Source organism: Pecten maximus, chromosome 16, assembly GCF_902652985.1.
Source record: "Pecten maximus chromosome 16, xPecMax1.1, whole genome shotgun sequence".
NCBI lineage: Eukaryota > Metazoa > Mollusca > Bivalvia > Pectinida > Pectinidae > Pecten > Pecten maximus.
Genome location: NC_047030.1, coordinates 3,159,414 through 3,303,592, shown reverse-complemented (window position 1 = coordinate 3,303,592; position 144,179 = coordinate 3,159,414). Strand labels below are relative to the sequence as shown.

The 144,179-nt window shown below is 35.8% G+C and overlaps 6 protein-coding genes across 6 annotated transcripts in view; 4 read left to right on the top strand and 2 right to left on the bottom strand.

The window, feature by feature from the left end:
* The window catches only part of LOC117345379 (urea-proton symporter DUR3-like), a 53,328-nt gene extending 7,240 nt beyond the window's left edge, over positions 1-46,088 (top strand). Inside the window, exons 2-13 of the mRNA XM_033908453.1 lie at positions 12,529-12,651; positions 22,392-22,602; positions 23,831-24,043; positions 26,744-26,866; positions 28,445-28,651; positions 29,583-29,740; positions 32,290-32,420; positions 36,156-36,318; positions 37,998-38,202; positions 38,796-38,973; positions 39,474-39,663; positions 42,039-46,088. Of these exons, the coding sequence (XP_033764344.1) occupies positions 12,529-12,651; positions 22,392-22,602; positions 23,831-24,043; positions 26,744-26,866; positions 28,445-28,651; positions 29,583-29,740; positions 32,290-32,420; positions 36,156-36,318; positions 37,998-38,202; positions 38,796-38,973; positions 39,474-39,663; positions 42,039-42,410 (2,274 nt within the window). The 3' untranslated portion in view covers positions 42,411-46,088. The remainder of the gene's footprint in view (positions 1-12,528; positions 12,652-22,391; positions 22,603-23,830; positions 24,044-26,743; positions 26,867-28,444; positions 28,652-29,582; positions 29,741-32,289; positions 32,421-36,155; positions 36,319-37,997; positions 38,203-38,795; positions 38,974-39,473; positions 39,664-42,038) is intronic.
* Positions 46,089-51,232: 5,144 nt separating this feature from the next.
* LOC117345290 lies at positions 51,233-76,499 on the bottom strand. The gene is made up of 13 exons (XM_033908349.1): positions 76,373-76,499; positions 70,795-70,904; positions 69,940-70,091; positions 67,600-67,905; positions 67,125-67,289; positions 66,237-66,454; positions 64,764-64,964; positions 63,919-64,101; positions 62,668-62,801; positions 61,866-62,003; positions 58,785-58,883; positions 53,394-53,485; positions 51,233-52,479 (listed from the first exon to the last, which is right to left on the bottom strand). Exons 1-13 carry the CDS (start codon positions 76,438-76,440, stop codon positions 52,180-52,182), a joined length of 2,166 nt encoding a protein of 721 aa, XP_033764240.1. The 5' UTR covers positions 76,441-76,499; the 3' UTR covers positions 51,233-52,179.
* Positions 76,500-79,790: 3,291 nt separating this feature from the next.
* Positions 79,791-98,704, top strand: LOC117345393. Its single transcript, XM_033908466.1, has 12 exons — positions 79,791-79,998; positions 81,921-82,072; positions 82,756-82,983; positions 83,399-83,591; positions 84,024-84,114; positions 85,041-85,220; positions 85,537-86,054; positions 88,545-88,682; positions 91,448-91,546; positions 92,310-92,401; positions 93,529-93,714; positions 94,052-98,704. Exons 1-12 carry the CDS (start codon positions 79,896-79,898, stop codon positions 94,256-94,258), a joined length of 2,187 nt encoding a protein of 728 aa, XP_033764357.1. The 5' UTR covers positions 79,791-79,895; the 3' UTR covers positions 94,259-98,704.
* Positions 98,705-103,393: 4,689 nt separating this feature from the next.
* Positions 103,394-117,552, bottom strand: LOC117345297. Its single transcript, XM_033908354.1, has 4 exons — positions 117,502-117,552; positions 117,100-117,255; positions 108,408-108,538; positions 103,394-103,837 (listed from the first exon to the last, which is right to left on the bottom strand). Exons 1-4 carry the CDS (start codon positions 117,527-117,529, stop codon positions 103,451-103,453), a joined length of 702 nt encoding a protein of 233 aa, XP_033764245.1. The 5' UTR covers positions 117,530-117,552; the 3' UTR covers positions 103,394-103,450.
* Positions 117,553-122,257: 4,705 nt separating this feature from the next.
* Positions 122,258-132,155, top strand: LOC117314816 (glyoxylate reductase/hydroxypyruvate reductase-like). Its single transcript, XM_033868920.1, has 4 exons — positions 122,258-122,803; positions 128,575-128,745; positions 129,912-130,087; positions 131,262-132,155. Exons 1-4 carry the CDS (start codon positions 122,605-122,607, stop codon positions 131,679-131,681), a joined length of 966 nt encoding a protein of 321 aa, XP_033724811.1. The 5' UTR covers positions 122,258-122,604; the 3' UTR covers positions 131,682-132,155.
* Positions 132,156-142,956: 10,801 nt separating this feature from the next.
* LOC117314815 (glyoxylate reductase/hydroxypyruvate reductase-like) overlaps positions 142,957-144,179 on the top strand; it is a 19,949-nt gene continuing 18,726 nt past the window's right edge. The window contains 1 exon segment of the mRNA XM_033868918.1: positions 142,957-143,230. Coding sequence (XP_033724809.1) covers positions 143,029-143,230 — 202 coding nt within the window. The 5' untranslated portion in view covers positions 142,957-143,028.

The following is a 144,179-nucleotide window of genomic DNA, read 5'->3' as shown; positions in this document are numbered from 1 at the left end:
AAGGAAACTTTTTCATTTAATTGAACGACAAATAGTGTAAATGTGCATATTCTCAACAGAACTGATTCTGATTTTGAAAGTGCGTTTTATTTAAATTAGCCGCGGTCTGCACTTAGAACAGTTAGTTATGATTGCATCAATTAGTATATCGATCAGTTGGTATCCCAATTGCTACGTTCACATCTCCAGTTGTTTTCATGTTTTACTTCAAGGTTGATCTCATTTTCACGCACGTTTTAATCAGATATAAGATATGTGCTGACATTAATGCTCTCATATGCTCTAGAATATGCAAAAGAAATGAGATCCTGTCTTGGACGGCCATAACTGTTGTGAAGATGGGGACATTCCTTTACTGGCACACGTTATCAGTTAATGTTAATTAGGCGCTCACAATTATGAGGAAGGGTTCTGTTCCCTGGTCTAGACATTCCAGTTTGTCTACATAGGTACGTGTCTGCTACTTAGTATTTCGGCAGTGTGATGACTGGCTCGCCTGCTGTTAGTATTAGGTGGGAGTTTCCTGTTGAATTCCGTCGGCAGTGCAACAGGAGAAAGAGAAAATGTAGCAGTCAGACCGGGGTTCGAACCCGGGACCCTCCAAACTGTAGACGGACATTCTACCACTGAGCTACCTGGTCGTCGATGATCGACCCAGTCCAGTTCCGCTACATTCCTCCCTCCTTTTTTCAAGTCTTTCTCCCCAAAGACCACAAGTTCGGATATCACATGCTCTAAGCATACTACCAATGCTTTAAACAATGGTAGGCAAGCTCGCCAATTATGTTACAATTATGTAACAGGAGAAGTAGCAAATGTAGCAGCCAGACAGGGGTTCGAACCCGGGCCCTCCGAACTCTAGACGGACACTCTACCACTGAGCTACCTGGTCACTGATGATCGACCAAGTCCAGTTTCCGCTACAGGCAGTATACTTTAGTAAAGTCGTCATCAGTTCCGGGCTATGAGAAATTGGCAAACATGAACATACCACATCCCCAAATAGGATTGTGTTCATTCTAGCGAATTGTGACCTACTCATTAAAAGTGTCCACCCAATTATTGCTTTCATTTGCAATACTGAAATTATATCCTCAGAGTGACAATATAAGAATATTGTATCATTTCCGTGATAATATAAACTAGGATTTTATACCAATCACAACGGGGCCCTATTCGCCGCATAGCAATCTGCTGATTTTTGGTTCAGATGCAAATGGAGTGATTATTTTGGTGCACCTCTGGTGGACAAGAGATCTGTATGGACCTTGAGACTAATCCATGGCTTGTGTCTCTATCTCAACTTTGAAAAATATTGTCTCTGCAGCCATGGTCGACACTAACTAATATTGTAATGTTTCAATATGATGCTTATCATTAAAACTATGAGAGAAGAGAGCATATTAAAAACCAGAAACAAAAACTAATACTACTTGTTTTACCTTATTTAATATAACATACAATATTACTTTTAAATGAATGATAAGAAAATTCAATGAAATACTTGTGTTTAGAAGAAAACAAAACATGTTGCTGTACCATAATTGTGCATCCAGTATTTTTCTTCATCAACTTTATCTACCTTGATTATGCATAAGGTGGGTTGATTCCAATTAGAGTAATCAAGAGTTCAGACAATTTAAACAACTATAACATCAAAATGACATTTAATTGAATGTTGTAAACAGCCTCCGTTTTTTTAGTATCGCAGTATCGCAATGTACTGATTTACAAATACATTAATTAAATCTGGGGCCTAAATATGTTTTGTTATTTTTTAAGTTCTTTAAATAAGATTAATTAATTAGTTGCAAATTATTAATTACTTATAATCAATTAACCAATCAGCAGTTTCTCTGATAAAGAAACATCAATTAGCATTTTCATGTTCCAGACTTTAAAGTGCTTTGTATTTCATGAATCGTTCATTTTTTATCAGTCCCTATATATCGGCAATGCCAGGTAAATTAATCTAGTTCTCTAGTTCTGTTATCCAATCTATGATGGTGCTGGGATAAAACCCAATTACAAGCCTGTGGTTTATCTTATTGGAATTCTATATACGATAGTTCTAATAATGAAACTAAGAATGACAAAACAAAACAATTGACGACAAAAACCAGCTAATAATGGAATGCACAGAAAGATATGATTTCGTTGAACCATATTAAGACATGCATATGGTATCCAAACATGTATTGAGATAAAAAAAAAAATCACATAGATTAATCCAGATCGGCTAGCTCTGTTTTCAAGTTTCTATCTCTGATTATTGAGTTTGAATTCGGTCAACCAGATGCACCGCCTTCTGATCTTTCCATACGAACCATCATAATATATAGAAACATTTATAACATCCTTATTAACACATTTGACTTCATTTCGTCATAACCAGCCACTTACACAACTGCTTGCATAACTGTTCTACCAATATAATTACATTGACATGTCACACCCAGATACCTGGGTCAGAATCTTGGCCAATTTTTATTGCGTTATGATCGATTAAAAAAATGTCACCAGTCTCGAAATCGTACGTAATTGGTCAACACAAGCCATTTACGTCAGAGGTTGGAAACGACAATTAAAACAGGTTTTAGAATGCTATTTTATGTCTACAAATCACTCCCCGATGAAATACCTCCCAGCAAATATTTGATCATGCTCGAATTTCTAGAAATATGTAGATCTACATATTGTATGTAGATTGGAAGGGGCGCTGCAGCAGAGGATTCCACATTAGTGGCTCAAATGAAACGGTGTGATATCATTGCCATAATCACCAATTACAAAATTACAACTCTCGAAATTAACAACAGTTCCGTAGACCTGATAACGTACCTACATGTATCATGATCGCGGACATTGATTTTATTGACCATCTACATCTGTTGTCTATTTGTACCAAACAGCAAATCCGATCCACGCCTCAGATACTCAGTGTCGGCACGCTATGTACAAGCTAGAACATAGTACCATGTAAGGCCGTTGTATGGTTTAACTGCCGGGATCATAAACACATATTTAATTAATTCAGAGCATAAGATATATTTGATAAATTCAACATTCATAAAAAGAGACCTGATATTGGATGGAGACGACAATGCATGCCGTAAATGAACGTTTAAACAGGGATACGTTCTATTTGGGAATCTATTATTCATCAACTTCAATAAACCCATTCTTCACCTTAGTACTTTGCCACTTAGAACGTACATAATCTAGTAATCTAACTGTTAAATGGTGTTAGCTTGGAACTGGAAAAACAACCTTGTTTTGTAATGACGTAATTCTCCAAAGACACTTCCTTCTATTGGATAATAGTCGTGTGTGAGGGTACCGTGCAACTACCATCTGGTATATTACAATGACAACACCCACTAATTATATAACATAGCGGGTGGATACCGGGCGATGTGTCATTATATTAATACCTATATACGTATATCATGTTAGTGTTTCCGAACTGCGCGTGATTTAAAACTAACAAACCCTATTGACCAATGGTTTTAGCAGAAAGCCTACGGCTCTGGGTAAGAGGCGTGTTCTCGACCTTAACCAGAATCATATATGGTGAACGACTTAGCGAGTATCATTCAACATCAAATATTCAAGATGTCAAACTGTTCACTTTTTAATGTATCTCGCGCCAGTTACGGAGTCACAAAGGGGATAACACAAATAGAAGCATTTGCGATTCTTGTCGGGTTTGGAGTATTCACATTTTTCATCGGAAGTTTATCGGGATTCATACGGAGAGTTGTTTATAACGATAAGGTAGGTATGTAATTAATATCGTTATCCGTTTGCCGAGCGTATGTCTTTAGAAATGAGTTAGAAATATATGATACCGACGGTTGTGCCTTTTTATCCGCCTTTATTATTATAATTCCGTGATATACAGAATATATACATATATCTGAATATAATACAATTGTTCTGGTTCCACCATTTAATGACTCGCTGAATGATTGTACAAATGACACACTGATAAACACGACTTTTTAATACAAGGCAGTAGAGTCAAAATTCAATGTACATGTAAACTTTATTTATTCTACAACAATTGCGAAACCAGTCATATCAACTTATATTAATCACGCTTGTTGACCCTGGTGGAAGCGCGCGACGGTCTTACTGTGGGAGGAAACCAGAAGGAAAACCCACGTGATCGGGCAGGTGACCCTAGACCCTTTAACGTCCGATCGGGGAATCGAACCCCGGCCGCCTAGGTGAAAGGCAAGTGTGTTACCACTGTGCCACCCGACTACCCCTTCAATAACCTACACCATACAGCTGTTTCTTTATAGGACTTGTCATTGACGGTAGGGTCATCATAAATCTTTTTCGTCCCTCTAGGATCCATCAGTGATTGTGGGGCATGGTACAGCTGTTTCGTACTTCTATAACTCATCATTGTTGTTAGGGACACCATAAAGCTGTTTGGTCTTCTTAATAATAAAGTCAGTCATGTTAGGGGCATCATACAGCTGTTCCGTCCTTCATGGCCTCGTCAGTGATGCAAGGGACATCATACAGTTGTTTCGTCCTTCCAGGCCTCGTAAGTGATGTTAGGGACATCATACAGTTGTTTCGTCCTTCTAGGTCTGGTCAGTGATGTCAAGGGACATCATACAGTTGTTTCGTCCTTCCATGCCTCGTAAGTGATGTTAGGGACATCATACAGTTGTTTCGTCCTTCCATGCCTCGTAAGTGATGTTAGGGACATCATACAGTTGTTTCGTCCTTCTAGGTCTGGTCAGTGATGTCAAGGGCATCATACAGTTGTTTCGTCCTTCCATGCCTCATTAGTGATGTAAGGGGCATCATACAGCTGTTTCGTCCTTCCAGGCCTCGTTAGTGATGTTAGGGACATCATACAGCTGTTTCGTCCTTCCAGGCCTCGTTAGTGATGTTAGGGACATCATACAGCTGTTTCGTCCTTCCAGGCCTCGTTAGTGATGTTAGGAACACCATACAGCTATTTCGCCCGTCTAGAACTCGTCAGCAATATTAGGGGCATTATACAGCTGCTTCGTCCAATTAGGACTCGTCAGTGATGTTAGGGACATCCTACAGCTGTTTCGTCTTTTTAAGCCCTGTTTGTGGTGTTAGGGACATCATACAGCTGTTTCGTCTTTCTATGCCCTGTTTGTGGTGTTAGGGACATCATACAGCTGTTTCGTCTTTCTAGGCCCTGTCAGTGATGTAAGGGGCACCATACAGCTGTTTCGTCTTTCTAGAACTCGTCAGAAATGTTAGGGACATCACACCGCTACTTGTTCTTTAGAACTCGTCAATGATGTAAAGGACATCAAACAGCTGCCTCGTCCTCCAGGACAACACTGTTTTGTTATTTTTTGTTTTTTTAAATGCAAAGAAAGAATCAATACAATAAACAATTATACAAACAATGGACTATCGAGACGTAATTATCTCTCAATTAGAATTAGAATTATATGTTAACTTGGTAAACAAGTATATCTTGTCTTATCAATAATGGATTAAAAGAAACGAATTATTTTTTCTAATCAAGATGAACCGAGTATGACAATTCGTTCGGTGTCAGAAAATACGAATAGGTGTATTTCTCGCCTTACTTGCCAGTTCTGAATTTTCCATCGAGGTGGCATTGTCTATATCATGGAATAGGTATATAAGTATGGCACGGCCTATATATGACACTATCATTGTCAAAAATAACACCAACAACACATACAAACAAAATCAGCGAGTAATTATGGTCTGAAAGCAGCCTTGATGAACCATTGGAGATAATTATCTTATATCTATGAACAGGAAACGTCACAGTTGATTTTATATAAATATGGATGAATATTATGTCATTTTACGATAGTCATTTGTTCGACACCCAGGAAATAAATTAGATATACTCGTATTGCAAATTTTCGATGCGTGATTAATGAGGTAGGCTGTAAGTACATATAATTGCGTGTTAGAAGACATTTGATATGTACGGTATCTAATAATGGTTTTCAGCGTTATGTTAACTGACCTATGATAACTGACCTATGTTAACTGACCATCTTAACTGACCTATGTTAACTGATCTATGTTAACTGATCTATGTTAACTGACCTATGATAACTGACCTATGTTATCTGACCATCTTAACTGACCTATGTTAACTGATCTATGTTAACTGATCTATGTTAACTGACCATGTTAACTGACCTATGTTAACTGACCATGTTAACTGACCTATCTTAACCGATCTATGTTAACTGACCTATGTTAACTGACCATGTTAACTGACCTATATTAACTGACCTATGTTAACTAACCTATGTTAACTGACCTATGTTAACTGACCATGTTAACTGACCTATACATTAGAAGTTTTCAGCCCTATGTTGACTGCCCTATACATTAGAAGAAGAAACTTCCACGTGAGGGCCCTTTTCCCTATGTAAATGACCTGTCTGATTGCCTTAGAGGATTACGCACACTTTTGCACTGGTTACTAAAACGTCCTACTTTTGGAAGTAATTGTCCTATAATTCCCACAGGAATGCAGACAAACTGAATAGGGAGCATGACTTTGGTTCCGAGTTCCGAGGACCCGTACATCTTCTACATAGTAGTTATGTTTTTCTTAAACGGAACTCGGAACTGGTTCCTAGTTCTGATTTTCTTAAACGGAACTCGGAACTGGTTCCTAGTTCCGTTTATCTTAAACAGAACTCGGAACTGTTTGTTTGTTTATAATTTAATGACGTCAGACATTGTTCTTCATATCACTACATCAATGGGAACTTTGGGGGAATAAAGATGTGATAGCTTTCGTTTTGTTTGGTAAGATTATATAGTGACAATGCAGAACAAATGAAAATAAATGATAAGTATACATAGCGGGGAAAACGAGTCAAATTATCGTTACTACTGGTTTTGGTTCGGCTTTATAAAACTGAACAAATAGCAGCAATGTCAACTGATGTGTACTTTTACAATGATTCTCTATATTATCTCTGATTGGACATGTATCTAAGGTAACGTTACCACGGAAACAACAGAAATTAATTACATACTACCCCAGCTAACTCGCGTAAATGATTTCCCGGCGAATAGAAAAAAATGATTCCCTACGTACACCTGTACACTTATATATATACACCCCTCATATCAGTTGTTTAATTGAGTCCATCCTAGTAGATTCGAATGCCATGCAGTAGTAAGTTCAAGTTCAAGTTCAAGTTCTTTATATACGTTGAGTTTTCCAACTCATCAGTATACACATACATAATATAGACATTTACATAACACTGAGAATATATATTAAGAAAACACGTACAAGAAACAATATCCTCGGAGAGGATAAGTTGATGAACTAACAGTTACGGTGAAACACGGCGTCAATGCCATATCATTATTTGAGAATGCTGGTCAGTTCTAGCTGCTTACTATGCCATTTATTTAAATTCGCATGAGATTTACAAATATTGAATTTCAAATGGTGGTTAAAAAAGAGAAGAGAAAAAACTCTTGAAAACGTATAAGTAATTAAGACCAGGTGTATCGAAGGCGTAAACGTCTCCCGCCCCATCGACGAAACCCGTCATGTATATCTAGGTTAGAATTAAGTGATGTCGGATTCTTAAAATGAGGGCCGGTGGATCAAATAAATTTGGCTACTGCTGTAGACGGAACATTTTAGCGGTTATATTATATTTGCTCTGGAAGTATGCCGCTAAATTTGTGCGCTGATTTTAATCTCCGCAAAGCGTTTTTAGTGATAAATTTGTCGAGCTCTAATTCGTCATTCATCTATTTTAATTTGTTTTGGTTTGCGCTAAAATCTGATTACGTCAAAAGGTCCAAATGTACATTATAGTAAACCGGTATTGCTTCTTTTCCATAGAAAACCTTTTAAAAGAAAATCTTTTACCATCTCTAAATCTCAGTACCATGGGGATCAAGGTACAACAGACTGTAAACGACTTCATGATTGACCTAGATTTTAAAATAAATTGAAAATATTGACCACGTAAGCTTGGTAGTACAGTCAAACCTCGATGATTCGAACTCCGTTGATTTATTACCTAAGTATTCAGTAAGCATCTACAAAATCTATTTTCAGGTAAACCGATATGAACGAGATACACGATACCAGCAATTTGAATGCATTTGTTATACTGTATCATGAGGCCAGCTGCGAATTATAGCTTACTGTGCAAATCATTAATTCCTGACAATCGCTGCTCAGTAGAAATTCAGGTGTAAGGATTCTGATAACGATGCAGTATACACGATGAAACTTTTAACAGGTCCGAGCTCTTTGATTCATATTGCTTTATTCAGAATGGAGACTGACCTAATTCTACACAAGCATCAGCATAAAATGTTCAGTATAGCACCACTGCAATGCTGTGTCGCATATATTGTTTTGAAGGATTCTACAATTCTAATCCAGATTTTTCTGACGTGTGATGTGAAGAGATCAGATAACTGACATACGACATGTGTCGATAAAGCTGTATTGTTCGCGGGAGTTGACTCAGTTGATGGTTAGTTTAAAGTTGATTCTCTTTTGTCTATCTATGGTTATTCTTGCTTAGGTGATTCCTTGAAGCCTTATTGATTATACCTAAGTTGATTCCGTCTAGCTAAGGTGATTCCTTGAAGCTTTCTTCATTGTACATAAGTTGATTCCGTCTAGCTAAGGTTATTCCTTGAAGCTTTCTTGATTGTACCTATGTGTTTTCCGTCTAGCTAAGGTTATTCCTTGAAGCTTTCTTGATTGTACCTATGTGTTTTCCGTCTAGCTAAGGTTATTCCTTGAAGCTTTGTTGATTAACTTGAGTGTACCAAAGTTGATTCCGTCTAGCTGAGGTAATTTCGTGAAGCTTTTTTGATTAAATCTAAGTTGATTCCGTCTGGCTAAGGTAAATCTATGAATCTTTGTTGAGTTGATTTTGCAGATAGAAAATTGCAATAACAGGTTGATATCATCTGTCTGTTGTATGAGAGAAAGACAATTAAGTGGAGACAAGTAATGATTTGAACTGGAATCTAATGTTGTGTATAATCTGTGTAAATGTAAATTGGAAACGTATATGTATAATCAATGAGGTGTGTCAAATGATTACTACTGTTTCATTTTACTTGAAGATGTTTTCATCAATTTTATGAGCCTAACTTGATGTTCAGGTTTTTTCGAATTCTCTGTGACAACTATTTTTTGATAAGATAAAGTGACTAATTGACAATTAATATACTGTCTGATTTCACATCACCTGCGTCATTACGCCTTTAAAAGTCCACGCGGTCTTAACTGTTAATAACGTTTCACGCGATAATTAGGTATCGTCCTTATATACATATATATATAAACTTTGTGTAGCGTTTGTCGGCGGTAGCCCCTGATTGGGTGAGTCGAACAGGGAAGCTTACCACCAGAATGTATCATAACTGTGATAGATCTTGTTACTCCCTACTTCCTGCCTCTATAAAATATCTGTATGTAGGCTAACTTCCTACGCAAATGTTAGTGACAACTGATTCTATTTTCAATTTCTTATTTGCCGTCGTTGTCTCAGCCCATTTTCCTTATTGAGGGTTTTAATGATCCAGCTGAACAAATGGTTAGCTAAAAAAACAACAATACATATTTGCTTTCAAATAAGTATGTGACTGTTGTATGTCAGGTGTTCATAACGACTGGTAATCACACACGTCGAACGATACCTGTACAAATCAATGGCACCATTAAATACGGATCTAGTTTCGCAAATTAAGATAGCGTTTTGTCAGACAAAAATGACATGTGCTAGGACTCGACAGTGATGCTAGTGACCAAAGTCTGGAAATCCGGAGGGCGTGATAGGGCGAAATGGTTCTTATTTAAAAGGTAATGAACCATGTGTGTATTCTAATCATGTATTCAACTTAATCCTCATCTTATCGGTTTGAGTTGAAATTATGATTTCGTTATTATGTCCGTAGTTTCTGTTTTTTTTTGTGTTTGTTTTTGTGTGTGTTTTTTTTTTTTAACAGATCGATACATTGTACTTTTAAGCTAAACATTTGATCTTACGATACCGAAAGCTCTTCCGGGTGTTTTAAATTTCAAGATTGCAAATTACTGATCATTGGAAAAGCTTAATGGGTTGTGATCAATATTTGGCGTAGAATTTCTCCACGCGCGTCCTTTTATGTCGACTTCTCACGAACAAACTCATATTAAAGGTTTCGAAATAAGCAGGCTGGTGACGACCATTGAATTTTTTGTGGTCGACATTATTTGGGAAATAATATTCCCTTCTGGTTATTCCACGCCTAATGCTATACTGGCGGTTTGTTATAACTACATTGGTTCTCATTTTAAGAAAATCGCATTATTTTGATAGGATCTATATTACTACGGCGGTATACCCAATGGAACATCAAACAACTGCTCTTTCGGAAAACTTGCACTTTTCCAAGGGTCCACAGATACATTTTTTTTTGTTTGTAGCTTGCCATTGTTTTCCTCGGGTTTTATGTAGAAATTGGTTTTGTTTCCATGACAGTATGTTTTAAATTATCACGACACGTGATATTATTCATGATCCGGAGCAAGTTTTATTAGCGAAGTATGCTTGTTATTGTTCTATTTCTTACTTATTTTGATTGTTATTCTCCGTAAAGAGACTAAAAACCACGCGCTGTCATTTATATCAATAAATGAAAACGGTAATTATTTAATGTGTGGTTTTACTGTACAATGCAAAGGATGACAAAGTTTTATTTCAAAGTTTCAGTTCCATGAGAACGTGCATGAAAAGTTCTATTGCGGGAATGAGAGCACACGATATGGGCTGTTTTACAAATAAATATTTTGAATATGGTAAGGGATGGACATTTTGATATAAACATTAATCTGCAAGCCGTTTCGGAGGCGAGAACCTTATAACCCGAAACGAAATTATTTTCCTGTAATGCATTTGTCGTTTATATGCCTTTTGACCCGACACGGGATGTAGTTTTATGGTGAAAGATACACATTCCAGCATTTGTATATCAAACCATATAGGCCCACGGAAGCCGAAGGATTTATGGTTAGTTTTTAACTACTTTATATATAACTCTTTTTGTATATTATTTCTAGTACTGTTTATATATCGTGTGATTGTGTTTGTGTTCTTTGTGCCTTGATGACGGGTCGGATTACCTCGAATATTTGACATCTCTTATTGCCCACACTGTTGAATGACTTCTTGGTCCCATATTAACGTTTCAAGTAATATGTTTTCTGCAGATAAACGTTTGCAAGGATTATATTAGTTCTTTGACCAAAATGATTTAGGTACATTTGTGGAATTAAGAAGTAAAATGCTATACCTTGGTGTAGATGTACCCCCCCCCCCCCCCCCCCCCCCCCCCCCCCTTTTTTATTTTAAATTCTAAATAGAAATCAATTTTGGAACAAATGTTATACTCGCAAAATCCGCAATAGAACATCGGACCAGTCGACCTCAGGTGAAGGGTCTGGGATATGTGGTTTAAATTCTACCAGTAGTGTGCTTCTCTAGAACCTGAATTCGCTGACAGTCATTATGTTTTGGTGGTTCTGTCATGGGATAAGACACACCCCAACTCTTCTCTGAATGTGTACTCATGTAGCCATTAGCTTCTGCAAGATATCCCGCTTGATAATGACCATGGTTGGAGAAACAATTTAATCATTGACATACATTCGAGTCCTGGCTTTGATGTTGATTGGACATACTAATAGACGGATGCTCTTCGGCCACCGTTTTGGGTTTTTTCTTTTTCGTTTTTACGCATCATTACTGGTAATATGTATTGATCCATCGAATACAATTCTGATCACTTAATATTGTTCATATTACCATACTCACTCGGGGCACGAAGGGTTGTCTATATTGGTTAATGGCACGCTCACCTCCATTCATGATTACGTGTCTCTTAAAACATTTGTTTCACGAGACGTGAAGCCTGACGATCGTCACCCTCATGTTGAAGATATATTCAAATCAATGGCCGTATAGTTTAATTCGACAAGCTACAGTCTGAGAATGTTAATTGACATGCGTATGTTTGTGTAATGATAATGATTGTCGCATAACATCTGAAAACACATCCATAAAATTGCTTAAAATGGATGAACATATCAAGAATTCAACCAGAAGTTCATGTTGACAGATTTGAAGTGTATTCATTGGTTATAAATACCTACTGTATTATGCAGCCATTTTGAATGAAAACGTAAAGAAAGAGAACAATCTGAATTATGTTTTCCGTATCGTGAATAACACTAATATTTGGAATATCAATGTGTCATTTTGGTGACTGCTGCGGTGGCCCTGTTAAAAACTGAATCGTCCTTTGCCATAATAATGAGCTTGTCGAATGGATAAGAGCATTTCCGGAACATCAAGCCATGATATCATTGTACCTTTTAAAGGGCATTTATTTCAATATATAAACTGTTCATTTTTCATCTATTTAGTTTTATTTAGACTTGGTGTTAAATTTTTTTAATGGTAGCAATTTTTTTTTTCACAGAACTCATTAGACGTGGCTTTTGATGCCGGTGGAAAGGTCAACATTGGTTTGACCTCAACAACTATAATATCCCAATGGACTTGGGCTGCCACTCTCTTACAGTCCTCTACTGTAGCCAGCAAGGTAGGCCACTGTATATCTCAGTGTGTGACGTCACTCTCATACAGTCCTCTACTGTAGCCAGTAAGGTAGGTCACTGTATATCTCAGTGTGTGACGTCACTCTCCTACAGTCCTCTACTGTAGCCAGTAAGGTAGGTCACTCTGTATACCTCAGTGTGTGACGTCACTCTCCTACAGTCCTCTACTGTAGCCAGCAAGGTAGGTCACTGTATACCTCAGTGTGTGACGTCACTCTCATACAGTCCTCTACTGTAGCCAGTAAGGTAGGTCACTGTATATCTCAGTGTGTGACGTCACTCTCCTACAGTCCTCTACTGTAGCCAGTAAGGTAGGTCACTGTATACCTCAGTGTGTGACGTCACTCTCCTACAGTCCTCTACTGTAGCCAGCAAGGTAGGTCACTGTATATCTCAGTGTATGACGTCACTCTCCTACAGTCCTCTACTGTAGCCAGTAAGGTAGGTAACTGTATATCTCAGTGTGTGACGTCACTCTCCTGCAGTCCTCTACTGTAGCCAGCAAGGTAGGTCACTGTATATCTCAGTGTATGACGTCACTCTCCTACAGTTCTCTCCTGTAGCCAGTAAGGTAGGTCACTGTATACCTCAGTGTGTGACGTCACTCGCCTACAGTCCTCTACTGTAGCCAGCAAGGTAGGTAACTCTGTATACCTCAGTGTGTGACGTCACTCTCCTACAATCATCTACTGTAGCCAGCAAGGTAGGTCACTGTATATCTCAGTGTATGACGTCACTCTCCTACAGTCCTCTACTGTAGCCAGCAAGGTAGGTCACTGTATATCTCAGTGTGTGACGTCACTCTCCTACAGTCCTCTACTGTAGCCAGCAAGGTAGGTCACTGTATACCTCAGTGTGTGACGTCACTCTCCTACAGTCCTCTACTGTAGCCAGCAAGGTAGGTCACTGTATATCTCAGTGTGTGACGTCACTCTCCTACAGTCCTCTACTGTAGCCAGCAAGGTAGGTCACTGTATACCTCAGTGTGTGACGTCACTCTCCTACAGTCCTCTACTGTAGCCAGTAAGGTAGGTCACTGTACATCTCAGTGTGTGACGTCACTCTCCTACAGTCCTCTACTGTAGCCAGCAAGGTAGGTCACTGTATATCCTCAGTGTGTGACGTCACTCTCCTACAGTCCTCTACTGTAGCCAGTAAGGTAGGTCACTGTACATCTCAGTGTGTGACGTCACTCTCCTACAGTCCTCTACTGTAGCCAGTAAGGTAGGTCACTGTACATCTCAGTGTGTGACGTCACTCTCCTACAGTCCTCTACTGTAGCCAGTAAGGTAGGTCACTGTACATCTCAGTGTGTGACGTCACTCTCCTACAGTCCTCTACTGTAGCCAGTAAGGTAGGTCACTGTACATCTCAGTGTGTGACGTCACTCTCCTACAGTCCTCTACTGTAGCCAGCAAGGTAGGTCACTGTATACCTCAGTGTGTGACGTCACTCTCCTACAGTCCTCTACTGTAGCCAGTAAGGTAGGTCACTGTACATCTCAGTGTGTGACGTCACTCTCCTACAGTCCTCTACTGTAGCCAGTAAGGTAGGTCACTGTACACCTCAGTGTGTGACGTCACTCTCCTACAGTCCTCTACTGTAGCCAGTAAGGTAGGTCACTCTGTATACCTCAGTGTGTGACGTCACTCTCCTACAGTCCTCTACTGTAGCCAGCAAGGTAGGTCACTCTGTATACCTCAGTGTGTGACGTCACTCTCCTACAGTCCTCTACTGTAGCCAGTAAGGTAGGTCACTCTGTATACCTCAGTGTGTGACGTCACTCTCCTACAGTCCTCTACTGTAGCCAGTAAGGTAGGTCACTCTGTATACGTCAGTGTGTGACGTCACTCTCCTACAGTCCTCTACTGTAGCCAGTAAGGTAGGTCACTCTGTATACCTCAGTGTGTGACGTCACTCTCCTACAGTCCTCTACTGTAGCCAGTAAGGTAGGTCACTGTATATATCAGTGTGTGACGTCACTCTCCTACAGTCCTCTACTGTAGCCAGTAAGGTAGGTCACTCTGTATACCTCAGTGTGTGACGTCACTCTCCTACAGTCCTCTACTGTAGCCAGTAAGGTAGGTCACTCTGTATACCTCAGTGTGTGACGTCACTCTCCTACAGTCCTCTACTGTAGCCAGTAAGGTAGGTCACTGTATATATCAGTGTGTGACGTCACTCTCCTACAGTCCTCTACTGTAGCCAGTAAGGTAGGTCACTGTATATATCAGTGTGTGACGTCACTCTCCTACAGTCCTCTACTGTAGCCAGTAAGGTAGGTCACTCTGTATACCTCAGTGTGTGACGTCACTCTCCTACAGTCCTCTACTGTAGCCAGTAAGGTAGGTCACTCTGTATACCTCAGTGTGTGACGTCACTCTCCTACAGTCCTCTACTGTAGCCAGTAAGGTAGGTAACTCTGTATACCTCAGTGTATGACGTCACTCTCCTACAGTCCTCTACTGTAGCCAGCAAGGTAGGTCACTGTATATCTCAGTGTATGACGTCACTCTCCTACAGTCCTCTACTGTAGCCAGCAAGGTAGGTCACTGTATATATCAGTGTGTGACGTCACTCTCCTACAGTCCTCTACTGTAGCCAGTAAGGTAGGTCACTCTGTATACCTCAGTGTGTGACGTCACTCTCCTACAGTCCTCTACTGTAGCCAGTAAGGTAGGTCACTGTATATATCAGTGTGTGACGTCACTCTCCTACAGTCCTCTACTGTAGCCAGTAAGGTAGGTCACTGTATATCAGTGTGTGACGTCACTCTCCTACAGTCCTCTACTGTAGCCAGTAAGGTAGGTCACTCTGTATACCTCAGTGTGTGACGTCACTCTCCTACAGTCCTCTACTGTAGCCAGTAAGGTAGGTCACTCTGTATACCTCAGTGTGTGACGTCACTCTCCTACAGTCCTCTACTGTAGCCAGTAAGGTAGGTCACTGTATATATCAGTGTGTGACGTCACTCTCCTACAGTCCTCTACTGTAGCCAGTAAGGTAGGTCACTCTGTATACCTCAGTGTGTGACGTCACTCTCCTACAGTCCTCTACTGTAGCCAGTAAGGTAGGTCACTCTGTATACCTCAGTGTGTGACGTCACTCTCCTACAGTCCTCTACTGTAGCCAGTAAGGTAGGTCACTGTATATATCAGTGTGTGACGTCACTCTCCTACAGTCCTCTACTGTAGCCAGTAAGGTAGGTCACTGTATATATCAGTGTGTGACGTCACTCTCCTACAGTCCTCTACTGTAGCCAGTAAGGTAGGTCACTCTGTATACCTCAGTGTGTGACGTCACTCTCCTACAGTCCTCTACTGTAGCCAGTAAGGTAGGTCACTCTGTATACCTCAGTGTGTGACGTCACTCTCCTACAGTCCTCTACTGTAGCCAGTAAGGTAGGTAACTCTGTATACCTCAGTGTATGACGTCACTCTCCTACAGTCCTCTACTGTAGCCAGCAAGGTAGGTCACTGTATATCTCAGTGTATGACGTCACTCTCCTACAGTCCTCTACTGTAGCCAGCAAGGTAGGTCACTGTATACCTCAGTGTGTGACGTCACTCTCCTACAGTCCTCTACTGTAGCCAGCAAGGAAGGTCACTGTATATCTCAGTGTGTGACGTCACTCTCCTACAGTCCTCTACTGTAGCCAGTAAGGTAGGTCACTCTGTATACCTCAGTGTGTGACGTCACTCTCCTACAGTCCTCTACTGTAGCCAGTAAGGTAGGTCACTCTGTATACCTCAGTGTGTGACGTCACTCTCCTACAGTCCTCTACTGTAGCCAGTAAGGTAGGTCACTGTATATCTCAGTGTGTGACGTCACTCTCCTACAGTCCTCTACTGTAGCCAGCAAGGTAGGTCACTCTGTATACCTCAGTGTATGACGTCACTCTCCTACAGTCCTCTACTGTAGCCAGTAAGGTAGGTCACTCTGTATACCTCAGTGTGTGAAGTCACACTCCTACAGTCCTCTACTGTAGCCAGTAAGGTAGGTCACTCTGTATACCTCAGTGTGTGACGTCACTCTCCTACAGTCCTCTACTGTAGCCAGCAAGGTAGGCCACTGTATATCTCAGTGTGTGACGTCACTCTCCTACAGTCCTCTACTGTAGCCAGTAAGGTAGGTCACTGTATACCTCAGTGTGTGACGTCACTCTCCTACAGTCCTCTACTGTAGCCAGTAAGGTAGGTCACTGTATACCTCAGTGTGTGACGTCACTCTCCTACAGTCCTCTACTGTAGCCAGCAAGGTAGGCCACTGTATATCTCAGTGTGTGACGTCACTCTCATACAGTCCTCTACTTATATCTCAGTGTGTGACGTCACTCTCATACAGTCCTAAACTGTAGCCAGCAAGGTAGGTCACTGTATATCTCAGTGTATGACGTCACTCTCCTACAGTCCTCTACTGTAGCCAGCAAGGTAGGTCACTCTGTATACCTCAGTGTGTGACGTCACTCTCCTACAGTCCTCTACTGTAGCCAGCAAGGTAGGTCACTATATATCTTAGTGTGTGACGTCACTCTCCTACAGTCCTCTACTGTAGCCAGCAAGGTAGGTCACTGTATACCTCAGTGTGTGACGTCACTCTCCTACAGTCCTCTACTGTAGCCAGCAAGGTAGGTCACTCTGTATACCTCAGTGTATGACGTCACTCTCCTACAGTCCTCTACTGTAGCCAGTAAGGTAGGTCACTGTATACCTCAGTGTGTGACGTCACTCTCCTACAGTCCTCTACTGTAGCCAGCAAGGTACATGTAGGTCACTCTGTATACCTCAGTGTCTGATATAAATTGATATGGCGGATGTCATCAAGGACGCTTATCATTTCGGAACACTTGGTCCGATTATCATTTTACTTTTAAAAGTCTCAATGTAATCTTTTGTTCGTAGTTTTTATTAATTTTTAGGTCACCTGGGACAGTTGACCTATTGCGATTGCCGGCGTCGTCCGTCGTGCGTCGTACGTTGATCTTGAGTTTTATCAAAGGTCACAGGGGTCAAATATGCTAACATCTTTAAATAATTTCTTCTTAATAACCAACAGGTCCATTGACCTGATATTGGGACTGTAGCATTCATGGGTTAAGGGCTATAGCGATTATTCAAATTATTAACATTGACCTTCATTCAAGGTCACTGGGGTCAAATATGCTTAAATCTTTAAACAACTTCCTCCTGATAATAAAGCGCCGAGAATCCTGGTATTTGATTTGTAGCATTCTTGGAAAAGGGGCTATCAAGTTTGATCAAAAAGATGACCTTGACCTTTAGGTTACAGGGGTCAAATGTTTTAAAATCTTTAAACAACTTCTTGATAACCAGGAGGCCCAGAGACCTGATATTGGGTTTGTAGCATTCATAGGAAAAGGGCTATATCGATTGTTCAAATGAATGATGTTAACCTTCATTCAAGGTCCCACGGGTCAAACATACTAAAATATTTCAAAACTAAGGTGATCGTTATTAGAGTTTCTTTATAATGTTCCCTGTTTTTACTGACCCCTATTGCAACATTCCAATATTTACAAACATCACTATGTAGGTCCAAAAAGTATAGCTAACGTCGGGTATTTTCTGTGTTTCGACTCTTTGCATGAAGATTTACAGTAACTATCTATAGAGTTGCACGTGTTTGTATGGTTATTCTGTGTTTACATTTCTATCATAGCTGTTTTCTTAATTCTAACAACTTTATTATCTAAACTTCGGTCGACACCGATAATCAATCGGGAAAGAAAATAGAAGTATATATATAACCCTCCTTTAAATACCCTAAGTGACAACGACAAGCCCCAGTGCCGTAACGCTTTTAAGATTGTATGTACTCTCTACGATAGCTGTTTTATACAGACTTAAGTTCAAACTTCTAGGAGAAAGCGCATGAAAAGTTTCTGTCGCGGGGATGAGAGCACACAATATGGGTTGTTTTGATAATTACATATTCTGTACAAGGAAAGATCTGGGAATGTTAGTATAAGCAATAAACGGCAAGCCTTTTTATAACCCGTAATGAAATTATTTTCCTGTTATTTCTAAAAAGAAATTGAAATTTGTATTTTTGGTGATTTTCTTACTTAGTGTGGCACGACCATGTACTTACAAGCGAGAGAACAGGATATTGCTCAGTGAGGGCAATGTTCCAGTATCGTGTGTTTAAATCTTCAGCGAGGAACTTCATTAGATTTAGGTATACCCAGGCAGTATAAAAAACATAAATTCTTTTCAAAACAATAAATAAAATTCGTGGTTAGTAATTTTTTTTTTCACTGTGAGGAACCCCAGCCGCTGAGCCCCGATGTTTAGTACAATACAATGTTTTATTTCCTAGAGTTACAGTATAAATAATGTTGTTTCTAACAATCCTCGCCTGTACTACTCAACCCTATTGTGTACTTACCATGGCTGTCTAATAAGTATATCCCCGTCATACCAAGTCAGATTACAGGGGAGCAGTCACTCAAATTACTAATCAAATCGACTTAATGAACACAGCGGAACAACAAAACAGAATTAGGAAAACTACACCAGTGATCTCAACTATCAACACCATAATGGACATTATTGAAAGAAAATTCATTTCCCAAATACGCGTAATATTTCCTACGATAACTCTCTTGACTCTATATTGTGCTTCCTCTACCTATGTGTATTTGAGGCTAATCTGCTTAAGAATTATTATCGATAATGTTTTAGGCTAACAGGCGAATAGCCAGACGTACGCCCGGGCTTCCATATCATGCTGTCAATTAACTTTTTTTCCATTTAATTATTTTCAAGAATGCATTCTTTAAATAATACCGTATGAAAATATTGATATTCCTGGAGATGGTTTCCCTTCCAACCATTCGTTAACCATTTCATCGGCGTCTACATTATATAACTACATGTAACAGCCAAGGCCGAAGGTCTGACTTAATGATTAATCATATTATTAATCAATTAAGATTAATTAATTCATTAAGATCGTTGCATTGATTTCAATACGTTAATTACGTATCCTCAATATAACGACCTACCTCTTCATTAAGCTTATTTGTCTGGACAATATCTGTAGTTGTAGATAAATATTTACCTATAGCAATGATATCAATTTACTCCTAAATTAAATGATGTTCTGCAACTGTTAATAGGGAACTGATTTGAAATTAATCCCAACAATTTCCAGACAATATTATATTGATACAATCTTTTTCAGGTGAATCATCTTCAGCAACAAACAAAATAATCAAGTAAGGCTAGTCAACATGTATTGATCCTCAGGGGTCTTCCTTATTGAAGCCCGGAGTAATGCTATACATTTCCTTCATTAAACAGGAAAAGGAATCAGATACAGGTTTAAAAAGATCTCGCTGTGCTGTCCACATAATTCATCTAACTACGGAAACAGACCCCACCATTTCCGTAGGACGTATGTGGTTGATTATGGGGATCCTCTTTCCGTTAGACGTTTGAAGTTGTATTACCAAGCATATGCTACTAAGATCATTTTCCCTGACCTACTTCTCTTAATTCCACGACTGTCTTTTACTGGTTAATAGATGTAGTTAATGGGGTGAATACCTGCCTCCTGTGAGAGTTGGCATTTTGAAGAGGGGTGGTTCAAGGCCTCTTTTGAGGGGCGACATTTTGTAGAGGGGTGAATCAAGGCCTCCTTTGAGGGACAGAGAGGTGACTCCAGGTATCTTGTGAGGGGTAGAGGGACGAGTCAGGTCTCCTTTGAGGGGCGACATGTTGTAAGTGGGATGGACCCAGGTCTCCTGTCAGAGGCAGCGGATGGGTAGGGGGTTCCAGGTCTCCTGTCAGGGGTAGAGGGACGAGTCAGGTCTCCTTTGAGGGGCGACATGTTGTCGTGGGGTGGACCCAGGTCTCCTAAGGTTGTTGTGTCCATGACACCCGTCCCCATATCACCTAGGTTGTTGTGTCCATGACTTCCGTCCCCATATCACCTAGGTTGTTGTGTCCATGACACCCGTCCCCATATCACCTGTCCCCATATCACCTAGGTTGTTGTGTCCATAACACCCGTCCCCATATCACCTAGGTTGGTGTGTCCATGACACCCTTCCCCATATCACCTAGGTTGTTGTGTCCATGACACCCGTCCCCATATCACCTAGGTTGTTGTGTCCATGACACCCGTACCCATATCACCTAGGTTGTTGTGTCCATGACACCCTTCCCCATATCACCTAGGTTGTTGTGTCCATGACACCTGTCCCCATATCACCTAGGTTGTTGTGTCCATGACACCTGTCCCCATATCACCTAGGTTGTTGTGTCCATGACACCTGTCCCCATATCACCTAGGTTGTTGTGTCCATGACACCTGTCCCCATATCACCTAGGTTGTTGTGTCCATGACACCTGTCCCCATATCACCTAGGTTGTTGTGTCCATGACACCTGTCTCCATATCACTAAGGTTGTTGTGTCCATGACACCTGTCTCCATATCACTAAGGTTGTTGTGTCTATATCACCTGTCCCCATATCACCTAGGTTGTTGTGTCATGTCTATAACACCTGTCCCCATATCACTAAGGTTGTTGTGTCATGTCTATAACACCTGTCCCCATATCACTAAGGTTGTTGTGTCCATGACACCCGTCCCCATATCACCTAGGTTGTTGTGTCTATAACACCTGTCTCCATATCACCTAGGTTGTTGTGTCATGTCTATAACACCTGTCCCCATATCACTAAGGTTGTTGTGGCCATGACACCCTTCCCCATATCACCTAGGTTGTTGTGTCCATGACACCCTTCCCCATATCACCTAGGTTGTTGTGGCCATGACACCCTTCCCCATATCACCTAGGTTGTTGTGGCCATGACACCTGTCCCCATATCACCTAGGTTGTTGTGTCATGTCTATAACACCTGTCCCCATATCACCTAGGTTGTTGTGTCTATAACACCTGTCCCCATATCACCTAGGTTGTTGTGGCCATGACACCCTTCCCCATATCACCCTGACCGATAATTCCACATGATTATCATTAGCACCAATTCTTTGTCTCAATTTCTCTCCATTCCTCTGACAGTAGTGTAAATATACCACATGTCGTACAGTAAGTCGATACCCTTATCGTGTAACAACAAGGTGTTAATCAGTCAAGGTAATAAACCAACTGGTTATCTCAACCTTGCCTGATTGACTTCTACCATTTAAGAATATCAATCAAGGAATGTTATTGTTAAAATGTTGTGAATAGTGTCCCTGTGTGTGAACAGGTATTGATAACATGTCATATAGGAAAACCGGAAGTACACGGAAAGCGATTTGCTGTGTTAAGACTTTCTTTTTCTCCATTGGTAAACAGTGATTCATCATCGATATGATTCCATTTCCTTTCTCTACATTCCTTTGATTAATTTCACCAATATCAATTAAATTGATTACATCAGACTAATTACAATGTGACAGTTTATAATAAATCCATTAATTGTATTAGACTGTAGACGATAAACACTTAATAATAAGATATTTCCGTGTTAATGTTCTATTTTTCTTTATTGATTTTATCTATTTTAATAATTAACCTGAGAATAGCGTCATATTTAGTTTATAACTAAACGACAGAAGTCAAATTGATTTGAAATTGTCCCGAAATACGCGTTACTGTTTTGTGTGAGAGAGAGATATGAAATGTCTTGCTGTTAATCGTTAAAATTTTATGGTGATGCATATTAACCGTAGTTGATATTTTTTCAGTATGGTATAAGCGGTCCTTTCTGGTACGCGGCAGGAGCCACAATACAAATTCTTCTGTTCGCTATGATTTCTGTTCAGCTGAAGATCAAGGCGCCCGGCGCAAAAACATTTCTTCAAGTGATCAAGGCACGATTCGACTCCCGTACACATAAAACTTTCTGTGTCTTCGCCCTGATGACAAACGTAATCGTCACCGCCATGCTGATGTTAGGTACGTTCAGTTTGGCTTTGCTTTTCTATCTATTTCAACAAAAGCAAATTATGATTGCGCTCTAAATATAAAAAAAAAAATACGCAATGTCATTCATTACACAATTGTGTCTTAGAGAGTATAAACAAACGTTGTTGTTGTTTGGTTTTTTTCTTCAAAATGATGTTTAGATTTTCCGAAATGAAAAAGACAACGTTCTGCTTAAATGTAACGACCTTATTGCTTTATTGATCTCGTTTTGATGACGCACGGGGTCTTATGAAATAGAAAACGTTTTTGTGTTATGTTGCAATCGCATCCTGTTTGCAATTTTCCGGTCTCAGGAACAACGCCTTCACAAACAATAGGCAAACACCAGCTGATCACTGCCGAAGTCCCTGCATATGGAGCCACATGTGGAGCCACATGCTATCAAACGTTACATCATCTTTTCGAAAAGGAATATATAACTTTGTGCATGTGAAAGCAAGTGTATTTCTGCTTGCGACGAAGTAGCATTGCTTTGCACAATTATAAAAACCAGACAAAAGAACAACGGATGGATTTCACTTAAAGGCTGATATAGAAATATATTTACCAGATATTGTCTACAGGAAAAGTGTATTCCAATGAAGTTTTCCCTTTGAATCATCTTGCTAATATTGATAATGATGATGGCCGTGGCGATTAATCCTCTTCCTGTCATAAAAAAATGGAAAGTGGGTACGTCTCCTTAGAACTAGATTACTATACATGACTAATGGACTATTCGGTTTAACTGAAGTGCTACCCAAAGATTTATATATGGTTGCGTAACGTTTGTTTATATATTTTGCATAAATCTACGTCAGTTAGGAGATGTCCCAAGCTTTGGTTACTTACATAAAACGACTGCAGTTATGATATATTACTTACATAAACTTACAATATTTAGAAGATGTTTCAACTTGGATTCATTATATCTACCTACGTCAGTTAAGAGATGCCCAAAGCTTAGATTCCACACATATTTTTTTTGTTATTTAGGAGATACCCCAAACCTTTATTCCTTACATTAACAATAGTAATATTGTTACATTCGAAATCGGTTCAAAATTATTAACGTCGAAAATAAACAAACGCACCTTGATGGCGTAAATTAATCGTGCCAACTAACTAAAGTTATATAGAGCAACACGAAGAAACACAGGCTCTTTTTTGTCTGTGTAAGAATAAAATAAGTATTATGCATTTTGTTGTTTTCCAATAGGTGGCGCCGCTGTACTGACTAGTCTCATCCAGGACATCTCCGTGGAGTACGCCACTGTCTTGATCGCCGCGGTCATCGGAGCGTACACTCTGATTGGTGGACTCGGTGCCACCGTGTATGTGTCGTATTTCAACACATCCATTATCTACATCATCATGGTCATCTTTATCATGAAGATCTACAACGATCCGGACTCCGAAGACAACCCACTTGGTGAGTCACATCATTTCATATTTTTTTTATTTTTTTTGATAAATATAGCGTTCCTTAAATATATAAGATCCTGCGCAAATTGCGAAACTGGAGGAAGATCCAACAAGTACGTGTAACGAACATACAATGAAATACAATACAAGCGTATCGTACAAGAAATAAAACATACAAGTAAAATACAATACAAGCAGATATACAGAGAAATCCATAGATGTCTTCAATAGATGTTCGAACGTAATATATATAACTCAATGTTTTTATTTTACACTGTTATTCAGCATTACTTAAGCCTGATGGTAGTTCTCTTCTTAAACGGAATCAAAGTTCCCTGATTGACGTTGCTATTCTGTAACGTTGTGGATATTTGACCGGATTTCTTTTTATTGTTCATTACTACACACCAGGAAACGGATTGGTTTATGTTGAAAGACATACCTAACCAACTTGTATCCGAGTGCTGTTTATATAGTTATTAGTCGGTGGGTCAGCAGGTCGGCTATGAGAGTATGATCCGTTAACACTTTCTAAATGACCGGAAACGTACGAATTCTAATAAAGGTTTATCGCAAGATAAGTACGGAAAATGTCGAGTGGCAAGAACATTAAACGGCGTGTCCAATCGCGTCTAATGCACTAGCAGTTATTGTCTGGATGTATCACTAAATATTGTAGTCAATTGGTGACATACTTCATTTCATCAGGAAGTCTTTTGATAGTCAATATCTTATGAAATGATATCTTAATCTCGTAAACTGAAAAACGGGAATCGAAGTCTTTGTTCCTCGTTAGAATGGTTTTGTTGTCACTACCGTTGTTCTCACTTGTGGAACGTGACAACATTTCGACCTTGAATGGTATTATTGTAGTGCTCGGTAGGTTAAACATTATTAACGTAATGGCGTTGTTGTAAGAGTATGCCATCACACGTCATTCAGCAGGGATATTACAACAATGTAATGCTATATATCGATCCGTATTATCCACCCTGTGTCCCTCGTATGTAAAACAATCTAGGTCGAAGCTAAATGCAGTTTTAAGAATCATTCAACGCCCGGTCAATCAGAATATTGAGAGCGGCAAGAACATGTACAATTTTCCATTCAAACATATTTATTAGCATAAATATCTAAATTGGATAAGGTACATTTTATTATAAATCAGTAAAGCCTTCTCCAAACTACTAAAATATTCAATAGTGATACCATCGATCAAATATTTGATAGAAAAACTGGAGAAAGGAAGATAGAAAAATATGTAGAAAGGAATGAATTGGGAAAAGATGTTGTTGAACCTTAAAGGTGTTGATTAACCTTGAAATCGTTCTTAAATCTTTCCCAGAATGCGATTGATAACCTTCCTTTTGATGTGTAAATCTAGAGATAACAAAAGTATAATGACAAATGAAGACCTATGAGTTCACCTTAAAACTGATTATTTATATACGTTACCTTCCAAGTACATAAATAGTCTATCTATATGATAAGTTAGTGTTACCTTCCAAGTACATAAATAGTCTATCTATATGATAAGTTAGTTTGCGTACCTATTCGGTATACTTTGTGTTTTCTCAACAAATCGATAAGCATTTCAACAGCCACACATATCATTGTAGGGGATTAAACCGGCTCTTGTGATTAAATCATTTCCAAAGCAAAGGATTGGTTTTGGTCATGGATGGTGTTCCTGTTTTATTAATTTCAATTGAAATGTGAATTGATTTTCATTATTTTTTTTTTTTTCAAATTTGTCTTTCCTATTTCTCTTTATCTACTATTTTGCATGTAGCATCATTGACTAGTCTTATTTTTTCCTATTTCTCGATACCTACCATTTTGCATGTAGCATCATTGACTAGTCCTGATTTTTCCTATTTCTCGATACCTACCATTTTGCATGTAGCATCACTGACAAGTCCTAGGGAGACGAAACAGGTTGAATTATGTTATTATGCCGATGTTTCGGTGTCAGCATTAAAGCAAAAGACGCTTGCTCTCCCGTTGCACTGGTCTTATTCCCCTTGTGATGTTTCTGGAGCCGTTTAACCTTTAATTGAAAGGTTTATTGGTACAGCTTAAATAAACAGACACTCGCAGCGTATGTAAATTGGAAATATATATTTCTTGTTTTATTATCTGATCGGCCATTAGGCAAACAGTAATAAAAGAATTGATGGGAGTACAGAAAGACATTCTTCTTCTTCTTCTTCTTCTTCTTCTTCTTCTTCTTCTTCTTCAGCTATATTGCAACAATGGCATATATACAATGTACACTTATCCCAATCTATATTTTCTAATAAATCTCAAAGGCAATATCCATTCACAATTCGTTATGAACTCATAAATTACCCTGTAAAACCAAGTCCCACAGATGCTTTATATATATAACATATGCCTATACATGTTCTTAAATAATATACAGCGACGAACTTTTTAATGAATTCCACAAATATATAGAAACAAGTTTGTCATTGTTTAGATACATTGATATGTTCACTTTTACTTGGCTAACATATTAAGAAAATAGTCTATTAACACAAACATGATTTACATATGGGTTGTGTAGATTTAATTATAAAGATTGACTTAAAACACAAAGTGAATCCATAAATGAAGTAAAGAAACTCTTCAATAAACTTACTCTTCGTTTGCATAGTCGGCTTTTATGAAATGTTTAACAGCAAACTTTGATTTGCATATTTAGGGTCAATCGACCGTATCTACACATTACTTAACTGCACGGAAGGGCCAAGCGAAAACAGCGGGAACAGCTACCTTACTATACTCTCCAAACCAGGACTCATGTTTGGTATGATCAACATTGTAGGTAAGTGACATTCTCCAAACCAGGCCTCATGTTTGGTATGATCAACATTGTAGGTAAGTGACATTCTCCAAACCAGGCCCCATGTTTGGTAGGATCAACATTGTAGGTAAATGAATCTCTCCAAACCAGGACTCATGTTTCGTAAGATCAACATTGTAGGTAAGTGACACTCTCCAAACCAGGACTCATGTTTGGCATGATCAACATTGTAGGTAAGTGACATTCTCCAAAACAGGCCTCGTGTTTGGCATGATCAACATTGTAGGTAAGTGACATTCTCGAAAACAGGCCTCGTGTTTAGTATGATCAACATTGTAGGTAAGTGACATTCTCCAAACCAGGACTCATGTTTCGTAAGATCAACATTGTAGGTAAGTGGCATTCTCCAAACCAGGACTCATGTTTGGTAGGATCAACATTGTAGGTAAGTGACACTCTCCAAACCAGGACTCATGTTTGGTAGGATCAACATTGTAGGTAAGTGACACTCTCCAAACCAGGACTCATGTTTGGTAGGATCAACATTGTAGGTAAGTGACATTCTCCAAACCAGGCCTCATGTTTGGTATGATAAACATTGTAGGTAAGTGACATTCTCCAAACCAGGCCTCATGTTTGGTAAGATCAACATTGTAGGTAAGTGACATTCTCCAAACCAGGCCTCATGTTTGGTATGATCAACATTGTAGGTAAGTGACATTCTCCAAACCAGGACTCATGTTTCGTAAGATCAACATTGTAGGTAAGTGAATCTCTCCAAACCAGACAAAGATAAGATCTTAATGTAACGCGAACTTATCGAAAACGATGGTGAGATAGTCGAGATGACAAATGATGATATAAAGTGACAATAAGTATTATATAATTATATATAAAACAAAGTATTGCTTTGAATTAAAAAAGGTAAATAAAATTTTGCATTCAATAGGATACATAGTATTTTTATGAATTATTGATTGTAACATAATCTTCCGAAAAGAAAGTGTCTGTGTACTGATTGGTCGATGTACTAATTGGTCGATCTTCTGATTGGTCGATGTACTGATTGGTCGATGTACTGATTGGTCGATGTACTGATTGGTCGATGTACTGATTGGTCGATGTTCTGATTGGTAGATGTACTGATTGGTTTATGTACTGATTGATCGATGTACTAATTCGTCGATGTTCTGATTGGTCGATGTACTGATTGGTCGATGTACTGATTGGTCGATGGAATGGACACTATCCGAGATTAACTACATACTGTATGGTTGTTTAATTCCACGGGCTTATATTTACGAGTAGGACCTAGTCCGCGGAATGTACAAATCGCGTAACCGGGCCTTGTGAACATTCTGCAGTTGATATTCCTCAACTTAGTTTGCGTATAAAAATATTTGACGAGTATATATTTTCGCGCTATATTTGATGACCACAAATATAGCAAAATCAAACCGCAAAAGGTAATATCAACTATGCAGTATTTCATTTGAAAAAAAAATACAATGCTATGTCAATGATTTATGTTTTACCATAATTCGTTAAAGGAAACCTATCATTTTAAATATTAGTTCAAACTATCTTTTTACGTTCCAGGAAATTTCGGAACAGTGTTTGTTGACCAATCTTACTGGCAGTGCAGTGTGGCAGCCAAACCAAAGGAAGGTGTTATTGGGTTCCTACTCGGAGGATTCTGCTGGTTTGCCATTCCATTTGCTTTAGCAACTACAACAGGATTAGCATACATTGCCCTTGGCACAACACAGAATGGTCCACTGTTGACTGACGATCAGGTTAACGCTGGTAAGTACGTAATGGTCACTATACCAATTAGATAGGTCTGAAATAGCCAACACCATACGTGATGATCAGTGTACCAACCAAACACTGGTTAAATATCCAATACCATACGTAATATCGAAGCATAATCGATAAATAAACACACGTTAATGTCACTTCAAATTGAATGACATAATAGAACCATAATGATTTTAGCTTCGTCATACAGCAGCTTCGTCCTTCTAAAGATCGCAAGTCACGCTTCTGACCTAAATTGTTGCTAGGAGATGACGAAGGTACCTGGGTCGAAATACATATCAAAATGATTATGATAATGTGCGCTAGACCAAATAGTGAATGAGAAAGGAAGCAAGGCACAGGTGTGTGAATTGAAACGTAGCAATTAAGTTAATGTTGAGTATATTACAACTTACTAAAATAAATGACCACGGCTGGATAAAATTAGAATAAAATTAAACGTCGGTTAAACATACTTCACAGATTGACCCATTCCTTCCAATAAGCCTTGTCGGTACTCTGTAGAATTATTGCTCACAATTTACAAGGGGAAACATCAGAAATATGTTTTATCAAATGTCTTAAGCATATATTATAATTATATTGACCGTTCAAATATTAATAATGATAACACAAGCACTGAACACATCTCACACATTAACACCTTGTAACTCAGAACTAAATCATTGGAGGGTCAGGGTATAATTCGGTCTTAGTTAGAAAAATGCGGAACGAAATGATTTACATATTAGCATATTGGCACAACTATAAAAGTATATATCGTACAAAGAGCCATGAGATTTTCAACCGCTGGACTATTGAAATGGATATGTTTTGTCAGACGATTGAAGATAAATAAAAAGATATTTTACTCTATACTGTTTCAATATGTATAAATGGCGCGGAATAAACCATGTTCCGCGATTTTTTACACCAGGACTGGTACCCCCGGCAGTGGCACAGAGACTTCTGGGAAGGAGTGGGGAATTTTTAATCATCATTATGATTATCATGGCGGTAACATCAACAGGGTCGGCAGAGGTCATCGCCGTAACGTCAATCCTGGTTTACGACATTTATCAACTTTACTTGAAGGTCAGTAAGTAAGGTTTGACTAGAAATATTACTTATCTCATTATTGTATTATAGATAGAGAATGTGTAGTGATCTCGAGGGATCCTAATCCACGATTAGTCACGTTTAATCTGTCCCACGAGTGTCTCGTTTATCTCCGGACACCGCCGTAAAATTACCATACCTCTGACAGGCATCCAATAAATCGATCAATGTGTCAATTACGAGACAGCATATGGGAAAGTAGTGATATAACGTATTAAAATATGAATTTTTATTATGTGAATATTGTGAAGGTTACCTTATCGCGGATTTACCAAAGATTATGAGCAAAAAGAATATAGTCTGAAATCAGGAAATTCACACATTTTATTTTGTATGTATATGACTGAAGCATCCGGATTTCCGAGATATGTCTAAGAATTCGAAAAAAATATCAAACCCACCTTTTAGCAACCGTTTCAAAGGACGTCAATCCGCATAAGTACCCCCACACGACACTGCTGTCGCTGCGTCCTCTCCGTCCAGTCTAAACTCTACCAAAGTCGACCATAATGTCACCTTCTCTCTCTGAAATGTTTATGATATTCACGTGTTCATTTTCTGGAATCACTGGAATCACTGGATGGCATCGATATAAGTCTTGTTTGACTTCTCTGATGTATCTTGGCGTTTTCCCACAACTAATATTTGTCCTTCGCGATTTCGTTCCGGTTGCACACACACTTAATAATTGCAAAATTGTATATACACTTTAAAAGTACTAACATACATAATGTATACTCAGAGTATAGTGTCGAAGTTGGTCATAAAAACTGGGGTATATGTCTTTACTGAGAAAGGTAGACATTACGACTGTAATACATTTATCGGTTTACTGATAGTCCAATAGTTCTACTATGGTTATATTGTATACACAGTTTGTGGAATACTTATGTCATAGTTTCCCAGTTGAGCTGGGTTGGAACTCGCATATTCGACATGTACTTGTTGTGTTATTGCTGATCTTACTGTTCCAGGTTAGTTGAACGAGGGTTAAAATTTCAGGGGGTGGTTGTTCATTCGTGTCATAACAAATTAAATTGTCCAGTCAATTCATTGGAAAATGAATTACCAGCTAAATTACACGCCTTCAAAAAACGAGAATTACCATATCAAAAGAAAAGAAACGCTTAAATGTCACTTCTTCATCTGGCACAGTTATACAGAAAGGTCTTCAAATTAGCAACAATCCACTGACAATGTAATTTCAGATATTGATATAGAGGCATTGGTTTTCCTACATCCATTATTCCCTTCCATTAGTCCAAGAACGACCTACACTCCCGCGGTACAATAACTACAATTACTTTTGTATCCTGCCATGTAATGTTTGTATAAGAGTTTCGGCGTCATCTACAACAAATGCGTAACATTTATCTAATTTAAGCCAAAGTATATTAAGACAGAAGAAAACGAAAGTGTTTTGGGTATCCTTTGGAGGGGAAACACTATCAATGATTCATTGAATGCTTATCTTGATTACGTCACGTGATGACTGTTGAAAGAGCCAATCAAAACCAAGCAATTATATTCAATGTAACGTCTATAAGTATTCAAAGACATGAGTGAGCAAGGGCTCAAAAGTTAATATATACATAATTATTACTTCAATGTATATAAATAAGTTATTACATTGTTCAATGTGTATATGTATGTAATTATGTATACCAAAATAACTGGGTTTTATTCAAATTCCAACGCATAAAATAATTACTATAAATGTTGTATAAGCAAACAATTTATACAACACGTGATAAAAGTCGCGGTTTGATTGGCTAACACGGTCATCTTTTACTGCTACAGTTGTTAATCACAATGGTCGCGGAAATGATAGCAATGAAGCTTGTTCGCAATTCTTTTTGTGAAAAATTCGTTTTTATCTAAATTTTTCCATTATTTTTATTGATTTGAAAATTATTAACTTGCTTATTATTTGCTTTGATTCGTAATAGATTTTAGCATTTTCAAGTATTTCCCAAATTGTCAGTTTTACATATTAATCCAGACATTTTACTTCAGGTCATATCCTTGTACCCCAACCGATATTGTTAAAAAAAAACACACGTTTACACAAAACTCTCAGAATATATTTTCTAATGTGGTAAAAACAAGTCACACGACCTCGTGGTTGCTGTATATGATTGTGTGATTTCCATAGTTGCAAAATCATTCCAGCTCGTGTTTTGTAACGTTTGTACAATAACTAGCTCGAGAGAGAGAAATACCGAATACACTACAGCAACCCGTCGTTGACCTCTACATATGTAATGTTGAGGATTAAGATATTTGTACCGTAAACAGAAAGTCCACGGTCCATTTAAAATATCTATACCATACCGAACGTTAGATTCAATCTAACTGCCAGAATGACACTTAAATACGTCAACACTTGTCTGTGTTAGGAAGATACTCATATTGTACTCAAAACATCTATATAATTAGAACTTGTCAGATGTCATTTGCTTTTTGCTATGAATACAATTTTATTATTGTTTATCGCGATCCCTATAAGATCTTTTTACCTGTAGCCTTATCGCATGGTCTTGGATGCGAACAGCTGTCTGTTATGTGGAAAGGCGCGAGGCCGGAAGTCTAATCCACGGGACAAGTGCACATGTGAAAGTATGCTGTTCTGCTTCACCTGCAAAGATGACAGCAAGTAAGTATAACTGACATCTTTAAACACAACATTATTTTCAGCAATGCTTTGTCATTCACAAAAAAATATCGCTTTATCACAGAAATCACGATTAGTTTTAGAAAAAAAATTCTTTTAGTTTTTAAATGAAGAAATTTATTACTATCTTGTCCTCACTATCTTGTCATTACTATCGTTACCGCCTATCTTAACCCTGCTATCTTTACCCTACTATCTTTACCCTACTATCTTTACCCTACTATCTTTACCTTACTATCTTTACCATACAATCTTTACCCTACTATCTTTACCCTACACTCTTTATCCTACAATCTTTATCCTACAATCTTTACCTTACTATCTTTACCTTGCTATGTTTACCTTACTCTCTTTGCTATTCAATTAAGTTTACAAGCTGATTAATTGGATACCTTTCTATTCCCAAACCTTGATAATGTTTCGGATAAACTACATTGTGTCCTTTTCCAGTTTTTGATTAAAAGCCGGTAGATTAGGAAGCCGAATATAATATTTGTGTAATACTTTTGTTAATGACACACCAAAGCAAACGACTTAAGTGTTAACTTTGATTAAAAATCCAAACGTGTTATATCAAGAATGATATTTCACGGATGAAGTAGTTCTGTTGATATGTAGTTTTAAATAATGCTGCTCTCATCATGAAATATTATTTCCGCTGTTGAAAATGGTTATTTCTTATTTTGTATTGGGGTATAAGCAAGGATCTTAATTTTCAAAATTTACCATTCTTTCCATCTTTATCTATCATCAAGATTCCAATGATCTGTTCTCCATACACATTTTTTTCTGAATCATCATAAAAGATCAAATAGAGGGCAAACGGCGAGCCATCTAATTAGCCATAGACGTTAATGACTTGGCAATCCTAGTCTGATTCTGGTCCTTTGTCAATGTCATGGAAACTACTCCGAAATCAAAGACAATCAATTACCATGTTTCATGTATCCTAATTCCTTTTATCTGGTGTCAAACAAATTACAAATAGAGCTGGACACATGCTCAGTTAAATCGTATCATCCGCAGTTTGGTACAGCTTGTACTTTGAAATGAAAACAAAAAAAATCAATCAAGAAATTAGTTTTATGTTCTACTTTCTTTACGCGATTTGTTACAATCCTTCAAAAACTAAATTCATGTTATAATCTGCTTTCTTTCGGCAATTATTTTGAAGAATAATTTCCATGTACTAAAACATATTTAGGTCCTATTACCTATTACGATCGCCTTTTCTCCGGCGTCGTCTGTCGTAAAAAGTTTACATTTTCAACTTCTTCTCAATAACCAACAGGCCCAGAGACCTGATATTAGTTGTGTAGCATGCTGATATGAAGGGCTACACAGTTGTTCAAGTGGATGACCTTGACCTTCATTGAAGGTCACAGGGGTCAAATATGCAAAAATATTTAAATTACTTCTTCTTGATAACCATAAGGCCAAGAGACTAAATATTAGGTCTGTAGAATGCTGGGATGAAGGGCTACCAAGTTTGTTCCAATGGATGACCTTGACCTTCATTCAAGGTAACAGGGGCTAAATATGCTAAAATATATCATAACGCAAGTGACCGTTAAAGGGACATCACGGTAAACCAGTTTTTATTTGTATTTTTTCATATTATTGGGTATATCTATTTAAAAAATATCCTTATGAACAATAACCATTCGAAATTGATGATATATGTACATAAAAAACATCAATTATTAATTATAAAAAGGTTATCACAATTCGTTTATCAATGATCTGAATATGCAAATTTTGTGACACATGCTAAAACACCTGAAAACAAAAATCGCTTCCAATGTGAAGCGACTGCGGTTGAAAACGAGAACAGCTCCCGTAATGAAGAGAATAATGGGAAAATGGGTCAAACACAAACCTAGAATTAAACTAGAATTAAAAAAAATGGAATATTTTGCCTTGTCAACTATCGTGTGTTTGTGTTGCCTCGATTTCACAGTCACGTGATGATTTAAAAATAATTTCCGCGCTAAATTTAGAGGGGGATTCCCAACTAAATTCGAGTGGTCAATCTGGACATAGGGATCGACTGTAAATATTGGGATAGCACAGAAACATAACTGGAAAGGAACAAAACACGTACATTCAATGAAAATTACAACGCTTTTACCGTGATGTCCCTTTAAGGCCCAGGAGTCACTTATTTGTAAAATTATAGCTTACTCTTCTTTGTGCAACAATAGTTTACTTTTATATAACAGCAGTTAATTCATTGTAGTGTAACTACAGTTTACACTTTGTAGTGTAACTCCTGTTTACTATTTGTGGTGTAACTACATTTAATTCATTGAAGTGTAACTACAGTTTAATATTTGTAGTGTAACTACAGTTTACACTTTGTGGTGTAACTACAGTTAATTCATTGTAGTGTAACTACATTTTAATATTTGTAGTGTAACTACAGTTTACACTTTGTGGTGTAACTACAGTTTACACTTTGTAGTGTAACTATAGTTAATTCATTGTAGTGTAACTACAGTTTAATATTTGTAGTGTAACTACAGTTTACACTTTATAGTGTAACTACAGTTTACTCTTTGTAGTGTAACTACAGTTTACTCTTTGTAGTGTAACTACAGTTTACACTTTGTAGTGTAACTAAAGTGTACTCTTTGTAGTGTAACTACAGTTTACTCTTTGTAGTGTAACTACAGTTTACACTTTGTAGTGTAACTAAAGTGTACTCTTTGTAGTGTTACTACAGTTTACTTTTTGTAGTGTAACTCCTGTTTACTATTTGTGGTGTAACTACAGTTTGCTCTTTGAAGTGTAACTACAGTTTACTCTTTGTGGTGTAACTACAGTTTACTCTTTGTGGTGTAACTACAGATTACACTTTGTAGTGTAACTAAAGTTTACTCTTTGTAGTGTAACTACAGTTTACTTTTTGCAGTGTTACTCCTGTTTACTATTTGTGGTGTAACTACAGTTTGCTCTTTGAAGTGTAACTACAGTTTACTCTTTGTGGTGTAACTACAGTTTACATTTTGTAGTGTAACTACAGTTTACACTTTGTAGTGTAACTACAGTTTACTCTTTGTAGTGTAAATACAGTTTACTCTTTGTAGTGTAACTACAGTTTACACTTTGTAGTGTAACTACAGTTTACTCTTTGTAGTGTAAATACAGTTTACTCTTTGTAATGTAACTACAGTTTACACTTTGTAGTATAACTACAGTTTACTCTTTGTAGTGTAACTACAGTTTACTCTTTGTAGTGTAAATACAGTTTACACTTTGCGGTGTAACTACAGTTTACACTTTGTAGTGTAACTAAAGTTTACACTTTGTAGTGTAACTAAAGTTTACACTTTGTAGTGTAACTACAGTTTACACTTGGTGGTGTAACTACAGATTACTCTTTGTAGTGTAACTATATTTTATATTTTGTAGTGTAACTACAGTTTACATTTTGTAGTGTAACTACAGTTTATATTTTGTAGTGTAACTACATTTCACACTTTGTAGTGTAAATACATTTTACTCTTTGTAGTGTAACTACAGTTTACTTTTTGTAGTGTAACTACAGTTTACACTTTGTAGTGTAACTACAGTTTACACTTTGTAGTATCATTACAGTTTACACTTTGTAGTGTAACTATATTTTACTTGTTGTTGTGTAACTACAGTTAAGTCTTCGTAGTTTACTCTTTTTAGTGTAACTACAAATTACTCTTTCGTGTTGTTTCACTTCAGACAACGTGAGACCTGGAAGCGAGCCATTAAACCTCCATACTCGTGTGCGGTTCACGGAAAATACCGAGAATACACGGACTACCTATCCACACTAAAAAACTGGTGTCTGCTGTGGTCCACCATCGCCATCCTCCCTCTCACCATCTTCCTGGACCTTACTGGGGTTAGACAGATTAATGTTGTTATTTCTTAAATATATAAGTCGGGTTTTTTTGTAAGCTGGTATCAATGAATACCAAGTACAGTCAAACCTCGATGATTCGAACTTCGTTGATTCGAATTTCTCGCTGTATCGAACTTTTTGCTTGGTCCCGAATTTTCCCACTATATAACACTACTAAAGAAACTATGTATGATTCGAATTTTTATAAATCGAAGTTTTCGATGTATCGAACTTTTTTTCATGACCCGTTAGCTATGATATTATAGGTAATTGACATCTCATGATTCGAACAAAAAATTTACCTGTACTGACCACTGGACAGGTGTTTGTCGTGACTCCTGCGGCAAGATTTCACACCTCTCCCCCAAATGCCCTGACTGACAATAGGGATAACGATAGCGTGTGTTGTCACTCCCGGTCATGGGGTTAATTAATAATCAGACCAAATTGATAGATAAAAGGTGTATTTAGAAGCCATGACATTTAATCACTCCGGTAAAACATTTCGGTAGTCGTCTCTGATAATCTCCGCCACCATTGAAATCAGCGGTCGGTGAGTAAATTTTACGGAACTGTAAAACAACTGGACCAATTTTAAACACAAACAATTAGCGATGGCTTCACTCATATTCAAAGTGTCACGTTTCAAACTTATACATAAATATCCAAGTAAATCGATTATTTGTCATTCAATCATGCATCCTCCAACCGATCGGCATTCCGTATTTTATATGCACATAACGTAAACGCACGTGTCTTTAGCAGAAAAGCCTAACGACTTACGTAAGTGTGCATTGTACTTCTTTTGCTTTATCTGTTAAACGCGATATAAGTGTTTTGTAACCGATACATATTTTGTTTAATTAATAAAATGCTTAGGTATAATTAATGAAAAGAATTTTTATTTTGTTGTGTTTGAGGTATAAATTAACTAAACTTTTCGATGTGAGCCTGACAGGCGACGATCAACACGAAGACACTGATCATGTAACGTTAACAGATATGGTCATTATCAAGAAAACATCGATCTATTGTCAACCATGAATAATTCGAAGTCCCGCTGTTTCGAAGTTTTTCTGTTAGTCCCTTGAACTTCGAAACATCGAAGTTTGACTGTATGTAGCATGCAAAATGTACACATATAAATCTGAGCATGCTATCTATTTTCTATTAATTTAAATTACATATTATTTATTCAAAATTTGTGTAGAAATGATAATTTTCGCGTGAAATTTAATTTAACTTTAGTTAATCTGATTGAATATAACACGAAAATAAATACACTGGGAATATGTTATGTTTATATATACATACATGTTTACAAGTCCGTGTAGCGTAAAATTGAATACCCTCGAACTAATTTTGACTGGGACAACAGCGAAATAGTGGCCAGGGGAAATGTAACCACTGTACAGTACTTACTATATTCCCCTTTATCTTGGCGACAAGAGTGTGATTTCCAGATAGGACGTGAAAAGGGCTGGTCACTTGCCCGACCAGTCAGGTTTACTCCAGGTAATCTGCTTTCCTTCCACAGTACCACCCGTTGTGCAATTCTGTCTGGAGCAAAAACAGTGATATAAGTTGATATTAATTATTTCGAATAAGTTGCAAAATATAAAAAAATGAAAGAAAAGAAATAAAATGGAAATAATATGACAATATGTATGGTTTTTCAGGTGAGTCTTGCCTGGGTGTATATGTTTATGGGTATCCTGATTGGCTCAGCGGTTGTCCCGATAGCCCTTAGCGTTTCATGGGATCGACTCACGGGGGAAGGGATGATGGCAGGCAGTATATCCGGAACTATACTAGCTATCATCGTCTGGCTCTCCGTCGCTTCCTCGTATGATGGCGGTCTAGGACGCTTCCTTGAGAACACAGGTATGCTGGAGACGATTTCATGACACATTCGATGATATTTAGTACATTTCGACATGCCTAGTCTTATATAACGACTATTTTTAATGAACGGGTAGTATGATAGGGCGGTTGAATATCCCTCGCTTTTTACCCTAGTGACTATAGGGTATGAGTCCACGACTGGCCGTGAAAAAGTATTTAGTCACAAGTTAGACCATCGTGGTTTTCCAGGTAATCATATTTTCTCCAACAGTGCGTTACTTCGCAAACTGACTCAAGATTGAATCATATCTGTTGTCATGACTTGTTTCGCAATTGTTACAAAAATAAATGTCCTATATATATCTATATATATTAAAGTTATTATCGTAAGACAGTTGAATGTATATACTCAAATGTTAAGACATTACAAATTGTACAAAAATGCACAATTTATTGATGTCTTAGCATCATCTACGATGTATTCCGACAATAGTGTTATTGCAAATTTTCAATTAGAGGCAACAGAGTTATTGAAAATTAGCAATTAGAGGCAACAGAGTTATTGCGAATTTTCAAATTTTAGAGACAATTTCATATCAATCAGTCAACAAAACTTACCATTTTCATTTCAGGACGAGAGGTGCCACTCCTCTGTGGAAACATAGTTGCTATTATAACGGGTGGTGTGATCACGGTAACAACAAGTTTAGTGCAGTCTTGGAAGAATGGCTCGTTACCACGTGAAGAAATCTGGGAACAAACACGTGACATCGATAGCCCTCTTAGTCCATGGACTCAGCTTTATGAGAAGTACGCTACTTATTATGTTCACGTGAAATAATCCCGGACAATAATGATGCGAGATTAGCAACTTTTGTCTTGTATTGGAAGTATTCCACTCTGTCTGAAACGCATATACTGTCTAACACATAGATATATCAATATAAATATCCTGAAATGTATAACGAAAAAGAAAAGTTTCGTCGTTTATGCCTTCATAGAAAAAAGATAGCAACTAGCAACGTTGTTAATTGATCTCGCGTAAGGCAACACATCGTTCAAACAATTTACAGGACGCTAATCCTTCCAGAACACATGGTCATTATCTTAGATGGTAAAAGTTCCCTGTAAACTTATTTCACATTCATAGTTGTTCCTTATTATATCGATTTCGAGTGAGCATTTTGATAGGTATGTCCACCGTTTTTAGTTTTCCTTATAAAACGTAACTAGAGTACTATTCATTATATATTTGTTATAAGCTGGTTAACAACAAGTAGCCCGATAACCACCTATTGATTTTTTTACAGAGACTTAAACATAATTGGAGCTAACCAGCTAGACAACCGACCAGCATTAGATGTTGTTGAAAATCATTTCAGAAGCTCGAAGATTTTGGCCTATGTTGGGGGTATTGCCAGCACGATCATCCTAATTGTGGTGTGGCCTTCAATACTAATTTCAGTAGATGTTATGGATAGAACAGATTTTCACCACTGGGTAAGTTTTTTTTTCTGACGCAAAAATTAAGACAATTTTTGTTATGAATTAAAACCTCTTATTTTGTTGTTCTGATTTGATTAAAAACGATATTTCTTATCAACGGGTGCTCAGAGCGCATACATGTATATAAGTCCTAATGAATGTCAACACATGGTACATACATGTAGCCACAAAAATGGGAAAATGTCACTTATGTTATATTTTGGAAAGCATATCTTGCTAGTCTCAATCCGATTAGAGAATACAATATATGTATAACTATCTTCCTGTCACAATGAGGAAGTGTTATTTTAAGTTATCGTTCATCACCATAAATAACGACTCTTTATCAGTAACGTTTAATTTGACATTGAATATGTTTATGATATAAACATCCTTACTATATTCATTCGAGCTGAAATGTTAAGTTCTGATTCAGATTAAAATACACGATGGGAATGTGTTGATCCTATTGTCTCCCTAAGTCTGTATTATTATAAATTAATATTTCATTGTCATTAATAAGGACTCGTCATCAGTAGCTTTTGACATTGACATTACATATACCTATTTACTTAAGTGAAGGTTAATGACAACCTAACCTTATACATGCGATCTGAGATTTCTAGTCTCAATATTGCTTCAGATTCTGATATGGTCAAAAGTCAAAATTTTCTGATGACTAATTTTAAATGCTATACCTTATTTTAAATGGAAGAGATATAAGAAATGAAAAGAAAACCATATGTCGGTGTGAGCCTTTTGATCAAAGTAATATCTTATAAGTGCATTATCAGATATGTATGAATGTTTTACAAGTGACAAAACTAGCATCTAGCCAATTATTTCTATCAGGATAGCCCCTAACCCTGACCCCCTACCCCTCAATTTTGGAGTATTAAATACCCAATTTTTCACAATTTTTGCTAGATATAACGCCTAATGTAAAAGTACTGTCGAGAAACTTTTTAAGATATTTTGCCGATCGAATAAGGATTTTTTCTTTCTAAAACTGATACAAAAATGTTGGATTATTGTGCTTATCTTTTTATCCGGAACTTAATTTTGTTATTTTTTAGTTTTTTTGGGGAAAATATTTTTAAGTGCTCCATTTATACTAAATGTGAATATATAATGCAAAATCTGTGTAATTTCCCACTTTGTTTATTATTTCCATTGTATTAAACATTTTAAAATGAATTAGAAACGTTCAAAATTGCCAACGCTGTGATGGGTTTAGTGAAAACAGTTTCGTTCAAAATTGTGAAATTTCAGCGTTCACACAAAATGCAAGAAAGCCATTTTCAAAATGACCGCCAAATTAACCATTTTCTGAAATTCCTCTTAAAATAAATCTACCTGCATAAGAAGTCAGAAGAAGATTTTGACAAATATTTCAGATAGCATCTAGCTATAAAATTGCCATTTTTGTTTGTTACACGTACATTACAAGAACTTTTAAGAAACTTCCAGGTGACTGAAACCTCAGAAGAGCATATCCTTAAGAACACAATGGAATATTGATCCTCGTGTCTCCCTAAGTCCGTATTTTATCAAGGTTAGGTTTTTGTCGTGAATAACGACTCGTCATCAATAACGTTTTTTTATTTTCACATTTCCATTGTTTAATACAATATTTTCATATTGTTACCACATAATGTGGACTTGATTGATTTGTCTCAACCCGATTATAGAAAGCAATGGAAATTTATTGAGCCTCATGTAGTCCCTCCGTGCGATCATCAGTTCCGTTTTGCATTGACATTGAATATACTTATTAAAATTTATTGACAACCTCACAATATACATGCGATCTGAATTCTTTTGTTCCATACCGATTAAAGAATACAATGAACTTTGTTGAACTCCCTACGTGTGTGTCATTAACAGTTCATATCTGTATAAGGTTCAATCCATTGTCGTGAATAAAGACTCGTCATCAGTAACGTTTACCTCGTATTTCAATTGTTTATTACAATATTTTCATTAAAATTCGCAATCGCTATAGTATTCCAATCTAAATTATAAATATGTGTTGTTGACTAGTGTGTGATGAACCATTTTACTGTTAGATATAATATATAATCGAAAGGAAACAATACTGCGAGTATTACAATTTAACATTTCAAGACAAAATGTTTAAATACAAATGTATAACAAGAAAGTACCTGGCATCAGGGTAATCTCTGATTTCCTGTGTACGTTACCATCTGTCGTTGTAACTATGTGCTCCTTATTTACGGTCCAATTATTCTTACTAATATGATGTTATGAGTAGAAGTAGTATTTTTTTATTCTTGTCTAAACGCAGGGGTTTTGCTATTGTTCCCTCAATGAAAATAATATTATTCTTGATATCCGTTCTATGATGCATTTATGTGATCATATTGCAGGTGATGCTTGCCATTGTGTGGGCGCTCGGGGCTACCATATTCATCATCATCTATCCATTATTGACCGAGGCATGGGACATTCACCAGGCATTCAAGGAAAAACGTCTGATCAATCCCGCTATGTGGACAAAACCACCACCTCAAGTAGGAGGCAAGCCACAACATGTTGGAAAGATGTCCGCGAGCGATACGTGTAAGGGTAGTTCTCAGAAACCAGGCGTCAAAAAGAGAAGTGATGGCGATAACAATGGTCGTCATGGTGAGGAAGGATTCACCGATCCAAATATGATCAACCACATCACAGAGGCAGATACGTCGACTTGCAAGTCGTTTTCATTGACACAAATGCAGGACTCCAATAATCACATATGACATCATTGAAGAGATACACAAATTCACCTCATCACGATTTGAAAATTACAAAAAAAAAAAAGATGGCTGTGATTGAGGAATGTTTTCTTTCATAACAAAACAATCACACACCCAATTAAATTCTCTGATTATCAAGACCGACAAAGATTGAAAATGCGGGTCTCTTTTCTCCATGTTTGTTTCTCTCTAACTAAATAACAAATGTATATTATATGACAATACAGAGTTCACTTCTAAGACAAAATATACGTTCTTACGTATGGTCAGAGATACTCTCGTGAAAAAGGTTTTATGAACAAATTGACGCTCGTGTATTTCACGATGTGTAGCGTACGATGCCAGTGATAAATATGTCAGTGATTTATGTCCCCTGACTACATTGTTATATGTTTCTTATTATTAACTTAAAATTATATCATTTTTTTATTTTGATAGTTTATTATATTTCAAATATAGTTGTGTGAAGTTGGCTAACATACGACATTAAACATACAAAATATGAATGTTGAATGCGTATGTCCGACTGGCTCTACTTTCAAATTATGAACGTTGAATGTCATACGTCGACCTAACTCCACATCCAAATTCTGGATTTTTTCATGTCATATGTAGACCTAGATCCACATCCAAATTCTGGATTTGTTCATGTCATATGTAGACCTAGATCCACATCCAAATTCTGGATTTGTTCATGTCATATGTCGACTTTTTCTGGAATATTTTTATATCGGTTGTCGATCAATGTCATGGAAACTACTCCGAAATCAAAGACAATCAATTACCATGTTTCATGTATCCTAATTCCTTTTATCTGGTGTCAAACAAATTACAAATAGAGCTGGACACATGCTCAGTTAAATCGTATCATCCGCAGTTTGGTACAGCTTTTACTTTGAAATGAAAACAAAAAAATCAATCAAGAAATTAGTTTTATGTTCTACTTTCTTTACGCGATTTGTTACAATCCTTCAAAATCTAAATTCATGTTATAATCTGCTTTCTTTCGGCAATTATTTTATAGAATAGTTTCCATGTACTAAAACATGTTTAGATCTGACTCCACATGCAAATGAACTCTGCCATGTCGTATGTCGAAGTAAGCCAACTTCGCCAAGCTGATTAATACATGTACATGTATACCTTCGCGGTCTAAACATAAATCAGTGAGAGTTGTATCCCTTGATCACAGAGTGCGATATAATATTGGAAACATAACTTCGTTCATATTATTTTATTTTCAAAATTAATATGAAATGCATGACTTTCTACAATTGTGAAATATTTTTATAGCTTCTACATTTATCAAATATCAAGACGTACACGTATCAAGCATACTATTTGTTTAGTTATTTGATTTATCATTCCCTCTACAATGCGTTCTATTACATATTCCTTACTATGTATTGAACTCGTTGGTAACGTTTTTTTATCGAGGATTTACTGCCAATGTATGCATGTGAATTTACTCTTCGGTGGCCGACAGGGCAATCTACATGTGTCACAACTGTTTAATGACAGGAATATAATGTAGCTTTGTGTATCCCGCCTTGGTTACCAAAGTAGGTTTTTATTCCCCGGCCCATTATTTTATCAGCCAATGCCGTGTTTGTCAAAGTCTATCAATACATAGGTCTATTGGCCAAGTTTGTCAATTCAAAAGCCGTTTATGTATTTGTTTACATTCAGTTATAATACTGAGCCTCTGCTGTAGATGTTTCGTTGTTTGTTATTTGAGCAACACATGGAGTCTCTTTACAATTTCCGATACTTAGTTTCTCCTTTTCTATTGGCCAATTCATTAAGGTGTTTGTCTAATGAAAATCTTTTGTCCAATCCATTCATTCCGTCCATTGAAAAATGTGCTCCATTGGTCTATTGACACGTGTTGTTTTATCCAATAAAAAGTCTTGCAGCAGTCCCTTTCCATCCCTTACATTTCCTCCAATCAGCATACTCTAGTCCATTAATATTAGTTTGGATAACCAATGCCTGTGTAACTGCATTAAATCTCCGTCCCTTATAATAATAATAATAATAAATCACACGATATATGTTGTCTTATCAAAACGTCCCGTATCAGTCCGTCCAAATTGGAGTACCATCTTATATGCATTAACATCCATTGCTCAAAATGTATGAAGTTGTAAAGATATTTTTGCAAAATGTTTAACCCATTGATGTAAAATAAAATACGTATTTAATGCTTATTAATGTTAAATGGTGTAAACTGTATATTTAACATTGTCATCGACATAAATTTGTGTTTTAGGATCAATATCTGTTATATGTATATTTTACATTTGTTGAAGTTGGTGGCGCGAAAGTCAGTGGTGTCATAATATTGGTCACGTGACAAGCGATGTTCCAGCCTCTCATTACGTATTACGTCCTCTATACCTTGAATGATGCAGACCAAATTACAAACTGTTTATATGCATGCACAGGTTGTGCATTATTGTCATTCAGATATAATGACTATGAATTTTATTGAACTGATCAATATTTCTTTGTCCGGGAAAAAATCTTGTTGTTATGTTCTTGACGGAGTTGCTATTTAACTGATGTAAACTACGGCGTTATATTTGTCAGAGCGCCTATTAAAGAAATACTGTTTCATTGTTTTTTTAGAAAATGTGTATTTCTATGTCATCCTTAATGAAGCATTTATGATAAATGACCTTTGATCAACGTTTTGATAATACCGCCATAGTATATAGGATACACATATTAGAAATGCTATTAACAAATGTACAACGCCGACAGTGTAGAAACTGCTTACCAAAGAATATATTATATGGTAAACACGGTATAGAAATATGTTGAATTAATACCAACGAATGAAAAATCGCTGATTTTGTACGTAATTCAATCCTGAAATAGAGGAATACGATAAAACGGAATGAAATCGATTAGTCGTTCACATTTACAAGATGAAAAGAAAATTATATTGTTGGAGGGTGTGGATCATGTAAAGTGTGTATTTTTTTCATTATTTTTTTTTTATTTATTTTTTTTGTGTTCTATAATGTGTTCTATAATGTTACACAACAGCCTATTCTTGTTTTCAATAAATCATAATTGTTCTTTGTTGGAAATGTAGCACAATGCTCCTTTCAAGTTCAAATTTACCAAACAAGCATCAAGATATGATATTTGCTTCATTTGATTTGAAAGGGTGTTTTTTTTTATCAAATTACTAACACACGGATAGTGATATGGCAATTCAAAAATCACTATTCATAATAGATTTGTACATCGCATGTACTATTACTGTTATGACGCAGACAACAAAAATAGCTGATACTGACAGGCTCCCTTGTGGTTTAATACTCAGCTGAATATTGAAATTATCAAAGTAAAATGTTAAGTGTGATGTACTATAAAAATAGTGTTGTCTCGAGATGGAATATTACCCTCGCCTCCGGCTCTGGTACCATACCATCCCTAAACAAGACTATCAGACCATAGTGCCCTGAAAAGGATGCAATAATGTATAATTATGTCGTCCAGAATCGACCGTGTCAATCAATAAAATTAATTAAACTTCAAAGGTTTTTTATGGAAAGTATTTGATTAAAAGTACAAATTGCAAACTAATTTTGTATGTATGTATTTTGTGTATCAAGGGTAGTAACTCCATAGAAAATAACATGTAAAAAATAAAGATCGTTATATGTTGCGAGTTGTTAATCTTTTTTGTTATATATCAACATAAAATAACATTTAAATCATTCGAAGGAGTAATGAAACATGTTCTTCAGGTTGTTAAGAGTGACTAAACCTTGGTATATTACATGTCATAAACTAGTTGTGATATAACAAAGTCTATTTACCAACTCTAAATATTGTTCTAATTCTCTTTAATATTATGTTGATTTTTTATTATACAGAAAATAACTTTTTAACCTTATGAATTGTTCGACTGTTTCACACTATCTTCGTCAGCCGAATGTGTCTCACGATACATTAGTCTGACGAAGACTGTGTGATACAGTCGAAATATTTTCTGAGTATCATAATATAACAAGTGCAATCAATGATTGCGACAGTTCACCGGTGGCAGCAATCACACTATGCATTCATTTTTATGTATCTAATGGATGCATAAACCAAATAAGAAGGGTATAGATTTACAAGCTTTCCAAAACCACCCAACAAATCTTTAAAGAGGGTTTTTGTGCCAAAAACATTAAGTCCACTAAATGGTAAAAGCAAAAAAATCACAACTTTTTTGCATGATTGTGCCATAACGTCACTCCTAGACCTCTAATGAATGTATAAACCAAATTAGAAGGGTGTAAGGTGTATACTTTTGGACTTATAGGCTTTCCAAAAACTGATCCCAAAAACTTTAAAGTGGGTTGGGACGCCGACGCCGACGCCGGGGGTACAGCATTAGCTCATGGTTACTCGTAACCGGTGATCTAATAATAAGTTACCCATAACGAATTTCAAAATAACGTTAATTAATAGTAGGTATTTACCTGCACACCAGGCTGGTAGCCGGGTCGCTAATGGGTAGCTAATTATTAACTGATGATAAAAGGACCTGCCGCCTGTAGTGCCGGTGATTAAACAACACTGATTAACATCCTTTACTGGGGTATACATCAGGAATTTTGAATGCATACAAGATTGTTTTACAACAGCGGAAAATAGTCTGTACCTGTTTGATACAACAAGCATAAAAAACACACACAACTATCGAAAATGTTTTTATTACACTTTTTTATTGTTTTTTTGAGAGAGCACAACATGACTGGACATGACGAAACATCAGTATTTCTACAACGATAGGCACAGTAAACAATTAATTTTATACATTTTAACTGGTATTTATATAAAATGATAAAATAATATGATGAATGATTTACGTATTTAGGGAGAATAAATAAACATATCGTTATACATCATCACAAGTACATTATAATGACTTATATTCACAATATATAACATGGAGAGAAATGAATATCAAATTCAGATTCAGACAACCAACACTATACGTATATATTTTATTTTTTGTAAAGTTCATTTCGCTGAAATGGAAATATATGGGAAGATATGAAAAACAAACAATTTTGGCAACTTTGTGACCAAAAACATGAACTTAGTTAATATATGAATAAACGTCAATAGTTAAAGAAAATCACACTTCCATATCGAATCTCGAATATTGTTAATTAATGTCATGTATGACATACTGACAGATCAATTTCTCATATAAGAAATTCTTTGAAAAAATAAATAGCAAAACCTTCCAAGCACGTTTTGGTAATAAATTCTCTAATTAAAGATATTAACGACTGCGTACAATAAACTGAAAAGAACGCCCAAAACCTATTATTAGCATTTATTTTTAGATGCTACATCGCCGACAAAGATCGATCAAACACAAGAAAGGCCTGCAGTATATTTTTAATGATCAATTGTTAGTGTCCTTTTATAACGAATAAATAACTGCCTCCCGATTAGTTTCAGACTTTTGGTCGGATAAGCGGTCCTTTTAGGACGCTGTTATGTTATATTTATCAGTTTGTATTAATTATATGTATTCATAAAGAGTGGTCGCAGTTTTATGATTGTTTTTATAAAGCCAAGAATCTCTTTGTTAAAATGTTATAAAGTGCTGCAAAGTAGGTGTTGTCTCCCTTACCTTATGTCCTGCACAGAAACATATGACCAGTATCAATGCATGCAATTTTATTAGTCCTTTAATATAAGATTTCGAAAGTCTGTTTTGGTTTGTTTACGCTTAGTATCGGATACTTACATTTTTGTCATTTGTCGAACCTCGACGTCCTATCGATAGTTGTCTGTCGAATTCATGATACCTTCGTTAAATATTGCTATTACGCATCTTTAAGTTTAGATTAAACTTTATTTTATACTTGTAAATTGAAATTGTGCATACATCATATACAACCTGAAGGATTCAGAAACAAGCACTTTGTACTTATGTAAATCCGTCTCCTTGTGTTTATAGATAGCTAATAAACAGTGCTGACAATTGTGTATGTATAATATATATATATAACATGTGTAGGGGAAAGAAAGAGAAAGGGTGCAATGGTTTAGAAAGGGATGATGCTGGGGGCATTTCGTTTCGAATGACTATAGAAACCTCAGGGCTGCACCTGTTGTGGATAGTAGTACTTATTCAAACTATACTGCAGATATAATTCTAAATAGATATCACAGATCATAGATAAAGGGTAGTTAGATTTTAAAAGCGCTCAGATAGACTGATAAAGTGTTGGACAAAATCAAAAACAGTTCCATTGTACTGTACTGGCATGTCTAGACTACCATAAAATAAGGTATCAACATTATAACTAGGAAGAAACTCCTAAAACATTGACATTTTAGCTGCTGTTAGTTGGGACAATCGAGGAGGAAATGCTCGGTAGTTCCAGTAGACTGATAACAAGAACACATAGGACTATCGACTAAGTTACGCGAGTACAAGTGACTATTTAAGGAGCTGTAATTCATCCTAAGTCGTGCATGATGGATCTGGCCGTGTCTACTTTTGCAGTAATAATAGTGTGAGGACACAATCTTAGCATCAGTGTTTTATAAGGTTAGTAATTGAAGAATTATATTTGATGTCATCTGGAAGTGCGTTCCATAAATCAACTGAAGAGGGCAAAAAGGTAATCTTTATAGAGCTTAGTTCGACAGTTTACTTGACAAAAATTGTTAACTCTTTTGGTAATATTGGAATGTATATTAGTGTGGCGAGCAGATAGAGCGTTGGTTGGGTAAGAAGGGCACTGACCATGAACGATCTTATGAAATTGGATAGTTTGATGTGTTTTCCTTCGTACAAAAAGGGGGTCCCAGCCAGTTTCTACATATAGTCTATCGTGACTTGTGAGTTGAAATAATATGTCAGCTAATCAACTAACTTAACGTATACGACACCTGCACAAGTATTACAATGTTCATATAAACAGGTGTGTGAAATAAAAAGGGTATATATTCATAGAATTTTAAAACATAACTTTATTCTTTCTTACAAATATACAGTAAAAGTATGTCCGATAAATTTCGACCAAACCACTGATACATCATTATTTTATCGTGATGGGATTAGTATCTCTAGAAGAGAAGACTTTTATCTAACCTTTGTATATTTGTATAGAGTTCCGCGTCATAAATATATCCCATACGATAATATGTGATGTTATTATCAAGGAACGTGATATGTCAAAACATTGGTTTTCCAAATATCAAAGAAGGTTTTTTTTTTTTTAGTATCCCATTTAGATATACACTATACGTAGACACGGTCAAATGAATATATTTAGGGGTTCTAACACTGAAATAATTAACAACATTACACTCCACAATGACTGACTAGACACTTTTGAAATGGAAATTAATAACTGGTATTAGTAATTGAAATATTGATGTTGCATATGTATATATCTGACAACTCATAAACATTTCAGAAAGTAAGTCTAGATGTAAGGAACCTGTCTAGAACTAAAATATGAAATTACACATGATTTTAATATCACCGACAAAAATATCACAGTACCGAAAGCTAAATGTTGAAATGTAGACGACAGATATGGAACTTAAAAACGAAATGCAGAAATATACATTTGAAGATGAAGTGAAATATGACGATGGAAATGTTACAAAACATTAAGATGTTTGACTGCAAACAAAAGAATATCATAAATACTTTATAGATATACATCAAACCGGTAAGGTAATGAAATTATATGTGATTAAGTGCAATATAGAAAAATACATGTTAATAATGTATAAACTACAACAAGAAGCGAGACTGGTGGCATTGCCTTTTTAAGACATTCACACATTTTATTTTTAAATCTATAGACAGTAGATATGGCGCTGGGAAACTGTCTTCACTTTGATACTAAAAATATGTATATGTTAACTAATAGGATGAAAGCTATGTCGGTTTTTATTTTTATAAGAAATTTGATATAAATATATCTAAATGTTTATGTTGCCTTGCAGAACGACTTTAAATCTATTTATTAAAAGTTGCTTTTACAAAGTGATGAGTGTTTTTATTCACGATTGATGAATAGCTGACATAGTAGATATTGTATAGGACATAATGGAAAGCGTGATGAAAGTGATCAACATAGAGAACTTAACATGGATATAGTGAAAAGTAAGGATGGCCTTGGGACAACAATTACACTGCAAATGTCAAGCTAAATACAGAGTTGAATATAAAGATATACAATGCAAAACTCAATAAAATCCACAATAAGTGATCAAGGATTTTACTTTCACCTAGCTATTAAGAAATATTTTGCCGTCTATATTTTATAAAACAAAACACATAAAATTCTTTCTTTTTTCTTTTGTTTAAGAAAAATCAAAATCAAATGATTATTCTACATTCCTTGTATCTTTTTAATTTGAGTAGTTTAGGTTTATATATTTTCTCGCTTTTTAGCCATTAGCCATGGTTACTACTACTGTTCGTGAATACTTAATTTTAAGAACCAAAAGTGTACATCTTCAGACATATTCAAGAATACATGACGAGCGTTGATGTAGAAATCACTTCAAATTCGCGACTGCATGATGAGCCATTTGGGTACTGGACTCCGCAAGACTACTACATTATACATCGGTAACCGAGCTGCCACCCAAAGCTATTATTCACGTACTAATAATTGTAAGAATTTGAATTCGAATTTGACTCCCGTCGCGTATACTGTAAAAGTGGAAATTTTCGCTTATTTCGCTATCAGTAAATCTCCGTGAAAATTTCCACACGCGAATATATTAACACATAGAAATACTAAATATAAAAGATACAAGTTAGCGCAAAAATATCTTGACGGCGCGAAAATATCCACACCGCGAACACTTTGGAAGCTGGCTAAGCGAAAATTTCCACACGCGAAAATATCCACTTTTACAGTAACGAGAAAATCAATCACACTTGAATATAAATGATTGGTAGTATTACAGTATTAAAATCAGCCATTCCTCCTTTGTAACTTATCTTTACCTAATCGTACACATCACGCTGCCCATTTTTCAATACATTCTGTGAGATGAACGTAAATTGTTTGCATAAATTTCTTCTGAATATTAATACATATTCAATATCAATGAGCAAAAAACCTTAATGTTATATATATATATAACAGTACACCAAACTTTTGTGACTAGTTGATCACTCATGTAAATTATAATTTGAAGTTACAGCATTTCACGTATTGCTCAGTCGGCATGCCTGTTACTCATGTATAGAAAGTTTAGAATCCAGAAAGGTTGTGTACTAATGTTCACAAGTTTATGTATAAATATACTACAGATTTTGTACCAATGTACTAAAGATTTTGTACAAATGTACAAAGACTATAATTTCTGATATATGGAATTTTTGACTTTTTTCTTACTTAACCCATGTTTTTAAATACTTTGTTTTCGGGCTTGTGATATCTGTTTTCTTTTGTCTTTTTTCCGTATTTGATTCAGAATCGTTGTTGTGTTCGTTCGTTTTTCATAAATAAAGATAATTAACTAATTTCAGCGTTCCTTCTAGTTAAGACAATGATAATAATCTAATGTTTTTTGTAAATGTTACTAACCTCGAAAGTGATCAAATGAATAAATTAATACTTTTATCAAAAGAAATGTACAAAACGTAGCATCTTAAACCGTCATTACGATGAAATGTCTTTATCTTATTGTATTTTGTTTCGTCCATATAATGATATGGTTCTAACGATTTGATACCGACCTTCAAAAACCTTCAAAGGGTTCAAACACACTCTGACGGGTTATCGCCCTTTGCAAATCGACTCTCGGGTGTAGTCGACGTTAAGGAATGCGGGTAGATTTTTGCTGTGATTTTCTCTTCTGTATTGTTAATGCCAAACAAAGGAGGATTCGGTCGTGCTGGCAACTCGTCTTGATTAATATCTGTCAATGAACTTTTCGGCGACTGGGCATTGCCTTCCGTGTCGGATTCTGCAGTCTCATCCATGGTGGCGACTTCAGTTTTCATCTTAGTATCACACTGTTTTCCACGGAGCCAGAAAGTTGGAACCTCTCCTTTTCCCTGCAAAGTAACGATTATTTCAGAAAAGTATATAAAATCGTACAAGGTAATGAATAACTGATACATTGGGGATGTTACATGAATGGCTATGTAATATAGAATGTATGTAGCAAGATCAATCATTTGATGGCGAGTGGCATTTTGATATGAATAAATGTAATTATGTGGGGGGAAATTACTGAGTTATGTCATTAATGAAGTCTGACCTAATTTTTTTGATAAATGATTTTGTAAGTAAAGACCGAGATAATTAATTAATGTTTTAATTAATGATAAACTAACTGTGAATCGATCGGGTACTGGGAATGATTCTAATGACAGTATCACACATTGACAACTGATCGGCCCACAATCAGGATGCAAGAGTGCTTGATTTGAATTGCACCGTCCTTGTCATACAAAAATTGCTAGATTGATCTTTTTCACCAAATCATCAAATTTACGCGTATGAATCACAGACATGTACGATACCTTTTTTTGATATCAACAGGGAGTACTAACGTAATAACGGAACCCTAATTCTAACTCAAAATAGCAAAACGAGGGCAAACTATCCACAAAATTATATTTCCATGAAACCATTGAATGTAAAGGATTATAGGACCAGGTGCTCCGGAAAAAAAGTAAATTTCTTCTTCATCGAAAAACGTATACATGTACATATTACAGCTGTATAGACCAATACCTAGATTATGTGGCTAAGCGGTTGAGTGTCCTATCTATATAACGAAAATAAGCAACGTTGAACATGGTCAGCTCTTGGATTGGTGACCGCCCCGTACCCACGTTATACGTTCTCTTGATCAATGGCAGAACCTGCCTCGTGGCGAATAACGGCTTTTCAATCATTGCAATAAATTAATTGATAATAACATAAGCTTTCGTTGAAATATTTCAGCAGAAAATCAATTTACCTTAACATTGATAAGACCTCGTTCCTTCGTGATGTAGTTCCCAGCTTTCTTCAACGCGTTGTTGGTCGCTAAGGTAATGAGGATTTTATTTGCTGAAAAAAACAAAATGAGGCGTTAAAATCCTTCCATATATCATAATGAATGGAGTATGGACTATTACGTTTCAGTAAAGTATTTTTAAGAATGTTTATTGTATTCGTTATATCACTTAGGACTTTTTTGTTTTATAATATTTATTCTATTATATATTAAGATTGTTTTATCATAGTATATATCCATTATTTTATGTATGTATGACATCCCTTGTCTGCTTTATTCATGTTTTTATTTCATTTTTATATCATTTATTTTGCCTATGTTCTTATTTTGTGCGACTGCTTGACATTTGTCTGCAAAGTTGACACATGTGTGATCACCTGCGCTTTAAAATATCATCAACTACGTTATAATGGTATAAATGAATGGTACAGAAAAAATAGCGATAAATACTGAATTTCGATAAAAACCGATAGATACCGAATACCTATTAATACCAAATATCAATAAAAACCGATAGATACCGAATACCTATTAATACCAAATATCAATAAAAACCGATAGATACCGAATACCTATTAATACCAAATATCAATAATTGTCGATAAGTACTAAATATCGATGAATACCGATAAATACCGAATACCAACTGATACCGATAAGTACTGAATATCGATAAATACCGATAAATACCGAATACCAACTGATACCGATAAGTACTGAATATCGATGAATACCGATACATACCGAATACCAACTGATACCGATAAGTACTGAATATCGATGAATACCGATAAATATCGAATACCAACTGATACCGATAAGTACTGAGTATCGATAAATACCGAGAAATACCGAATAAATACCGAATACGGATAATTACCGATTACCGTTAAATGCCGATGAATACGAATAAAACGGTGACATTATCTTAACCGTTTAATATATAAGAAATAATATAGTATGAGACTCGACCCGATTCGATAATATTGAAATGTTAGATATACTCGATCATATATCAATATTCGATATATACATTATACGTAGTTATGAAGTAAAAATGTTTCATTTCATAATTACACGTGTACTATACTTTTTTTTTACTTGTTTCATCAAATTTGTTTTCCTAGCTACCTCAATTTTTTTCTGAACATTAAATAAAAAATCTTGATCTATTGTAGGCTTTTTTATGGTTTAATAGGGTTTCACTTTACACCAACACCACGGTGATTCTGTTTATATAAGATAGAGCTATTTCAGTAGAATGAGACTTTACCGACCCACCAAATTAACGACATCCGGTAACATCTGAACATATCCGCCAAGACGGTGACAAACCGGTTTATAGGGTCAAGTATGAATAATTGATAGTTGATAATTAAACACAGCAATGGGGAGTATTTCACTTTATGGTATATAAATCAAGGTTTATCTAACTAAACCATTCTACATTATGCTAATTTAGACAAAAATACCTGTCATCATAATCTGATATAATATGTTGATACACTATGATATAGTTTGTAGTTACTCTGTGTTCATATATATAATTAATGAATTATTAATGTTATATTTCTTTGACGACTTACTGAAATTCAAACGAACAAAAATAACGTGGTATCATGACTAATATAGTATGGACAACAGAAATATAGTATGGACAACAGCAATATAATATGGACAACAACAATATAGTATGGAAAACAACAATATAGTATGGACAACAGCAATATAGTATGGACAACAGAAATATAGTATGGACGACAACAATATAGTATGGACAACAGCAATATAATATGGACAACAACAATATAGTATGGACAACAACAATATAGTATGGACAACAACAATATAATATGGACAACAGCAATATAGTATGGACAACAACAATATAATATGGACAACAACAATATAGTATGGACAACAACAATATAATATGGACAACAGTAATATAGTATGGACAACAAAAATATAGTATGGACAACAGCAATATAGTATGGAAAACAGCAATATAGTACGGACAACAACAATATAATATGGACAACAACAATATAGTATGGACAACAGCAATATATTATGGACAACAACAATATAATATGACAACAACAATATAGTATGGACAACAGCAATATAGTATGGACAACAGCAATACAGTATGGACAACAACAATATAATATGGACGACAACAATATAGTATGGACAACAGCAATATAATATGGACAACAGCAATATAGTATGGACAACAGAAATATAGTATGGACAACAGCAATATAGTATGGACAACAGCAATATAATATGGACAACAGAAATATAGTATGGACAACAGTAATATAGTATGGACAACAACAATATAGTATGGACAACAACAATATAGTATGGACAACAACAATATAGTATGGACAACAACAATATAGTATGGACAACAACAATATAGTATGGACAACAACAATATAGTATGGACAACAACAATATAGTATGGACAACAACAATATAGTATGGACAACAACAATATAGTATGGACAACAACAATATAGTATGGACAACAGCAATATAGTATGGACAACAACAATATAATATGGACAACAACAATATAGTATGGACAACAACAATATAGTATGGACAACAACAATATAATATGGACAACAACAATATAGTATGGACAACAACAATATAGTATGGACAACAGCAATATAGTATGGACAACAACAATATAGTATGGACAACAACAATATAGTATGGACAACAGCAATATAGTATGGACAACAGCAATATAGTATGGACAACAGTAATATAGTATGGACAACAACAATATAGTATGGACAACAACATATTAATAGGACAACAACAAGTATATATGGACAACAACAGTATAGTATGGACAACAGCAATATAGTATGGACAACAAATATAGTATGGACAACAACAATATAGTATGGACAACAACAATATAATATGGACAACAACAATATAGTATGGACAACAACAATATAGTATGGACAACAGCAATATAGTATGGACAACAGCAATATAGTATGGACAACAACAATATAGTATGGACAACAACAATATAGTATGGACAACAGAAATACAGTATGGACAACAACAATATAGTATGGACAACAGCAATATAGTATGGACAACAGCAATATAGTATGGACAACAACAATATAATATGGACAACAACAATATAGTATGGACAACAATATAGTATGGACAACAACAATATAGTATGGACAACAACAATATAGTATGGACAACAACAATATAGTATGGACAACAACAATATAGTATGGACAACAACATATAGTTTATATGGACAACAACAATATAGTATGGACAACAACAATATAGTATGGACAACAGCAATATAGTATGGACAACAACAATATAGTATGGACAACAGCAATATAGTATGAATATGGACAACAACAATATAGTATGGACAACAACAGTATAATATGGACAACAACAATATAGTATGGACAACAACAGTATAATATGGACAACAACAATATGGTATGGACAACAGCAATATAGTATGGACAACAACAATATAGTATGGACAACAACAATATAGTATGGACAACAACAATATCGTATGGACAACAGCAATATAGTATGGACAACAACAGTATAATATGGACAACAACAATATAGTATGGACAACAACAGTATAATATGGACAACAACAATATGGTATGGACAACAGCAATATGGTATGGACAACAGCAATATAGTATGGACAACAGCAATATAGTATGGACAACAACAATATAGTATGGAGCAACAACAATATAGTATGAGCAACAACAATATAGTATGGACAACAACAATATAGTATGGACAACAACAATATAGTATGGACAACAGCAATATAGTATGGACAACAACAGTATAATATGGACAACAACAATATAGTATGGACAACAGCAATATAGTATGGACAACAACAATATAGTATGGACAACAACAATATAGTATGGACAACAGCAATATAGTATGGACAACAGCAATATAGTATGGACAACAACAATATAGTATGGACAACAACAATATAGTATGGACAACAGCAATATAGTATGGACAACAGCAATATAGTATGGACAACAACAATATAGTATGAGCAACAGCAATATAGTATGGACAACAACAATATAGTATGGACAACAACAATATAGTATGGACAACAGCAATATAGTATGGACAACAGCAATATAGTATGGACAACAACAATATAGTATCGACAACAGCAATATAGTATGGACAACAGCAATATAGTATGGACAACAACAATATAGTATGGACAACAGAAATATAGTATGGACAACAACAATATAGTATGGACAACAACAATATCGTATGGACAACAGCAATATAGTATGGACAACAACAATATAGTATGGACAACAACAATATAGTATGGACAACAGCAATATAGTATGGACAACAGCAATATAATATGGACAACAACAATATAGTATGGACAACAGAAATATAGTATGAACAACAGCAATACAGTATGGACAACAACAATATAGTATGGACAACAACAATATAGTATGGACAACAACAATATAGTATGGACAACAACAATATAGTATGGACAACAACAATATAGTATGGACAACAGAAATACAGTATGGACAACAACAATATAGTATGGACAACAACAATATCGTATGGACAACAGCAATATAGTATGGACAACAACAATATAGTATGGACAACAACAATATAGTATGGACAACAACAATATAGGTATGGACAACAGCAATATAGTAAGGACAACAACAATATAGTATGAATATGGACAACAACAATATAGTATGGACAACAGAAATATAGTACGGACAACAGCAATATAGTATGGACAACAACAATATAGTATGGACAACAGAGATACAGTATGGACAACAACAATATAGTATGGACAACAGCAATATAGTATGGACAACAACAATATAGTATGGACAACAACAATATAGTATGGACAACAGAAATATAGTACGGACAACAGCAATATAGTATGGACAACAACAATATAGTATGGACAACAGAGATACAGTATGGACAACAGCAATATAGTATGGACAACAACAATATAATATGGACAACAACAATATAATATGGACAACAGCAATATAGTATGGACAACAGCAATATAGTATGGACAACAACAATATAGTATGGACAACAGCAATATAGTATGGACAACAACAATATAGTATGGACAACAACAATATAGTATGGACAACAACAATATAGTATGGACAACAACAATATAGTATGGACAACAACAATATAATATGGACAACAACAATATAGTATGGACAACAGCAATATTGATATACTCACGGGCACTCTCCATTTTCATCTTGGCAGCAAAGTTGACTGTCTCACCCAGAACACAGTACCTCGGCATGACATCGCCTATAATACCGGTTATACAGGGACCTGTTAAAAAATCGGATCACTCTTTACAGTCAACAATAGGCTACACAGCAATCAAAAATATATTTAACGGGGCAAATTATGTACAATACAAACATCAGCAACAACTCAACATTGAAACCAGGGCAAATGCGAGCAAACAATACATATTTATATCGAGACCATCGCTAAAGTATTATCACAATAAGACCAGTTATCCTGGAGGATAAGTTTTCTCTGAATCCATGACGTCACGCTTTGCTATAGATTTTATATCGACACTATTTCGTAAAGGTACGCATCTTCATCAACGACAGGCGTATTTCTATTTCATTTTACTTAAAAATATGTCATAAGTCTATTGGATTGAATAACAGGCAAAGTCTTTATGAATTATTTCCGACGGTGGTTAAAGTAATGAATTAAGTTATATAATGCATTACAGTATCCATTTATTTGTTAGTTTCGAAATGAAAATTATGAAAATACAACAGTTAAGGGGAGCTAATTCATTTATTTACAAATCACATAAGATATAAATAGATCTATTACTTGACGTACTTATCAGCCTAAAGGAATAAAACAGACAAAGCAATCCAGTAAAGGATAGTGTTAAAAACCATTATTATTACCGTTATTTCCTCCAATAACGAGGATTCCACAAACAGAATATTTAAAGTAAAATCAACATTCAGACGAGGATCTTATAAATGTATCAGTTATTTTACAAGTGAAAAAAGGCATTGGATAATTATTGGTGATTAAGTGGTTCATATGTTTTAAACATTTGATACAATACTCTTGAATTTGTGAGTCTGAAATATTCAATATCTTCATTTGACAATTCATAATTAAACGTACAACCAAACGAAATATTAGTTAAATCAAAGTCTGACGAATCATGTAGATATGTAAAGAAACTTAAATCCGTGTTTCTGATTAAATAGCAGTACAGTTGGTATTCTACAACCGTCTTCTTCCCATTGGCGATTGTATTATGTTGAGAAATTAAACAGAAAAATCACATAATGTTAATGGATTGAACTAAGAGACGTCACTCGGGACCAAAGACGGCGAAATCCAAACCAGCTTGGATATTGGTAGAAGCATTGAAGAGGAAGTACTTAATCTTAATTTTATCATTGTATCCTCTCTCATTAATAGTATCGTATAATTATTTACAAGAGCAAGAAGTACGCGTGTAGTCACGAAACCAGTGTCACTATTCATTGTGAAGAATTTGAACGGTACATACAGAATGGCACACCAAGGATATTTAAATATTGTGTTAATATTGAAAAATTATAAACCAAAAACCAAAACTCCAGATATTTTACCAATTCATATACACATCCCTCAGAAGACAGTGCTTGTTTAAGTTAGGAGTTTTTTTTTAACTCCATCCCATAGATTACATAGTACATGAGTCTGGAAAAATCGACAGTGTTCTTTCAGAGGGATTGTCGATCCTCTGACGGTTGTCAAATTCGCACAGACACATATCATTCTATAGAACATGGAGAATAGGGCGTATTGTATAACGGAAGTACACAAATGGACGAGAATGTCATCTTAAAGACATTATACAATCAGAACCATCGCATCCATAATGACGGAAGCTATACAAATGTTACAGTATCTTGTCTCGATTATTTATAGTGCTACATGAAATCCCGTAGTTGGACGATTTATCCTTAAGTCATTATGCAAATATTTGTCAAGATCACAATGTTAATATTCAGATTCTTACCATCATACCCCTGATAAATTATACAACCAAATCCTTTCCAATAGACGACATTTTATCTTTCAGAAATATATTTATAGTTCAGAAAGTCTTAAGTAACCTTGTTATTGTATTAACCTTGGTATTGTATTAACCTTGTTATTGTAATAAACTTGTTAATGTATTAACGTTGGTAATGTATTAACGTTCGTATTGTATTAACCTTGGTATTATATTAACCTTGTTAATGTATTAACCTTCTTAAGGTATTAACCTTGTTATTGTATTAACCTTGGTACAATGTATTAACCTTGGTAATGTATTAACCTTGTTAATGTATTAACCTTGGTATTGTATTAACCTTGTTAATGTATTAACCTTGTTATTGTATTAACCTTCTTAATGTATCAACCTTGTTAATGTATCAACCTTGTTAATGTATTAACCTTGTTAATGTATTAACCTTGTTAATGTATTAACCTTGGTATGTATTAACCTTGGTATGTACTTACCTTGTTATTGTATTAACCTTGTTAATGTACTACCCTTATTATTATATTAACCTTGGTAATATATTAACCTTGTTATTGTATTAACCTTGGTAATGTATTAACCTTGGTATTGTATTAACCTTGGTATTGTTTTAACCTTGTTATTGTATTAACCTTGGTAATGTATTAATCTTGTTATGTTTTAACCTTGTTATTGTATTAACCTTGGTAATGTATTAACATTGTATTGTATCAACATTGGTATTGTATTGACCTTGGTAATGTATTAATCTTGTTATGTTTTAACCTTGTTATTGTATTAACCTTGGTAATGTATTAACCTTGGTATTGTATTAACCTTGGTAATGTATTAACCTTGTTAATGTATTAACATTGGTATTGTATTAACATTGGTAATGTATTAACATTGGTATTGTATTAACATTGGTAATGTATTTACCTTGGTATTGTATTAACCTTGGTATTGTATTAACCTTGGTAATGTATTAACCTTGGTAATGTATTAACCTTGGTAATGTATTAACATTGGTATTGTATTAACATTGGTAATGTATTTACCTTGGTATTGTATTAACCTTGGTACAATGTATTAACCTTGGTAATGTATTAACCTTGGTATTGTATCAACATTGTTAATGTATTAACCTTGTATTGTATTAACCTTGTATTGTATTAACCTTGGTAATGTTTTAACATTGGTAATGTATTAACCTTGGTACATTGTATGTATTAACTGTAGTATTGTATTGATCTTGACCATGTACCTACCTGTATTGATTCCGATGAGGAGCTGGACATATCTATTTCCTGATACTGAGAAGCGCTTGGTCTGGATGAGCTGAAGCATCTCCAGAGCCGCGTTTGCCACCTCGGAGGAGTGGCGGTCTTCATTCCTGATAGGCAGTCCTGTATCAACAAATATAAATTACAATGGTCCACCTCACAAAATCACTAAGACGGCCTGCTTCCATTATCGCGATCAATATATTAAACATTTGAGTAGTGTTACATAAAAAGGCAAATATTATATACAGTGTATCAGTTTGTAGCGTCACAGGTAACAATAAGTTAAAGTCTTGAATGAAAGAAGAAACCGACAGGATCCATATGTAGTTAATACAAGTGTTCATTTAATGTGCAACTTCCTCGATATTCAATAATTGTAAGCATACGCAATTTTATGGTTGAAACCCCAACCTCAACAGGGCTCCATTGTATTCTAGCTTGTAATGACAGTTGTACTTATTCATCTCTGTATTCATTTATTGTTATACAGTTTTACAGAGGAAAATGTCCTATTGAAGACTGTTGTCTTATAAACAAGGACACAGTCCATGTAATTCGACACAGCCCTGGTCAAACGAAGCTTTGGCTTGAACTTATCACTGTATGCAACGAAATTCGATTGAATAATGCAATATCTTGTATATCATGAATCTATGAAGAAACAATGACATAGCGTCTCACCGATAAACACATGGTGCTGTGAATTGAAATTGGAATTGAATTTATTAGCGTCTCACCGATGTACACATTAATGCGGTGCTGTGACCAGGAATCGAATACATACCTGATGCAACCATGTAACAGTTCTTGATTGTCTCCACTTTGTACACATTGTAGGCCTCTAACAGATCATCTATAGTCCCATATACCGAATTCATAAGCACCACTATTTCATCCGGAGAACACTCGCTCGATATCCTTTAACAAACAATTGCTGACATATTATAAATACATTGTATTTTAACACGCTAAAGGATATTTCTCGATTGGCATAACCGGATAATATGGCAAATTTAGATTGAGCTTCTGTTATCTTTGTATTACTAAAGGTTCCTAAAGGTGCTCAAAGGAGATTATACAGCAGCATAGCCAACCTAATGTTAGTGAGAACCAAGGAAAGTGTCTATGTAATACTGTTTAATATGGTGGTGAAGTCATGTAGGCGTATACCTCTTCTCTTCTCTTTCCTCACTGTTTCATGAGTGTAGTGAAGCCGTTCATGTGTTTATTGTCTGGTGTTTAAGTTGATATCTTAAATTTGCTTAAAGATAGGAACAAATGATAAAGAATGACACCAATTAATCATTAATTTGCATTGTCTTATGCCTATTACACGGCTGGTTCTTATATTTTGAACTTTAGTGTCTGTTGGACATGTATGAATCAGAGAGTAAGTCCCGAGATGTTACGGGATGGCCTAGTGTAGCGTAATACACAATCGGGAACCGTCAGCATTTTCCGTAAACGAGTATCTTCTCGTTTACGGAACGTTCCGACGGTTCCCGATTGGCGTAATAAATCTTGATGGGATATGTGGTCAAAAGAGAAATTTAGGCCAAGATCCGTGATATTTCACAAGGTCGGGTCGAGATAAGTTATCTCGTTAATGAAATAAAATTACTCAACTTGTCGACATAATCATTTAAGTATAATTATGTGAAATAATTAACACGATGACAGACATATGCCACAAAAGCAATGATAACGGAAGATAATCAAATCAAATCTGTCTTAAAATGTTACCTGAACAAAGGAAAAAATCCCCCTACTATCAGAAATAATAATACATAGCAATATATCAATCGCCTCCTTTGACAGAGGAGCGAAGATGACAGATAGACACTGTGCTGTCTGCTTTTCCACGGTTCCAATTTCCCCAGTTTTTCTTTGTTTTTTATATTATTTTTTTTTTTTTTTTTTTTTATTATTGTCATTTGTGGTGGGGATGGGATGTTCCAAGGAAATTACGAAACTTAACTACATTTTCTCTATGTATATTGTGTCATGGTTTGATACAGCAGTTTGATTAATTCACCTGTTAAAGCCGAATATATCAAGGAACAGAATCGTCACGGAGTTAAAATACTCCGGGGCTATCTCGACGTTTTTCTTCAGTTTCTCAGCAACAAACCCGGGAACCATTTGGTACAACAGTCCGTCTGTCCTCTTCTTTTCCATCCGTAGGTCATTGGTTCGATCCACCAATGTCAATCCATATCTGGTAACATAAACGGTTGTTACATAAGACGTGAAATACAATACTTTTATATTTCCACCAACCCTGCTACTGACGGAATACACGTATACCATAATTTTTACAATTCCGTCATTGACGAAAAAAAAATAACTTTATTTTTATATTAGTGTGTCGGGAATAGTTTCTAAATGAGTTCAATATCGTAGAAGTATGAAAAATTAAAAAAAAATAAAAAATAAATCAATAAATAATGTAGATTCTAATTATGATGTGATCATTTGAATTGTTTTCTCTGTCATATAAAGAATAACACTATGCATGTATTAACACAATATGATAAAAAAAATATTGTATATGTCCAATGAAGGTTCCCGAATAAATATAACTTCTTATCGCTGACTAAGTTCATCGGCTACATGAAACCATACACATGCCAAATCATGATGTTAAGGTCTTTCTTTTAAACTGCAATTTTTATTATTTAAGCGGGTTTAAAGGAAGTTGAGTCTGGCGCAGATTTCATACTTGTTAATAGAAATGGAATCCTGACTACGGGCCCTGCTCTCCCACTCATTCTCTCAACGCAATGTTACATGATGAAACGTCGTACGACTTCATTTAATTTCCTCTACGGATCTCATTCCCGCCCTGACCTTTAACCTCTGGTTCTCCCTAGTACGTACCTCTGAATACTGCTGGTCAGGTTTTCTGTTATGTAGATAACCAGAGGACACATGACGAGAACAACGAAGAGAAAAGCAGCGCTGACGGCTAGATTTTTTGTCGTTTGGTCGATGACAACGTCGAGGATGTCTATAATCTCGTAGCCCAAGTCTCGCTGAATCTCGAGCAAAGTGTCCAGGTAAATAGTCATATTGTCAAACCTGAAGAGACATTTAATTTTCGAATCAATGTCACTTTGAAGATAACTTTTCGTGTTTATCTGTTGACAATATGATATCCATAGCACACCTCGTTATAACATCTCCTTTGTACCATCATGGTTGCCATTAGATACTATAACGCACTTTATTACATGAGTTGGAAGGATCTTTAATGCAATTTCAGATATTTGTCAATCAATCTAAATTTTCCGATCGACATACAACCGATGTCGTAACGTCAAAGAGTCCACGGAATAGATGCTTGTCCGTGTAATGCAGATTAGGGTTCATCTATATAGCAGAATAATGTTGAATTTCAAACACGAATTATATCTGAAAATTTGCACAAAAATAGTCATGTAATATACCAAAAATTTAACCTATTTTGTTTTGACCTTGAAATGCAAATGGCGGCAGCGAATGATATTAAACAAATATGGCATAAAGGTAGGCATTTCAGTTTATAAAAATGCTCCTTTATTATACTTAAGAGTAAGAATGACCTTTTTAAGACAAATTATTAAACTGATGATTTTGGGGCCTTTTACAGAAATATGCATCTTTTACCTCATACTCAACGGATGAAAATTTTTCATAAAAACGGTCTTCATGTGATGTCTTAAGTTCTGTATAGTATCTAATAAGAACATTTTTGATGTTAAGAATACCTCCTTAAGTGCCATAATTGTTTGATATTATTCACAACCGCCATTTGCATTTCAAGGTGAAAATAAAATCAGTGTTTGTTCATATTGTGTGCTTTAGAAACTTGTGAGCAAAACAAAACGGACTATTTTGTGCTATGTGATACAAATTAGCTCATTATGTCCCATGGAAAATGCATTTTTTTAATGTTTTGTTAAAATTTACTAATAACTTAGCAAATTAAATGTCAACACCAAGGCCCACAGTTTGACATGATATACATATCAAAAGTTCATCAAGTTACTTCCGTTAAATTTCACCCAAGTAGGTATTTATAACCTTGTAAAACATCACTGTTTTGACTGGATTTGCTATATTATATTCTTTAAAACATGTAACAGATGCAAATTAGTGCCTGAATATTTACCCATCTCAAACAAAAATTACAAGAAGGAAGCGACACAGTTCCGCCATCTTAAATAAAAATGGTACGTTTCAGGAAACGAACAACGCGAACCAGTTGGGTTTGCCTTATAGTATGAACCTGACAGAGGTACATACGGCTAGATGTATCACGTACAGTAAGAAAATGTTACACACAAAGTTATGATAACGACATTATCTTACCAGTAACGTGCCTTTTCCATATCTGGATGCGTGGCTTCCTCTGTGTGATGCTGAATTTCGTTCCGGAAGTTGTTGATGATACCAGTTATATTTGTCTCCACCATTTCGACACCGGAAGTATACAGACGGTCAACTCTGGCAGAATAAAGCTCAGCGGTGGTGTACAATGCCTTGAATCGACTGATCCGATTATTGTACATCTCAAAGTACGCTTGGGTCTGAAAAAAGTTCAGTTATCAACGGGAATATCAAATATGAGTTCAGTAAAAGATCCAATATATACCAAATAATGAGTAGAAAACTGCATCCTAAAGTTTAGCGCAAATGATGAGTTAAAATATCGAAATCCAGAAGAAGGGAAAAGCTGGGACTAGGAGAAATTAACTTTAAAATCCAGATTAACAATTATGGAAGTCATTGAAATGATCAGTCTTTTGCAGCTGCAAACCATAATTTTGATATTTTTGTTGATATGTTTGAGTCAAGATGCCACCTTTCATCACTGTAGGCTCTTAGCATCACTGACAAGTCCCAGAACGACAAAACTGTTATGATACAGTTTAATTAATTTTGGCACTACTTCATCTTACTCTTAATTTGTTTTGAAAGTTGCTATAGTCTTGTGTGTCTTTTGTATAGTCTATTAAAAAGGATAAGTGTCTATACTCGTACCCTTAAATCTGAAAATACAAACAGGAATGTAAAATAATGTTTCCACATTAAAACTGAACCATTGTGACATCAATATACTGTCTCGGCCATTCCCACGTGTCTGCAGTATAACCTTTCAGTAGAACGCCACACCATTGCTCTAAATACTGAATGTTTTAATATGTCGTCAAACAACCTACTTCTCAGTCTAACTGAAGAATTAAAACGCCGCCTTACCTTGAAACCCCCTTGCACGAAGAAAAGAGTACCGAGGGCGCGTTCGATTCCAACGTCTTGTTTGCCACTGGTCAATTTTAGATAGGCTACCAGAGTTTTCCACACCACGGCAAACTGACCCCTGGTGATGGATTTGTATAGCCAAACAATGACCACATCTATCACCTGAAATTAACATAACAACTCTGTCTTTGTAACAAGTAATGAACATGATAACACATTATTTTCACTGGACACCAATTATTTCATTTTCTCACCAGGTCGTCTCATTAAAACACTACGAATACAAAAACGAAACGGTGTTCATGGAGTAATTGAAAAACCGAAATTATGTTGTTGTTGTTTTTTTTTTTGTTTTTTTTTTGACAAAATATCAATTGATAGAAGAAATTTAGATTAGTTTTGATTGATTGAAAACCAAAATAAAGTAGACACGATAAAGGATTCGTTGAAAGAAGAAGAATTTTTAACAAACCTGAGTGTAGTATTCCATCTCTACATGGAGATTGTAAGTGTCTTTAGATAAGAGCTGGCGATGGAATTTAAGATATTCCTGTAACTTCCCCTTGGATTCGAACTCGGTCCTCTTCTTGTTGTCAAGATCGGCTGGCCATTCGGAAAGTGCGTCTATAGCCTTGTCGGTAAACATATATTCAGTCAGAAGGAAGGTCTTCGTCTCTGGACCAAGGTCACTAAGATACAGCACACTCATATCCCTCTCTTGTTGTAGATGGTGGATAAGTTTGCCCAGTTCCACACTCAATTGTAACTGGAACTTGGTCTGATACAGGAACAATACACATTGTACAAACACTAGCAGAGATAGACATGTTTGTAACAAGCTTAGAAAAATGCACATAGTTATTATTGTACATCATAATCATGACTATGATAATAAAGAAATCGCAATTGGACCATCAATTAGGATTAACTCTACTGAACATCGATATTCGTGGGGCGATTTTAGCTGACTCAACAATCATAATATATGTTAGTTTAGACAAACGATATTGCTATGTGTTGCTGGGAAAGCAGAGATTCCTCTATGAGAGTGAACCCTTACCACATAATCACACACGGCGCCTTGTAGACAGGGTACCTTACCACATAATCACACACGGCGCCTTGTAGACAGGGTGACTTACCACATAATCACACACGGCGCCTTGTAGACTGGGTGACATACCACATAATCACACACGGCGCCTTGTAGACTGGGTAATTTACCACATTATCACACACGGCGCTTTGTAGACTGGGTGACTTACCACATAATCACACACGGCGCCTTGTAGACCGGGTGACTTACCACATAATCACACACGGCGCCTCGTAGACTGGGTGACTTACCACATAATCACACACGGCGCCTTGTAGACGGGGTGACTTACCACATAATCACACACGGCGCCTTGTAGACTGGGTGACATACCACATAATCACACACGGCGCCTTGTAGACCGGGTGACTTACCACATAATCACACACGGCGCCTCGTAGACTGGGTGACTTACCACATAATCACACACGGCGCCTTGTAGACGGGGTGACTTACCACATAATCACACACGGCGCCTTGTAGACCGGGTGACTTACCACATAATCACACACGGCGCCTCGTAGACTGGGTGACTTACCACATAATCACACACGGCGCCTTGTAGACTGGGTGACATACCACATAATCACACACGGCGCCTTGTAGACTGGGTGACATACCACATAATCACACACGGCGCCTTGTAGACTGGGTAACTTGCAACATAATCACACACGGCGCCTTGTAGACCAGGTAACTTACCACATAATCACACACGGCGCCTTGTAGACCGGGTAACTTGCAACATAATCACAAACGGCGCATTGTAGACCGGGTGACTTACCACATAATCACACACGGCGCCTTGTAGACCGGGTGACTTACCACATAATCACACACGGCGCCTTGTAGACCGGGTGACTTACCACATAATCACACACGACGCCTTGTAGACCGGGTGACTTACCACATAATCACACACGGCGCCATATATACCGGGTGACTTACCACATAATCACACACGGCGCCATGTAGACCGGGTGACTTACCACATAATCACACACGGCGCCTTGTAGACCAGGTACCACATAATCACACACGGCGCCTTGTAGACCGGGTAACTTACCACATAATCACACACGGCGCCTTGAAGACCGGGTGACTTACCACATAATCACACACGGCGCCTCGTAGACTGGGTAACTTACCACATAATCACACACGGCTCCTTGTAGACGGGGTGACTTACCACATAATCACACACGGCGCCTTGTAGACCGGGTACCTTACCACATAATCACACACGGCGCCTCGTAGACGGGGTAATTTACCACATAATCACACACGGCGCCTTGTAGACGGGGTAACTTACCACATAATCACAAACGGCGCCTTGTAGACGGGGTGACTTACCACATAATCACACACGGCGCCTTGTAGACCGGGTGACTTACCACATAATCACACACGGCGCCTTGTAGACGGAGTGACTTACCACATAATCACACACTGCGCCTTGTAGACCGGGTTACTTACCACATAATCACACGCGGCGCCTTGTAGACCGGGTTACTTACCACATAATCACACGCGGCGCCTTGTAGACGGGGTGACTTACCACATAATCACACACGGCGCCTTGTAGACCGGGTGACTTACCACATAATCACACACGGCGCCTTGTAGACCGGGTGACTTACCACATAATCACACACGGCGCCTGGTAGATTGGGTAATTTACCATTGCTGACAAAACCAGTCTGGGACATGTTTTACCTTTTCGTTCTCTGTTTTTCGTTTGACGATGTCTGTGAGAGTGTATACACTGAAGGCCCATAGGCCAAGGATAGGTAGTACTGTCAAACATAACATCTTCACCAACTGTAGTCGGTTCCCGATGTCCGATAGTTCCTTACCGCGACACAGGTCTGCAAACAGGAAGTAAACAGGAGGTGAAACCGGAAATGAAAACTTGTAATATTTACCATATCGGTATTATTGACTGAAATACCTGTGGTATTTTCATACTCTCCGCCTGTGATCGTTCAAAACAAGTGTAAGCGCAGCTAACGGGGGAACTGATTTTAAGGCAGGTAATTTCATTCGATAAGTATAATGATTTTATTTGGATTTTTTTTTATAACGCCATATCACAGCGATTCTCTGTGAAGCATACGACCGGGGCTGCCATTTTGGCACGAACGGCTTTTAAACGTCATTTCCGGTACTGTCCTGCGACTTATATATTTACAGCTGAGTCGACTGGGCCACACCTTACTCAAGGATACAGTACAGCACCCGTGTCGGGACTTACGACCCTTCGGTCATGTACAGTAGCCCTGCGTCATACCACTAGACCACTGCGCCTTCGTCAATCAACAACATTTCAAATATTCCAATTAACTTACCCTCGATATTTCACAACCAACCTAGTGTTAATTACCGACACACGGTCTTACGTTCTCGGGATATATACATGTACATTGACATTAACCATCTGTCACGTGCTCTTTCACAACACTATAAACGATCATTGAAGTTTACATTGCACAAGGAAACAAGATGTCCCCCAGTGAGGTCATGGTGTCGTAAAATTCCATCCATATTGGTGACGCTCTCGTAAAAACTCACCCATGTTGGTGACTCTCCTCTGAAGGAATTCTCGGATCCATAGGACAAGAACGATAGCGTCCTTTGACTGAGCTGCCTGTTCACATTCATTCCGGCAAATTTTCGTGAATCTGGAATAAATGTTGCCTGTTTTTTAGGGAAGAAATGTTTCTGAAAATGCCTAAATAGAAATGTCTTACCTGGATGACAGTTTAGTGTATTACTCAATACATTGAACTTTCATTGTTAGAGTTACCTTTGTACACAGCCCGTATATACAGCTTAATTCTAAACTCTATAAAATAGTGTAAATATATCATTTGTATAACCATTAAAATGTGGGATTTTGGGGTTTTTTGATGATTATCTTTATCATTTGTATCACGTTCAGATTGTATTACCTAGATAGATAGAATCATAGTGAGGGGGTCACATTTAGATTTTATTACCTAAATAGATAGAATCATGGTGAAGGGGGTCACATTTAGATTTTATTACCTTAATAGATAGAATCATAGTGAAGGGAGTCACATTTAGAAGTGTCTGATGACGTATATAAGCATTGTAACGATTGTTAAGTTAATGAAGTATGACCTTTAAAGCGGCATTCCGTCGTTCGAACAGCAGATATGGGTTTTACGGTAATTTACCAGAATTATACATGAAAGAAGGTTACATTTATATTTATGAATAAATGTGATGGAATAAATATGATATTTGTACCGAAAATCCGCAAAACTCTGCCGCTGTGCATTCGGACTGGAATATTCAGCCACAACTCCTACGCTTCATTTAGATATCACGTGACACCACGTACGTATGTCGGTGTATCGTGGTGAGTAGAGGTTAGGTGGTAATATGGTGAGGTGGTACAGTAAGTGGTTAAGTTGTGAGATGAAGTGGGTGAGGAGGTGATGTAAGGTGACAACGAGATTAAACGATTATTGAAGATAATTGAATTTGTATCATATTTAAAAGTGTTTTGATTATTCAGTTTTTCTCTGAAAATAGATTTTTTTCTATATATGGTTTAATTTTTTTTTCTTTTTGTCATTATACAAATTGTGTGATCCACTGTTTTTTTGCAAAATATTTAATATGTTCGATTCATTTTAAGCTAATTTATGGCCTATATACAATGTACGATAACTAATGTATAACATCTATACGAAAACTAAGGTATGACCTCTATACAAAAACTAATGTATGGCCTCTATACAAAACTAATGTATGGCCTCTATACAAAAACTACCGTATAACCTCTATACAAAGCTAATGTATGACCTCTATACAAAACTAATGTATGACCTCTATACAAAAACTAATGTATGACCTCTATACAAAACTAATGTATGACCTCTATACAAAACTAATGTATGATCTCTATACAAAAAACTAATGTATGGCCTCTATACAAAAACTAATGTATGACCTCTATACAAAAACTAATGTATGACCTCTATACAAAAACTAATGTATGACCTCTATACAAAAACTAATGTATGACCTCTATACAAAAACTAATGTATGACCTCTATACAACAACTTATGTATGACCTCTATACAAAAACTAATGTATGACCTCTATACAAAAACTAATGTATGACCTCTATACAAAACTAATGTATGACCTCTATACAAAAACTACCGTATGACCTCTATACAAAAACTAATGTATGACCTCTATACACAAACCAATGTATGGCCTGTATACAAAAACTAATGTATGACCTCTATACAAAGCTAATGTATGACCTCTATACAAAAACCAATGTATGACCTCTATACAAAAACCAATGTATGGCCTCTATACAAAAACTAACGTATGGCCTCTATACAAAACTAATGTATGACCTCTATACAAAAACTAATGTATGGCCTCTATACAAAACTAATGTATGACCTCTATACAAAAACTAATGTATGGCCTCTATACAAAAACTAATGTATGGCCTCTATACAAAACTAATGTATGACCTCTATACAAAGCTAATGTATGGCCTCTATACAAAAACTAATGTATGGCCTCTATACAAAACTAATGTATGGCCTCTATACAAAAACTAATGTATGACCTCTATACAAAAACTACCGTATGGCCTCTATACAAAACTAATGTATGGCCTCTATACAAAAACTAATGTATGGCCTTTATACAAAAGCTAATGTATGACCTGTATACAAAGCTAATGTATGGCCTCTATACAAAAACTAATGTATGACATCTATACAAAACTAATGTATGACCTCTATACAAAAACTAATGTATGACCTCTATACAAAAACTAATGTATGGCCTCTATACAAAACTAATGTATGACCTCTATACAAAGCTAATGTATGGCCTCTATACAAAAACTAATGTATGACCTCTATACAAAAACTAATGTATGGCCTTTATACACAAACTACCGTATGACCTCTATACAAAGCTAATGTATGGCCTCTATACAAAAACTAATGTATGACATCTATACAAAACTAATGTATGACCTCTATACAAAATCTAATGTATGGCCTCTATACAAAATCTAATGTATGGCCTCTATACAAAAACTAATGTATGGCCTCTATACAAAATCTAATGTATGACCTCTATACAAAAACTACCGTATGACCTCTATACACAAACTACCGTATGGCCTCTATACAAAAACTAATGTATGGCCTCTATACAAAAACTAATGTATGACCTCTATACAACAACTTATGTATGATCTCTATACAAAAACTAATGTATGACCTCTATACAAAAACTAATGTACGGCCTCTATACACAAACTGCCGTATGGCCTCTATACAAAAACTACCGTATGGCCTGTATACAAAGCTAATGTATGACCTCTATACAAAAACTACCGTATGGCCTCTATACACAAACTAACGTATGACCTCTATACAAAAACTACCGTATGGCCTGTATACAAAGCTAATGTATGACCTCTATACAAAAACTACTGTATGGCCTCTATACACAAACTAACGTATGACCTCTATACAAAAACTACCGTATGGCCTGTATACAAAGCTAATGTATGACCTCTATACAAAAACTAATGTATGACCTTTATACAAAAACTACCGTATGGCCTGTATACAATAACTTATGTATGGTCTCTATACAAAACTAATGTATGGTCTCTATACAAAAACTAATGCATGACCTCTATACAAAAACTACCGTATGGCCTCTATACAAAGCTAATGTATGACCTTTATACAAAAACTAATGTATGACCTCTATACAAAAACTACCGTATGGCCTGTATATAATAACTTATGTATGGTCTCTATACAAAACTAATGTATGACCTCTATACAAAAACTAATGCATGACCTCTATACAAAAACTACCGTATGGCCTCTATACAAAGCTAATGTATGACCTTTATACAAAAACTACCGTATGGCCTCTATACACAAACTAATGTATGACCTCTCTACAAAACTAATGTATGGCCTCTATACAAAAAACTAATGTATGGCCTCTATACAATAACTTATGTATGGTCTCTATACAAAACCAATGTATGACCTCTATACAAAATCTAATGTACGGCCTCTATACAAAAACTAACGTATGACCTCTATACAAAATCTAATGTACGGCATCTATACAAAAACTAACGTATGACCTCTATACAAAATCTAATGTACGGCATCTATACAAAAACTAATGTATGGCCTGTATACGAAAACTAATGTATGACCTCTATACAAAAACTAATGTATGGCCTCTATACAATAACTTATGTATGGTCTGTATACAAAAACTAATGTATGACCTCTATACAACAACTTATGTATGATCTCTATACAAAAACTAATGTATGACCTCTATACAAAATCTAATGTATGGCCTCTATACAAAATCTAATGTATGGCCTCTATACAAAAACTAATGTATGGCCTCTATACAAAATCTAATGTATGACCTCTATACAAAAACTACCGTATGACCTCTATACACAAACTACCGTATGGCCTCTATACAAAAACTAATGTATGGCCTCTATACAAAAACTAATGTATGACCTCTATACAACAACTTATGTATGATCTCTATACAAAAACTAATGTATGACCTCTATACAAAAACTAATGTACGGCCTCTATACAAAAACTAACGTATGACCTTTATACAAAAACTACCGTATGACCTCTATACAAAAATACCGTATGACCTCTATACACAAACTACCGTATGACCTCTATACAAAGCTTATGTATGACCTCTATACAATAACTAATGTATGACTTTTATACAAAAACTAATGTATGACCTCTATACAACAACTTATGTATGACCTCTATACAAAAACTAATGTACGGCCTCTATACAAAAACTACCGTATGACCTCTATACACAAACTACCGTATGACCTCTATACACAAACTACCGTATGACCTCTATACAAAGCTAATGTATGACCTCTATACAATAACTAATGTATGACTTTTATACAAAAACTAATGTATGGCCTGTATACAAAACTAATGTATGACCTTTATACAAAGCTAAGGTATGACCTCTATACAAAGCTAATGTATGACCTCTATACAAAACTAATGTATGGCCTCTATACAAAAACTACCGTATGGCCTGTATACAAAGACTAATGTATGGCCTCTATACACAAACTAATGTATGGCCTCTATACACAAACTAATGTACGACCTCTATACAAAAACCAATGTATGACCTCTATACAAAAACTAACGTATGACCTCTATACAAAAACCAATAGATTGCCCGTATGCTAAAACTATTGTGTGGCCTTTATACAAAAACTAATGTATGGTCTGTATACACAAAATAATGTATGACCTTTATACAAAAACTAATGTACGACTTACGATTATAAGAGCGAAATATCATTGTTACTTGTAACCATACTTTGTTAACGTATTTGCTCCGATTGACCGGCTGTGTCATTTATGTCGGGATTAACCAGGTTTTATAGCGCAAACTACGATAAGTAGAGGATCAGCATTAACGTTTACACCAAAACATGTCTCACCTGATGGTGAACGGCCCTTCAAAGATTTTACATAATTAATATATATATTTACCCAGGGTATTGATGCTACAGGCTTCTCACAGTAGACAATTCGGTTGAGACAAAATGGACAGACATTTCCTTCGTACAAATGGTCATAAAACCAGAAAAGCTAAATCTCTGTGATAGAGCACTACCCATGTCCCCTGCTATCTCCCAGTTCCAGTAATTATATAATACATTCCTATACGATCTACCTCTATCGGCAAATACGTCATTAGGATAGCAATACATCGTATAATCTTATTATACAACTTATCTGAGTTTTTATTTTCAATTCTCAACGACAGACATATCTACCCTATTAAAACAAAACAACGTAAACTAACGTTATCACACCAGAGACAGTTTGGATACCAAAGTGCGACATCCGCCTAGTGGAGTTCCGAATCTGTACTTAAAATGATTCGTTTTGAAATATCCATACTATTAAACTATTCCAGATATAGATATCAAACAAGGAACATCATTTACGTATGGACTATAAAACAATTTAAGTTCATGTACATCTATAAATCATCATAAAACATCCTTCTTACCTTTGTCTGTAAAAGAAAAGATCGTCTCTCATCGGTCCTTCTCCGCTGTCATTTATCTGCCTGCGCATGCGCAGTTTAAATGACCGTGTTTCCTTCTACCGGGTGTATCAAGCATACATTAATCTATCGTCATATTACTCTTGGGGACACATATCTTTATGCTTTAAAATGTTAATACAACCACACAAACAAAACGCAAAACAAAAACAAAAGAAAACAAAAAACGTGCAAACATAAAAAAAAAAAACAACAAAAAACAAAAAACGAAAAACGTGCAAACATAAAAAAAAAAAAAAACAACTTCTGCTTGGTATAAATTTATCCTGTAATTTATTCACGATTTATGTCACCAATTGGATTATTAATTTGTTTGTATAACTTTAAATGACCACCAACTTCCCTCCCAACCACGATCATTTCACCATCCCCTACGTCTAATCCAGTTTTAAATCAATAGTTTGTCCCCATTTATTTGTGTTCATCATGTATATTTAGATATATGGATATTTCTTTATTAACATTTCATTTATATCACATGTCGGGATCACAACTACATCGTACAAAGCTGGTTAAACTACAACACAAAGAAAGGCTAGGCACAACCGTAACCACTGAATCCGTAAAGACGACGAAGGAGTTCGCACCTAAATACAAACTGTGAGCCTAACAGATGTCACCGATAAAGTTAACGCTATGCCACCATGACAACCATCAATTCACTTTGTTTTCAAAATTCTAACGACTTGAAGCTTGAGCCAAACGTGATAATTGTTTCTATAAGTGTTTCAGGGTTTGTCATGTCTAGCCTTTGTAGTCTTTATTCACTTTCATATTAAATTCTATAGATAAGAAAAAAAGAGAGAAATACACTGATTTACGTTGCGATTTTCTTAATTAGAAAATTTCAATGCATTTAGAATGGTAAAGAATAACGTATCGAAAAAAAAAGTTGGATAAACAAATGTTATATAATACTTCACCTAATAACTACCCGGTTTGGTGTGTACTAATACCAGGGTATATGATAACTACCCGGTTTGGTGTGTACTAATACCAGGGTATATGATAACTACCCGGTTTGGTATGTACTGATACCAGGGTAAATGATAACTACCCGGTTTGGTATGTACTTATACCAAGGTATATGATAACTACCCGGTTTGGTGTGTACTGATACCAGGGTGTAGTTAGAATACATTAGTTAATTGGTAATGTTATTTCAATTTCGCCTGTTTCCACCTCCCTGTCAATTTGGTACGTGCTATTAACTGTCAAACAACGATTACTACCTGTCTCTTTCCAATATAGAGTTATTTCAATATTCATATTCATTCTCCCACTTTGTTACCATGCTAAATTGATGAGTCAATAACGGAGACGGATTAATATAAGTTTTTAAAAAACTTGTTTCTGAATCCATTTCATGCTGTATTTTTTTTCTGATCGTGTCTACTTTTCATGTGTTACCAATGAATGAATAAAATAAAGTTTACATTAAACAACGATTGACATGATAAAATAAATAAAAACAAAAGCGTATATTTAAAATCAAATGGGTGAACAGTCCTCCATTCTCTTTTATAGCTCAACGTCTACATTGACAAGACACCTGCTGAAAAGGTCATCTACATCGATTTTCTAACAGTGGAAGACCTAGCTCCGTAAGCACCGACGCATGCGCACACCAAAACAAATGTAATGGAGGAATAACACCAGGGCATTTGAACGTACAATCAGGTATGTTGGCAATAGCTATTATTATCTTGTTATATTTCATTAGACTTAATCTGTTCATGTTGTAGTTTTATCCATGATGATGTCTGTAGTATCAGGTTTTATAGAATCAGTTAATGTGGAAAGGGAATTCATTCATAAACGACAGTTTGTAAGGTCAACAATCTGTTGTTAATATCATAGTTAGAGACCTCTTTCATCCACCAATCATTCGCGCACTGATTGGCTTTAAGTTTGTTCTACAGTCTCCAATTACAATGTATGAAGAAAACACGTCAAAATATAGCGTCATTTGAATCTGTAGTCCCCGATCAGATTATTACATTACTTACTTCTTTACGGTGCAAAGAATGCACAAACTGACATCCCTAACAGGAGGAAACTAAAGTGTGACTTTAAGTAAAACATTACCGTCATCACCAACTGTTGTGTTGCCGCCATATCACCTACCAAGTACACATGGCTTTCATATCCGCAATGAATTGTCATAGCACATATTTTAACGTCAACACTAAAAGTACGCCCTAATTCTAATTTAACATGCCACACAGAGTATATTTTAGCATTGTTTCAGAAAATGTAAAAGTGTATAACCCCTAATATATTTTGATAATTTTATTTCCCTGAAATAAAGGGTCTTGTTGTTTTCAGTTTTACCCTCCTTTTGTCGATTCCACTTCAATATCGTCTTGTTGATCCAGATTTATGGCCATGAATATTCATGAATACCGTTTATTCTGGTAAGGTAACTCACAAACATTCCAGTTAGTGTTTTCACGTGACAACATACATAATACCAGAAGGTTGCACGAGCGATAACGAGGCTGTGTTCCTTAAATATTATTTTTACCAAATTCACGATGGTCTCCAGCATCCGATGACGTAATTAGGGATAATTTCTCTGAATTTGCGAGGAACATTATATGCTGTTAACATGGCGAAGGGGCAACTCTCCTTTTACCTAGGAAACAGACGATTCCCAGAACGGATGCGGAGCGATATGTGGTTTCCTGTCCGACCATGTCGGTTTTTCTGGGTTCTCTGCCTAGCTTCTATGTTTTAAGATACATAGAGGTTCGCCAACAAGTGACACTTGTTCATCATGTTTCTCCTTCTCGAGCACGAACTTTGAACATGTCTATCCAATACATTTTATTACTACAAATGTACCGATCCGCCCTCCAGTTCAAATTCTCCAAACATGGCAACTAAATTATGAGAGCCGGCTCGCTACGAGACAAAAAATAGTTCTTAATGGAAGAAAGTAAGATATCTTAGATGAACTACTACTGTCTATTGTAATATATTTATAAATTTACAAAATAAAATACTTGTACGAGATTCAGAACGGTTGTTTGTTTTATCAATATGACTCTAATGATACAAATATTCAAAGACAGAGCCGCGAAGTGGATCGTCAAAGCCGGATATTAGACTAATCACTGTCAGCTCTCATGATTGACTCTTTTCTGGACGTGGTAAGTATGCTATTATTGTTTAATGTGGTGTTAAAACTTCACCCAAAGATTTATTCATTCGACAGCATGTTTCAAAACAATTATTTCGGAAACCGAGCTGGACTGCTGAGCAATTCATGACTATGTTGGTCCACTGCCTCACGGACGGATGAAGAGGGTGGGGGGGGGTCAGTTTTGGTTAATACATCATGAACAACGCCAGCTGTTCGTATTTAACAATCATCGCATTATATTAAGTACGACTTTAATCAACTTGTAACTTTTTCGAATTACATTTTTTTCTTGTTTTAGCTGTCATTTCTACAAAAACAATGGCGAATACCTACAGCGGCAGAGACTCAGGTCGGTTCAGTTCCGAGTCGAGCCTGGATACCTTTAAAACGTTAAACACCAATACAGTATGCACTGACAGAGGTAAGAATATAACACCATCGGGATGTTCTAATGCCAGTAACGGTTTGTTTTATTGTCAACTGACCATTTTATTGTCAACTGACCATTTTATTGTCAACTGACCATTTTATTAATCTTAACAAATCTAGACTGACCTTTTGTGAAATGCACTAACGTCATCAAATTGTAATTACCTGAACTTCTGCATTTTACACATGGGCTTCTCTTTCTTAATTTAAATCTACGTATTTATACATCTGATGTAGGTTTGTCTTTTCATTACAAATGAATTCATTCAAGACATTTTATACTGAATTAGTTAAATGTTCACCCCTTCAAATCATTTTTAAATATTTCTATAGAAATTAGAATACGAGATGACTCTAAAAAATGAATTCTATAATTATATAGTTGACTATATAGTTCACATAAGCAATAATAGCAAAGTGGGTAAGGAGGAATTATGGAGGAAATAGTTTGAAAACTTTAACATGGCCCAGAACTATGGAGGAAATAGTTTGGAAACTATAGCATGGCTAAGAATTATTGAGGAACTAACGTGAAACTATCACACGATCAGGAATTATTGAGAAAATAGTGTGGCAACTTGACAAGGCCCCGAATTATTGAGGAAATATTATGAAAACTAGAATATGGCCCAGAATTATGGAGGAAATAGTATGAAAACTAAAACATGGCGCAAAATTATGGAGGAAATAGTGTGGCATCTTTAGCATGGCCCCCGAATTATTGAGGAAATAGTATGAAAACTATAACGTGACTTAGAATTATGGAGGAAATAGTTTAAAAACTATAACACGGCCCAGAATTATGGAGGAAATAGTATGAAAACTATAACACGGCCCAGAATTATGGAGGAAAAAGTATGAAAACTATAACATGGCCCAGAATTATGGAGGAAATAGTTTAAAAACTATAACATGGCCCAGAATTATGGAGGAAATAATTTAAAAACTATAACATGGCCCAGAATTATGGAGGAAATAGTATGAAAACTATAACATGGCCCAGAATTATGGAGGAAATAGTATGAAAACTATAACATGGCCCAGAATTATGGAGGAAATAGTTTAAAAACTATAACATGGCCCAGAATTATGGAGGAAATTGTATGAAAACTATAACACGACCCAGAATTATGGAGGAAATAGTTTAAAAACTATAACATGGCCCAGAATTATGGAGGAAATAGTATGAAAACTATAACATGGCCCAGAATTATGGAGGAAAAAGTATGAAAACTATAACATTGCCCAGAATTATGGAGGAAAAAGTATGAAAACTATAACATGGCCCAGAATTATGGAGGAAAATTGTATGAAAACTATAACATGGCCCAGAATTATGGAGGAAATAGTATGAAAACTACATCAAGAACCGGATATTAATTTCTTGCTTCTACACTTTATAGAACGAGTTCCTTTTTTAGAATAATATAAGACGACATTGCATTGATATTGATTAAATGATAGTGAATTAGATATAGATTGATAATGGAGAACAATCATGACGTGTTAAAGAGGGGCTATTTTAACTTTATTATATACATTTTATGCTGCCATAATGTACGACCTTCCTTAAATATACATACATGTACCTTATATCATTTATAACAATATTTACATGGCGGGTAAAGTTGATGAAGCATAAGACGTTTGTCATTCCGGATCACCTGGTCCTATTACCCTTGTACGTTTTGATGATTTTCATGTAAATTTCTATGTTTGCCCTCGTTTTTCGATTTTGAGTTAGAATTGCATTTTGCTTAGTATTCTTTCTTTGTTTTTGTTTTTATTAAAATCATTTTTTCACTTGCATTAGTTAATTTCAAAAGTTACGACGACTCTCGGCAAATGAAAGATACAAAAATATTTTAGATACCATATCCTACATCATGAGACCTGTAACCTCTATTTTTCTAGGTCCATGTGGCGATCAATCTATGACTGACACTGGAAAACGTATCCAATTGGTTAAAATGTTGTGCCTAACGGTGATACCTATCCTCGGTCTCTGGGGCTTCACGTTCTATTCTTTAACCGACACAATTAGCAGCAAGACGGCCAACGAAAAGGTAAGACATCTGGCAACTAAACTTTCTAATGCACAAATAAAACAAAATAAAAACAAAATAAAAAAAACAAGCAAAAAATGTACGAAAGGTGCTTCCATCGTTATCTTACCACAATAGTTAGCTCAAACGCAAGTCGTTTGTTAACTTTTTTTTCCGACAACTAAATGGCAAAAAAAAAATCGGAACATCAAGCGGATTATTTTTAGCAGTTTTTTTTTTTAAACGAAATCATTTACACGTGCATAACTTAATTCAATGTATTTAAATCTGAGGCTATAACGCAAACAATGCACGCGCATTATGCGGAATTAAGATTGTGTATTCCCATGCTTAAGGATTAACGTCACAGTCTTTATATTTTAAAGTATATATTGACTATATATATATATACATAATACATGTAGCTGAAGTGTGTACAACATATCTATATCTCATTTTCAGGAGGATCACCTTAAAATGACCATTTCCATTAAGTTAACATGTGTAAACATGTATTTCTAAGATATTCTGCCATAATTATCAGATTTTATGTCATTTGACCTGGAATGGTGTATAAGGAAATGCCTATATTTTCATACACATCCTCCTGCATTTTATAAAAGTACATATATGTTCTGAAATTGATCATACTACCATATCACCATAGGAATGTTTATCAATATTATTATTTCCTTATATATAAGACGAAGAAGGAGTTACAACTCAGTGTAGAGTTGGGCAACCTTATCCATCACCTGCAGCAGGAACGAGACATGAGTGTGTTGTACCTGAGCGCTCTAGGTCCGGAGACAAAGACATTTTTGTTAACGGATTACCTGGAGACTGACAAAGCTATCTATGCTCTCAATGACTGGCCGTCGAACTTAGATAACGAGAACAGAATGGAGTTCGAATCGCAAGACAAACTTCAGGTAAGTATGAGATGAATCCAGACTTTATAGAGAAATATGATTGAAGCAATGTGAGCATCCTTATGAGTTTGGTTTTGTTTGGCATTGGTTAACGTCATTTAATGACCGGACACTCCACTCAATCAGATTATGCTGACAACGGGCAAACGAATCGTCCTGCTCCCAGAATGCTGAGCGTTAAGCGGAAGTAGTAACTACTATTTTTGTAGACTCTGGTATATCTCAACAAGGTGACACAACCCAAAACCTTCACTAGCTGGCCCTGTTAGCTACCGTTTTAGGCACATTTATGAAAATGACAGCGGAGTTCGAATCTCGAGAGTTTTACTTCAAAATGCCTAGGACCGTCGAACGGTGGTCATTATATATAGATTACAATTTTGAAGGTTTATAAGGAATGGTGTGTTTTTTTTAGGAATACTTATCTCGACACCGTCAGCTCCTGAGTAAAAACCGGTACAACATCAACAACGAGCTGGAGTTCTACACCAACATTATAGACGTGGTCATTGTTTGGTTGTACAAGTCCATCACCCAAGGCAAGTTCGCCGTGGTCTGGAAAACATTGGTGGCGTACCTGAAATTGACAAGTGGCAAGCAGGATATAGGTAAGTTACCAATATATCAGTCCAGTTTATCTGAGGTACTACGGCGCTTATCTCAGGTTTTGAAGGTCGTTTCTTTTCACTGTTTCTCAATCTGTATACGATATATTGCTGATGTCTTTATTTCCCTTTTCTCTCTTTCGGCTGACCAAAGTTGCGTGTAAACTTTTAACTTGGCTTTATACAATTGAGGATTGATATCACTTTTTCCTGGCAGATACTTCAGAAGATGGTCAAATGAGATTCATTTCGCTCTTTTTGATTAAACGTGTCAACTGTCATAGGTGTGTTATAAAGCCCTGTTTATAAGCAATTTAATTGCTTCCGGAAATTATCTTCATTAGAATTGCAGTATATGTTGTTGGTAGATATTATAAATCCGACGAAAATTTCGATAATTATTCGATGTACGTATGTACGTGTCTGTTGTTGTAGGTATTGAGCGAGCACTTGGTACACTTTTCTATGTACAGGGAGGTTTTCTATCCCACAACTACTTTGAAATGTACAACAACCGCATCAACAGGTACGTATATAATAAGATGTTGGTAACCGCATCAACAGGTACGTTTATAATAAGATGTTGGTTACCGCATCAACAGGTACGTATATAATAAGATGCTGATTACCGCATCAACAGGTACGTATATAATAAGATGTTGATTACCGCATCAACAGGTACGTATATAATAAGATGTTGATTACCGCATCAACAGGTACGTATATAATAAGATGTTGGTTACCACATCAACAGGTACGTATATAATAAGATGTTGATTACCGCATCAACAGGTACGTATATGATAAGATGTTGATTACCGCATCAACAGGTACGTATATAATAAGATGCTGATCACAATGCACATATTCATCATTTTAGCCCTATCACTAATTGTCCTGGATGTTATCTGACCGGCCTCCCGTATGTTGTTCAGTGAGGTAGTTACCAACTACTACAAGTAGACCCAAGAATCACTATAGCTGCGGCATAACACAGCAGTTTATCCGAATTTGCAATTTCTCCCCTCTATTTGAGATAAATTAAAACATTCGATTGTTTCCTTTATACATCACAAGTTGTTTTATTTTCTCCTCATCCTTTCTTTTGGTGTTTATACAGAATGAAACTCAGAACAAAAATCTGAATGTGTCTGTTTATCCAGAATATGAATTAGAAAAACAAAACAAGGCAGCCCTTAACGTAGTATACATTTGTTTGTCCAGAAAGGAGATTAGCAAAAAACCTAATGTGACTGAACAAATGTTATGATATAGAATGGGTGGCGCCATCTGTGGATGATGTTGTTGCACAGTCCAACCCGTTGCGATGCCCACTTGCAAGTTAATGGAATAACAACTTTGATAATATATCAATTTTACAACATGTATGATAACAAAGCACGCTTCTCTGATGCACGCTCTTATAAACACTTATTTTATCTTCCATCTTAGGTTCCGTGCGTTCTATACGACAGCCGAATTGTACTCGACTAGAGTGGACCGCCTATATTCGTCTGGAGTTGAAGGCGTTGGTACCAATATAACTGGTATTATAAACAACTTCCGGTACGAGATTCAGCACCAGCAAATGGGAACTGAATGGGTTCCTAATATACAAGATGCGCGCTATTGGTAGGTCAATAATTCTCAATAATAATCACACCCGTTTAAGTAAAACGTGTAGTCGAATATATAGTGACATGGGGTGTAGCCTTATATCAAAATAAATATATTATCCAAAGGTAACAGACATTTAAGAAGGTTTCAGTTTAATGTTTGGGACATAACTGACACATGTCAGCTACAAAAAAAGACTGTCTCTATGAATATCGATTATTTCATGGACCAATCAAACACTTTGTCTCATTTTATTGTCAGGTTTGACAACATGACCTTACATTGATTATTTCATTAACCAATCAAACTCTTCGTGTCATCTAATTGTCAGGTTTGACAACATGACCTTATATCTGGACACTCTATTGGACATCCAACGGGACCTTGGTTACGAGATCATCGCTCGTCTAGATGTCGTCATCGACGAGAGTACACGAGATTTGTCGATAAGTGCCTCATTCTTGGCGGTGGTGCTGATAATGTGTCCGCTTGTTATATTTGCTACCGAGAATCTTACAAGCAGCATTCAAAAATATGCCCTCACCCTGGTAGATAAGACTCGAGAATTGATGGAAGAGAAGAAGAAAACAGACTGTCTTCTTTACCAAATGGTCCCTAAGCCCGTAGCAAATAAACTACAGAAAAACATACATATTGATGCTGAATATTTCAACTCCGTGACGATTCTGTTTTCGGATATCTACGGATTTGCCGGAATGTCCACCGAATGTTCCCCGATCGAGATTGTCGACCTATTGAATACTTTGTATCGGATGATCGACGATCTCCTCGATGATTACGACGTATATAAAGTCGAGACCATCAATGACTGTTACATGGTTACCTCAGGTATTGTTTACACATCGTGGTCATACAGATGTTTGAAATGAGTGATATATGGTATCATCGCGGTCATATATATGTTTGAAATCAATGGTATATGGTTACCTCAAGTATTGTTTATACATCATGGTCATACAGATGTTTGAAATCAGTGTTATATGGTTACATCATGTATTGTTTACACATCACGGTCATACAGGTGTTTGAAATCAGTGTTATATGGTTACCTCAAGTATTGTTTATACATCATGGTCATACAGATGTTTGAAATCAGTGTTATATGGTTACATCATGTATTGTTTACACATCACGGTCATCTAGATGTTTGAAATCACTGTTATAGGGTTACGTCAGTTATTGTTTACACATCGTGGTCATATAGATGTTTGAAATCAGTGTTATATGGTCACATCGCGGTCATATAGATGTTTGAAAATACTGTTATAGGGTTACATCAGGTATTGTTTACACATTATTGTCATATAGATGTTTGAAATGTCCTCAGAATCAAAGTCGCTGTATACGTATTTCATTGGTTGCATGGGTTGTTGAAAGATTTAAGATAAAGGGAATGTTTTTGTAATATATTTTCCTCATCTTGGATATGTATTATCATGCTGTCAAACTGTGTTGTTCTGATCACTCAAAGACTCTGTAACTCAATGTCGATTCCGAATGTGCTCTGTAACTCAATGTCAGTTTCGAATGTGCTCTGTAACTCAATGTCAGTTCCGAATGTGCTCTGTAACTCAATGTGAGTTCCGAATGTCCTCTGTACCTTCGAATACCCGGGATATCTCGATTTCTTTTTTCAATTTTTGTCATGGCACCCACTGACTTCGTCTTATCAAGATTTGACAATTTAACGATTCATTTATTTCATGTTTGGAGTATAAGCTACTGTCCTACCATGCTTATCGTCCTTTATTTGAGAACTATATTTCCGCAGTGTAATAATAAATCGTCCGCCAAACGTTAATAAAAATATCCCGTATTCAAAGATATATAAGACTGGATGGCTCCCTGAACTTCAATCAACTAAATATACATATAACTGTATTTAGTAAAAGGATACTGAACTCTGTCGATTGTCGATAGAATCAGTAGACATTGCCCGATTTGGCAAAAGAGATGGTAACATAATAAATTCCATTAACGGGAGGGAAGGAAATATGGTGTTTGAGTTTTCATCGAAATAAGAAAAAATCATATGAATCACCTCCTCTTTTAATCTTTTTATCTATTAAACGAATTGATTTATTTCATACGAAACGGGACTTCAATTCATTTTGACATGAACACGAGTTAAATTCAATTTATCATGTAGCTCGAAAGAATGGTTACAAATAATTTCAATATTATTTTTTAAATAAAAGGTAACGCATTATACATAAAGACATAGGATTGCTATAGGGAACAACCAACCAATTGAAAAAAAAAAATTTTTGAAACAGCCCCTGTGTATAGAACGTTGAGCCAAGGATAAAGTGTCTGGCAGCCACTGATTGGCCAGTATGTTATGAAGTGAGAAAATAGATATGTAGCCTGATAGGTAACTATCAATAAGAAATGTTGATATAAATTTCTTAAGTCCGATTGGTTTTTTCCCCAAAAGTTCACGTAATAATAGTAAACAGGTAAACATTTAAGATTTTTGAGAATTTTTACTGCGAAATTCACCTATTTTCAAAATGGCTACCCTGGAGAAAATTTGAGCTGAAGGACCCAACTTTTTTTTTTGATTAGGTGTTATATCAGACCCTAAACTTTTGTTATAAACCATAATCGTCATATTCAATTCAAGAATTTGAATGAAATAATCCAAAACGTTAACACTAAGGTCTATGGGAAAACAATTGGTTGGTTGGTCTCTACACAGAATAACATGACGCCATCAATATATGACATCACAATAGTGTGTCCACAGTAACAAGGCTCATTTTTACGTTTAATGTACTAGTACTACTTGCATTATCTTTTCATTGATCGGCCATATTGCACGGTAAATCATCTTTTATATATGATCTTATCTTCCTTGTAAAAGACATATTCATCGTTTGTAACGACACATTTAATTGGCTGACACAACGGCGTCATAATTTTAAGAGAAAATAAAGCATCAAAAACGCAGATTTTCACAAGGATTGCGTGCGGTAGTTTAAATCAAATTATAAGGATAAACTTTAATATATTTTTTAACTCACCTTAACATCAAAAATGTTCTTTGGAAACCTCATCTTAAAAATATTTATGTGACATGGAAAAGTTTAACAAAGTCGAGCAGTCACCAAGACCAGGTGGTCGAAAATTAGAAAGAGTGATGTTTTGGTGAGGGATAGGCAACAGAGTTTAGCTTAGGAGAACTTACGTTTTTTGTTTTGTCTTGGTTTTTGTTTTCTTTTGTTTTTTTATTGGCTCCAATAAATAATATTTCATCCTTAAATATTTAAATCAGTTATGTCATTCATCATAAGTAATGTTCTTCTCCACCCACAGGTATACCAACGAAAAACGGAAATGAACATGTGTCCGAGGTAGCTAATTTCTCTCTCGCACTTCTTTGGCTCGTCCAGTCTAAAACATTCGTCATTTCTAGAAACAGGAATATCCAACTTAGGATTGGAATCAATACAGGTAAAGTTTATTCTGCTTATGTTACAAGTATATTGCTTTTTCAAGCGACCAGTTCTAGGCGTTGTTTTTACCCTTATTCAAATCTAATTTGCTGGTGTGAATTATGTATATTTGTATACCATATTTACCATTAGTTAGTGTGAATTAGGTACATGTATGTTTGTATACTATGGGTGATATTTGATGGTGTTATAGTATATTTGTATACCATGGGTGATATTTGATGGTGTTATAGTATATTTGTATACCATGGGTGATATTTGATGGTGTTATAGTATATTTGTATACCATGGGTGATATTTGTAGGGTTAATTAGATATATTTGTATACAATGGGTGATATTTGTTGGTGTTAATTAGGTATATTTTTATACAATGGGTGATATTTGTTGGTGTTAATTAGGTATATTTTTATACAATGGGTGATATTTGTAGGTGTTAATGAGGTATATTTGTATACCATGGGTGATATTTGTTAGTGTTAATTAGGTATATTTGTATACCATTGATGATATTTGTAGGTGTTAATTAGGTATATTTGTATACAATGGGTGATATTTGTTGGTGTTTATTACATATATTTGTATACCATGGGTGATATTTGTTGGTGTTTATTACATATATTTGTATACCATGGGTGATATTTGTACGGTAAATTAGATATATTTGTATACAATGGGTGATATTTGTAGGTGTTAATTAGGTATATTTGTATACAATGGGTGATATTTGTTGGTGTTTATTACATATATTTGTATACAATGGGTGATATTTGTAGGTGTTAATTAGGTATGTTTGTATACCATGGGTGATATTTGTACGGTTAATTAGGTATGTTTGTATACCATGGGTGATATTTGTAGGTGTTATAGTATATTTGTATACCATGGGTGATATTTGTAGGTGTTATAGTATATTTGTATACCATGGGTGATATTTGTAGGTGTTATAGTATATTTGTATACCATGGGTGATATTTGTAGGTGTTAATTAGGTATGTTTGTATAACATGGGTGATATTTGTAGGTGTTATAGTATATTTGTATACCATGGGTGATATTTGTAGGTGTTAATTAGGTATGTTTGTATACCATGGGTGATATTTGTAGGTGTTACTTAGGTATGTTTGTATACTATGGGTGATATTTGTAGGGTTAATTAGGTATGTTTGTATACCATGGGTGATATTTGTAGGTGTTAATTAGGTATGTTTGTATACTATGGGTGATATTTGTAGGGTTAATTAGGTATGTTTGTATACCATGGGTGATATTTGTAGGGTTAATTAGGTATGTTTGTATACTATGGGTGATATTTGTACGGTTAATTAGGTATGTTTGTATACCATGGGTGATATTTGTAGGGTTAATTAGGTATGTTTGTATACTATGGGTGATATTTGTAGGTGTTAATTAGGTATGTTTGTATACCATGGGTGATATTTGTAGGGTTAATTAGGTATGTTTGTATACTATGGGTGATATTTGTACGGTTAATTAGGTATGTTTGTATACCATGGGTGATATTTGTAGGGTTAATTAGGTATGTTTGTATACTATGGGTGATATTTGTAGGGTTAATTAGGTATGTTTGTATACCATGGGTGATATTTGTACGGTTAATTAGGTATGTTTGTATACTATGGGTGATATTTGTAGGGTTAATTAGGTATGTTTGTATACCATGGGTGATATTTGTAGGGTTAATTAGGTATGTTTGTATACCATGGGTGATATTTGTACGGTTAATTAGGTATGTTTGTATACCATGGGTGATATTTGTAGGGTTAATTAGGTATGTTTGTATACTATGGGTGATATTTGTAGGTGTTAATTAGGTATGTTTGTATACCATGGGTGATATTTGTAGGTGTTAATTAGGTATATTTGTATACCATGGGTGATATTTGTAGGTGTTAATTAGGTATGTTTGTATACTATGGGTGATATTTGTAGGGTTAATTAGATATATTTGTATACCATGGGTGATATTTGTAGGTGTTAATTAGGTATATTTGTATACCATGGGTGATATATGTTGGTGTTATAGGTATATTTGTATACCATAGGTGATATTTGATGGTGTTATAGTATATTTGTATACCATGGGTGATATTTATTGGTGTTTATTAGATATATTTGTATACCATGGGTGATATTTGTAGGTGTTAATTAGATATATTTGTATACCATATGTGATATTTGTTAGTGTTATAGTATATTTGTATACCATGGGTGATATTTGTTGGTGTTTATTAGATATATTTGTATACCATGGGTGATATTTGTAGGTGTTAATTAGGTATATTTTTATACAATGGGTGATATTTGTTGGTGTTAATTAGGTATATTTTTATACAATGGGTGATATTTGTAGGTGTTAATTAGGTATATTTGTATACCATGGGTGATATATGTTGGTGTTATAGGTATATTTGTATACCATGGGTGATATTTGATGGTGTTATAGTATATTTGTATATCATGGGTGATATTTGTTGGTGTTTATTAGATATATTTGTATACCATGGGTGATATTTGTAGGAGTTAATTATGTATGTTTGTATACCATGGGTGATATTTGTTGGTGTTAATTAGGTATATTTGTATACCATGGGAGCCATTGTTAACCTTTTTGTGACAAGCAGTATATATGATGAAGATAGTGTAGAACCTTTAAGGACCGTGCCATGGTATGACACAAAAGGGATGTATCATATATGAGGAATTATTGTTTTATTGTTATTGTTCTTTCGTATTGACATAGGTCCATGCATGGCAGGAATAGTTGGTTCTGTCCTACCACGGTATTGTCTGTTTGGTGACACTGTCAATACGGCTTCAAGGATGAAATCTTATGGATTACGTAAGTGTGATTCAACTTTGTAGCAATTAACGTTGACCTCTGCCGTATAGACAATATCATAGAACTATTCCATATATGAACTAGCATGGTGCCCCGCCAACGGAAAATAACTGTACTCAACTGTGTAGGAAATAATCCAGTACTCGACCATATAGGAAAAAACGTAGAACGCCACAATATATGAAATAGACTGGTACCCCGGCAAGTAGGAATACAGTAAACTACACATACACAATCTAACTGCGATGGCGTTGCGCTCTCATAAAACATTCTTTGTATGTTATACTGGCAGACTTCAAAGGGGTCCAAATCGAGGTAATAGAGTATAACATTCAGTCGGCAACACATACGCATACCTCACACCTTATTTAGGTAAAATACTGTCCATGCGATGCACGGTTCCTGGAATAACCAATCCTGGCCTAATCAAGATCAAGCCACAAAGACAACGGCTAAAAAAACTCGAAATCCCTTCCTGGAGAAAACAAAAAGCAGTTGCCCAGAGAAGATATTACGCCATTCGTAACGATTATGTATATACAAGCTTGTTGCACAAAGTCAGTTTGGGTATTTCCTTGTGACTCATAGTTGAACATTTACTACCACTGTTTTTATGACACTCACTTCAGTTAAGCGGAAACAACAACGTGAGACTAAACTACACCCCCCCCCCCCCCCCCCCCCCCCCCCCCCCCACCACCACCACCACCACCACCACCTATCATTCATTTGAAAGTAGCATTTTAATTTTTATATATTGCAGCCAACCGGATTCATGTAAGTTCCAGTACAGCCAGCGCCCTCTTCAAGACACGGAAATATTTAACTCGTAAACGTGGGAGTATTACGATCAAGGTGAGACATGAACTGTGTGGTTTAACTTTATGGGTCGAAACATTTATTTAATTGTTCCCCTTGTTTGACCTTTACTTGTGTATATAGTTTCTCCTCGTCCATTATTTGACCTTTTGTGCATCATATCTCCTCCACGCTGAACCCCTTGTAGGTTTATCTAGAGTTATAGTTCGTGATACCGATCTCTCCGAGGTGTTCAGAACACAAACCTATAATAATGTCAGACAAGCCAGACATTTACGTAGACGGTGGTAGACATTATAATCATTCATGCATTCATGTCAGTAATCACAAAACACAAATTAACAAATATTGAATTAATTTCGAATTGCCAAAAGTGATAGGATTCTCACATTTTTTTTATGTTTTACATCAATGTTGTGAATTTGTATATATTGGTATCATCGTTTATCACATAATCAGTCAGTTATCCAGTGAGTCTTCTTATAATAATTCATTCTTGCTGCAAGAAGCATTTTCCTTGGCATTTGCCAGGCCATTCAACATGACATAACCATTTGTATCGTCTCATATGATTGGCTGATGCAACGGTGTAATAATATCTCATTGAAAACAGTTCGTCAATACAGGTACATTTCTACAGGGACTGTGTGGAGTAGATTCAGTTATCGGGTTAACTACCGCATATTTAGAGTCATTAGTGATTTATCTCCACAACTTATAGCATATATAAATTAATCCTAAATAGATTTGGAATGTTTCACTAGTGCGAACACTAAACAATCCTAAAGCGTTTTTTCATTGCCTGTGCCAATCAGAAATAAAATTTGACTTTGACTCATACTTTGGGCAACGACGTGTCGTCAAGGATATATATAATAGAAAATTTATATATAAAATATAAAAATAATATATAATATAAAATAATTGCCTCCGTTTGATTTTGTTTTGGCCATTTTCACATTAACCCCTGCCAAACTCTACGTTCTCTGTCCTTGTGCTTTGTTTTCGTTTCATATGTGATGTTAAGAACAGAGTCTCAGAAGTTTTAATTTTTGCGAAGCAACAATTAAGAACTTTGAGAAGATCATCTATTTCTTTAAACCTTTGCATATGCTTCAGCTGTAAACTCACTAATATGATTAACAATGACCTTGACATTACAGGGTAAAGGTGAAATGAAAACAGTATGGCTGGTTGGAAAGGTTGGAGATGACAAGAAATTCGATCCCGTTGACCAAGACGATAACCAGACACTAACAACAGATGAGATCCCCGGGGAAATCTTTCAGCATTACAACCAAAGTTTCTTCACAAATCTTCCTATGCCACGCCTTGGAAGGATATCCCAGGTCAGGCCAATAGTTAAACGTCTTACATTATAACATTTTAAGACTCTTTAATATGTGTGCATGTAGGATAGGGAATTTTCACCTGGGGGTCACAAAATGTGGTGAATCCCGAGGCTATTTTCACGAATTAAGATATTATTCACGAATGCATGATTTCGCGGTCTTACCTATTTCGACAGTTATACAACTATCACACAGTTATACAACTAGTATACAGCTATACCACTGTCTTACAGCTATCACAAATGCTAAGGACCTATTGCAACCTCGAAACATATTTATCTACTTGTCATAGACCATTTCATGTTTTACAGTTGATACACTGGTTTATTTTCAGCGTGAAAACAAGCCGACGGCCTCAGTGATGGCGACTACAAATTGCGTGGCGACAGTGTTTAATAAAAACAGTAATGCCAACGAAATTAAGACAGAACTGCCACAGACGCCTTTAACGCCTTTTATTGTTGAGATGACTAGTCAGGAAACCGACTCGGAAGAGGAGCTGCGTGAAAGAGAACGGGAGAATAACGAGATAGTAGAATAAACAGTTGATAGCATATCCGTGTAGACCTGGAATCAGACTTCCTACATAAACAGTTGATAGCATATCCGTGTCCGTCTGGAATCAGACTTCCTACACAAACAGTTGATAACATATCCGTGTCCGCCTGGAATCAGACTTCCTACACAAACAGTTGATAACATGTCCGTGTAGACCTGGAATAAGACTTCCTACACAAACAGTTGATAACATGTCCATGTAGACCTGGAATCAGACTTCCTACACAAACATTTGATAACATATCCGTGTAGACCTGGAATAAGACTTCCTATATAAACAGTTGATAACATATCCGTGTAGACCTGGAATCAGACTTCCTACACAAACAGTTGATAACATATCCGTGTAGACCTGGAATCAGACTTCCTTCACAAACAGTTGATAACATATCCGTGTCCGCCTGGAATCAGACTTCCTACACAAACAGTTGATAACATATCCGTGTAGACCTGGAATCAGACTTCCTACACAAACAGTTGATAACATATCCGTGTAGACCTGGAATAAGACTTCCTATACAAACAGTTGATAACATATCCGTGTAGACCTGGAATCAGACTTCCTATACAAACAGTTGATAACATATCCGTGTAGACCTGGAATAAGACTTCCTACACAAACAGTTGATAACATATCCGTGTCCGTCTGGAATCAGACTTCCCCCACAATTGTTTGAAAAGCTTGTTTATTATTTTTTTTAGATAATGCAGGTTAACATCTTCATAGCTTTTGAGGATATAATAGCGATAATATGCAATGATTAGATAGGAAGTTAGGGAACCAAACAGATGTTTTGTGTTATCTTATAGATTCTACTAACAACATGAAGTCTATAGAACTACATCCAGTAACTTTATTTTGAGTTTTCGAATTTAATCATCAAGGTTTTTGTCTACGTTAATGTCTCTGATATACCAATTTAAAGTCTTTTTATCTAATGTATATGTTTTATATAAAGTATTCTTGATGTTTTGTTATAATTCTACTAATTATTGTTGTTTTCAGTAGTCGAAAACGTGTTGTTTTTTTCTTTTACAACAAAAAGTGTTTTTTCAATAATATTACTATCATGTAATGAAAAGTTTTAAAAAATGTTTTAGATGTCGTGTAGAATTCGCCTATCTGTCATAATTCACGCAAGAATGGATAACAAGCCAGCAGTTATACCGAAAGCTGCTCCGCAATAAGTGAATGACGTTTTAGGCGAATTGCTTATAATGTCTTGATATCGTTAAATTAAGTCTGCGGGATCATATAGACATGAAGTGCCTGATATCGCCAGCAAAGTAAAACATATAAAAAAAAAAGCTAGCAATACTTTGCATATAAATTTGTTGTGTTATCAGAATGGTCTGTCGTGTAAAGTTTGAGTTATCATATTTATTGCAGACGAGTTAATATTAAAAGCGAAGACAGCTTGATTAGGACAAGAACCTGATATACTACATAGACTAAGTACATGGATGTGTTTGTCGATGTACAGATAGATGAGAAGTTTCTAATAGCATTTATTTAAATATTTGTTTATATATTTATTGATATACATTTATATATATGTACATTTGTATGTATCTATTAATGTATTTATGTAAGTAACTGTGTTATTTACTCCGAGCTTTTCTTGGTTCTAGGACAATAATCTAGCATTCAGTATGGTCTACCGTCGACAAACATCCATAGATTATTTAATTACCCACAGTCATGCATTACTTACTTTTGACCATAAACATTTTCTGGCATTTTCCCCAAAAGTATTTCTAGCTCACTTGGTGGTCTGATACTTAGTCGGCATATGCATCTTTTTTTTTCAAATCTGAATGGGTCAGGATTTTTTCCCGGAATAGCGTGTTATTGGCTTTATTTTTATTTTTCTATATCGCAGAAACATTTATTTTAAAGTTTCGAGGGATAACTCTCAAATAGTATTAGTTGGTGCCAAAAGATTCTAGTCAAACGATTGAAGCATATTGGCTCACAGTTATAAGTCGAGAGACCATGATATTTGCCTGTACCATGTTATCACTGTACCTTTGAATGGGAGTTCATTGACCTTCCCTTTCCCTCATTTACCAAGAGTTAAATCATGTCGTTTGTTGACATCTTCTTGTCTTACCTAAACACATAACTATGCAGGATGCTGTGCGATAAATAAGCAATATGTCGAGATAAATGTGATCTGATCTGATCTGGTGTCATGTTAACGAAATATGCAATGTCTCGATGGTCGTATAAAGTACCCGGATTTATGCAGTTAAAAGTATTTTGAAAATCGTTATAGCACTGTTGAGTTGGGTTTTTTATGCAAGTAATGTTATAAATATATATGTATGCATTTTATCAAGTACTGTCTTAGTCCAGGTATTTGATCGTTTAGCCTCACACTAAGCGCAAAAGATTTAGTTTTTGCATTAAGATTGGTACATTCTTTGTAGCAGAAATAGATTCTTGAATATAAGAATAATTACTTGCTGTACCAGCCTTTAAGAGCAGTGTCAACCTCTTGTGTAACACTGGATAGGGGAAGATAACTATGTTGCTAATCTTGTTTACAACACAGAACAACCAAAAACTAAAAACTGGAAAAAATACCAAGCTTTGAATATTGCTTAAAGGCAATTCATATGTCGAACATATAAGTTTTTTTGTTTTTTATTATTTTGCTGCATTTTAGGACAGAATATCATATTAATCAACATCAACATCAATGCTATCTTTGTATACATTAGAATTCAAGAATGTTCAAATTCGCGCGCTTGGCTGACTGGGGGCTGCTTTTATGTCCAAATTAAATGATGTTACAATTTAAACCTGTTAGACTTTAACAAATACTGAAATGTGAATTTAAGTGGGTAATTCCTAGCAAATATTGGTATCTTGGTTAAGATATCTTCCTATAATAAATGACGTCAGGTAGATACGATCCTCACGCCGTGCAAATTTGACTGAACCGTTACAAAAAAAGCTTTACCACTAATTTTGAACAACAAAATGTAAATATATATATATATATTGTATTATATCAGACTGCTAAATCTTTTAGAGGGAATCACCACCATGAATTCATATCTTATGTTTAAAAAGATCTTTTTTCTTATGAAGGGGGGGGGGGGGGGTAATGCAATTTTCAATAAAATAATGGCGTTGTATGAATGTTTAACTTCAAATTGATCTCATGAAACATCTATTTTATGACAACTTTTCTAGCAAAATCATTTGTATAAAAGATGTTCATTGTTGAGATTTTTTCAGTTGTAAGGCTAACTTGCATGAGATGAACTTTTCATCATCAGAGATTGGACACACCTGCAAACTCATCTTACCAAAGTTAGTGTTTTAAAAAGTGTTAAACATACACAAATGGATATAAAATATTTGGCAGCATTTGCTGGTCCTTTTTCAAATAAAATGTTTCAGACATAGGTACTTGTATGTTGATCAGTTCGGACATAAGATAACCCAAGATCATGTCATGTTTTCAGAACTGAAATATTTTCCCTAATTATCATTTTACTAGACTTTTTCTTTTTCAACTACTAACAATCCTCTTTCTAAAGCAAAATATAAAATCATGTAGCTATTAGTTCGAGGATAAACATACCTGTATTGTTTGTTTGGTTGAATGACTGGACTATCTATACAATGTAATACAATACTCTAACAATAGTATGGAACACCAGGTTAACAATACTATTTATAGTTTACGTGTTAATCTGTTGGGAGTTTTAACTACCTTTTAACATTTGTTATTACTTTTTTTTAATTTTGCTGTTGATTATTTTGTGATTTTTTTTAAATACCGATTAATGCAACTAAAGAGGAATAAACAAAAAGTTGGGTTTTTTTCTTTTCATTGGTGTATTTTGTGCTTGAAGTGGAATATTTTATGCGTAATATTGTAAAATTTAATTAATAATGACATTGTATAATGTGTTACAGCTTAGTTCAACCAAACTCAGTAAATAATTGGTATGCGACTAGAAGATGATTCACTTTCAAATGCCTTTTAGTATATAGTTTGGAAATGTTTTGTTATGTATTTGTATTAAAATGTTTTGCTATATATAAATTTGAAAATGTTTTGTTATGTATTTGCTATAAAATTGTTTTGTTGAATTTTATAAATCAAAGTTATCGCGCATTGTTATATAATCAACAGTAATATGGCGTGTTGATTTTTCACTGGTGTTTAATTTAAATCATTGTTATACTTCAGGTTCTTTAAAACAATGAACCACTATGTAAAGTGTGATATCATCAATAAAATGAAATTGCACCAAATGAAGCACTAACTTAACAGCGATATGATGCTCGCTCCAATCTTAAGAGCTTGAGAAATAATGTTTATAATACGAAAAGAAAGCTAAGGCTGACTTTTACAGTAATCTCAAATCCCTTGTCAATAAATCGAAAACTGAAAGTCCACATTAACTCTGGAAAAGTTATTAGTTATTATTTCACTTCAATTTCGTGTACTGATCAATCCACACGATTTTCATTGGAAGTGTCCGACCTCTCTTAATAATATTGTTATACCTGAAATAGGGCTTTCTGTTCTTTATTCTAGACTTTAAAAAGACAGTTGACCCTGATAAAATCAGTCAGCTTATGTTGAGAGCTACAGCCAGAACAATTTAAACATATAAGAGAAGTTGTCTGCCCTTCTGAAAGGGACAAAAATCTGTGTCTTTCAATTATTTCGAAAAAGGAGATCCTTTAAACATCGACCTATTTCTTGACTTAGTTTTTTGTCAAAGATTTAGTTTTAATATGTCCCTGATTTTAAGTATATTTTTTACATTTCAAGAGAGAATACTATTTTTTTATAAATATATATCTTGGTTTCTTGCCGCTCATTCCAACGTTTAGTAAATAACAGTACTATACCATATATTATCACTGGTACTGACAGAGAGGAACATTCTTTTTCATGTAATGTGTTATATGACTAGTCATCAGCGAGTTGCAAGATCTGGCACAAAGGCCCACTCTTCATCATTATGGCATAGGGGGTGAACTGCTATCCTGTTGTCATATTTGTTTTAGTAACAGACTATGATCGTTTATGTATCTCATCTTTAAAACCAGTTTCAACAGGGGTTCCCCGGGCGATCATGGTTTACAATATCTACAGAATCGGTCCCATCAATGGCTTATGGAGTTTAATCCTACAAATGGATGAAACATTACTTTTCTCTTCTAGAAATGTCCCGAACAAACCAAACTCGCATAAGAAAACATATTTTGTTCCGTCGTCTATACATTTAAGGAATAATTTAGATAATGATATTGAATCCGGTGTTTCTTTTCAGACTTTTAAGAATGAAAGTGTTCGTGTACCTCTCTATGAGTGCCCGATTACTGGCATACTGGATAAAGCTATATCATCATACTACATAGCCTGATAGGGCACTGCTATATATAGTGGTTTACAGTAAGACTAATTCAGATTATTTAGAGTAGGAATTTGTCAGTCTCCAATTTGTGTAGCTACATATCGTGTTGAAGATGCATGCAACTATCTTTTTATATATAAAAAATTCTTTAATCAGAGTTCTGCTTAATACCTTACGTGATTAAAATGAAATCATTTAAAAGGTATTGTGTGGAGAAATGGTGACATTAACATACAAAATAAACATCGATATTGGCAAAGTGGTACAAAGCGTTTTGATTCTACCTGAACGAACCTCCTTCATGTCTCTCATCTTATTTCTGCTTAAATCATTTTCAAAAATTTATTTAAACAAAATACGGGGTTTTTTTTACTAAAAATTAACTTCTGAGTACATGAATGAATTATATGACGTGATGTATATTTCATTGTATATGTTATATATATGGAGAAGAGCTCGTAAGTTGTTAGAACGTGTCTTTATAATACATTTATCTTTTTGGACAATAACACATATCTATATATTCAGCACTAGATATTAGTAAACAAAGAAGGCGGTTACTTTTTGATTTCATACTGTCAATAAAAATTGTTTCATTTAAGGATTGAAATACATTTTTTCAACATTCATGAGGTCATAACAACATTGGCTACTGAACATATCCATGAGTCGCGATGAGGCAGTTGTATTTCATTCCTTATATTTACATTATGATTATTTTTATTATTATTTTATCTGTTAAAGCACTCAATATTTTTTCATAGTTTTACCTGGGATTGATGTCGGAGAGGAACAGCCGTTTTAATGTTGTTATGAAATATGAATACACTGTTCGCCAATGCTTTCAAAATTACTGAATGTAAATATATGTAAATAAACGTGTAATATATATTTTTTTTTTTTAAATAACAAAAACTAATTGTCAATGGAGGTTGTTATTGTTTTGTTGTTGTTGTTGTTGTTTGCTTTGTTTTTGTTGTGTTGCTGACTTTACGTTTGATTACAATTTACTATGATTCTATTTCATTAACCCTTTGAGTGGCACAGAAATCTCCTTACGGAGTGCAAAAGCCATATTTAGAACAAACTGTGATTTGAAAAATAGATTGACTCAATTTGGTGTCGACGGATCACTTGACAAGTCAGGCGTCAATAAAAATAAATCATCTTGGTTAGACTATCATAATCTATACACAGTGGCTTAACGTCACATCCGGTCACATGATTCTCATAACAGGTAATAGCAAGAGCCTGATTTTATTGGATTTGTTACATATTATACATAATTTGCGATTAAGGTGCCCTGTTCAGAAAAACAAAAACAAAAAAAAACGGTAAATTGAGAGATAAATGTTTGAGAGATATCATAATCCACATCGTCAAAACTATTCCTACGAACAGAATCAGCTCACAAAAGCATATTATGGGATAGTTAACGACAGTCTATTGACTTTAAACAATTAACACTAAAGTCAGTTTGTTTCCACCGCTACAGTTTCGCTTGATGAACGAAAATTAGACTTTCATTCATAGTATGTGGCTTTCACTTGTTGAAAAAAAAATACAAAGGCGGTATGGATGAACATACACATTTCAACAGCACGTACAGGTGTATTACTTTAATTACTTTTATCACTGTAATCTAATTCCACTTTGCCTGCCTGAATTTCAAAATGGTAATTTACAAATATTATGAATAAACAAACCGTGGGATATGTTTAAAGTGAAAGACATGTTTTTGTTGGTTGCCAATTACCATCATGATTTGTTACATGTATGTAAACAATAAAACGTTTTTAAAGCAAATTTATCCCATTACTACGCTTGTTTCACAACTGGTATGACACGTGATAAAATTCGTAGCAGTGTAACCACATTCTAAGCCCCCGATTGGTCATTTGTGACCCCCAACAAATCTGATTGGCTAACCTCTGGCCTTTGACCACGGACTATTTTTACTACTCAACACATTTTTTTTTTTTTGTCGTCTGTCTTCAAAAGATCAACATGGATACGTTTTGTGGATTTGTCGGTGGTCAACATTAGCATAACTGGATGAGAGGGGTGTTCTCATGGAAATGTCGATTAATCTGGGGTTTGAGTCGTACGAAATATAATTTGACGGTAAAATAGACGACGCACGGAAGCGAGATATTGCATCGATTATAGCGCACCAAAACTGACCCCCACCCCCCTTGATTCCCGGTATGCAGTGGACGCCGATAGCCATGAATGAATTATCAAAACAATGAACAAATGTAATACACAATGGTTAAATCGCTATATTTACATTTGTATGGCATTGTCACTATAAAGCCTTTTTGAGAGTTGTGTCGTTGATGTTTGTTTAAGTGCCATGCATCACGCGACAGTATCAGCGTAGTAATACAACACAGACCTGCGCAATATTTTGTTCCGGGCCAATATACTGAAAGCATTGTTATAGATAAATTTGAGCAAAAATACATATTTTTGTCAAATAATTTATTATGAGAAAACATGCCATATACTTTGTTTGTAATAAATGTAGAATATAATAAATTGTTGGGGTTTTTTTTCAAGCACTATTTTGTTGCCGATTTTGTTTGCCAATCTGCACGAGACATGAAGGCTGTTCCAGTTAACGACTAAAATTTGTGTTGCCTGTCGGTAACGCGGGAATTATGAGTTTTTTTTAAATATGATCTGTCAAAGGAAAAAAAATCAAAACGTTGGAAAATGTAAATATAAGCGTTGAACTGTTTTTGTATGGTATTTATGATCTATTTGAACGACAGAGCGCGCATTATGATTTGTTTGCTTGCAAAGCTCTGCCGTTCAAATAGATCATAAATACCATACAAAAACAGTTCAATGCTTAAGTAATTTGAATGAAACGGTTGCAGCATCTAACGTAGGCATAAACCTATAGAAACCAAGGAACCGAATGATTTCCCAAAGACGATAATGTTAACGTTTACCACTGTACTGCTTAAATGGTGTTTTCAACACTGGTCCACTAGCCATAATTTTGAAGAATGTCATCTCGGAAACCTGCAAATAGAATGTTTAAAAAAGTTTTTGAAGTATTGAATTCAGCACAAAAAAAATCATCGAAATTTACAACAAAATACACACATAATTAACTCTTCTTGACAAAAATAGGTTAGAAGTTTTTTTTTTTTTAATATATATTTTACATCTACATTATATTACCCAGCCCACACATAAAACTTTGGAAACTTCTCTCACCTGAAATAGATTGATAAGCTTTCGTTCATAACGAACTATATTTTGTCGCGTTATGATTTGGTTCACGGAATTTAGTTGCTACGTTGGGAGAATTTGAACTTGACAAGCTTACATTTGTAAGTAAAGAAGTTATGGGATAAACAAGTTCCCCCATTTTTATCCATAATTCGCGACCGGTTTATGGATTTTATTAAGTTATGGTTTCGTTATTGTGTTAGCGTTCTATGTTGTTATCCTGCCATGGTTTGTAGACAACTAAACGTAAACATTACAGCCAGGGCCAAGGAAGTCTTCTCTGTCTCTGGCTTGAGTTGGTTGTATGACAAGGTAGCAGACCACAGTAGGATAGCCATGGGAGAATTTTTGTTAAGCAGCTAACTCCTGTATTATGATATACAGAATGAATGTAAACATAAATGTATTCTTTAATTGGTTTATTCATTATGAAGTAGTACATACAGGTTTCACATTTGTTTAAAAACAGAAATGGGTTCGAGAGATTATACATTTCCAGATTTTTCGAATGTATATTTACACAGGAAATTTAGTTTTACTTGCAGCTTGGAGGTGTTGAAAATACAAAGACATCATGATCAGTTTGTGGATTAGGGGTACTATTAACATTAGATATGTTACTAGACATGTCCAGGATTCTATCCACTTTTGATTCTATCTGATTGATACGGTTCATAATTTGATTGAACATGTCCTTGTTTGAGTCTGTTTGCGGGTCTGTCTGTGTGGTGTTGTTGTATGTGACAACACAGGTCTGGACTTCCTGACTTTTAAAGTTTGCTGACGAATCTTTTATGATCTCTGTCACTTCTGTGTCTAGATCATACATCAGACGCGTTGATGTCAACATTGGATCATCACCAATGAAGTCATACACTGCTGCACAGCCTGATGTCAGTGTCTGGGCAGTTGATTTCTTTTTCTGAATAGAAAAATAATGAAATTAATTTCAGTCAGAAAGGAAATATGTTAAAAATAAAAGGTTAAACAAATATGTTTATAATTTGATTACTTCTTGGTAGTATGAATAGCAATATGAATACAGGCATATATTATAACTGTTTTTAATTAAATCTAACATATATATAAAACAAATGAAATGCATTCATGCAATTTATTAAACAATTATTAAAATGAAAAAATCTTAGATTATGAAACTTTTCTGAAACGGTGTCTTTCACTCTAGCCAACATCAGGATTTTAGGTGAGAAATAAGTAGGGGGAAATGTTGGCCTGAGTATTGATTGTTGAAAATGCTAATATTTAAAATGTGATTTTACTTTTTTCATTACTTAATTATTACATTATTATATTTATAAGGTTATAAACAAATGATTTTTTTTTTCAAATGTCTATAGGGAGGTTAATTACTTATCATTATTATTTTGCTGAAATGATTGATTACAAAATGTTGCGTTTGACTGACCACTTTTAAATGGAATTTACCAGGTGGTCACTCAGGTATGACCATACCAGACCAAGGTGTGAAAATTGATCTGTTGGATAGACCTTACCTGTAATTATCCCCTATTGTCCTACTCTAGATCTCACTCCTCGTTTTTAATGGATTAAGTGAGAACGTCAGAGAGGACACCGAGGCATTAGTTAGGTCGTTCCTATACAACGAATTAGACATCCAAGACGTTGAGTTTGGTAATGTGCACCGATTCGGGAAACGGAAACAGGACAGGCCCCGACCTATCGTGGCCAGATTTCTTTATCAGAGCCAGCATAGTTTAGTTCTTTCACGTTCCTACCTTCTTAGAGGCACACGATATGGCGTGAACGAACAGTTTCCGTCCGCCGTGGAAGAGATTCGTAAGAAACTATATCCCGTTGCCAAGCGTCTTCGTAGACTCAATCACAAGGTTAAGTTTATGAGGGACAAAATGTACGTTGATGGAGTATTATACACTGGTGAAGAGTCTGTAGAGACCACCCAGGGGTTTTCTACTGCTGACCAACCTATGAGTACTCGCACACACTACAGTGATAGGCGTGTTGCAAAGCGACGTCGACAATCTTCAACGCCGCTTTCCCCTGCAGGTTCCCCAGCAAGCACGAGTCGTCAAGACAATAGTGTCAAGTCAGGCAAGGACGGACATAACCAAACGGGTACTACGAGATGTCAGACAACGGGTGTGCCTATTTCTGAACAGACATCAGATGAGACTCACGTCAAATCAGCCGATTAGCGGTTGGCGGAGGCCAATGCTTCTATACGGCTTTGTTGTTGGAACGTTCAGAGAGGGTTAATAAATAAAGTCGAAAACACTGATTTTTGTACCACCTTCAGTGAAGCAGACATTGTTTGCCTAACAGAATGTTGGCTAGATGATAAGGATGAGTTAAATGTAAAAGGTTTTAAAGGCTTTAAACCTGTTGTTAGATCAAAATGTAAAGGTGGTGGATTAGTATGTTTATACAAACCATGGTTACACAATTACATTTCTCTTGAGTCTGTACTTTTAGACAGCATTGTATGGGTAAAAATTGATGGTAAACTATTTCCTGACCAGAAAAGTGTTTATCTAGCGCTTGTATATCTACCTCCCGAGGGTTCTGTATTTTATCGTTCGTACGAAGAGGATATATTCTCGGTACTTGAGAACAGCATTGCCTCTTATAGTTCATTAGGGAAGGTTTTTGTAATGGGCGATCTTAACAGTAGGACCGGCATAGATCCGGACTTTATACCTATCGACTTACTGCATGATAGCGTTCATCGTCAGCTTGAGGGGTTCATTAGTTACCCTCAGGATCCATGTACAGTTACACGTACATCAGAGGACCAACAAGTTAATACCTTTGGTCGTTATTTACTACATCTTTGTAAAACAACGGGTGTTCAAATTATAAATGGTCGTACCTCTGGCGATCTGGATGGTAAATTAACATTTGTTAATTCGAATGGCTGTTCTGTTATAGATTACGCATTGACGGATAATGGTTCAATGTCGTCTATTAAAAGTTTTGAAGTAGGTGGCTTTACGGAATACTCCGATCATGCACCAATATTTCTTGTTTTAGATTGTTTATCAGCTACCTTTCAATGTAACTGTTGCCAAGGTAATGATACGTATACCACTATAACAAATGTAAGATGGTCAAATGAGGCCAGTAGCAGCGTTACGAGTGATATATTTAACGCCAGACTTTTAATACATAGCTGTGGTGAATCACTTGATTGCTCGAAAGAAAGTGTCGATATATGTCTCAATGATTTTGTTTCATGTACACGCAAATTGTTTGATAGATTTTGTATCTCCAACAGTAAAGTTATTGATTGTTCATGTTCCTGTCATATTGGTACTTCGGTTAAAATGGAAACGGATAAGCCATGGTTTGACAACAGTTGTAGAAATTTGTATAAAAGATATAAAAGGGCTTTATCTGAGTTTAATAGTGAGCGGTCCTCAGCTAACCGAACTACTCTCGCCCATGCCAAAAAACAATATAAAGTCTATGAGAGAAAGATGAAACGTAAATATAATAGTATGGAAGGCAATATGCTGGATTTATTGAAACGTAATAACCCTAGGGAGTTTTATCGTCATTTTTCAAATCATAAGACCTCTAAGACTGGCATTGTATCATTAACAGATTTTTTCAACTATTTCAAAGATCTAGCGGGTGAAACAGACAATAGTGTTATTACAAGTAGTAATGATACTGAGTGCGTATATCCCGAGTTAGATGTAGATTTTAGTAATGATGAAATATTGGAAGTAATTAAGGATCTGCCCAGGGGCAAAGCTGCTGGTATTGATATGGTACTTAATGAATATTTTATTGAATATAAAAATGTATTCCTACCAGTTTTATTAAAGTTATTCAATACCATGCTACAAATTGGTTATTTCCCAGAGTCATGGGCTCAAGGTGTTATAATTCCCCTGCACAAAAAGGGGGATATTGATAATGTTAACAATTACAGAGGCATAACATTAATTAGTCATTTAGCTAAACTTTTTACGTCTATGTTAAATAAGCGCTTGTTGAAGTGGAGCGCTCGTGAAGATATTGTTACCGATGCACAGTTTAGTTTCAAGCCTGGGTTTGGTACTAGAGATGCAATTTTTGCATTACAAAGCTTAATTATTAATTCTATAGAACAGAACAAACGACTATATTGTGTTTTTATTGATTACAGTAAGGCTTTTGATAGTATTAATCATCGATATTTATGGCATAAACTTTGGAAAAGTGGTATTAGAGGGCGATTACTTAATGTTATTTCATCAATTTATGATAATGTACGTTCGTGCGTGAAACTTAATGGTAAATTATCCGCCATGTTCGATTTGCATGTCGGTTTATTACAAGGGGAATCTTTGTCTCCCATACTATATTCTTTATTTGTAAATGATATGGAAAGTGAATTTATAAAGTCTGATTGTCAAAGTTACTCCTTACAGTTGATTAACCTGTTTATGTTAATGTATGCAGATGATACAGTTTTGTTCTCCGAGGACGTTACTGACCTCCAACGTATGCTTTACTGTTTACAGACTTACACTACTAAGTGGAATTTAAAAGTTAACACAGACAAAACAAAAATTGTTATTTTTAGAAAAAAGAAAAGAATATTACCTGGTGAAAGCTGGACGTTCAATAGTAAACCTATAGAAATTGTGGATAAGTTTTGTTACCTGGGTTTGGTTTTTAATTTTAACGGCAGATTTTCTGTAGCGCAAGATACTTTAGCTTCTCAAGGCAGGAAAGCATATTTTCAATTAAAAAGAAAAATGAAACACTTTAACCTTAACACGGAAACAAAACTCTCCTTATTTGATACATATGTTACATGTATTTTGAATTATGGGTGTGAAGTTTGGGGGCAAGATGTTTCGCCACAAGTAGAAAAAATTCACCTCCTTTTTCTTAAGGATTTACTTAACGTTAGAAAAACAGTCAATACCTCTATGGTATTTTTTGAAACCGGTAGATATTCATTGTATGTGCAACGTAAAACATCTGTTATGAAATATTGGCTACAGCGAAAAGAAAAGCCCTGCTTGCAAGTAATTAAATTGATCTTAGTTTGTTGCTATTATTGATTCATCATTTTTCATCAGTGTCACTGTTGCTTCTGTAGCTTTTTATATAGTATGACGTCATCCGTTATGACGTGTCGTTACTATGTATGACGTCACGGTTTTGTCATATTTATTCAATAAGTTGAAACTGGTGAGTTTACAGTGTATATTGATAACACAATGTAGTTACAACATGTCTTGTACATCTCATTAGTATTGATGGTAATATTGTCCTCCGCCATCTTATGCTTGTCTATGTCATGATAATTATGAAAATGTTTGTACTGTTCCCTATATGCTTGTTTTGCATTTGGATGAAATAAAAACTTGTAAACTTGTAGTCTCACCTGACCAAGAAAATACTTTACCTGTATCATAGTTCAGAATGTCTTACCTGGTAAACGCTTGGTGTCGTATATTGATCAATAAGAATGCTAATTTATTAATACTTACATTTAAAATTGGATTATTCACTTTGACTTTCTTTTTTGGTGGGGGAGATGGGCTGCTTATTGGAGATGGCTGGTTGCTGCTTGGTCTGCTCTCAAAGTCTTCAAGAATCATGCCAAGCTCACTTGGAGAATCTATAGTAAATGAAAAATCACTGTAAAATATTTCATTTGTTATCAAAAATCGTCTGTATCAAAATAATTAATGTATATTCAAATTATTCGGTAGAGAAAGCCTAAATACCCAAAGACAAGAGGCCCAATATATGGGCCTTAACGGTCACCTGAGATTTGAATATTTCAGTTAATTTAATTGACCCTTTTTGAACCCACCCATCAGACCCTATGGGTCAGTCAGGGCCAACAGGTGTATACCGGTAAAGTTTATCCCCTCCCCAGGGGCAAATGTGTGACCCCAGGGTCAGGAAATTCACAATTTTGGTAAAGCACCTTAAGACCCTTCAATCTATGAACAGTGTTTGATTCCACTATATCTGAGAGTAGAGAAGAAGATTTTTGAAATTTTAGTCAATTTTACTCTTTTTAGCCCCACCCCTCAGGCCCCTTGGGGGTGGGGACCATATTATTCACAATTTTGGTTGACCTTTAGCCATAGAAGCTTCCTGCTAAATTTCACTGAATTTGGTTTAGGGGTTTTGGAGAAGAAGTCGAAAATGTAAATTGTTTACGGACGCACGACGGACAAAAGGGGATTAGAATAGGTCACTTGAGACTTTGTCTCAGGTGACCTAAAAAGCCAATCTATATTATTTAGTGTTTTTTCTCTCTTCTCAACATCTCTATTACACATTTATATCTATTTTTCATTTTCTATATTTGTGTTATTGACCTTAAAAATCTCCTCTCTGTAATACCTTTATCTTCTATTTTGTATTGTAAAATTCAAAGTTTATCTCAATTTCGATTATTCTGTTTCTTCATTAACTAAACATAATATATATATATATATACTTTTCAGTTTGAAGAGTCCCAAAGAAGAGACGAAAGTGCTAATCTTTGTCTGCGTCATTTTTTTTTTTTTCAATTTTCATATATATAACTACAGTAATATACATGTAGATAATTAACTGATGAGTACAAAGACATATTGCATGTACTTTGTTCGTAAGTCCACAAGTAACAGACTTAATGAAATCATATTTAATTATCTAATAAAATGATAATCATATTGTATTGGTCTTCTAACAGCTGACTATATATCTGGTCTGGTTAATTTGACACCTTGACCACAAGAACACAAGATGGCGGCAGGTGTGTTTAGACGTGTGTCGGGACTCCGTAAGTTTTTGTGATATAATATGGTTGTGGCCAGTGTGGTTTCTTTAATTTCTGGCTCAACTTTTGAACTATGATTGATACTTCGATTTCGGTCACGTTCGAAGGTGATATATTGGAGTACTGAGCATTTAAGCGTCATTTTATTTCAAACAATTGACTGTCCATTGTATATGTATTTGATGATCACCTGTTCACCGGTTGCGCTCACCTGTATGCCTAATCAACCGTGACGGACTCGAGGCGTGAGGCTCTATAGGAGAGAGAAGTGTAAGACACGTGCATTCTTCTCCATTGTGCTTATATAATCAATGTGTATGACTTTATTCCTGTACCCGCACACCAGTTGATCAGCACTATGAGTGCAGGGTCGGAACCAACTACGTCATCTGTATTAGGGGCGTCTCGTGCAGTGCTATATGACGACGCCATGGGCACAGCGACTTCGGAAGTGAGTAATTCAGACATGGTTCACTTTATGACACGTATAGAAAACAGACTCAAACACATTGAGGAACAAGTCAATAAAATAGATAAAGTTCAACATGATCTCACTCTTTTATCGTCGCGCGTGCGTGATATCGAGGACAAATTTGGGGCATTGAGTTGCCAAACGCGTGATCTGGAGCACAGCGCTGAAGCGATTGGTCAAATGTTTGATTCGGTGAAGGCTCAGACAGATAGGCATGAATCTGATATCAGTGTGTTAAAAAGCCAAGCCAATAGATCGGATTCAGTCGCTTTGTCAGTAGAATTAGAAAAGGCATATGAAGAACGACATGAACTGAGGTCGATAGTAACTGACCTTCAGTGCCGGTCCATGAAGGCCAACCTCGTTTTTAATGGATTAAGTGAGAACGTCAGAGAGGACACCGAGGCATTAGTTAGGTCGTTCCTATACAACGAATTAGACATCCAAGACGTTGAGTTTGGTAATGTGCACCGATTCGGGAAACGGAAACAGGACAGGCCCCGACCTATCGTGGCCAGATTTCTTTATCAGAGCCAGCATAGTTTAGTTCTTTCACGGTCCTACCTTCTTAGAGGCACACGATATGGCGTGAACGAACAGTTTCCGTCCGCCGTGGAAGAGATTCGTAAGAAACTATATCCCGTTGCCAAGCGTCTTCGTAGACTCAATCACAAGGTTAAGTTTATGAGGGACAAAATGTACGTTGATGGAGTATTATACACTGGTGAAGAGTCTGTAGAGACCACCCAGGGGTTTTCTACTGCTGACCAACCTATGAGTACTCGCACACACTACAGTGATAGGCGTGATGCAAAGCGACGTCGACAATCTTCAACGCCGCTTTCCCCTGCAGGTTCCCCAGCAAGCACGGGTCGTCAAGACAATAGTGTCAAGTCAGGCAAGGACGGACATAACCAAACGGGTACTACGAGATGTCAGACAACGGGTGTGCCTATTTCTGAACAGACATCAGATGAGACTCACGTCAAATCAGCCGATTAGCGGTTGGCGGAGGCCAATACTTCTATACGGCTTTGTTGTTGGAACGTTCAGAGAGGGTTAATAAATAAAGTCGAAAACACTGATTTTTGTACCACCTTCAGTGAAGCAGACATTGTTTGCCTAACAGAATGTTGGCTAGATGATAAGGATGAGTTAAATGTAAAAGGTTTTAAAGGCTTTAAACCTGTTGTTAGATCAAAATGTAAAGGTGGTGGATTAGTATGTTTATACAAACCATGGTTACACAATTACATTTCTCTTGAGTCTGTACTTTTAGACAGCATTGTATGGGTAAAAATTGATGGTAAACTATTTCCTGACCAGAAAAGTGTTTATCTAGCGCTTGTATATCTACCTCCCGAGGGTTCTGTATTTTATCGTTCGTACGAAGAGGATATATTCTCGGTACTTGAGAACAGCATTGCCTCTTATAGTTCATTAGGGAAGGTTTTTGTAATGGGCGATCTTAACAGTAGGACCGGCATAGATCCGGACTTTATACCTATCGACTTACTGCATGATAGCGTTCATCGTCAGCTTGAGGGGTTCATTAGTTACCCTCAGGATCCATGTACAGTTACACGTACATCAGAGGACCAACAAGTTAATACCTTTGGTCGTTATTTACTACATCTTTGTAAAACAACGGGTGTTCAAATTATAAATGGTCGTACCTCTGGCGATCTGGATGGTAAATTAACATTTGTTAATTCGAATGGCTGTTCTGTTATAGATTACGCATTGACGGATAATGGTTCAATGTCGTCTATTAAAAGTTTTGAAGTAGGTGGCTTTACGGAATACTCCGATCATGCACCAATATTTCTTGTTTTAGATTGTTTATCAGCTACCTTTCAATGTAACTGTTGCCAAGGTAATGATACGTATACCACTATAACAAATGTAAGATGGTCAAATGAGGCCAGTAGCAGCGTTACGAGTGATATATTTAACGCCAGACTTTTAATACATAGCTGTGGTGAATCACTTGATTGCTCGAAAGAAAGTGTCGATATATGTCTCAATGATTTTGTTTCATGTACACGCAAATTGTTTGATAGATTTTGTATCTCCAACAGTAAAGTTATTGATTGTTCATGTTCCTGTCATATTGGTACTTCGGTTAAAATGGAAACGGATAAGCCATGGTTTGACAACAGTTGTAGAAATTTGTATAAAAGATATAAAAGGGCTTTATCTGAGTTTAATAGTGAGCGGTCCTCAGCTAACCGAACTACTCTCGCCCATGCCAAAAAACAATATAAAGTCTATGAGAGAAAGATGAAACGTAAATATAATAGTATGGAAGGCAATATGCTGGATTTATTGAAACGTAATAACCCTAGGGAGTTTTATCGTCATTTTTCAAATCATAAGACCTCTAAGACTGGCATTGTATCATTAACAGATTTTTTCAACTATTTCAAAGATCTAGCGGGTGAAACAGACAATAGTGTTATTAGGAGTAGTAATGATACTGAGTGCGTATATCCCGAGTTAGATGTAGATTTTAGTAATGATGAAATATTGGAAGTAATTAAGGATCTGCCCAGGGGCAAAGCTGCTGGTATTGATATGGTACTTAATGAATATTTTATTGAATATAAAAATGTATTCCTACCAGTTTTATTAAAGTTATTCAATACCATGCTACAAATTGGTTATTTCCCAGAGTCATGGGCTCAAGGTGTTATAATTCCCCTGCACAAAAAGGGGGATATTGATAATGTTAACAATTACAGAGGCATAACATTAATTAGTCATTAAGCTAAACTTTTTACGTCTATGTTAAATAAGCGCTTGTTGAAGTGGAGCGCTCGTGAAGATATTGTTACCGATGCACAGTTTGGTTTCAAGCCTGGGTTTGGTACTAGAGATGCAATTTTTGCATTACAAAGCTTAATTATTAATTCTATAGAACAAAGCAAACGACTATATTGTGTTTTTATTGATTACAGTAAGGCTTTTGATAGTATTAATCATCGATATTTATGGCATAAACTTTGGAAAAGTGGTATTAGAGGGCGATTACTTAATGTTATTTCATCAATTTATGATAATGTACGTTCGTGCGTGAAACTTAATGGTAAATTATCCGCCATGTTCGATTTGCATGTCGGTTTATTACAAGGGGAATCTTTGTCTCCCATACTATATTCTTTATTTGTAAATGATATGGAAAGTGAATTTATAAAGTCTGATTGTCAAAGTTACTCCTTACAGTTGATTAACCTGTTTATGTTAATGTATGCAGATGATACAGTTTTGTTCTCCGAGGACGTTACTGACCTCCAACGTATGCTTTACTGTTTACAGACTTACACTACTAAGTGGAATTTAAAAGTTAACACAGACAAAACAAAAATTGTTATTTTTAGAAAAAAGAAAAGAATATTACCTGGTGAAAGCTGGACGTTCAATAGTAAACCTATAGAAATTGTGGATAAGTTTTGTTACCTGGGTTTGGTTTTTAATTTTAACGGCAGATTTTCTGTAGCGCAAGATACTTTAGCTTCTCAAGGCAGGAAAGCATATTTTCAATTGAAAAGAAAAATGAAACACTTTAACCTTAACACGGAAACAAAACTCTCCTTATTTGATACATATGTTACATGTATTTTGAATTATGGGTGTGAAGTTTGGGGGCAAGATGTTTCGCCACAAGTAGAAAAAATTCACCTCCTTTTTCTTAAGGATTTACTTAACGTTAGAAAAACAGTCAATACCTCTATGGTATTTTTTGAAACCGGTAGATATTCATTGTATGTGCAACGTAAAACATCTGTTATGAAATATTGGTTAAAAATATTGAAATCAAAAAATTGTATTTTGAAATCATGCTATGATGCTCTAGTCGAATTGAATTGCAGAAAACCTAATTGTAAAACTAATTGGGTCTATCATATTAAGTATGAACTTTGTAGTTTAGGATTTGGATATGTTTGGAAAAATCAATGTGTTTTAAATGAAAATCATTTTTTGCAAATATACAACCAACGTATTCATGATGTTTTTGTTCAAGAATTGTATAATGCTTTTGATGTATCCCCCAAATGTTATTTGTATAAACATATTGTGAATTCCTTCTGTACTCAGTTCTATCTAATTAAACCTATCAATCATATATTTAAGAAGTTATTAAGCCAATTTCGTATGCAGTGTCACAGTCTCAATATCGAGTCTGGGCGTTATAATAGCATCCCTAGAAATCAGAGGATTTGTACTGTCTGTGATAAAAATGACGTAGAGGATGAAGTGCATTTTGTACTTCTCTGTCCGGCATATTCCGAATTAAGGGCGACATACATCAAAAAGTATTGTTATTGTCGACCAAGTGTGTATAAGTATATTGAATTATTCTCGAGTAAAAGTGTTAAAATTTTGAATATGTTGGGTAAGTATTTGTTTCGTGCTACAGCGAAAAGAAAAGCCCTGCTTGCAAGTAATTAAATTGATCTTAGTTTGTTGCTATTATTGATTCATCATTTTTCATCAGTGTCACTGTTGCTTCTGTAGCTTTTTATATAGTATGACGTCATCCGTTATGACGTGTCGTTACTATGTATGACGTCACGGTTTTGTCATATTTATTCAATAAGTTGAAACTGGTGAGTTTACAGTGTATATTGATAACACAATGTAGTTACAACATGTCTTGTACATCTCATTACAGTAGTATTGATGGTAATATTGTCCTCCGCCATCTTATGCTTGTCTATGTCATGATAATTATGAAAATGTTTGTACTGTTCCCTATATGCTTGTTTTGCATTTGGATGAAATAAAAACTTGTAACTCCACCAGCCGTGGTCACACCTGAGTGACCAACAGGTAAATTCAATTCAATTTATTTATTCCAAATGCAACACAGCATATAGGATAACACAATATTCATATAATATGTATACATATTGCAACTTGAATGACAAGATGGCGGAGGGCCCAACACAGGCAATATACTTACGACACATAATAATGAATAACATATTGCTTTTGAAAACTTGTAACTGATGCATAACAATTACAGCGTCTACGTATTGCATGCCTATGACGTCATGACAGTATGACGACATAATTTAAACATGTACTATTCAATATAAATAACATACTTTCTACATACATATATAATGTATATACTAGAACACTACATATGAAAACTGTGATCATAATTTCCAAAACGCATTTAATTTAGTTACTTACAAGGAGAGTTTTTCTTTCTGCAGTGGCATGTAACAAAAATTTACCCAATCTATTCAAGGTTTTAACACTTTTACTGGAAAATAATTCTATCAATTTATAAACACTTGGACGAGAATAATAATACTTTTTGATGTATGTTTTTCTTAGTTCAGAATATGCAGGACAAAGAAGCACAAAATGTACTTCGTCCTCGACGTCATTTTTGTCACAAACTGTGCAAACTCTTTGACTTCTAGGTATTTTATTGTAGCGCCCAGATTCAATATTTAGACTGTGTCCTTGCATACGGAATTGACTCAATAACTTTTTAAATTTATAATTAATTGGCTTAATAAGATAAAATTGAGTATTGAAGGTATCCACAATATGTTTGTATAAATAACATTTCGACGATATATCAAACGCACTGCGTAATTCTTGAATAAATACATCATGAACACGCTGGACATATACTTGCATAAAATGACTTTCATTTAAAACGTATTGGCTGTTCCAAATATAACCAAAACCTAAACTACAAAGCTCATTTTTAATATGATAAACCCAATTACTTTTACAATTAGGTTTTTTATTATTCAATTCGACAAGTGCGTCATAACATGATTTTAAAACACAATTATTGGTTTTTAGTAATTTCAGCCAATATTTCATTACTGCTATTTTACGTTGCACATACAATGAATATCTACCAGTTTCGAAGAAGACCATAGAAGAATTTACCGATTTCTTAACATTAAGTAAGTCTTTGAGAAAAAGAAGATGAACTTTTTCAATTTGTGGTGAAACAGCTTGTCCCCATACTTCACATCCGTAATTCAAAACACATGCAACATAAGTGTCAAATAAAGACATTTTCGTTTCAATATTAAGGGTGAACACTTTCATTTTTCTTTTTAAATGATAATATGCTTTTCTTCCTTGGCAAGCCAAAGTATCTAATGCTGCAGTGAATCTACCGTTAAAGTTAAAAAATCAGGCCAAGGTAACAAAACTTATCGACAATTTCTATAGGGTTTCCATTAAAAGTCCAGTTTTCAGAGGGTAGCATGTACAGGGGAAGACAGCGGTGAACGGCTAGCGTTATTATTCATAATGTATATAAGGAGATGAACACAAAGTGCTCTTAACATTAATTGACATTTCAAAATAATAGATTTATGTATATAACTACATGTATATATATACATGTACATGCAGATAATCAACTGCTGAGTACAAAGACATTGCATATATGCTAAGTACTGTATAGTAAATGTATTTTTTTGTAATTCCACAAGTAATAGACTTAATAATAAAATCAAATTTAATTATTTTATTTAATGATTATCAGATTTGATTGGTCTTCTACCAGATCTGCTGTTTGGTTGTACCCTGTGATAACTATATATCTGGTCTGGTTATTGTTTCTCTATTTCACACCTTGACCAGCCGTGGTCACACCTGAGTGACTAACAGGTACATGCTGAGTTAAATTGTCATATGGAAACTTTTTGCATTTCTCCTATCCTATAATATGCCTTAGGGCAGTGGCTGTATGCCTCTGACCAATTATTCACTGATCAAATATAACGAATAGCATTCAGTATCACTGATTCAAACCAATATCTAATTGATGAATTAGTCTTTCGTATATATACTACAGTAGTCTGATATTTACAATAATATTTGGTATACTTAAGTCTTTGATATAGTATACATAATACACATGCATATAATTTAAACTTACTGTTCAATCCAACAATTTTCCCTTCCACTTCCTCTCCGTCCCATATGCATTTCACAACTTCCTCTAATTTTGTTGTCCCGGTCATAATTTTGGTGGTAGGGATAATCCCACAAGTTTGATCCAAAAACACCATTGCTGCATACCGAGGCACTTTGGCTGTAAAATAAATCTGGTACTGTTTTCACGTTTTCCAACACTAATCCTTATTAGCAAAATCACAAAATATATCTAAATTGTGAATTAAAAAAAAAAAAAAAAAAAAGCTAAAGATACGTGTACATGAAATTGTAAAATCTTTGTTAAGAGTTAACATTTATATCTCTTACTCAGTTTCAATTATCTTTTAAAAAATATGTTGATATAATTATCAAAGTATATGAATCCATAAGTTTATATACTTACAAATCATAGATTGTTGTCTGGCAGTCATTTTATTTCAGGAAAAAATGGTCCACAGATTTCAGATTTCAGATTATTTTATTTCCTTGTGTTACGAGACACATTGGAGAGTAGACATATACATATACAATAATACAATAGTACAGAATAGTGATGGACAATCATATCATTATATCAATCAAGAATATATATATCTTGATATAGAAGAACACATTACATGGTATATCATTAAAAAATAGCACAATGCATTACATTTACTTAAATTCATATTAAATGATAATCACAGTGTTTATGCACTGATATTTTAACATTCACTACGTTGACCACAAAATTTTCAGGATTTTTTAAAAGAAATTCTTCAGACAAATCCTCGATATAAGCCCCAGGATAAAATCTATATGAACGCTGACATATTTTTAAGTATAGATAATATTCATATACATTTATCATAAATGCATAATAAAGTAATATAGTATACAATATGTTTCATTGATAATACAAGCATGATATAGTATACTAGTACTATAGAAACGGTAAATAGTGCCAATCCTTACTTTAAGTATATACATATACGATTTTACATATTAGCTTTATAAGGACCACTGATTTGTAGACAGGAAGTACACTGATATATACCTTTTATCCTATAATTATACAATCTCAACCATTCGACATGTCTTTTAAACTGATATAAAATTTAAATGAAAGTACAGGTCTGATATGTTTGTATCAACCTATCTTGAGGCAAAATTAGATATAATTATTTCGGCGCTTAAAACACAAAGATATATATTTGCCTAACTTATTTAATTCTCCAATATTCCGGGTATTTAATAGAAGGATCAACTTAAAAACACTGGGACGTCTGTAATAATATTACTTAATGTACTTTTGCCTTAAATCAGTATAACAGTTACACCTTAGAAGAAAATGAAATTCATCCTCAACATCATTAGAATTGCATACTTCACATATCCTATGATCTCTAGGACGGTTTCTATACCGTCCTTGTTCAATATTTAAATTGTGTGAACTAAGTCTAATACGTGCTATATTCTTTTGGTAAGAACTACTAATAGTTTTAGTTAAATAAAATTGTAGTGTAAAATTATCGATAAGATGTCGGTATAGAAAACCCTTTGGAATTGCTTGTATGTTTGATAAAAGTTCTTGACGATAAACGTCGTAAAATCTATTTTCAATAATTTTATAAGCTTTTCTATCATTGCATGTTATATTGTTCCAAAGATAAGATAATCCTAATTTATCTAATTCAACTCTTATGTTTAAAATCCAACTGTCATTTGATCTTATCCTTTCCTCATAGCAATTTCTTAATATACAATTATATGAATTTCTCAGTTTCAACCAGTACTTAATTATACGAAGTTTTCTGAATGTTGACAATGGTAATCTTCCGAGTTCACAATATACTAAATTATTACATGTACTTTCGTTGACAAAACGTCCAGAAATGACCGACACAGGTACAACTGTGGAGCCACTGGGAGATTAACTTGTTCCTCAGTTTGAACTGTTTTCATAATTATGTAACGCGACTCAACTTAATACAGTTCTGTGAACAGTATACCATAGTAAACAGTGCTCGGTCAATCGTTTCATATTTTGTATCTGCAGTAAACAAAATTGTTTTTGTTTTCACTGAATTTTCAGTTTCATTATTTAAATGACAATCAAAATGCAGTATTGCTAATTAGTATATGGATGAAATCTAAAATGATTTCTCATTTTATAACAAACATGACTTTCAATGGAGATTACTTATATAATTAAAATTCATATTAAACAGGTCAATTTTACTTTATTTCATATGGTATTGATTGAGTACATGTATGTAATCCGTTCACTAAGTACAACGCGCCAATGGACCATGACGATCTATTTTTGTAGTGTGGGAATCACTGAGGTCACGTGATATTTTACCTGTATTTTAAGCCCAGACTATCGCTGTACGTAGCGTAGGTCAGGATAGGCGCAAAACGACCATACCTCTTTGTTCGCTTATTCAATATAAAACAATTGATTAACATAAGTTGAGGGGAAGCTACATACTTTTACACACAATGAATTATATAGTGCCACTAAATCCTAATAAATTCTTAACTGCAAGAGACTGATACCAGTCCAGGGCCCTTGGGGCCCCTAGACCACTGCCATTTATACCTGTTACATGTACATATTAATTACCCTGTGTGGTGTGGGTCACACCTGATCAGGCCGGTTTCCCCAATTAACTCCAAGGGGGTCCATTTATAGCCGGCATTCATGATACCGATACCTTATCTAACTATAGGTATCCTCTCATGTGTAGTGAACTAGGAAATAGACAAGTTTTATATATTATGTGTTCAAAGTTACCTAGAGTAGTTAAAGCTATACGCTATAGTCAGCCAAATCTATTCGAGTTGCTTCCCTTAGATCAGTAGCTAATTAACCCGTTTTAGGTTTACACCCTTCATTCTATATCAAGGTAAAATATAACCAAACGGTAGAACCTGAAAGTCAGTCGTTATTAGGTAGCACACGGTCCGTGGGACCAGTGGTCAGTGCCTAGGGCTGTATTTGGAAATGACGAGATAGGGGTTTAGATACGCCCATATTTCGGGTTAAAGGTCAGGATTGGTCAATTGACCACATCCTCAATTCATACATATTAATTAACCCTTAGGGGATATAAAAAGACTTGCGCGTTTTGCATAAGGAGTTCTCCAGCAGCTTTCAGTCTAAACGGACTTAGTGCCGTTTGGATGTACATATTTAGGATGTGAGGACTTAGTTTTTGTTTAAATGTGTGTGAACTGTTAAGTGTGAATGCGCCGGCGATAGTGTGGAAGATGGATGAAACTTCATTGGATTGTATTGTACCTTCGGGATTTTCCTGTGGATTAATAAATATAAGTAAACTTTATATCCAGTGTTGAATTATGTTTTATCACACCACAACCATCCCAAAAAACTTTCACGTCCCGTGTTCATGGAGAGCGGACGTTACACATAATATGTAAGTTAATGATTGATAAGATGAATGTACCTGCAGTCAGGTTTCATTAATACATCATTTACAAACATGAAACAAATATAAAATCAAACCACTAAAATGTCTGAAGATGGAACTTAAATATTTCATATTGTTTTAGCATAGTATTAAAAATACACATTTCCTGCATCTGGCATATGGATTGAATTCCTCTGGCCTTTATACGTTAAGATTGACATTTTGACAGAATATATTATATTACATGTATATTATATTAAGTCTAAATAAGAAATCTCTCTGTCAACAAGACTAAATTAGTACTGAGTCAAAAGGTTTAATCGTAGTGCACTGGAGTTAACATTGTAGTGAACTCAAGTGCACTACAATGTTTAGTCTAGTGCACTACGTTGTTCACTACGTGTGCACTACAAAGTGCACTTGGTACCAAGTTTAGTTTGCTCCCAACTGTAGTGTTTAGCAGACGAGGTAAGATAGGCGTAAATCCTAATGATGAATATATGTCAAAACAAGATTAATTCTGTCTTTGGGATAGAGATATCTAATTTCAAACAGGTTTCAGAAACAAAATTTGTAGGGAATTGTGTCATTTTGAGTCAAAAATCATGATATTTTGCGATTTTTCAGATTTTTTCGAAGTGGTTACCATGGTTTTCACAGTTCTGAAAAACAGGAAAATAGGTTTACTTATCCTTCACAGCTTTATTAAAATTACAAATGTTGTATAGATACAAATACAGTGTGTATATATATTGGTGTAGGTAACATGTAGGGGTAATTGGTTATGTTTACATATCTAAACATGTGCCTTATTTTTCTAAGAATTGGGCACTTTTACTGTACACTGCTACCAAAGTACACATTGTCACAGAGAGTATTGTTTCCGTTTAAGTTTTGTTCGTAATCTTTGTGTGAGAAAATGGAGGACGAAACAACAAGAATATCGACATAACGAGAAAGGGACCGTCCGTGAGATTTCACACACTGGGTAGGGACCGTCCGTGAGATTTCACACACTGGGTAGGGACCGTCCGTGAGATTTCACACACTGGGTAGGGACCGTGATGAACACTGGGTAGTGGGACAGTGATGATTGAATAATTAAGAGAGATATCGTGAAATCATGGATGATAATCGGAGGATTATCCGATATTATTTGCATTAGTGAATATTGTATTTATATATCATATTAGATAATTTACGTAGAATGTCTTGATATCCGCATTGATCGTTGTAGTTATATTTTAGTCTAATACGCAAGGTATAAAGATAGAAAGGAAATTGAATGCGGAGAAGTGTCAAAATACGCTGCACGTATTTCTTGACTTAATACAATCGTCAATAAACTATTCACTATTTCCTCAGACACATATCTATATACAACTACACACGATTCCCATAATATATAATGATACCAGCTGCAGGATCAATTTATCGATTCCAAGTCCCGCGCGATTTCATCACCTTCATGTTACGAAATGATGCTGGAAAATACCACGTGCAGGCGAGCCGCGAAAGTCACCTTGGCCTTTTAACAAGGAGACTCTGCTCCGCCTCACGTAGGTCGAATGCATTATATGGTCTTCTACGACAAATACCGAAAACCTCGATAGATTCCCGTTATAAAAGCAGAGAAGTTCCGTTAAAGCGTAGATACATTTTCGGGATTGTCCATTCGATACACACGTGTCTAACAAAACGTTCGATAAAAGTGTGTCCAATACTGTACGTGCCTGTCTACATGTCTGAGTACAGACACTAGGTTTACAACAGGAAGAAAGACCACTTACGCAACAGTTTGTTTACTACAACGGTCGAATTTAAAAGGCGGTGTCTGGTGTTTTAATGCTTCAAGGACAACGAGAACGCGAGCAGACGATAATACCACGCAATAACACGGTATATTACCAAGACTAGGAATTTCATAAACATAGCCTACGTGCATTATCTATTGATAGTGTGATATTGTGCATGTTGCAATATTAAAGGGCATTACCGCTTCTGTGCAATATATATAAAATAAAACGCCGGCACCAAGAAACGACACATAAGTATCAAACGTAGAATACTATTTACAGACATTTTTGAAGATGTCGAAATTTAAAGTTTATATCACTAGAAGAATACCAGATGCTGGTTTGGAATTATTGAATGGACATTGTGAAGTAACGAGTTGGGAGGGGGACGATGCTATCCCTAAGGAAGAAATACTCAAGCACGTGCCAGGAATCAATGGCCTGCTATGCATGTTGACGGATGACATTGACAAGGACGTCATAGAAAAAGCCGGTAAGTATTTTATTTTATTAAATACTTAGGCCCTGTGTCTTTTAAAGAGATGAGAGTTATATATTGTTATGACCGTCACCTTGTTATACTACAGAGGGGGGTATAGTTCATACCGCGGTACCCCATTGTGAGAGCACCTGAGGAGACGAGGCTGTTAGACCGGTTGTATCCCACCATATAGGCTGGCTCCCTGTCTCTAGAATATTAAAATCATTTATATAAAATTGACCTTTATGATGTTGATCACTAGGATATGTCTGATCCTAAGTTTCAAACTAGGGGGAGATAATCTAGTATTAAACTTTAGTGGAGCAATTCTAACAAAAAACTTAGGGGCTGATGGCCAGTCTACCCACCGTATATTGACCTTTGGAGGCGACTAAATATGTACCTTTTGGCTCATACTAGGGGACATTGAAAATTCCGATTTTGAATAAATTGAAAAAATTTTGACTAATATGTATAATACTCCAATGTGTGTACAATCAGAAAATGGAATATATGTAAAAGATAGTCGGACAGGAGAAAACCATACGAAAGCGTGTTTGGTTTTTAGCGGTTTAACGTCATCGCAACAGCCAGGGTCACATGAGGTCGGGAGTCAAGGAGACACCAACACCCAGGGTCACATGAGGTTGGGGGTTAAGGAGACACCAACACCCAGGGTCACATGAGGTCGGGGGTCAAGGAGACACCAACAGCCGAGGTCACATGAGATCGGGGTCAAGGAGACACCAACAGCCAGGGTCACATGAGGTCGGGAGTCAAGGCGACACCAACAGCAAGGGTCACATGAGATCGGGAGTCAATGAGACACCAACAGCCAGGGTCACATGAGGTCGGGGGCCAAGGAGACACCAACAGCCAGGGTCACATGAGGTCGGGAGTCAAGGAGACACCAACAGCCAGGGTCACATGAGGTCGGGGGCCAAGGAGACACCAACACCCAGGGTCACATGAGGTAGGGAGTCAAGGCAACACCAACACCCAGGGTCACATGAGGTCACAACACCCAGGGTCACATGAGGTCGGGGGTCAAGGAGACACCAACAGCCAGGGTCACATGAGGACGGGAGTCAAGGAGACACCAACAGCCAGGGTCACATGAGGACGGGGTCAAGGCGACGCCTAGAATATGAAAACAAAGCACAGAAGGACAGATAGGTCAGGGGAGAAAGGAAAGTTTGAAGATAACAAGTGCTGCAATGTAGAATGGGCAGCAGGTCTATTCTGGTCCTTTAATGTCTCCAACTAGACAAGGAAGAGAATCACCGACTCCTCAGGGGACCCACCTTTAGTCGACTTCTATGATAGCCATGCATTCGGATACAGCAGGCCTCTTTGTTGGGCTCTCTATTGTCATCTTAACAGAAGATTAATTCAGCTGGACCGCACAATTAGTCTCCTATTACGACATAAAGTGACATACAGTAGGCCTATTCCTACCCCGCTCCTGGAAGGGTTGCGATAATGTTGTAGCAGATATGTTACTATAATTAAGTATAGGCTGTTTACATACACACAATACAAAAATACCCACTATAACTCATTATCTGTATAATAAGAAGTAGCCCGAGTTTCCGCTGGCCCTGACAGGGCCAGAGGAAACTCGGGCTCAATTAGAAGCTGAGCTATTTGTGTGCGTGTGTATGGTTTTTTTCAGTCCATTCTTTCTTTCTGTATTTTTTTGTATTCCTTCGGGCTTCAGCTATTGTCCATCTCGACACCCGTCTCCACAAACAACCGTAAATTTACATTTGTACGTGTATTTGTCAGATTGTTTACCTTCTGTACCTACATCAAACTATTTACATTGGATAACTACACATTGCTTGGTGCGTGTTATTACACCAAGTTAAATATTTATTTAGCCTGATATAAATAAACTTTGATGAAGATAACATTTCGTTGTTCGTTTGTATTGTATGGTTTTCTGATATCAACCATATGCCATGTACTGTAGAATCTCACTCTGATATGCTGTGATGCTCCAAAAGGTCACACGTCAGTTAATCAACCTTCATACCAAGGTCACGCGTCAGTTAATCAACCTCCATGCCAAGGTCACACGTCAGCTAATCAACCTTCATACCAAGGTCACACGTCAGCTAATCAACCTTCATACCAAGGTCACACGTCAGCTAATCAACCTCCATACCAAGGTCACATGTCAGTTAATCAACCTTCATACCAAGGTCACACGTCAGCTAATCAACCTCCATACCAAGGTCACACGTCAGTTAATCAACCTCCATACCAAGGTCACACGTCAGCTAATCAACCTCCATACCAAGGTCACACGTCAGTTAATCAACCTCCATACCAAGGTCACACGTCAGCTAATCAACCTCCATACCAAGGTCACACGTCAGCTAATCAACCTCCATACCAAGGTCACACGTCAGCTAATCAACCTCCATACCAAGGTCACACGTCAGTTAATCAACCTTCATACCAAGGTCACACGTCAGCTAATCAACCTCCATACCAAGGTCACACGTCAGCTAATCAACCTCCATACCAAGGTCACACGTCAGCTAATCAACCTTCATACCAAGGTCACACGTCAGTTAATCAACCTCCATACCAAGGTCACACGTCAGCTAATCAACCTCCATACCAAGGTCACACGTCAGTTAATCAACCTTCATACCAAGGTCACACGTCAGGTCACACGTCAGCTATTCAACCTTCATACCAAGGTCACACGTCAGCTAATCAACCTCCATACAAAGGTCACACGTCAGTTCATCAACCTTCATACCAAGGTCACGCGTCAGTTAATCAACCTCCATACCAAGGTCGCACGTCAGCTAATCAACCTCCATACCAAGGTCACACGTCAGCTAATCAACCTCCATACCAAGGTCACACGTCAGCTAATTAACCTCCATGCCAAGGTCACACGTCAGCTAATTAACCTCCATACCAAGGTCACACGTCAGCTAATTAACCTCCATACCAAGGTCACACGTCAGCTAATCAACCTCCATGCCAAGGTCACACGTCAGCTAATTAACCTCCGTACCAAGGTCACACGTCAGCTAATTAACCTCCATGCCAAGGTCACACGTCAGCTAATCAACCTCCATACCAAGGTCACACGTCAGCTAGTCAACCTCCATACCAAGGTCACACGTCAGCTAATCAACCTCCATACCAAGGTCACACGTCAGCTAATCAACCTCCATACCAAGGTTACCTCTTAAGACATATTTATTTTTTTATTTTCATTTTCCAGTACTTTTATATAAAAAAAAGTAATTATATTTTATTTTCATCTTATTGATTTTACATTAGGGCGGTCGGGTGGCACAGTGGAAACACTTGCCTTTCACCAAGACGGCCGGAGTTCGATTCCCCGATCGGGCATGAAAAGGTATGGGGGTCACCTGCCCGACCACGTAGGTTTTCCCCGGGTACTCCGGTTTCCTCCCACAGTAAGACCCCTCGGGCGCTTCCATCCGGGCAAACAAGAGGGATTAATTTTACTTTATTTGTGTTACTACAACATAAACTTGTCAAGATCAACTTCAAAAATCGTTTAATTTACTAGATTTTACACCTTCGCAACAGCCAAAGTCATGCTACTTAAAAGCGACAAAATATATACATCCGGATATTTACTAACAATGAAAACATACAAATGTATGTGAATGCATTTTTAAAATGTTTCCTTTGAATTTTAATCATTAAGAGTTATTCCCCTTATCACAGGTTAGTAGCCGAGTAGAACCGAAGTCAGATAAATATTGTTTATCTCAAGAGCAGCGCATCTGTGTCCATGTCAACATATATGAATGTGTTTTTCTTTTGGGTTTCCGGGGTTTTTTTTTGTAAACTGAATACAACCGACCAATATTACAACATAAGCGCCGATTCAACATTTTTTCACATATACCCAGAAGCAAAAAAAATACAGGCGGCTGGCTCATTGTTGAGAAAAAATATGCGATTATTCTAATTCCTCATGGATTATTTGAGATTTGATTATTTTTTATTTCAAAATAATTTGAACTACGATAACGGATACCTAACAAAACGTGTATAAAGACCGACAACTCTGTCTCTTGGTACAGAGTGTCGATCGTATGACGCGAGAATTCACCGAAGAATTTCTGATCATCATAGTGTTATTCCACTGAAACACCACATTGTGGCTATGGTACCCAGTAACACGTGACATAACTTACATGTACCGGAAGCACCACATTGTGGATACGGTACCATGTAACACGTGTCACAACTTACATGTACCGGAAGCACCACATTGTGGATACGGTACCATGTAACACGTGTCACAACTTACATGTACCGGAAGCACCACATTGTGGATACGGTACCGTGTAACACGTGTCACAACTTACATGTACACGGAAGCACCACATTGTGGATACGGTACCGTGTAACACGTGTCACAACTTACATGTACACGGAAGCACCACATTGTGGATACGGTACCATGTAACACGTGTCACAACTTACATGTACCGGAAGCACCACATTGTGGATACGGTACCGTGTAACACGTGTCACAACTTACATGTACACGGAAGCACCACATTGTGGATACGGTACCATGTAACACGTGTCACAACTTACATGTACACGGAAGCACCACATTTAAGCAGCCACGGCTGCCGTAGTTACCAACGTCGAAACATATAAGGATTCTACCTCATTTGAACGCGCTAACCATAGGAAATATTCGTTGCCAACTGCGGGCATACTACCGTATACACAGTCAAAATGAGGTACAATCCTTAATTATAGCAAAATATACCGAGGCAGCTCAATCTCTCCCAGAATTAATTGCGAACCCCTGGCAACGGCTCACAAATGTACGCCTAATCTTGAGGTTATATATTTTATCTCGCATTATGACATCATATAACAACTATATGCAAATCTTAATTTCCCCCTTTGTCGTTTGTATTAAGCTTTGAGTTCTGATTGGTCAATTCAGAAAAAGTTATATTTTCAATAGTGATAAAAAATTCAGAATAAGTGGTAAATATCACTATTCTAGAATGAATAATTTTCCATATTTCACTGATAAATATGTAACAATAATCAATACGTACAGCACATTTCCTTTCTCTAGCATATCTACACGCATTTCCGTAGAGATTAATCTGAAGAAATTTAATTTAGATAAGTGTCATATCATTAAATAAGTATTCCTAAAATAACCCAGAGACATGTATTATGGTCAATAGCTTGTGGTCAGTCGATTTAGATAATCACCCGAACAGGGGGTGTTTAGAATATCATTGTACATTACAGTAATTGTTATGTCTGTAACTATTACGATTACCACGAGTTGCTTCTCTTTCCCCTTATGCTACCCGAGACGTCAAAAAATGTACCAAACTAATAATATAATTATAAAACTCGTGTATTTTGTTCCTGTGTGGTGCGCTGTGTAACTGATCATAATAATTTGATTAAAATTGTGGCAAGTTCAGGAACGTTTTTTTAAACAGTTTTAGTTTAAACTGTATTTTATTGATAAATCAATACAAGTAGTAAAACAACATTAATGTAAATAGTTGGATTCAGAGAATGTACACATTTATATTAATCCGTCTACGTATCATAACAAAAGGACAGTTCTGACAAATTACATTGTTCATGTTTTTTATGCTCTAGTACATATGTATGTAACAGCGTTTTAAATCACAGGGCAAAACGAAGTGTCTTATTACAGATCTCCAAATGGCCTTTCATTGTACATATATGGTTTCAATATTCTTTTAATTTTATCACAGGGCCAAGTCTGAAGGTGATAACAACCATGTCCGTGGGCTTCGAGCACATAGATGTAGAGGAGTGCCGAAAGAGGGGGATCACGGTTGCCAACACGCCGAATGTTTCCACGGACAGTGTCGCCGAACTGACCCTTTCACTATTACTTCTGACCGCTAGGCGGCTAATCGAAGGTAAACCAGTGGAAGGAAATTGTGATAGTAATCATGTTGGCGATTTATACCAGTAAAACGGTAGCGCGGTAGCGCGCCTCGGAGGATATGTAGCTAGCTACTGGTATTCATAGCCGCAATGAAAATTTAAAAAAATCTATTCAATTCATATATTTACATAACCTTGATTTAAAAAATTTATATCGAGAAAACGAGAAATTTTATTAAAAAGAAAAAATTGTCATGTATACGACGAAACGCCAAATTATTAGCACAGCCGGGAGATCCCGCCTATGCACCACGCCATTGTTTTAATGTCGTTCCGCATTTTCCGGTCTTTTTTGTTTAATTTTGTATAAAACAAAAAGAAAGAAGTATTAAAGTAAAAATAATATTAAATACAATCATTCAATATTTTTAACACTTATCTCGTACCAACGTTATCGATCCAAGGGAAGCTACTCTTCCTGTCTTACTGTCGATAGCGTATTAGTATGACCCGATTAATCAGGTGATTTGCACGAGAGACAATGTTTTCATACGGTTTTCATAGTGTATTCATGGTCATATGTTTGTTGTTTTCACTTGGTATGTTCATATCAGCAAACCACATTAGGAATGTAAATATATATACATATGTATGTATTATACACGGTACATATATATACATATGTATGTATTATACACGGTACATATATATACATATGTATGTATTATACACGGTACATATATACATATGTATGTATTATATATGTACATATATACATACATGTATGTATGTATGATACACGGTACACATATATACATATGTATGTATTATACACGGTACATATATATATACATGTATGTATTATACACGGTACATATATACATATGTATGTATTATACACGGTACATATATATACATATGTATGTATTATACACGGTACATATATATACATATGTATGTATTATACACGGTACATATATATACATATGTATGTAATATACAAGGTCCATATGTATAGAATGTGGGTTGGGTATTCATGCCAAGTTCCTATGTGGTTAATTTCGTTCGCTACAGTCACTAAAAAGTAAGGAACGACAACTCGTGATGTGTAATTACAATTCTGGGTAGACGTTGTGTCATGTTCCGTATTATCATGTAGATTAAATCAAATACACGTGATTTTTTAATGATTTTTCAGGCGTAGACTCTGTAAAGAATGGCCAATGGGGTCCGTGGAAGCCGATGTGGCTGTGTGGTGTTGAACTGACCGGTCGGACCGTGGGCATCCTCGGGCTTGGTCGGATTGGCTATGGAGTGGCCAAGCGCGTGAGGCCATTCGGAATCAGCCGTATCCTCTACAATGATGTCTGTCAGGTACACTGCGTTCTCTGCTCATAAGTTACAAGACTAGATTACTTCATTCTGGATGCTGATAAACACAATTATAGTAAATTTGAAAGTTAATTTGATAATTAGGTTAATATCACAATCTTTACTCGGAGAGGCGTTTGTATATACGATCGCAAAATTTGATATATCTCGCATCTTTCCTCTTAATATGAAATATGCGTATTTGTGGTACCGTCTTTATATTCTGTCAAACTAGGGAGTAACATAATTGTTATAATGCTTTTAAAACAAAAGAAAAAAAGCATTAGATAACGAAACCGTAATTCTAACTCTGAGGGCAAAATACGAACAACAAATATAGATTTCCATGATGACCATTGAAAAAGTACAAAGTAAATGAGACTAAGTGTCACGGAAGGGTAAGAGTCTTCTGCTTTATCGACGACCTCCGCCATACAAATCTAGGTCACGACAACATCCGCCATACATATCTAGGTCACGACGACACCCAGCATACAAATCTAGGTCACGACGACATCCGCCATATAAATCTAGGTCACGACGACACCCAGCATACAAATCTAGGTCACGACGACATCCGCCATATAAATCTAGGTCACGACGACACCCAGCATACAAATCTAGGTCACGACGACATCCGCCATATAAATCTAGGTCACGACGATACCCAGCATACAAATCTAGGTCACGACGACATCCGCCATATAAATCTAGGTCACGACAACATCCGACATACAAAGCTAGGTCACGACGACACAGACATACAAATCTAGGTCACGACGATCTCTGTCATACAAATCTAGATCACGACGACCTCCGTCATACAAATCTAGGTCCCGACTACCTCCGCCATACAAATCTAGGTCACTACGACTTCCGCCATACATATCTAGATCACGATGACCTCCGACATATAAATCTAGTTCAAATCTCGGCTTTGACACATTAACAAAATGAGAAAGGACTAGGGTGGTGACATCGGAACCACTGGGCAAGCATCAAACACATCATGGTTCCATATCGTACAAGGAAATATTTCCAAATGATATCAAATGTCGACCATGAAACATCATCATGGTCTTCACTGCGTTTTATTATATTCTAGAAATATCATCCATATCGTTTGGCAAATATATCCCATGATGTTATTTGTAACACATACAGTAATTGATTTCAGGTGAGCCATGCTGATGAGGTGGGCGCGGAGTTTACAGATTTTGATACCATGATCAGAGAATCCGATGTGGTTATCATATGCTGCAACCTTACAGAATCCACAAAGCACAGGTTTAACAAGGACACGTTCAAGAAAATGAAAAAGACTGCCATCTTGATCAACAGCGGTCGAGGGGGCGTGGTCCAACATGACGATCTCTACGATGCACTCACTTCCGGTGAAATTTACGCGGCTGGATTGGACGTCACTGAACCGGAACCTCTACCACATGATCATCCGCTGGTAGGTCTGCAGAACTGCATCATCCTTCCACACATGGGAAGTAACACGTGGGATTCTAGAATCCACATGGCCGAGACTTCAGCCAAGAATATCCTCTCCGTTAAAAATGGCGAGGTCCCTTACGGTCTCGTTAAATAAATATACATTTACACATAGTTATACTGAGCAAAGCAAGGTCAGAGGGCAAAATAAGTCTACAGCCTGAAAGTTTGATTACTAAATAGAAGTATTGCTTTTGACTGCGAAATACGTCTAAAGCTTCATTACCGTACGCATTTAAAAATAAAAAGTTCAATGTTGAAAAATGAAGTATTAACTGCTTAGGATCTGATGAAAATATCATCAATGATATAGCTATATAGGGTGTAATAAACAAACTATGAACGGTATTTAACCTTGAAAATTATGTAAGAAATGAGATTTTGATTTTTGTATGTTGAAATTCGGTATATAATTATTCTCAGTACAATGGTTGAGTTGGCGGGAAACAATTATAAATATCTCCTTAATTACGAATATGAAAGTAAAAACAAAACAATGTACGATATTTTTAAAGGGACATTCCTTCATTTGAATAAAAATAAGTCGTCAAAATTAAACTTACTGGAAAATATACATTTTTTTCTAAATCGTAAAAGTTACAATCTTTACATTAATAAGACAGTTTTACTCTCAAGATAAAGTAACCATGAAAGTTATTCGAGTAGTAAGTCCTGAAAATTCTTAATTCGACCCGAAGTATCACTAATTACCGCAAAGACATATGTATTTGTATACGATACACCTATTTCCTGTACATTTTGGCGTTAATTTCATTACTTGAAGGCACAAACACTCATATAATCATTGTTCGGACATGGATTTCATCAATAGAAAGTGTGCATGATTCTGATGTCCGAACGAAGGAATGCCCCTTTAATTCTTTTATTCAACTTGAGACTAGTTTCCCTGAAAACTGGACATATATTTTTCAAATAAATATCGTAGACCCAGTGACTTTAAACATCTGCTCGCTTTTGCTTTGAAGTACATATATTTTGAAAGCCGAAAAGGTATTAAAAAAAAAACACTTTAACACTATTCACTTTCCAAATGTATTTTAAACTATTCAGAGTGGTTCTGTACAGTTACTGATCACCAGTATTGTGTGATAATCTGACACAGAGATGTTGTCGTCACCTTCATTCAACACATTTTACTCACTGTGATTTTTTATTTGTGTTTATGTCGATGTTATTCACTAATGTTGCCAAATGATCTCGATATAGATTCATTATTGTTTACATCCTGTATAGTGCAATATATGATATATTCCGAATGTCTCCTTTTTTAAACTTATTTTTATTTTTAGATAGCAAATGTAACTTTTATATCGCATTCTATGGATCTAGTGACGGTAAAGTTTTAGTCGATCGTTATACCATCCACCCCCTTGTATATATATATATATGATTTCTTATATTCATCGGGTACAACTACGATCATTGGATTCAACAAAACATTACATTATATTAGCTAATTATAGGAAAAAACAATTTTGATGAAAATGGAATATAAAAAAATCACACTCACCCTCAAAACAAAAAGAAAAAAGAAGAAGAAAAGATTGTCTTTCTGTTCTGTAATATTTGAACCTAGTAAATTTGGGGGAGGGGTACAAAAAATGTTTACAATTTTTCCTTTTTTCCCTGTCAGTTAGATACGCCGTATTTTGAATGTTCTGTTTAAACCGACTTATTTAGAAATATTCTATATAGTTATTACATTGATGTACAGTATTTATAATGTTTTATTAGACTATCTCACGTTTGTACACTGATATTGTTTTACTTATTTTTACTTAGTCAACTCTACCTGTCGTTACTTGAACCAATAATCTATTGACTTACCAATATCATAAACCTATCCTTTCTTTTATCTATATTCATATATTTTTTTCTAAATAGTATGTACCTGTCGGAGGACTAGTAAGGGAGATAACCCTTGTATGTGGATTATAATTCTGGGGTTAACGAGGAATTTATTTTACCAATTTTGTGTATGAAGAAGTTTTACAATGTATCATGATTTTGTTTGTTAATTTTTATATTTCTGTATTTTGAATGTCTTACTTGTTTGTACTCACTAACGTACATAGTATAGATATAGTGTGATATTATATTAATTTTTACTTCACTGACTTAAAACTAAGTCGGGCCACGATAGCTCAGATCATGGTTAGAGAGCCGACCACGGGATATCACGTGAACCTCCGAGGTGTGTGTTCGACACTCCATACTCGTGTCCATTTGTGTGTCTCGGGAAGGTGAGAAACAATCCGGTCTGGGCTGTCGTGGTTGTGTCCTTGGGCAAGACACTTTACCTTAATTGCTCTGGATGGCATACGACGGGCCTTCCATATGTTGTCCAGTGAGGTAGTCACCAACTACTACAAGGAGACCCCGCCTCAAAATGACTCTGGCTGTTTCACGGGGCGATATACCCAGTAAACAAACAAACAGACTTTAAACTTAATTCAACAATTCGCTTGTCGTAAAAGTAATCAAGAACGTAATTCTTGTCAAGTTGAATATTTTACCTGTACGCGATTTCTGGATAATATACCATTCTTCTTTTTACATGTACAACTATATTTACTTGGATATTGAATTTTTAAGAGGATACATTTTTCTCGTGATAGGCATATATTTAAATTAATTTATAATTCCATATAAAAATGAATTTTTGATAATTGTCTTTTAAGACATAGTCCATATTACATATACATATACCCGGTTACTCGTTAGTTAAATCGTGTGATATTTGGTGATAGATCTACAACACTATATGAAATATGGTGTGCAATTATATTTTTGACGTGTTTACGATTGTTGAGATACTGATTTCATATTATCGCTGTTATAGTGTGGTGTACTTGTATTGTAGCACAGGCATTAAGTGCTAGTCTAAGACTCTGATAAAAAAAAAAGTATTGTTTAAAATAAAAATTTACGGATAAGCACCCTTAATGATAGCTACAACTCCAGGTAGGTTTTACAGACAGGGACCAGACTACTCACAGAAGTTTGTTTTTTCTCTCTTATCATGCTTTTCCTGTCCCTAAAAATAAACGGAAATGTGTAAATGCATAAGGAAAAGCGAAATATTAGCAAATATAATAATTGTTTGTGTATAACCGTGATAACGCTTTGTCATTAAGGAGTTATCAATCTCCTGGTATATATGTTGCCCGGATATACTATCAACCCACTACGGGCAGTCGGTTACCCCATCCGCCCCCAGTAGTATATTAAAGTGGATAATCAGAATTACTCAGACTACGTGTTCATGGTCATCGGCGTCCACTGATATTTTTGGAAAATCCCGAAATGTCACGAATATTTTAACTTTTGCTATAAACCTTGACTTATGCCTGTGCTACATCTAACAGTGTATGATAGTGAGAGACGAGAAATGTATGGTAACGATTCCACGTTAAGTCTGAGCGTGGAGACTGTTACAGGGTATGGTGACCCAGCTAGTCCATTCCTCTATATATACACACACATACTTTGGAGAGATTAAGAAAGCCTAATTGTAATTGTTTAATGGTAAAATTATCTCCTATATTACAGCGAGACCGCTGATATCCATGTGTAAAGTTTTCCTTCTCGGAAGTAAAAATTTAAACAGTGTGTTTTCCTCAATAATTTGAATACATACACATATTATAACCAGTAACAAGAGTAATATGACGTTAACGGAGCGTAGTGAAAAGGGGCGATAACTCTGTGAAGTTGCAAGCTGGCTTTGAAGTATTGAGAATGTTGACAAGATATAGGGACCTGAGAGTTTTTAACACATGCATTTTGGCTTATGTCGATGTGCATATAAATTAATTGTTAGCCTTTTTGCGAGTAAGATCAATATTTGGTCAGACTGACACCCCTGTGTGGTTGCCCTAGAGTGGGGTCTGTATTTTGCACGTGTTACATGTAGCCTACTCTACAAACAGACTGATAATGTTTGTGTTCGGACTATTGTGGTTGTTTAAACACACCGGAATTGTTCCAAATATCCTTATAGCGAATTCCAATGTCCCTGGCATAAAATATATGTATATGTCTGGATGTTTGAACTGTGTGTAGATATCATTATAACATATTGCGATTTGTTTGGTGTTGAACGATAGGAAAATTATAAACTTGAACCTTCGTAGGTGATGTATAAAAAAAGGGCCAAATTACTATCTGTGTTGAGACAGAAAGCTATTATCTATAATGATTAACTTACATATTAGGGGCCAAACCAGTCTTTGATAAACGATAGAGGGTCCAAGCTACTAAATATTTTTCTAACTATTATATATACATATGTACATGTATATGATTGCCGTGTTGTGCTATGATTTATGTCGCCATGTACAATATGTCTACCAACGTGAACTATGACGCTATTTTTGTACTTATATCGACCCGGTCCTCTATTATTACAGTAACCCCCAAAAAAATCATAACTGTAATTTTGATACCGTAAATTCATGTATATAATTAGCATACAAGTTTATGGTTTAACTAAGTGTACAAATACATATTTAACTACAGCCATATATTATCTTACGTCAAGAAATTATAACAGGGCAACATCTCAGTTGAATTCTTCTCTTTTTTTTTCTTCTTTTTTTTTTTTTTTGCTCTCTAGTTTTCTAAAACTAAAAAGTCTAATCCTGTATAAAAGAACGTCCGTTTTTAATTGATACATATGACTTACAAAGGGAGATAAATCTAACTCAATTGATTTGCCCTGGGTAAGAAAGAGTGATATTCAATTTCAATAAAAGTCAAACAAAATATGTCATGTGACATGTATCCTTAGTCCAAACAATATCTTATTCAATACTCAAAACACATACATATATTTCATATGGGATGGGGGGAAACAAGCACATGGAGTTTATATTAATTCCTTATACATGTGTCCTTGCTAAATATACCTAGAATTATATCATGAATCTATTGATTAAGCACTGTTTTGGTATGTATGTAACTCATGTGAATTGTCACGCTTGCCTGTGTAGATATGTTTGAAATTATTCAGCCGCACCGGGTGATACAAACAACGTGCACAAAATACATACATTTGTCACAATGTCGTTAAGTTTTACCTTTTTAGGCGTGTTGACGACAATTTGCCACGTCACTTATTGAAATTAACGCTGACAAACTACGTTTTCAAAGAATTTTCGCACACCGCCGAATGTACACACCTAAGAAGCACGTTGTTATGTATAAATAAATGAAGTCTTTAGAAGCCATATATTTCTTTTACATTCCGCTTTAATGAAAGAAGCTGTGAAAACTGTCATTAAAACTGGATTTAAATGACATGATTCAATCTAATTTACAAGTGAAACCGTCTGACTGAATACATATTTCTGTATAAGTTTACTGTCTGGACTGTTCACAGTGGATCCATGTGTTGGTTGGTGTATGTAGACGATCATAGACGACTGGGTGTAGACGATCATAGACGACTGGGTGTAGACGATCATAGACGACTGGGTGTAGACGATCATAGACGACTGGGTATAGACGATCATAGACGACTGGGTGTAGACGACTGGGTGTAGACGATCATAGACGACTGGGTGTAGACGATCATAGACGACTGGGTGTAGACGATCATAGACGACTGGGTGTAGACGATCATAGACGACTGGGTGTAGACGATCATAGACGACTGGGTGTAGACGATCATAGACGACTGGGTGTAGACGATCATAGACGACTGGGTGAAGACGATCATAGACGACTGGGTGAAGACGATCATAAACGACTGGGAATGATATACTGACTTTATTACACAAGTTCAATACTAGTTCTTTTTTATAGGATTCTAAAATGGTTTGGAAGACAAAGGGATAAGATCAATATTACACAATGTTTGGTGTATACTGTTTATATATATCAAGTTAATAAATAAATCTATTTCTAATATTTTGATATTAAAACCGTCTTTCTATGACAGAAGCTTTGTTGACCTTAGAGTATAATCTTAATATATGACCTCAACAGTTGAACTTAACAAACTGTGTGACCTTAGCTGTTGACCTTAGAGGTTGACCCTACCTAAGGACCTTAGCTGTGGACTTTAGTTAGTGACATTAGCATATAAACGTAACAGTTGACCTTAGTTGGTGACCTTAACCTATGACCTTAGCATACAACCTTAACATACAACCTTAACATTTGACCTTAACATTCGAACTTAGCTGTTGACCTTAACATATGACTTTAACATTTGACCTTAGTTGTTAACCTTAGCGCAAGGACGTGAAACACAAACACCCAATTTTACCGTACTTTTGATAAATAATGTTTGCATTAAAATGACGTCACGTTTCTCTCTCCCGGAGAATGGTGTTTACATTATATGCATGCTTCCTTCATTTACTATTTTTGAATTAATTAGTATATGTAAAGGTATTGTTTTGTGAATTAGATACATATCTTAATTGTTGAGTGTCACATTTGGTTATACACTGTAGATTATAAATTCAAAGATGAGAATCGCCACTGAAACCATTCTAGTACACTGCGCTGAATGGAAATTTTGTTTACAAAATAAATGTTCGTTCGTTCAAAAAGTGTTTTTTGTTATATTTTGTTGAAAGAAAAGAGATAATAAAGGATGTCGTCCTCAACAACAATGTCGTCGTCGTGCAATACACCATATAAATGTTAAAATGAAGTTAATCTCGTACAAAACATCTTATATAGTAACGAGATTTGAATGTTGTATATAGAGGGTATTGAATGGTACTTCCCGTTTAATATAACAATTATTTCACGAGTATGATAGAATATCGATATTCGCAATCGTGAAAAATCAGAAACATAATTCATTTCGTCATCTCTTTGTGACGTTACTCCACGTCAACTTGACGGCGCCATTTTGAAAGAACTGATCAACGAAATTTAAGCGTTTTCTGTTGTTATCGGAGAATCTGTGCATGAATAGCTAACGTCAAGTGAGTATTTTGTCAAAAAATAGTCTGAATATTTCAGAAATACAGCAAAATAACTAATTTATCTATCTTCCCGCTTCGATTGGAAAAATCGACAAGTTTCAATGAGGTGAATTCAAAGGTTCGCTCTGATTGGTCAAAAACGAAAAACTTATATTTTCACTGCTCATCTCTACAGTGAAAATATACGTTTTATTAGTTTGATAAATCTATATTTCACGTGCAAATATGCAATAAAAGATATTTTATGTAGTAACGCGATTTGAATGATATATAAGATATGTAGTAACGGGGTTTGAATGATAACATATCTTATATAGTATATCAAATATTTCGTAATGAATACAAAATTTCTTCCATACGATATCAAATAGTATATCTTATACATCAGAGGATGCGGATAATCCGAGAACTGGCTGACATTTTACCAGTATGGTAGAGATATGAGAGAAATAAGATATCTCGTACACACTAGCTAATCAGACAGCAGAGATGTGAGAGAAATAAGATATCTCGTACACACTGTGGCTGAACAGACAGCAGAGATGTGAGAGAAATAAAATATCTTATACACAATGTAGCTGATCAGAGAGCAGAGATGTGAGAGAAATAAGATATCTCGTACACACTGTAGCTGATCAGACATCAGAGATGTGAGAGAATAAGATATCTCGTACACACTGTAGCTGAACAGGCAGCAGAGATGTGAGAGAAATAAGATATCTTGTACACACTGTAGCTGATCAGACAGCAGAGATATGAGAGAAATAAGATATCTCGTACACACTGTAGCTGATCAGAGAGCAGAGATGTGAGAGAAATAAGATATCTCGTACACACTGAAGCTGATCAGAGATCAGATATGTGAGAGAGAAGGAAGATATCTCGTACACACTGTAGCTGATCAGACAGCAGAGATGTGAGAGAGAAATAAGATATCTCGTACACACTGTAGCTGATCAGGCAGAAGAGATGTGAGAGAAATACGATATCTCGTACACAGTGTAGCTGAACAGGCAGCAGAGATATGAGAGAAATATGATATATCGTACACACTGTAGCTGATCAGACAGCAGAGATGAGAGAGAGAAATAAGATATCTCGTACACACTGTAGCTGAACAGGCAGCAGAGATATGGGAGAAAAAGATATCTCGTACACACTGTAGCTGATCAGAGAGCAGAGATATGAGAGAAATAAAATATATCATACTCAATGTGGCTGATCAGAAAGCAGAGATGTGAGAGAGAAATAAGATATCTCGTACACACTGTGGCTGATCAGACAGCATAGATGTGAGAGAAATAAGATATCTCGTACACACTGAAGCTGATCAGAGATCAGATATGTGAGAGAGAAGGAAGATATCTCGTACACACTGTAGCTGATCAGACAGCAGAGATATGAGAGAAATAAGATATCTCGTACACACTGTAGCTGATCAGAGAGCAGAGATGTGAGAGAAATAAGATATCTCGTACACACTGAAGCTGATCAGAGATCAGATATGTGAGAGAGAAGGAAGATATCTCGTACACACTGTAGCTGATCAGACAGCAGAGATGTGAGAGAGAAATAAGATATCTCGTACACACTGTAGCTGATCAGGCAGAAGAGATGTGAGAGAAATACGATATCTCGTACACAGTGTAGCTGAACAGGCAGCAGAGATATGAGAGAAATATGATATATCGTACACACTGTAGCTGATCAGACAGCAGAGATGAGAGAGAGAAATAAGATATCTCGTACACACTGTAGCTGAACAGGCAGCAGAGATATGGGAGAAAAAGATATCTCGTACACACTGTAGCTGATCAGAGAGCAGAGATATGAGAGAAATAAAATATATCATACTCAATGTGGCTGATCAGAAAGCAGAGATGTGAGAGAGAAATAAGATATCTCGTACACACTGTGGCTGATCAGACAGCATAGATGTGAGAGAGAAATAAGATATCTCGTACACACTCTAGCTGATCAGGCAGCAGAGATATGAGAGAAATAAGATATCTCGTACATACTAGCAAATCCGACAGCAGAGATATGAGAGAAATAAGATATCTCGTACTCACTGTGGCTGATCAGACAGCATAGATGTGAGAGAGAAATAAGATATCTCGTACACACTGTAGCTGATCAGGCAGCAGAGATATGAGAGAAAGAAGATATCTCGTACATACTAGCTAATCCGACAGCAGAGATATGAGAGAAATAAGATATCCCGTACACACTGTGGCTGATCAGACAGCAGCGTTGTGAGAGAGAAATAAGATATCTCATACACACTGTAGTTGAACAGACAGCAGAGATGTGAGAGAGAAAAAATATCTCGTACACACTGTGGCTGGTCAGACAGCAGTAATCATTGTGAATTGCCTACGTAGCATTTCTTTTAAATCCATTTGAATCTAGAATTGCATTTTAAATACTAAAGTATTTCAAAAATGTAAAAAAAAAAAAAAAAAAGGTAATCATAAAAAAATGCCTTAGATAATGAAATTCTGACGTTGTGGTTTCAAGTCGAGTGCAGTGATGTGTTTGTCCGCCTATATAAATGTAGATGTGTTACCATTAGACGGTAACGGACTATTAACATTACAATTGTGTTTGCTTATGCGTGCATCCAGTGGAACTGGGTGTATACACCCAAACGCACTTTATTCCTCGTCGTAATCTGTACATATACATGAATAAATCTCTGTTTCTTTTTGACAATCGTGATGTACATCACAGGTATACAAAAACACACATAAATGTTAAACATCAGCATTATATAATCGCACATAATTACCTAAAACCGAACAAATACATTTCCATTATATTAACAAGTAATTGCGTCAAAACCTGTATTACAACTATATAAACATGTATGTCAAACATTCTTTTTATCTTTATTAATGGTGAAACACGTGTATTGAATTAATTTTGTTTTTAATGTTTAACTTCTAACAAAGTTATTACAACATATCTCTGCCTTCTCCTAATATACTTTTACATGTAGAACACTAATGATACAGTGAAAACATGCATAATACTACAATAATAAATATGTTTTACTAACCTACTTTCAAAATCTGTTACTTGATTTTATAAATGTTTGCACATATCTAAACACATTTGAAATAAGCTCCACGTTAAGATACAAGGTTCCAAACAAAATTGTTTCCAATTCAACATTTAAAGAATAAAAAAAAATATGATGAGGATATTTCGATCATTTATAAAGAGACGACATTCTATAAAGTAGTGAAAGACAAATTCTCACAAATGTTGCAGCATTATTTACAAGGTTTGTCCCAAAATATCACAAGGAAACTACACCTGTGTTTATAAGCCTTGTATGCAAAATATTCATCTTACGATCACCGACCCCAAACTATCTACAGCTGTCCTGTTGGTACCAGGTATAATCATATTATCTTCCTGTTGTGTATGGTTGACTTGTTAGAACGTTGACATTTGACCTACAATGCGTTCATACAGATACTGTTCACACACTAGACTCTATTATATTCCACACTTTACATAGCCTTTCTCTATTCACATACTAATATCCCACACTGTAACATATACATTTACATAGCCTCTCTCTACCACATACCAATATCCCACACTGTAACATATACATATACATAGCCTCTCTCTACCACATACCAATATCCCACACTGTAACATATACATTTACATAGCCTCTCTCTACCACATACCAATATCCCACACTGTAACATATACATTTACATAGCCTCTCTCTACCACATACCAATATCCCACACTGTAACATATACATTTACATAGCCTTTCTCTACCACATACCAATATCCCACACTGTAACATATACATTTACATAGCCTTTCTCTACCACATACCAATATCCCACACTGTAACATATACATTTACATAGCCTCTCTCTACCACATACTAATATCCCACACTGTAACATATACATTTACATAGCCCTTCTCTGGTAGGTCTAATTCACATAAAAGTACATATCATTAGTTTTTACTGGTGGTGTTAGGATGTCATATCGGGAGACGTTTTGTGTATTGTCTCGAAAAGACGGGACGGAGGGGGGGGGGGGGGGGGCAGGTTAAGATGATTGTCATTCGTTCAAATTTCTCCTACTTGTCCCAAGTCAGAGTACTGTGACATTTTACTTTATAGAATTCGTTGAAAGCTTTTCTGATGACTGTGTAAAATTGTATGCGTGTGTGATTCGCATAAAATTTGTGTTCATCACCTCCGGTTTCCATGTGCCCTACTTGTTTACAGCTAACAATTAACGAGGGTGTGTGCAAATGTCCTCTTCTGATTGGTCGATCAAATAGCTATGCCCCTCTGTGATACGAGGCTAATGCCGTCATATGTCAAGGACGCCCTATTTATAAACGCCTCGAACAAAACAAACGGAGACGACCACGGTGCACGTTAGTCTATGTTTACATTACTTAGGAGAGACAGTCTGGAGTTTTCAAGATGAAACCGCGGCCGAAAGTATACATCACACATCATATACCACAGAAAGGAGTTGATACTTTACTGAAAGCCTGCAATGTCGCGATTTGGGACGGAAACCAAGCTGTTCCCAGGGGCGAGCTTGTCAAAATGGTTAAAGGCGTCGACGCCATTTGGTGTCGAGCGGTGGACGAAATCGACGAGGAGTTGCTCGATTCAGCAGGTAACTTTGATTTATCTAGTTGGAGTAATTTAGGATAAACAGGTTTCACGATTTTCTTTATTGTTACATGCATAAACTTTACAGATCTTTAAACGACACGAAGATTTATACCGGATATATCGAGTGGCCATGTGTATAATCGGTAGGCCTGTCCAAATCTCTCAGTCTTTGCACAGAAAATGTTAAGCTTACTTGAATTTATAAGCTCGAGGAGGTCAAAAGTTTAGTGTGACTCTAACATTTTAATTCAGAGTGTCATGTCGCACGGTCTGTTTCCTAATCATAACGTAAAATATTAAAAAAAAAAAAAAACACGAGTCATTGCTTGTCACCATCAGAGATGACCCGATATCGTCGAGGTAAAAGCTAATAGCCCTACTGAGATATAGAGTTTATGTTCCTTGTAAAACACTAATCATCACGCACCTGTACTGATAATTACATATCCTACGGGTATGTGTGTAATGGACACGGTCAGGCCACCGGGATTTGTTACAAATTATATGATAGGCCGATAGGCAAACGAGATGGGCCACATACATAGGCTATGTGCGAACCATGTTATATTATACATGTATATATACTGTATGTATATCATTTGTAACGAACCCCTGTGGTCAGACTGACCCGTGGATGTATGATGTCATCATTGTATGTAATCCAGCCTAGTTATGCATGGTTAATTAATATAGCTGACTTTGACAGCGACTACGTGCATTGGGTCATAGCTTTCCTGGCCCTAGCCCGAGTTTTCTCTGGCCCTGTCACCATGTCTGGTGTAGGACCAGACATGGTGACAGGGCCAGAGAAAACTCGGGCTATCCTGGCCCATGTTGTCAGACAAATTCACATCTAATACTACATAAATAAGTCACTAGGCCTACGTCTCGATGCCAAGTATAATATCCGATGTGAAAAAGGAATAAAATTATTTGATTTGAGTCCTTTA

Coding starts and splice junctions, on each gene's coding strand:
- LOC117345290 (XM_033908349.1), bottom strand. CDS start 76,440: ATGCGCAGGCAGATAAATGACAGCGGAGAAGGACCGATGAGAGACGAT. Junction 67,906..69,939: donor GAAAAACAGAGAACGAAAAG/GTAAAACATGTC, acceptor TTCCTGTATCAG/ACCAAGTTCCAGTTACAATT. Junction 53,486..58,784: donor GATGAAAATGGAGAGTGCCC/GTGAGTATATCA, acceptor TGTTTTTTTCAG/CAAATAAAATCCTCATTACC.
- LOC117345393 (XM_033908466.1), top strand. CDS start 79,896: ATGGCGAATACCTACAGCGGCAGAGACTCAGGTCGGTTCAGTTCCGAG. Junction 88,683..91,447: donor TAGGATTGGAATCAATACAG/GTAAAGTTTATT, acceptor GTATTGACATAG/GTCCATGCATGGCAGGAATA. Junction 92,402..93,528: donor GTGGGAGTATTACGATCAAG/GTGAGACATGAA, acceptor TTGACATTACAG/GGTAAAGGTGAAATGAAAAC.
- LOC117345297 (XM_033908354.1), bottom strand. CDS start 117,529: ATGACTGCCAGACAACAATCTATGATTT. Junction 117,256..117,501: donor CAGACAACAATCTATGATTT/GTAAGTATATAA, acceptor TTTATTTTACAG/CCAAAGTGCCTCGGTATGCA. Junction 103,838..108,407: donor TGAATAATCCAATTTTAAAT/GTAAGTATTAAT, acceptor TTTTCTATTCAG/AAAAAGAAATCAACTGCCCA.
- LOC117314816 (XM_033868920.1), top strand. CDS start 122,605: ATGTCGAAATTTAAAGTTTATATCACTAGAAGAATACCAGATGCTGGT. Junction 122,804..128,574: donor GGACGTCATAGAAAAAGCCG/GTAAGTATTTTA, acceptor ATTTTATCACAG/GGCCAAGTCTGAAGGTGATA. Junction 128,746..129,911: donor CGCTAGGCGGCTAATCGAAG/GTAAACCAGTGG, acceptor ATGATTTTTCAG/GCGTAGACTCTGTAAAGAAT.